This window comes from Salmo trutta, chromosome 27 (genome assembly GCF_901001165.1).
Source record: "Salmo trutta chromosome 27, fSalTru1.1, whole genome shotgun sequence".
NCBI lineage: Eukaryota > Metazoa > Chordata > Actinopteri > Salmoniformes > Salmonidae > Salmo > Salmo trutta.
The window spans coordinates 6,655,728-6,798,901 of NC_042983.1; the positions used below are offsets into that span (position 1 = coordinate 6,655,728).

The 143,174-nt window shown below is 42.6% G+C and overlaps 9 protein-coding genes and 1 pseudogene across 21 annotated transcripts in view; 2 read left to right on the forward strand and 8 right to left on the reverse strand.

Annotated features, from left to right (window-relative positions):
- The window catches only part of fbxl17 (F-box and leucine-rich repeat protein 17), a 336,364-nt gene extending 331,780 nt beyond the window's left edge, over positions 1-4,584 (reverse strand). Inside the window, exon 1 of one of the 2 annotated variants that reach the window (XM_029716432.1) lies at positions 4,273-4,584. The gene's annotated coding sequence lies outside the window, so the exon portion shown is untranslated. Of the gene's footprint in view, positions 1-593; positions 959-4,272 lie in introns of those variants that run through there. The other variant, XM_029716433.1, reaches the window with a different exon arrangement.
- Positions 4,585-10,273: 5,689 nt separating this feature from the next.
- On the forward strand, positions 10,274-34,322 carry LOC115164192 (dual specificity protein phosphatase CDC14C). Of its 9 annotated transcripts, XM_029716436.1 has the most exons (17): positions 10,453-10,558; positions 12,894-12,984; positions 23,272-23,347; positions 25,387-25,479; positions 25,645-25,721; positions 25,952-26,018; positions 26,150-26,212; positions 26,299-26,386; positions 26,712-26,942; positions 27,050-27,188; positions 27,448-27,610; positions 27,761-27,858; positions 31,326-31,370; positions 31,653-31,775; positions 32,109-32,256; positions 32,661-32,726; positions 33,015-34,322. In XM_029716436.1, the coding sequence occupies exons 1-17, from the start codon at positions 10,453-10,455 to the stop codon at positions 33,033-33,035; spliced, it is 1,695 nt and encodes a 564-aa protein (XP_029572296.1). In that variant the 3' UTR covers positions 33,036-34,322. The 9 variants fall into 9 exon arrangements, 7 of the variants coding, with proteins under 7 accessions (XP_029572294.1, XP_029572295.1, XP_029572298.1 ...); XM_029716434.1 differs by lacking the exon at positions 33,015-34,322 and having other exon boundaries at positions 10,274-10,558; positions 32,661-33,008; XM_029716435.1 differs by lacking the exon at positions 33,015-34,322 and having other exon boundaries at positions 10,274-10,558; positions 32,127-32,256; positions 32,661-33,008.
- Positions 34,323-37,778: 3,456 nt separating this feature from the next.
- LOC115164195 (zinc finger protein 367) lies at positions 37,779-44,754 on the forward strand. Of its 2 annotated transcripts, none has more exons than XM_029716446.1 (5): positions 37,779-38,518; positions 39,382-39,532; positions 41,564-41,683; positions 41,820-41,909; positions 42,094-44,754. In XM_029716446.1, exons 1-5 carry the CDS (start codon positions 38,240-38,242, stop codon positions 42,369-42,371), a joined length of 918 nt encoding a protein of 305 aa, XP_029572306.1. In that variant the 5' UTR covers positions 37,779-38,239; the 3' UTR covers positions 42,372-44,754. The 2 variants fall into 2 exon arrangements, with proteins under 2 accessions (XP_029572306.1, XP_029572305.1); XM_029716445.1 differs by having other exon boundaries at positions 37,784-38,518; positions 41,820-41,958.
- On the reverse strand, positions 44,226-50,933 carry slc35d2 (solute carrier family 35 member D2). 3 transcript variants are annotated; one of them, XM_029716444.1, is made up of 12 exons: positions 50,703-50,933; positions 50,483-50,516; positions 50,180-50,266; positions 49,943-50,010; positions 49,673-49,744; positions 49,461-49,529; positions 49,172-49,274; positions 48,402-48,494; positions 48,213-48,280; positions 46,528-46,606; positions 46,218-46,300; positions 44,226-46,120 (listed from the first exon to the last, which is right to left on the reverse strand). In XM_029716444.1, exons 1-12 carry the CDS (start codon positions 50,837-50,839, stop codon positions 46,072-46,074), a joined length of 942 nt encoding a protein of 313 aa, XP_029572304.1. In that variant the 5' UTR covers positions 50,840-50,933; the 3' UTR covers positions 44,226-46,071. The 3 variants fall into 3 exon arrangements, with proteins under 3 accessions (XP_029572304.1, XP_029572303.1, XP_029572301.1); XM_029716443.1 differs by having other exon boundaries at positions 44,434-46,095; XM_029716441.1 differs by having other exon boundaries at positions 44,434-46,103; positions 50,703-50,932.
- Positions 50,934-54,659: 3,726 nt separating this feature from the next.
- On the reverse strand, positions 54,660-58,015 carry LOC115164197 (C-C motif chemokine 28). The gene is made up of 3 exons (XM_029716448.1): positions 57,891-58,015; positions 55,987-56,104; positions 54,660-55,139 (listed from the first exon to the last, which is right to left on the reverse strand). The coding sequence occupies exons 1-3, from the start codon at positions 57,952-57,954 to the stop codon at positions 55,040-55,042; spliced, it is 282 nt and encodes a 93-aa protein (XP_029572308.1). The 5' UTR covers positions 57,955-58,015; the 3' UTR covers positions 54,660-55,039.
- Positions 58,016-59,426: 1,411 nt separating this feature from the next.
- LOC115164196 (vasotocin-neurophysin VT 2) lies at positions 59,427-61,490 on the reverse strand. The gene is made up of 3 exons (XM_029716447.1): positions 61,163-61,490; positions 60,450-60,654; positions 59,427-60,248 (listed from the first exon to the last, which is right to left on the reverse strand). The coding sequence occupies exons 1-3, from the start codon at positions 61,280-61,282 to the stop codon at positions 60,106-60,108; spliced, it is 468 nt and encodes a 155-aa protein (XP_029572307.1). The 5' UTR covers positions 61,283-61,490; the 3' UTR covers positions 59,427-60,105.
- A 13,527-nt stretch (positions 61,491-75,017) lies between these two features.
- On the reverse strand, positions 75,018-80,540 carry LOC115164198 (RING finger protein 37). The gene is made up of 7 exons (XM_029716449.1): positions 80,412-80,540; positions 79,308-79,374; positions 78,310-78,411; positions 77,449-78,182; positions 76,532-77,304; positions 76,181-76,372; positions 75,018-75,554 (listed from the first exon to the last, which is right to left on the reverse strand). Exons 2-7 carry the CDS (start codon positions 79,359-79,361, stop codon positions 75,283-75,285), a joined length of 2,127 nt encoding a protein of 708 aa, XP_029572309.1. The 5' UTR covers positions 79,362-79,374; positions 80,412-80,540; the 3' UTR covers positions 75,018-75,282.
- Positions 80,541-90,892: 10,352 nt separating this feature from the next.
- On the reverse strand, positions 90,893-102,461 carry LOC115164199 (leucine zipper putative tumor suppressor 3). The gene is made up of 7 exons (XM_029716451.1): positions 102,221-102,461; positions 99,169-99,606; positions 98,792-98,959; positions 98,526-98,654; positions 98,259-98,450; positions 97,805-98,035; positions 90,893-93,687 (listed from the first exon to the last, which is right to left on the reverse strand). The coding sequence occupies exons 1-7, from the start codon at positions 102,329-102,331 to the stop codon at positions 92,806-92,808; spliced, it is 2,151 nt and encodes a 716-aa protein (XP_029572311.1). The 5' UTR covers positions 102,332-102,461; the 3' UTR covers positions 90,893-92,805.
- A 21,113-nt stretch (positions 102,462-123,574) lies between these two features.
- LOC115164201 (fatty acid-binding protein, liver-type-like) lies at positions 123,575-125,477 on the reverse strand (annotated as a pseudogene).
- A 7,960-nt stretch (positions 125,478-133,437) lies between these two features.
- On the reverse strand, positions 133,438-136,011 carry LOC115164200 (fatty acid binding protein 1-B.1). Its single transcript, XM_029716452.1, has 4 exons — positions 135,905-136,011; positions 134,720-134,892; positions 134,242-134,334; positions 133,438-133,529 (listed from the first exon to the last, which is right to left on the reverse strand). The coding sequence occupies exons 1-4, from the start codon at positions 135,969-135,971 to the stop codon at positions 133,479-133,481; spliced, it is 384 nt and encodes a 127-aa protein (XP_029572312.1). The 5' UTR covers positions 135,972-136,011; the 3' UTR covers positions 133,438-133,478.
- Positions 136,012-143,174: the final 7,163 nt, after the last annotated feature.

Here is a 143,174-nt window from a genome sequence, read left to right on the forward strand (position 1 = left end):
GTCTGTTTGAGAAATTAAGGCATATAGACATTTTTCAAACATTTTCCATCCAAGAAATTAGGAATAAGCAAAGACCTTGATTTCTTGTCAAACAGATGGAAAGCAGATCTTAAAAAACATCTACCAGAAAAAGTCTTTAAAAGGTATTAGAAATACATCAAAACACAATAATGTTGAAGTAAAGACCCCTGCCAGCTAATAATATAATATATATTTACTTTAGATTTTTTTTCTTTCTTCTGTAAGTTTAAGAAACATTGCCTTATGTCTTGAAATTCCGTAACTAAAAACCCACTTATCTAAGATATTTTTACATTTCTCTCCCTCATCAGGAGTGAGGATAATGAAAGTGCACAGAAGTAACAAGTATTGGTAGATCTATCAATTAGTTATGTTTTTTACTGATATTAATTTAGTTTATGAAATATTAAGTGATTCAAACTTGAAATTCTGTTACCAAATCAGTGACGGAATTTCTGCAATTGAATTGGCTACAATGGGAATTCATAGTAGTCACAAACCAGTTAGGTCACCTGCTTCTGTCCTCCCTTCCACTGGCATACTGTTATGTTCAGTTCATAACTTTTCTTTACCTTTTTGTCGTCTGGTGGTCAAAGCAAGAACGTGAAAAGTCTGGACAACCCGTCCCCCTCTCTCTCGCTCGCTCTCTCTCTCTTCAATTAACGTCTCCTCTCCCAGCTCATATTGACACCTTCCCATGAGCCCCGTCTTTCCATTTACTGTAACCGGCATCCTCACCCGCCGAGCACCGACCGACACCGGACGTCCATGGACGTTGAAAAGTAGTTGAAATTTGGTCAGTCCGCCCTTGTCTTGATTTCAACGTGCAGAGATATCTGGACCGGCCTTCATTTGGCCCAAACATCTAGACGTCCATGATTGGTTTAGATTTGGTCTGGTCGGGTCTAGGTTTCACAACTTTGGACAACAAAGTACAGTACAGTTAAGAAAAGTACATTATAATTCAGTACAGTCCTGTACTGTACAGTAATATAGAGTAGAGTAGAGTCAAGTACAGTACACAGTAGAGCTTGAGCACACTACAATGTACTGTACTGAACTATACTGAGCTCTAGTGCACTGTACTTTGATATCAAAACTTGTAAAACATAGATGTCTATGATTGGTTCAGATTTAGTCCGGTCCAACCACATTTGTTCTTGTTTGGTGGCGGAGTCCATTAAAATAATAGCAAGTGTGTAGACTAATACCTAAATATGCAAAGGATATTGCATATATCTACCTTTGTGTACCTATTCAGGATACATCACCATGAAGAGAATGATATTCATATCCATAATTATGCATTTCTGTGTAGTACAGATCAGGGACCCATGATGAAATTCTGTTACCGGGTGTAAATCCACTTCAAAATATAAATATATATTTTTCTAACTCAAGGTGTCATGTCCTAGCTGACACCCCATTCTTTCTGCAGACATCTTTGAATCTTAATTCGTAACAGATATTTAACTGCCTTTTTGGAAAACGTGGTCCCAAACTGAGGCAGATTTTACTGATTCATTTTACCAAACCTTGCATCTGCACAGTTCTTCCAGTAAATGTGTTTTTATCAAATTGTCAGTTTGTTTTTTTAAGTACTCATTGTGCATAAAGCTGTATGGTTTGTTAATCTATGAAATCAATGGTTTTTGTTTGCATAGATTTTAATTAGAAAATCTGAGTCTCAGCGCCATTACCATGGAATTGCCCATGACAGTTAAAATGCCAGACATGTCTTGCATTGATTAAGAGCTAAAAAACTAAATAACGCAGAAAACAACACATAATGACTTCAGAAAGTACTCCTACCCCTTGACTTATTCCATATTTTGTTGTGTTACAGCCTGAATTCAAAATGGATTAAAGAGATTGTTTTTCCTCACCCATCTACAGACAATACCCCATAATGACAAAGCGAAAACATGTTTTTAGACGTTTTAGCAAATGTACTGAAAATGAAATACAGATATGTCTCATTTACATAAGTATTCACACTCATGAGTTAATACTTTGTAAAAGCACCTTTGGCAGAGATTAGTGGTGAGTCTTTCTGGGTAAGTCTAAGAGCTTTGTACACCTGGATTGTGCTATATCTGCCCATTCTTCTTTTCAAAATTATTCAAGCTGTCAAATTAGTTGTTTATCATTGCTAGAGAACCATTTTCAGGTCTTTCCATATATTTTCAAGTAGACTTAAGTCAAAACTAACTCGGCTACTCAGGAACAGTCACTTTCTTCTTGGTAAGCAACTCCAGTGTAGATTTGGTCTGGAGTTTTAGGTTAGTGTCCTGCTGAAAGGTGAACTCATCTCCCGGTGTCTGGTGGAACGCAGACTGAACCAGGTTTTCCTCTAGGATTTTGCATGTGCTTAGCACCATTCTCTTTCTTTTTTATCCTGAAAAACACCCCAGTCCTTAATGATTACAAGAATACCCATAACATGATGCAGCCACCACTATGCTTGAAAATATGGAGAGTGGTACTCAGTAATGTGTTGTATTTGCCCCAAACATAACTTTTTATTCAGGACAAAAAGTTAAATTGCTTTGCCACATTTTGTAGTATTACTTTAGTGCCTTATTGCAAACAGCATGCATGTTTTTGAATATTTTTATTCTGTACAGGCTTCCTTCTTTTCACACTAGGTTAGTATTGTGGAGTAACGACAATGTTGTTGATTCATCCTCAGTTTTCTCCTATCACAGCCGTTAAGCTCTATAACTGTTTTAAAATCACCATTGACCCCTTCTTTGCGAGGCATTGTAAAATCTCCCTTGTCTTTGTGGTTGAATTGGTTTGAAATTCACTGCTCAACTGAGGGACCTTACAGATAATTGTATGTGTGGGGTACAGAGATGAGGTAGTCATTGAAAAATCATGTTAAACACTTATTGGACACAAAGTGAGTCCATTAGCTTAATCAAAATGCAAAAAGTACTAGCCTATGTAACAACATATTACTACAAATGTTGTTACTAGTGTAGGCTAATTAGGGTACAGTGCCACATAGGTATAAAAGCTGTACAATGCTACATAGGTGTAAAAGCTGTTATGAAAGTGTTACCAAAGGTCTTGCGAAGGCTGCTGAACCAAAATGTTTGCCTTTCAAATGAAATAAAGCAATCAACAGCCTTAAGGCACTAGACAAGACCGAGCTGCCACTATGATCACAGCAAGTCAAGTTCCAAAACATTCCACTGTTCCACTGACCTGCATTACATCTCATTCACGCCAACACTGTAACATAACATCTGCACTATTTCACCATAATAGGAAAATATGCCATTACATGAATTTCAAGTACTTCAAAAGTGACAGTCACACAATCTTTCCCCCCTGCTATTCTATATGTGTGTGGTCTTTCATCACAAGTCATGGTCAAACACAACTATGACAGTATCTGTGCCTAAATATAATGGAACAGCTGGTGGTCAGTTCCTCTAAATAGAACGCTACTGTAAGGTCCATCTCGACTCACAACAGTGTTTCCTGTATATGCATTTAGCAGCTGCTATTATTGGTCAAGCACAGACAGTGACAATAGTGGGCAGTGTAGGTCTCTAGAATATCGCTGTTTGTGTATTAAGGCAAGCAGCTAGTTAATGTTTCCTACAATGCATTTGATTATTCTTAAGGTAGTTAGCTAGTGTTTGTACATTGATGATACTGCCCAATAAACAGTGAGTGAGTAATTTGATTTCTGCAACTATTGGTTTCACTAGCTAGGAGGCTACATTGTAAATGTCAACTTTTGCGAGAGCAGAGATTAAATTGTAATGTAGCACGCAAGATTTGTAAACGAATTAATCAGAATAAACTTTACCTTCCCTCAGCCTTACATCATTGGTATATATTGCGATATACCTTACTCAATTATATCCATTGTGAGTTTATTTGCATTATCATTGACATGGCGAAAGCAGGTTTTGGACTCGTATGCTTTTTTGCAACAATGTGTATCATTAGACAGTGCCTGCCTTTACTTCTGACTTGTCATGTAAAACACTTAGCCTGGGTTTTAAAATGGAAGAATAGCAAGCGAGCTATTACTATTACTTTATCGAAAATGAAAAGAACTTGTTAAATAACACGTATCCAGCAACGGGCTACATGGTAAGACTACAGGATAGTAGCTAGTAGTAAAACAGTGGCTAGATCAGCTGTGTTTTAGATAGCTAGCTAGTTAGCAACATGGATACTAGCTGAGGATGCATAGCTAGCTTCTAGCTACATTGTATTGCTGCTCACCAGTTCACGCTGTGCTCCCCCCTCCGAATGGTGCTCTCATAATCCGCGCGTGCAACACACGGACGAGTATAGCGTTAAAATTTCAGGACACAATAATGTGAAATTGGCAACAATTCAGGTAAAATATTCTTTATGATGTTTTGGTCTCCAAAGAAAACACTTCCGGACTAAATGAATGCAGGGAGAGGAAGACGACAAGCGCGATTTACAATCTGTTATTGGTGGAGCCAAATGTCAGTCTTTGCCCAGTGTGACCAATCCGGGATGTGGTCAACGTTGGACTCTAATGGGTAGAAAAGGGGGTAGCTAATGACAATTGGAAATTAAATCGTCATGTAGTGGAAAGTAGTTGCAATCGGTGCTTAACTTGAGCCGGATCCGCACCTCTCAGTTTTGGATTGTTTTGTTCCGGAACCCATTTGCCAGGATTCGATACCTATCTTGGCATGAAAAATAATTGTCACCATTTGTAATGTAAAAATGTGAATAAAAACAAGTTGCCTCCTCTGTAATTCTCCTGACACCTAAAAAAAAGTCATGTGAAAACTTGCCTGATATTCTATGAATTGATTCGAGTAACGCCTCGATTACACAGACAGGATTATTGCGTTTTGGTACACCAGAAATGCATTCATTTCCAATGGAACTCTGCGTTTGCCTTACAGCATTGCGTTGCAGAGGCAGTTGCAGTGCATTTTGTGTTGTGCATACTTTGGATTTATCGAACAAATGCATCAAACTGTATGCGCAAACTGCTTGACATAAATGGTAGCAGAAGGTGAATGTTTTACTTTTGTTGCACACATATCCAGATTATGCTGAGTAATATTTTGTGCATAGAGGCGTTAGGCCTGTCTAGTTTATGGTTTGCGCAACATTGTAGCCTATAGACCAATGCATGGCCATTGCTGTGGTGAGAGAGAGAATCACGCCTGTATCTCTCACATAAGGAGAATGACATTCACTATTCACTTTCTATGATCTCTGCTCTGATAGATGAGCCAACTCTCATCTCTCCAGCGTTGCACTTATAGAAGGGCTCCCGAGTGGCGCAGCTGTCTAAGGTACTAGAGGCATCACCACAGACCCTGGTTTGATCCCGGGCTATATCACAACTGGCTGTGATCAGGAGTCCCATAGGGCGGGGCACAATTGGCCCAGCGTTGTCCATGTTTGGCCTGGGTAGGCTGTCTTTGTAAATAAGAATTTGTTCTTAACTGACTTGCCTAGTTAAATAAAGGTTACATTTAAAAAATCATAGATGCGGGGAAGGTGCTAGAGATGCCGCAGCACCCCTGATAAATTGAAATACATTTGCCAAACTTATAGAAGTACTGCTGTCTGTTCAGAAAGAAATGAAATAATTCAGAAGACTAAACCAGGAGTAGGCCTATAATTTAGCCACAGCGGATCAATAGCTTCTTTTTTTTTTAATAGTCTAGCTGTGGATTGGTTGGGAACACACTGCAAATCTGTCATTCTTCTTCTTCTGTCGGTTTTATGCCGGACTACAACCCAAAAAGGTGTATTGCCACCCCCAACTGGATGGGTTGAAACCAAAACAAGGTAAAAAGAAAATCCATACGCGATAGGGAAACTTAATTTAATCCACCCAAATAAAAATAGTACATTGACAAAACAAAACTCCCACTTCCTTCTTTCAACTCTCTATAGCTCCCTTCTCAGGCTCTAGGGCCTGAGATGGTTGTACAGCTTGTGACAATATTCCATGTAACTCCTTCACCGAGAAATCTTTCAGCCCCAGGAACTGCTCCGCCGCTTCCACAATGATTTCTATCTTCCTGGACCTTCTTTCCACCTTGGCAGAGCTATTTATCACCATAGCCATAAAGGCCACAAAGTACACCTTCTTCACCTTTACAATCTCAGGATCCTGCTGGTGAAAGGCAACCCCTGCAGCCTGCAGTGAAGGCCTATCCACCACCAAACCCTCAACCCTTTTAACAGCTGCTGCATATGATATGCTCTGGATAGCCCTGACTTTGGCCACCTCATTGTCTTTAACAGTTGTGGGGCATTCGAAAGACGTGTCTGTCACATTTTCATCACTTTTATAACACATGCTATTATCTTTTCCACAACTTGGACATCTGAGCTTCTCGCTTCTGCAAACACTTAAAACATGACCAAAAGCTTTGCAATGATCACTGTATTGGTCTTGGGATAAAAGCTCTGACTCTGTAGTTACTATACCCTAACTGCACTTGAGAATTGAGAGACTCCATATCAAAAAACAAAAGAACAAATAGACTTCACTTTTTCTTCATTCACCACACAATTGCGGGAAAGCAAATGGCTCCTGCTGAAAAGAGAATACTAATCTGCTTGTTGGCTACCAAATATGTTATCAACTTCCAAATAGGCCTATTAAGCGAACAGCCTTGTTTTACAAAGTAAACAAGCAAGAGGCTTTTGACACAATGGCATCAGTCATCTCCAGTGGGTGAGTGGTGAATCAGTGAAACTGGAAAGCTTTTTTAGGACTATAATTTCCTCCTCGTATTGTACAATATGTGTGTCTCCACCTTCAGCCCCATCGGAGATATTAGTTAAAGGAAGACATAGGAATCCAATTGGGATATGAACGGAGGAACAAAACAGGAAGAGGCCCAACTCGGATGAAAATCTGTTTCCCTCCAGCAGGTGGCGTTTTTTGTTGTTTCGCCCACCGATCAAGGAGTTTTGTATGGAGGTCAAAGAAAATGTCGAATTTGGTAAAAGAAAAAATGGCTAATGGTCGTCTTGCACCGAACTGTGGGTGTGCAGGTCAAATCAAAGGCACTCCTTCGATAATAAGTTGTTTTTTGACAAAAATGAAAAGTTTCAGTTTGTCACTTTTATGAGGTTGGAGCAGTGGTCGAAAAAGGTCCGAGTTGTCATACTTGAGTAAAAGTAAAGATACCTTTATTGAAAATAACTCAAGTAAACGTCACCCAAAATACTGATTTAGTAAAGTCTAAACGTGTTTGGGTTTAAATATACTTAGCCTAATAAGTACTTTTGGGTGTCAGGGAGAATGTATGGAGTAAAAAGTAGATTATTTTCTTTATGAATGTAGTGGAGTGAAAGTAAAAGTTGTCAAGCATATTACTAGTAAAGTACAGATACCCCAAAAAACTACTTAAGTAGTACTTTAAAGTATTTTTACTTAAGTACTTTACATCACTAGGTTGGAGTAATAACATGTTCGACTACTTAAGACATTGGCTCGAATCAAGGTTGTGCCTTTAGATTTGAAAAAATTAAAAACCAAGGAAGAATTTTCACTTCCCTCATTGACTTGACCCTGGCCTGGTCTGTTTGATCTATTTCGCAAGCATTCCAAGAAGTTTCTCGATGTTGGACTCCCGAGGGGCGCAACGGTCTAAGGCACTGTATCTCTCAGTGCAAGAGACGTCAGTCCCTGGTTCGAATCCAGGCTGTATCACATCTGGCTGTGATTGCGAGTTCCATATGGTGGAGCACAATTGGACTGGGTTTGGCGATATTTGTAAGAATCTGTGTTTAGACGTGTAGTGTTTGTAACACAAGATGGAGGAGAGCCTGTCTCTATTCAGAGATTGCATATTGTAATGAAACATCCCACTTCTGACACCAATGTAATGAAACAGCAGGGAGCAGGTTTCGAACCCTCGACCTTCAAAAGCCCGAAGTCCGGCGCGCTATCGACTGTGCCGCAAAAGCATGCTCGAGCGGCAGAGTCGATTTCCGCGCTTATAAACCCAGGGTCGTTACACTATATTTTGAGAGATTGCAAAATATGACCTTTTCATTCAAGACAGGATAAATATATTGTTCCAGGTGATAATAAAAACTGTTTTGTTGAGTGACTTTTTCCTCAACTTTTTTCTCTAACTTTATAGCAAGTCAAGCTAGCTTGCACTGCAGAGCAGCTATCTAGCTAAAAGCTAGGCTAGGTTGAAGATACCGTTGTAACTAGCGACCTCCACCTAATAATTATCATCAAATACCATGGGGTGACCTGAGGCGCTCTGAGGTACCCGAACGCATGAAAAAAAAATTGCGTTATAATAAAGCATTGCATTATTTGTTCGACTGCAACTTCTGGGGTAGCTAGCTTTAGCTTGGTACCTAGCTAGCACCAATACAACCAGCCTGAAAACAATGTCAAGTAGAAACTGCAGTCATTTTCATGATTCTTAGCAATGATTTAGGAATCATTGTGAGTAAGTATTAGCTAGGTAGCCACTTGTTGTTCGCCTATTGAAAACTGAACTTCAGTTCATGAAAATAAATAACTAGCCAGCTACTTAACCCTGTTGCCCAAAGCTAACGTTATAAGCAGCCAGCTAGCTTTACCAGGCTAGTGAGGCTCGACCGGACCGGGTTATGTGTTGTGAAGCTAGCCACAATAAGGATTAGGCACAATAGTGGAATTTGCTGTTTGCCTTCAAAATAAAAGTACCTCTTTGAAAGTTATGCAGAGGTTACAATTGGTGGAATCATTACATATTTAGACTAGATAATGTTAAACAAGGTTGTGACATTTGAAATACGAGTGTTAGTGTAATCAATGTGTAATAACTACATAAAAAATGTATGAACGCGTTAAATTGTTATGTGACGTGCAGTCATATTCAGGTCCTGATTGGTCAACAAGCTAATTTGACACGTCAAATAGTGTTCTTTGACACGTCAAATTGTGTTATTTGACATGTATCTTTTTTGACACGCAAAAACACAAATGGTGTTCCATAATTGCATGCATTGTTATCTTTTGCACACTGGCATAGAGCTGTAGAGCAGAGGTGCTTGCAGAAGTTGCACACATGGGGGAAAAGTTTGTAGCCTAGGGTCCAGGAAATTGTGTCCTTTTATAAACTGTAGCCCTGGCTATGGAAACACAATTATCCTAATATATCATACGGGTGTATACACTAGTCTAGTATAACACTGGTGTTACAGTATTATATCACATTAAGCATCTCCAATCCAAAATGAAATCTAGAATCGGCTTCCTATTTCGCAACAAAGCATCCTTCACTCATGCTGCAAAACATACCCTCGTAAAACTGATTATCCTACCGTTCCTTGACTTCGGCGATGTCATTTACAAAATAGCCTCCAACACTCTACTCAGCAAATTGGATGCAGTCTATCACAGTGCCATCCGTTTTGTCACCAAAGCCCCATCTACTACCCACCACTGCGACCTGTATGCTCTCGTTGGCTGGCCCTCACTTCATATTCATCGCCAAACCCACTGGCTCCAGGTCATCTATAAGTCTTTGCTAGGTAAAGCCCCGCCTTATCGCAGCTCACTGGTCACCATAGCAGCAACCACCCGTAGCACGCCCTCCAGCAGGTATATCTCACTGGTCACCCCCAAAGCAAATTCCTCCTTTGGTCGCTTTTCCTTCCAGTTCTCTGCTGTCAATGACTGGAACGAATTGCAAAAATCTCTGAAGCTGGAGACTCATATCTCCCTCACTAACACTAAGCACCAGTTGTCAGAGCAGCTCACAGATCACTGCACATGTACATAGCCCATCCAACTACCTCATCCCCATACTGTTATATATTTTTTTCTCCTTTGCACCCCAATATCTCTACTTGCACATTCATCTTCTGCACATCTATCACTCCAGTCTCTATCACTCCAGTGTTTAATTGCTAAATTGTATTTATTTCACCACTATGGCCTATTAATTGCCTTACCTCCTTATCTTACCTCATTTGCACACACTGCATATATACTTTTTTTCTATTGTGTTATTGAATGTATGTTTTGTTTATTCCATGTGTAACTCTGTGTTGTTATTTGTCGCACTGCTTTGCTTTATCTTGGCCAGGTCGCAGTTGTAAATGAGAACTTGTTCTCAACTAGCCTACCTGGTTAAATAAAGGGGAAATAAATAAAATAAAATAAACAGTCGAAAAGCAACATAATAATAATAACAGTAACTACAGAGGGGCAGGCAACGTCTTACGTCACAGAAAGGGATTCAGAAACTTGCTCCGTTCACAGACGTCACCAAAGGAAAAACTGAGCAAGAGCGAACAACTGCGCTTCGGATGACACACTAGCTGGAGAGCAAGGATCAACATAATAAAGCACCGAAAACTAAAACAACCGCAGGGCAGACAGATCTCACTGTGCCATTTGGAGATGCTCGCAGTGCATGCATAAAAGCAAGAATGAAGCGCAAAAGCGAAAAGAGGCGACCTGAGTCGATGAAAAAGCGCCGTGCAGCTCAGAGAGAGGAGGCGGAGCTAAAGTCAGATATTCACATTAGTGTATCAGGTAAGAAACTGCGGATGAACCCTTCGTAGCTTGCATTGAGCGAGTTTGGAGCATAGACCGTTGCTTACGCTGGCCTTGCAGTGTCTGAATGCAGATTTTATGATTTTGCTGACTATTAGACTTCCCTGCAGCTTTTTATCTAAAATGGCGACACCATCGGTTCCTAATCATAAGCTACAGTATTGACTATGCTACATGTTATGCGTTGTCAGCTACCCCAATTTATGCATTTTCATACTAGGGCGGCACACGTCAGTTATGAACAATTTCTTATTTACAATAACGGCCAAACCCGGAGGACGCTGGGCCAATTGTGCGCCGCCCTATGGGACAATCACGGCCGGTTGTGATACTGCCTGGATTCGAACCAGGTTGTCTGTAGTGACACCTTTAAAACTGAAATGCAGTGCCTTAGACCGCTGTGCCACTCGGGAGCCACGGTGTATTTATATCATGACCATGTGCATCAGAGGATGCAGAATTCCTGTTTATCCCAAAAATGAGGATAGGCTACAATACATGCATTTTGCCTGATTCAAAAGGCTGATAATGTGGCTGTTTTTATAAGCCAACCCGCACAAAAGGAAATTGTCTCACTTGTTATTTTTCATTGAGAATGGGCGAGCTTTTTGCACACAAACAATGGGCCTACTGTAGGCTATTTGTCAGGCTACCTCATAATGCATATTAGGCCTGCATGATAGGCTAGCCTACAGCCTTGTATAACCAACCAAACATTGTCGTTTTGTAATAACTTGGTAAGAAAATGTTTGCAATCAATTCAAACCGTATCGCTTATTCTAACTATCTCTCACTTGAGGACTACAGTGGAAGTGTTCTGTCAAAGTAGAAGATGCATTTCTATTGGCCACGCGAATCTATTCTCCTAGCAACGGCTTGGGCATCGTTCCAATTAGAATCTCGAATGTCTTCCCAGGCAGAACTTTTAAAAAATGAGGGAATTCGATTAATATAGCCCGGGCACCTGATACGCGTGTTTTTAACAGGGTGAAAGTTGAATGCGTTCGTTTTGGAACGGGGCAACCACCCGGGCGTGAACCAGGTGCCCCGTTCAAAGTCCACGGCGAAGTCAGCTCAAATAAAAAGGGACGTAATTATGCACGATAAGTAATGAGTAAGATTCTGTGTTTTGACATGCAAAAGTGATTGCTTTTGATAAAAACGTATGATCTGCATTAGTTCTAGTTCGACAATTCAAAGATATAAGCTATTTGATGGACGGTTCACCATGTTGCATTGTTGACAACATGACCGAGTGGCTCAGATTACTGTTAGACTTGAGAAGGGCGCTCCCGCCTCACCGCATTTGCCGTTTACGTCACGGGCCATGGTATGGTGCCCCGTGGTTCAACATAATAGAATCCGCCCAGTCCTGCGTTCATATAAGTAGAATGATTGGCATGCCAACCCTGCAACAGTGTCGCGTTCACCGTTTCCTTGAACCAATAACGTTGCGCGAGAGCAATACATTGTTGCAGTGGGTGGTGCTTATGATTTTATTTCAAAACTATTTTTGAGCAGAGTACGTAGCCTGTCTATGCGGCCTGTTATTTTTCGTCACTAAGCAAGTTGAGGCTTTATTTGTCATATCAGTATATTTTTTTCAACGGAGACAGACACATTTATAGACCTTGCCCAGCAAAGCATTATGCTACTTTAGAAAAATATTTGCTGCACTTTCTATTGGCTTTTGAGTGGTAGAAAATACCATATTTTGCTGTTCGATTCTGTGGGGCGTTTTAGTTTAATGGGATAAAGAAAATAGATTTTCTTTAATGCGTGTGTAGGCCATTGTGCTGGACTGTTTTTCAGACGTTTACGTTATTATTTAGGCGCGTTTATAGTAAGACTGCAGAGAAAACAAGCCGTTCAACTTGACTTGTAACTAATTCAATTTGACTTGTAACTAATTGTTGGCTAAAGTCGCTATCAGAATGACCGAGGACAATGTCACGAAAAGTATTGAAATCATTAAAGGTAAGTGCTGTTCTGGAAGCAAACCATACCTTTCATACTGTAAATTGTTGCACTATTGATATCCGTCGGTCGAAACATTTCCGGGGGAAAGGAAATTCAAATTCAAACTGGCATGTGCCATTTGTTTTGCCCGCAAAGTGTGGCACAATTAACAAGCATTAATTTGTAGACAACGGTGCTTTGTATGTTTGTTTGACTGTCCATAATCAAATCAAATCCATGATGAAACTCAAACAGAATATAATGCAAAATAGTTATTTAGATCACTGCACGCCCCCTCCCCAAGACCACGACTGTGTGCCAAAAAAAGCTTTTAAAACCCCCTTCTATTTTTCAGATCAATTGTATTTCGCAGTACTGCAGCAGAAGATAAAAAGCACAGCTGACAGACATTGCTTCTGCATAGATGATGAGCTGTCATATGAAAAGTAAGTGCTATGTATTACAGGACGTTCATAGGCCATATGAGTGATTCCTCACGAAACCAGGTGTGTAGTCATTTCTCTAATCTGTTTTGCAACAAAAACTAGCGTTTCTATTGGAAAGGTTCAGCAAACAGGCCGGACCTACCCAAATCTGTCTAATAGAAACAATAGTTTTGGTTGCAGAACTGAACGTTTTGCAACTGTTTGGAGTAATGATTATACCCCAGGACAAAAAAAAGCAGGCTGAGTTCCAAAAAGATTCGTAGCACTTAGGATCATCTTGCGTCCATTTAGTTTCAATGGAATGAAGATGATCTACGATGCTTTTGGGAAACCCAACCCTGGTTGTATTTGAGATTACTCATGTATTGGAGCCCTGCAAAGTGGTCACCGTAGCTGGCACGGCCACAAAGTCATGAAATCAGGTTTTAAGTCTTAACCACACTGCTAAGCCTAATCTTAAATTAAGACCAAAAAGCATATTTGTGGTTTCATGAATTTTTACAATATAGACAATTTTGACTTTGCAGCTTAACATATATTTACCATTTGTATGTAAAAGCATAATTGAGAAATAATAAATAAATGTTGGTATATTTGACATTTTGGCCTTACCCAAGCCTCCTGTGTATGACTCCCATAATGTTTCATTTGTAGGCGCTACAAAGCAAAAATATGTAATATGAAGCTTTACCGCTTGCTCTTTAATATGAGTCATATTCATTAAAAAACTTTTTTTTTTAACATTCGTTTATGAATATTGAAACATACGTGTGTGTGTGTGTGTGTGTGTGTGTGTGTGTGTGTGTGTGTGTGTGTGCACACTACCGGTCAAAATAAACACCACCTGTGTGTCGAGAGAGAGAAGAGCTGAGGATATGTTTATCGTGGAGGTGTGTGTGCGAGCGTATATGACTGTTCCTGTCTTAAACCATACAAATGATATACTTTTACATTTGAGAAAATAAATGTTTACATGCAGTATATGCCAAGACTACAGAATGAAATGTGAAAGTGGATGGCATTTAATCTAATGTGCTATCTGATATACAGTACCAGTCAAGTTTGGACACACCTACTCATTCAAAGGTTTTTCTTTATTTTTACTATTTTCTAAATTGTAGAATAATAGTGAAGACATCAAAACTATGAAATAACACATGGAATCATGTAGTAACCAAAAAAGTGTTAAATCAAAATACATTTTATTCTTCAAAGTAACCACCCTTTGCCTTGATGACAGCTTTGCACACTCTGCATCTTCATCAATTTAAGAATGATGGAGGCCACTATGTTCTTGGTGACCTTTTAATACTGCAGAATTGTTTTGGTACCCTTCCCCAGATCTGTGCCTCGACACAATCCTGTCTCGGAGCTTTGACCTCATGGCTTGGTTTTTGCTCTGATATGCACTTGTGAACTGTGGGACCTTATACAGTGAGGGGGAAAAAGTATTTGATCCCCTGCTGATTTTGTACGTTTGCCCACTGACAAAGAAATGATTAGTCTATAATTTTAATGGTAGGTTTATTTGAACAGTGAGAGACAGAATAACAACAAAAAAATCAGAAAACCATGTCAAAAATGTTATAAATTGATTTGCATTTTAATGAGGGAAGTAAGTATTTGACCCCTCTGCAAAACATGACTTAGTACTTGGTGGCAAAACCCTTGTTGGCAACCACAGAGGTCAGACGTTTCTTGTAGTTGGCCACCAGGTTTGCACACATCTCAGGAGGGATTCTTTCCCACTCCTCTTTGCAGATCTTCTCCAAGTCATTAAGGTTTCAAGGCTGACGTTTGGCAACTCGAACCTTCAGCTCCCTCCACAGATTTTCTATGGGATTAAGGTCTGGAGACTGGCTAGGCCACTCCAGGACCTTAATGTGATTCTTCTTCAGCCACTCCTTTGTTGCTTTGGCCGTGTGTTTTGGGTCATTGTCATGCAGGAATACCCAACCACGACCCATTTCCAATGCCCTGGCTGAGGGAAGGAGGTTCTCACCCAGGATTTGACGGTACATGGCCCCGTCCATTGTCCCTTTGATGCGGTGAAGTTGTCCTGTTCCCTTAGCAGAAAAACACCCCCAAAGCATAATGTTTCCACCTCCATGTTTGACAGTGGGGTTGGTGTTCTTGGGGTCATAGGCAGCGTTCCTTCTCCTCCAAACACGGCGAGTTGAGTTGATGCCGAAGAGCTCCATTTTGGTCTCGTCTGACCACAACACTTTCTCCCAGTTGACCTCTGAATCATTCAGATGTTGATTGGCAAACTTCAGACGGGCATGTATATGTGCTTTCTTGAGCAGGGGGACCTTGCGGGCGCTGCAGGATTTCAGTCCTTCACGGCGTAGTGTGTTACCAATTGTTTTCTTGGTGACTATGGTCCCAGCTGCCTTGAGATCATTGACAAGATCCTCCCGTGTAGTTCTTGGCTGATTCCTCACCGTTCTCATGATCATTGCAACTCCACGAGGTGAGATCTTGCATGGAGCCCCAGGCCGAGGGAGATTTTGTGTTTCTTCCATTTGCGAATAATCACACCAACTGTTGTCACCTTCTCACCAAGCTACTTGACGATGGTCTTGTAGCCCATTCCAGCCTTGTGTAGGTCTACAATCTTGTCCCTGACATCCTTGGAGAGCTCTTTGGTCTTGGCCATGGTGGAGAGTTTGGAATCTGATTGATTGATTGCTTCTGTGGACAGGTGTCTTTTATACAGGAAACAAACTGAGATTAGGAGCACTCCCTTTAAGAGTGTGCTCCAAATCTCGGCTCGTTACCTGTATAAAAGACACCTGGGAGCCAGAAATAGTTCTGATTGAGAGGGGGTCAAATATTTATTTCCCTCATTAAAATGCAAATCAATTTATAACAATTTGACATGCGTTTTTCTGGATTTGTTTGTTGTTATTCTGTCTCTCACTGTTCAAATAAACCTACCATTAAAATTATAGACCGATCATTTCTTTGTCAGTGGGCAAACGTGCAAAATCAGCAGGGGATCAAGTACTTTTTTCCCTCACTGTATAGTGTGGCAGACCAGTGGGTTGGGTCAAAACGTTTAGACAGATCAGACACGGACAGAGTAGGATTAGCTCAGTTTCAAAAGGTGTTTATTAAAATAAGTTCAAAAGAAAATAATAGGTCTTCCCAAGAGACCCTCTCCAGGATACTGTCTTCTGTGCTCCGGGTCTTGCTGTATCCTGTGGAGATAAAAAACTGAACTCCCTCCTGTTACCTCTGGTACCGTCCCCAACTATACAGGAGTCCCCAGTCTCTCCTCTGTGTGCTGCCCTTCTGGCAGCTTTATGGGACTTGTACAGCTGGTGAGCAATCAGCCCTTGATTACTCACAAATCCCCAATCAGCCCTGTCCGGAGAGACCTGGCACGTCCAGCAGATGTAGCCATCGCCTCGTGATGTATACTCCGTCTGTCACCAGGCCTCGACGAGTCTCCCCCTGGTGTCTGACCTGCTGTACGCCCCCCCTTAGCTCTGGTCGGGGAGGGGACTGTCATCAGTGCGACATATGTCTCCCTTCTCGATAGGGCATCCGTGTTTCCATGTTTCGCCCCTGACCTGTGCACAACAGAAAAAGAGAAGCATTGAAGGGACAAGAACCACCTGGTGACCCGATCGTTTGTGTCCATTCCCCTGGCCATCCAGACCAGGGGAGCATGGCCCGTGACCAGGGTGAAGTGGGTACCTAACAGGAAAAAACTTGAGTGTCTAGCGCCCACTTCACCGCTAGACACTCTTTCTCAACAATAGAGTATTTTTTTTTTTCTCTCTAGGTATCAGCTTTCGGCTGATGTACATGGGGTGCTCCTCCCCATCGTGTATCTGGGACAGAACGGCCCCTAGTCCCCTATTAGTCCCCTCTTCCCAACCTTGGCTGTGGATGAGGATATCATCCAAATAGACTGCTGCGTACTGCTGGTGGGGTCGAAGTACTTTGTTCATCAGTTGCTGGAATCTTGGCGGGGCTCTGTGGAGACCGAACGGGAGCACCCAGTACTGACACAATCGGTCTGGTGTCGAATGCCGTCTTCTCCCAGGAGGAGGCTGCCAACGGTACCTGCCGATATCCTTTGGTCAGGTCAAAGGTGCTGATGTACCGGGCCTTTCCCAATCGGTCGACGAGCTCATCCACTCTCGGCATGAGGTAGGCATTGAACAAGCTTATGTCGTTCACACCCCGGAAATCATTACAGACGTGCAGGCTACCGTCGGGTTTGGGCACAAACATGATGGGGCTGCACCATGCACTGTGAGACTCTTCAACTACCCCCCCATCGTCAGCATAGTCTCCACTTAATGTTTCACGGCCTTCCTTCGGGCCTCCGGAATCCGATATGGCCTCTTTCGTACCGTTTCCCCGGGTACGGATGTGGTGTTCAATGAGGGTCATGCGGCCCGGCTTCTCGGAGAACACCGCCATGTTCCGATCGACGAGCTCCTTGAGCTCTTGCTTCTGGGCTGGGTCAAGGTCCTCATTGCTCGGGACCACCACTGGTACCGTTGGCGTCCTGGGTCCCGACCATAACACGGCCAAGGCTGTCCTCTCGTGTCACTTCTTCAACAGGTTCACGTGGTAAATCTGTTGGGGTTTTCGTCTCCCCCGGCTGCCGTAAGCGGTAATTGACAGGTCCCAGCTTCTCGATCACCTCGTATGGCCCGTGCCATGTTGCCAGGAACTTACTTTCGGCCATGGGGATTAAGACCAACACCCACCTGGAATTCTCGGGGCTGGGCTCCCCGATTGTAGACCTGGGCTTGGGCGCGTTGGGCCTTCTCCATATGTTCCCTCACGACTGGCCATATGGCTGTCATCCGCTCCCTCATCTCCACGTGCTCTACCACGCTGCGTATTGGGGTTGGTTGGGCTTCCCACACCTCCTTGGCGAGGTCCAGTAGGCTTCGTGGCCTCCTCCCTTATAGGAGTTTGAAAGGGGAAAACCCAGTGGAGGACTGGGGTACTTCTCGGATTGAGAACATTAGGTGGGGTAGTAGCTGGTCCCAGTTCTTCCTGTCCTGCTCGATGACCTTCCACAGCATTTGTTTGAGCATTTTTATTGAACCACTCGACGAGCCCATCCGTCTGCTGGGTGGGAGATGGAGGTCCGGATCTGCAGGAGAGCACACAAATCTTTCATTAGATGGGACATAAACTCAGTACCTTGGTCTGTCAGGATCTCATTCGGGATGCCCACCCGGCTAAAGAGGTGGAACAGCTTACGGGTGATTCCCTTGGATACCGCCGCCCGTAGGGGAATGGCCTCGGGATACCAGGTGGCATAGTCCACTATTACCAGGATGTACCGGTGTCCTTGAGCTGTTTTTACCAGGGGTCCCACTATGTCCATGGCGAAGCGTTCAAAGGGCACCCCGATGATCGGTAGGGGACCAGTGGGTTTCGGAAGTGTGCCTTTGGGGCAGTCATTTGACACTCCGGGCAGCTGTGACAGTAATCTTCCACGGCCCTCCTCATCCCGGGCCAGTGGAACCGGGCGGCGATCCGTTCCCGGGTCTTCTCCATTCCCAGGTGCGCCCCCAACAGGTGGGTGGGGGCCAGCTGAAGAACGGTTCCCACGTACCGTCGGGGCAGCATCAATACCTCTTGAAGTTCCCCCTGTTGGCGCGATACCTGATACAAAAGGTTATTCTTGATTTGGAAATGGGGGTATCGCCAGTCACTCACCCCCGGAAGTAGCTGTCCATCCACCGCTATCACTTGGGCTGCAGCGGCTTTCAAGTTAGGATCCTCCCACTGGGCCGTCCCGAATTGTCCCCTCAGTTGGCCCCCAGGGGGTGTCTCGACTGGCCCCTCGAAATTGAGGAGGGGGAGGCTGGGCTCTTCCTCCTGTGGTTCCCCAAGGGGGTCGGGTTCCGGCACCGACTCCGGACCCGTAGATACAGATTAATCAACCGTTTGTTTCCGGGCCGCATAGGCGATGGGTCGTCCTCGCTCTTGTCTTCGGCCGACTCGTACCTTCTTCCTCAGCTCGTGCCCCCACAGGGCCGCAAACAGCTAGGAGAGGTACAAAACCACTAGGAGAGGTACCGGCAACTCGGGTACTGCACCCACCATCATCTGGCAGTTCCCTTGTTTGCTTCACGATGTTGGCCCATACTGTTGGATACCGCTTTGTCCATTTCCTGTGTTCACGGGGACACATCTACCTACCACGTTAGGTATCCTGGTTCAGCATGCTCGTGGTTACGAGGGTAACCATACTTCCGGAGTCTAATAGAGCTTCCGTGTCGTGTCCGTCAACCTTCACTGGGACCATGGGTGCAGTTGATTCGTGGTGTACCCAACAGGAGGTGAAGTAGTTCACTGCGTGACCCACCTCGCCTCCGGGGCTTGCTGATGGCATCGACTCCTCTCGAGCCGGGCAATTCCAGGCAATGTGCCCCCGGGCACCACACTCAAAACATCTCCTTTGGTTTCCATCTACCTTTGGTCGTCGGTGGCGGGTCGGCCCTACCCCAGCCGTCTCTCCACAGGTGTGCGGTCCTTCGGCCCTGCCGACTGTCGGTTCGGGGTACTCCGCAGTGGGGCTGTCCTTCCGACTCCTCGAACGAGCCGCCGACTCGGCCCGGCTCCCACTCAGCAGGGCCTGAGTGTTCTGATGCGTCTCCACTGCTTCCAGGAGGCCCTCCGAGGTCTGGGGCGCGCGTAGACTCGCTGCCCTCTTCATGTCGTGGGGTAGTGCCCGTAGGAAGCGATCCAGGACCACTTTGTCTAGGATAGAGAGGGTGGATACGTCGGTTAGGAGCCACCCCCTGGTGACGCGCAGTAGGTCGCTCATCTGGGCTCGGGAGGATGCGTCGGCTACGAACCTCCAGTCGTGGAATAGTTGACCCCGATGGGCCAGGCTGTACCCTTAGCTGCTGAGTATCTCCCGTTTTGAGTCCGTCGTAGTTAGCTGCCTGTTCATTGTTCAGGTCCCAATACGCCTTTTGGGTATTCCCAGAGAGGAACGGGGTCAGCAGACTGGCCCACTTCTGCCTTGGCCATCCTTCCCGTAGTGCTGCCCGTTCAAACGTACAGAGGTAGGTTTCGATGTCGTCATCTTCTGTTAGCTTGATTTAAAAACTTATTTGGATGTGATTCAGTAGACGCTCCTCCTTGTAGCTTCTTGATTTCCTCAATGAGGCGGACGTTTTGTAGCCTGTTATGAGAATTTTGTTCTCAATGTTCATAAACTAAACTTCAATTAAAATACTTAGTCTACAACCCTGAATTTGTAAGATTCTGGTTGAATAACACAGACAGGGTCCCAGTTTACAATAGTCAAAAATGTTTATTCACGAGGGCGCTCTGAAGTCCATTGTACAGAGACACCATTATATACCAGGCTCCGTATTTACGCAAACACATACACACAAACATTAAGGCCCCAGATCTCTTAACACTGTAGATCATTACCCAGCCAACAGTTTCATTCCTCTGAGATTAGGGAAACCTTGAGGGGACTCCCTCTCATATCTTAAACCCTCAGAGTTCAAGCTAGGGCAGGTCAACCACAGTTTAACAGTTCTTGGCGTTTACTTAAACACACACACACATGCTTCTCTTATCCTAGTCCAACCTCGTTAGACTTATGCTTAACCCTTTAGTTACTCATTCTACATGCTATATAGACCATATCCCTAATAGTTAAGTCTCAGGGTAGAATTATTTAATCATTACATTCAAACATATAAATCCCTTAACATAGCCGCTGTTCCTCCAGCGTTCGTTCCTGAACCGCTTGTTGGGCCCGGATGAACTGAGCTGTCAACTCGTCCATGCTCATGCTGCGTAAACGTCAACCCTGATCTGACCACGTTATCAGAATGCCTGCATTCTCCACCACTTGTGGCAGACCAGGGGATTGGGTCAAAATGTTTACACAGATCAGACACAGACAGAGTAGGATTAGCTCAGTTTCAAAAGTGTTTTTTAAAATAATAGTCCAAAAGAAGGTATACTGTCTTCTGGGTCTTGCTGTATCCTGCGGGGATCAAAAATTGAACTCCCTCCTGTTACCTCTGGTACCATCCCTAACTATACAGGAGTCCTCTCCTCTGTGTGCTGCCCTTCTGGCAGCTTTATGGGACTTGTACAGCTGGTGAGCATTCAGCCCTTGATTACTCACAAATCCACAATCAGCTCAATTAATCCTTGCCGGAGAGCCCATCAAGACCTGGTACGTCCAGCAGATGGAGCCATCGCCTCGTGATGTATACTCCGTCTGTCACCAGGCCTCGACGAGTCTCCCCCTGGTGGCTGACCTGCTGTGCGCCACAATAGATAGGTGTGTGCTGTCGTGTCTTTGCTATGCCGGATTAAGTGATATGACATGCTATTCTATAAAATCATTTCTCTGTAATTAATATTACCTGATTAGTTCAATCATGTAAATGTAAATAACTAGAAAGTCGGGGGACCACAAAATAATGTTTATAGAGCTGTTATCTTCTGAATAAACTCTTAAAGACCTGGTAATCTTTTACATCAATAGCGGTCAATTCTTAATCGTCACCTTATTCAGTCTCATCTGAAGTCGTAGAATTCTTGGTTATCTTCACGAACCCTGGCTAACAAGCTGAATCAGCAATACAAAATTTGGTTTAATTATTAATTTACTAAATACCTAAATAATCACACAGAATTACACATACACAGGATGGGTCATACATTGATTACTAATTATGTCATAAAAGAAAACGTCCCTAGCGGATGGAACAGATATGACGGCTGGTTACACATAGAAAGGGGGTTGGGTTTTGAATGAAAGCACGGGAAGACAGGGGAACAAAGGAATTTGGTCTCTGATCGGACCTTGTAAAGCTATGCTATTGTAAATACAGAGTCTTATGCATTCTAAATATAACCGCCCATTTGGAAAAGGAAAATGCAAGGAATATTTACTCTGAGCTGTGCTTCAATAGGTTGGTCGTAGATGGAAGGGATCTTCCTGTCCTCTGAAGAATGTATGGTAGAACGGATGCGTTGTAGTAACGTCTTGTGTTTGGTAGAAGAGATACTTTGTCCGTCCCTTCCTAGCCCACGTTTACAGCTGCTGCTGCTCACTCAACGGCTAGGAGGTATCACTTCTTTAGTGAATAAGAGTTCAAAGTTCATACCAAGTTGCCATACTTTAAGCTCACGCTGAAGTTGGTTTAGTTCTGTAGATTAGCCCTTTTAACGTATGGACCCTCGTCCTCGGGAACACAAATGTTACATTTTCTTAAAGGGCTTATATAGTGGTGGAGAGAAGGGCGTGTTTCATAGTTTACAACCAATGTCTTCACATGGGCGGGGCCACTGAGTTGAGTCTAGTTCACTTATGAAAACCAATTCTCTCATTTAGAAGCTAAAATTACATTTAATCTTTTCACAAATAGTTTCATATTTAAACATTTAAATTGCACAACAATTCCATGTGAATCTGATAACTTGAATGTGTAGACTTTCCAAGATACAGTTTATGTCATCCTATCATCGGTAATAATGTCTCAGATGACAACTGATCTGATATCATATTCTTTAAGTACCAACGCATATTTTCAACTGGTTGGATTACCGAAATATGGTTCTGGTCCCCACCCTTTTGATGTTTTCATACTCTCTATGTTAACAAACGGCTTTCCAAGAGTAACTCTGTAGAGGGGGTCATAAACCTGACCAACAGGCCAACTTCATGACAGTGCCCTTCCAAATCATGTCCAATCAATTGAATTTACCACAGGTGGACTCAAATTAAGTTGTAGAAACATCTCAAGGATGATCAATGGAAACAGGATGCACCAGAGCTCAATTTCGAGTCTCTTAGCAAAAGGTCTGAATACTTATGTAAATAAGGTATTTCTGTTTTTATTTCTAATAAATGTGCAAACATTTCTAAAAACCTGTTCACTTTGTCATTATGGGGTATTGTGTGTAGATTGAGGGACAAAAAAATATTTTGACATTTTAGAATAAGGCTGTAACGTAACAAAATGCGGAAAACGTCAAGGTGTCTGAATAGTTTCTGAATGCACTGTAAGTGTTGAACATTAATGAATAGCAGATGTGGATGTCCAAGTATGAATGTTCATCAGCAAAGAGGATAGTTCACACACATTGTAACATATATCACAATATTCATATTTCCGAGCCTGTCTCCACCCATTAGGTCTTCATCAGAGACTTAGGCCTATTTAGGAGAGCTGATTTATTGATTGTTCAGAACATTGCAGGTCACTCTAAAGAAACTTTGCTTTAACAGTCAACCTTGTGTTCTCTCTTCTCCAGCTTCTATGCAGACTTTGGCCCGCTCAACCTGGCCATGTTTTATCGCTTCTGTTGCAAGCTCACTAAAAAGCTCAAGGTAAAGGAACTCTGTAACCTTACACACACACACTGACAGAGGACTTGGTCAATTGATAGTCAACTGTTTTCTCAGCCTAACCAAACAGAAGTTATGTCACACTAGTCAGAAATGGGTAATGTTTGTAGATTATTGAAGAGAATGTTGGCAGGGTTTTAGAACTAATGATTTGTAGAGCATTGTAGTCTGGTAAACCCAGATTCTTTCGGCAACTTTGATAAAGGGGAAAAATATATATTTTCGGGGTGGGTCCTCTTAAGACAGACAACTCTCCCAACAAATCTCGAGGCAGACATGCCAGAACGTCGGGATTTGAAACCAAAGTTTGCAGGCAAAACCTTTTGCAGTGGATTTAGTGAAGGTAGTTGATTCAAACTAGCCACTTGCGAAATGCACTCATTTAAAAATAACCTCTGTGATCTCCGTCTTGCTAGCTACTATTTAGTATTTTATTCAAGCGAATAAGGTAGTGACGCAGTTCCTCTATGCCAAACTGAAGTTCTATTGTTAAACTGGAATATTATAACATTTTGGGAGGAACTCGGGATGTCTAGAGAAACTAAGAGCATTGAGTTCAGAGATCTCCTAATCCAGTCCTGGACACTCAATGACAGTCTGACTTATAGCAGGCCTAGGCCTATTGGTGTAAGACAAGCTCATATGGATAAAGTTGTGACAAAATGTAAAAAAAATCAATTTATTACCGTAAATTCCAGACTATAAGCCACAACCTTTTTCCCAGCTTTGAACCTCGCAGCTTAAACAATGACGCGGCTAATATATGGATTTTTCCCGCTTTCAATTTTTTTTTTCTCAAAAAAACACATTCTGTGACGTGCTCAGTTTTTTTGGCGGCATGAAGCTTTCATTAGACCAATGAAATTGCCGAACGGGTTAAGGTCAAACAACTTTTTTGTTTACTGTTTAGATTAAATCGAGCGCTCTCAAACTTCCCATCATTCGGATTACGGTAGTCATTTTGTCACCCTCATCATGGCAAAGACACGGAGAAATGCGTATGATGCAGCTTTCAAGTTGAAGGCGATTGATCTGGCTGTTGGAAAAGGAAATAGAGCTGCTGCACGGGAGCTTGGTCTTAATGAGTCGATAAGACGTTGGAAACAGCAGCGTGAGGAATTGACTCAGTGCAAAAAGACAACTAAAGCTTACTGCTAATTTTTTATTTTTGTTACAAGCCGTGTTTCGTTAAAGCCTATTTATTTTTGTTACAAGCCGTGTTTCGTTAAAGCCTGTGTAAAGTTAATTTGTTTCAATGTACCGGTAGGCACCTGCGGCTTATAGACATGTGCGGCTTATTTATGTTCAAAATAAAAACACTTTTTTTAATTCAGTGGGTGCGGCTTATATTCAGGTGCGCTTAATAGTCCGGAAATTACGGTACTCTTCTGTATGTTGTCAACTCTACTTGCTATGTTGTTAGTCTGTCGTAGTCAGGGATCAGGATTGTTTTGTGTAGTGATGTGCAGCAGCGTCATGCAGCCTAGTAGTTAAAAGCGTTGGGCCAGTAACCGAAAGGTTGCTGGTTCAAATCCTCGAGCTGAAGAGGTGAAAAGTCTCTGTGCCCTTGAGCAAGGCACTTAAAGATGCACTATGCAGAAATCACTCCGCCATTTCCTGGTCACTAAAATTCTAATAGTTCGCCTCATTTCAGTTTGTGACAAAACAAGCAAGTATAGTGTAGAGAATCATTGTACAGTCTAAACCGCTGTGAAATATATTTTCCATAGCGAAAAATATTATACTTCCAGCTGTTTGAAGCTGGTGTACAAAACCGAAAGTAAAAGACGCAAAAAAGAAACGTAAGAACGGAAAACATAAAATAGCGCACATACAGATCTACCGCTTCGTAGACTTGTTTTCAATGAGAATGACAGATCTATAACACACATTTCTATGTGAATTTGGTCGGGTCGCCCAAAAAGTTACATATTGCAACTGTAAGTCACTCTAGATCAGAGCGTCTGCAAAATGACTTAAATGTAATTGGCTAATTGTTATTTTGTTGTCATCTGGAGCAGTCATGCACTCTAGCGAAGAAGAAGATAGTCTTCTACACCTGTGGAGATCAAAAGAAACAAGCCAACGCTGCTTATCTTATTGGTTCATATGCAGTAAGTATTTCTCACTCAGCAGAGAAGTCCTACTGATTGATAGCCCTGAACCAATGATTGATTGTATGTTACCGGGTAATAAAGTGCTTGTGAATCTTCATTTTAATGTTGCTGCTGTTCTCCGTTAGTAGGTCCTCCGTAATACTGGCCTGTGTTTGTTTGAAGGTGATGCATCTTCAGAAGACGCCAGAGGAAGCCTACAGTCTACTGGTGTCCAGGAACTCTACCTACTTACCGTTCAGGTAAACACACACACAAATGCATGCATACATATACAAACACAGAACTTCTAGAGAGAGAAACTCCTAAAGAGCACACATTAGAAAGTAGTGCCAATCACAATTGATCAATGACGTATTGTTAAGCTTTTATGACCCTGTATTTATGTAGTCCTTTTAAATGTGGTATGAATGCTTTATGCAGGTGGATTTGAATTGTTTCTAAATGTAATTGTTTTGTCTGTTTTTAACAGAGATGCCTCTTTTGGAACCTGCATGTACAATTTGAACATTCTAGACTGCTTGTGCGCCATATACAAGGTACCACGCTTCAGTCAGTCCGATGTTAGTCTAACAAGTTCATTTGCAGTTGCACATTTTATGAAATGTAAAACATTTTGCATAGCGTTCCATGCTCTAATTGAAATGTACTCCATAAAATGTATCTCCAGGCTCTGCAGTTTGGCTGGCTTGATTTCTCCCAGTTTGATGTGGAGGAATACGAACATTACGAGGTAAGTTTATCGCTATCGTACTTCAGAATGCAACTTGGGTAAACACAAAGGATTCGTAATTGTCTGTCTGTGTCTCTTTGTTGCAGAGAGCAGAAAATGGAGATTTCAACTGGATAATTCCTGGAAAATTCCTAGCGTTCAGCGGTCCTCATCCAAAAAGCAAAATGGAGAACGGTAGGTTGAAACCCTCCAGATTAGCTTTCTTCAATCTGAGCTGTAAGGACATGTTTGCATTTTTTATGTTTTAATACCAATGTGGAACACGCTGCCACATTGATCTTTTCCCTGCTAAGAATGACTGGCAAATGAACTCCCTTACACTGTGTAGCCTATACTTGCAAAGTGGACATCGAAAACATGACGCATTTCAGTCACAGAACTTTATAAAATTATCATTTTACAAGCGTACACTTCCCCCCTACATGCCGTGTACAAATATATGTGACTTCAAGTGTGCAGAAGTAAAACAATTTCTACAAAAACATTTTGTTCTCTCCAGGTTACCCTCTTCATGCCCCCGAGGCCTACTTTCCTTACTTCAGGAAACACAATATCACAACCATCGTCCGTCTCAACAAGAAGATGTATGACGCAAAGCGTTTCACCGACATGGGCTTCGAGCACCACGACCTCTTCTTCGTGGACGGGAGCACGCCAAACGACTCCATCGTCAGGAAGTTCCTCAACATCTGTGAGAACTCAAACGGAGCTATCGCTGTTCACTGCAAAGGTACTTTACTTCATTACATTCACGCCTCAGTCCCAAATGAATGGGAAAGATTGGCAGCGTAACTCTGCTCAAACACTACATATCCCACTGATCCTAATGTTTTTCAGCTGGTCTGGGTCGAACAGGCACCCTGATAGGCTGCTACATGATGAAGCACTACCGCCTGACTGCGGCTGAGGCCATCGCCTGGATGCGTATCTGCCGGCCCGGATCAGTCATCGGACCACAACAGAACTTTGTAGAAGAGTATGTGTCTTTATGTGTGATTTACCTCTAGATTCAATCCATTGTTGTGAAGGTTTTTGCTGTATAGATCAGTGGTCACCAGCTCTAGTCCTGGAGAGCTACAGGCAGACTAGCTCCAACCCAGCACTAACGCACCCAATTCAACTCAGGTTTTTCAGGGACATCTTGGATTGAGTTGAGTATCAATTGTTGAATCAGTATCAAAGATGTTTTGTAGGGAGTCGTACAACTTCAATGCTGTTATTCCGTTATGCTGCAGTAAGCAGAGCAGTCTGTGGTCCGAGGGCGACGTGTTCCGGGAGAAAATGAACGAGCAGGAAAACGGCAAGCTGGCTGTCACCAGGATCCTGTCGGGGGTTGATGACATCACCATCAACGGCAGCAACAAGAACAAGATGTCCAAGAAAGAAGAGGCGGAACTGGTAAGAGTTTTGGAAATCTTGTCTGGTTACTTTGATGTCAAGAAATTGAATAAACCTTAATGTCAAGAAAGGAAGGAGGGAACAGTGAGTTAATGGATCCCTCTGTCTGTGTACCTCGTTTTCTTACCATTTGTCATTCATCTCCCTCAGTATAATGACGATGAGGAGATGAATGGCATCACGCAGGGTGATAAACTGCGAGCCCTGAAAAGCAAGAGACAGGCCAGAGCATCCACAGGCTCCCTATCGTAAGTATCCCATCTACCTTCAACTCCCATCATGCATCACACTGACTTGTTTCAGGATACTGAAATAAGTGAACCCCCCCCATTCCCTGCATTTGGTTGAGTTATCAAATTGATTAAATGGGTTTATTTTGTCCTTAAAGTTCATAGAATTGTAATTAGGGGAGTGGAGTAGGAACAGGCTTTGCAGTCATGTTATCCAAGTCATCCATTGTATTGATGTTCAGAGAAAGTTGAGGTTTCATTAGGATTCTAACTTGAGATCATTTGGTATTGTAGTTTCCTTTTTGGATGTCATTTCATGCTCCCCCATTCATTCTTGGGTGGCAAGGATTTGATTTTAGCCTAATGATAGTTGGCCCATTATAGGTATATGTACTATGAGTTGTAATACAGGTTTTGGGTTGATATAACAGTCCACTTGTTGTTCTGTTGTTGCCATGCATTTGGTCTTGTAGTCATCATGGTTTATTTTTCATTGTCTGCCTCAAAACCATATAGTAGCTGCAACTCATGATTCTAACACTGATAGACAATTTTCTCATCATCAACAATAGTCAATGTAGAATGACTGAAAGTAGTGTCTTTACAAGCCCATATGGGCTGGGCACACTGTGCTATTTTAATGAGCGCCAGATTTACTATTTTAATGGCCGCCATGTTCCACTGAGAACCAAATGCGAATGTTATGGTTGTGGAACATTTGGTGCCAACATGGAGGACAGTTTGTAGACCTCTGTGAACACCTATGGCTGTGGGTTTTGTTATCCCGTGGCAGGCAGGCGGTAGTATACTGCTGGAGCCTCTTAGGCACCGTGTGGCCAGAATGCTGTCTGGATTGTCTGCCTTTCAAAATGTAGCAGAGAGAGCAAGACAGAGAGGGAAAAAAACTGAGAGAGGAAGTGAGGTTTTGTATCATGGAGGTAAGTGCATGTCACTTCTTGTCTGACTAGCTTCCTCTTCCTGTATAAATTGTCGCCATGCCAATGGATGTATGGCTTTTGGGTGACTGCGGTACGATAAGGTATCCTGTGGGTGGATAATGTGATGAATGATTTTGGTCACCTGCTCGGGCACGTGCTGCTTTTATATGCACAGGCTAGCAAGGGTGAGAACTGGGAATCTCCAGTAGACAGGGATTCCAAGGACTACTCATAGTATTGATTGAGACAGCTGCTCAACAGAATGTGGTTTCTCCATCGTCATGGATACAGCGATATGCTCTGAGATTGGCTGTTCATGGAAGCCCAAACCTTGCCCTCCTATTATTTAACTCCAGCATAGTCTAGCTACCATTTAGTTTTTCTCTGTGAAAGGGACTGAAATGGATAATGCAACATTGACTGTGGGCACGTGTGATCTATTTTTACCTCCTATGCATAACAAAAAAAAAAGCATGATTTAATCTTTTGAACATGCATGGCCTCTGTATTGTACCTAATATGTTGTAAGTGTTGGACCAGGTTGAATGTAAAATGGCTGTTCTTTTTCCATTGTGTTAGTGACTGGGTCAGTGCCTGCCCACTGTCCGTGCCTTGCTTCTTCCTGCCTAAAAATCTTCTTCTCTACTGAACCAAACCCACATTTATCTTGCAAGAATCCCTCGTTGACTCTTGTCGTAGTAAGGGTCCAATCACCATAGGCCACTTTCATCAGCCTATTGTATTCATGTCTTGAGAATTATGTTGCTAATTATTTTCATGAAAGTCTCAGTTTCTTTCCGCCAGTATCTCCCACGGGCACAGTTAGACTCAGATTATGTTCTAGATTAAGTGTATCCTGCACATGATTGTCAAATGCCCTTGGTGTTCACTGTGAGAACACTCCTCGAGACGACATTTGGGCCTCTGGACTAAGAGGTGTATAAGCCCAGTTATTTTTAGGTGATGTATTTACAAACACACATTGTGTGAAGCTTTTCTTCAGTTGTCTAGGCCTGTGGAGGTGCCTTTGTTCTTGCACCGTGTCCTTGATTGCCTTCTCCATTGAAGTCAGTCTTTCAGAGTAAACTGGAAGCAAGCTTTGGTGTTTCCTTACTGATTCTCAATGTTGAACCATACTTAGGCCTATAACTGCGCAAACACCGGAGATGGTAGACTCTGAAATGCGCCACTAGACCACCATTTGGGAAACAGTTTTAGCATGCTGTGGAAAACAAGTTGTGTAAAATCAATGCAAGAATTTGGGAGGTGGTGAGACTTGAATTGGTGGACTTAGCAGGTACCTTTTCTGCTATGGTGAAAAGACTTTACTTTACTTTTTGTTTTATTTTGTAGCCTGGGTGCCTAACTGTTTCAGCATTTAATAATGCCACTTTGCTGCCTTGTCAATCAAGATAACAACCAGTTGGCTGAAGTGGAAAGGGTCTGGCGCCCAGGCTACAGGCTAGTGGATATGTACAGTAGGACTCAGGACGGGGCGTTGCTGTTGGCTAAGCCTGACCCAGTTCCAGTGGAAAAGAGGACGAGTGAGATTCTCTCCTCTGGTTGTCTCTCTGTCTATCCTTCTTTTTGTCATGTTTTTGTTTCTGTTCTGTTTGGATGTTTTCCCCCTCCTTTAGATGGTTGGTAGCCATGCTGCTCTCGTCCCTGTGTAGCCTTGCCCTGTGGTGGATTGTGTATGGCTTCCCTTCTTCCATCCTGCATTTCTGTATAGACGGGTTAGGATTTCACTGAGCTCTCCTGTCCGCCCGTCCCCCAAACTCTTCCCCCTTCCGGAGTCTAACTGAGAATGCTGTAAGTGTGCCCCCTCACATTAATAACCCCCTCAAGAGTTTATGTGCCGGGGCCCCCCCTCCCGTCCCCCATCCTCACCTTTCTTTACACTTTTAAATGTCCTTCAGAGTTCTGGTATAAGTTTTGTCACACCCTGGCTGCAACTGACTTTTTTTTGCAAACGAGGTGAGTAGGGATCACGTTTCTGTGATGTGTCACTTAGCCTTTTGTCAGTCTTGGAGAGTTTTGGAAATGCCTTTTTTTGCTTTTTAACTTCAAGCACTGCCAGTAATAACCGCTTCCTGCTTATATATTTCACTCCTTGAATCTCTGTTTTGGAATAATTTTACCAGTAGCTGCAAATCAGCAAAGCCAATGCAAATCACTCCCACCCCAACTGAATAGTGCGCTTAAAGCAGTCGGTGAAAGCAGATATTGATCCAATTCCTAATTCAAGTGCTACAACCAGCTTATATTTGACCTCTGGCAAGCCTCCAGCACCTGAATAACCAACAAAGTGCTTCTATTGCCTCACATTCAACTTTGCATCAAACTCTGAGCCAAAGTTCCTCTGAGCCATGAGTAAATGAATGCTCAACATCTTAAATGTTCTGGATTATTCTGCGGCTGCTGCCTGTTTGCTCTCTCTCTCTGTCTCTGCATCTCCAAGCTGTGTGGTCTCAATCTCCTCCTGTCTGTCTTTCTCCCTCCCTTGCTGTTGATGTTGAAATATGGTGTGTGTTTGTGTGTTTACAGACAAGAAGAAAAAAACATCCACAGCAGGTCATCGCAGTCTTTAAGGTACTTAAACGCTTCCTGATTGAGAACTCAACTAGACCGATTGTCCGGCTGCACAGTATGGGGCCGTTTGTTCACTTGCTGTCGAGGTGGTGTGTTAATTAAAGGGACACCCCGCCATTGGCAACTGAAGGCCATCATGTTCGCCCGTTTCTACGTGTAGCATCGGTTTGCAAATTACGGCCGGCACTCTGTTCAGAGGGGCTAAGAACTCTCGGCCGGCAGGCGCTTGACAATCCTACCAGTCTGTCCGTTCTCTAAGTATTTGGTCTCTCTCTGCTCCAGGATTCTCCTTCAGTCCAGTGGGCAGAGCTGTAAAGCTGTGGTGAACCCCTCCCATCTCCCTGATGCCTCCGAGAAAAGGAAAAGAACCAGAACCTCACTGCCTGCCAATAGTTTGGGGGGCAGGTTAGTGTCAAGGTCTCCAATAAGCCGTGCTATTGAATTCCAACTAGAACTTTCATCGACAGCAGTGCAATATTAATGTGAAAGTCTGTATAAGGTGTGGGTAACTCAAGTTAGGATTTGTCAGAGGTAATGCTGATCTAGTTTGCTCTATTTCTCGTATTTGTTAGCTGAATATTCTGTGAAATGTTTGAAGGAGATATATATATATATATATATATACACTCAGTCATACAGAAAAGAGTTGACACAAGTGTGTGAAGTAAACTGGACAGAATGAGCCATAGCCATACATGGTTTATGATAGCTCGATTAACCCCTTCCCTCCTCTGCCAGCTCCCTGTGCCACTCCAGACTAGCCAGGTCTCTAGACAGCATGCATGTAGTGGCCAGTGACAGAGAGCCAGTGTGCCGTGAGCCCAGTGGCTGCCGTAGAGACACAGTCAACCTGCCCAACCTAAACATGCTGCAGGTCCCTCGGAAGGCAAGCCCCCCTCAACCCTTTCTCTGGGCTCAACCTCACTCTCTCCTACTCTGCGGGTCCCCCACACACCGAGGGTCTGCTTAACTTTACATTTCATAAGAGCAAACGCCTTCTATATCTGTTTGTACTCTAGGCTTCCGACACTCCGGCTCAAACAATTGAACGGTCTCTCCAGCTCTTTACACTCCCTACGGCTTTTTGCATGTCCTACTGGAATGGATGATTCAGGAGTATGACTGGCTATCGCTTCTCTGGACTTTTACTGCTCACACTGTGTCTCCTTGCTTTCAGATCCCGACAACCTTTTGTTGGTGATTCTGCTGAGAAGTCATTGGGGAATCAATCATATAACCCTTTCATTTTTCTTTCACCCTTTTTAACTTTTTAATTTTCACTCCGAACAGACGCACTGTGTCCAGAAGACGGAGAACTCGATGCTCTTTACAATCGATGCGCTTAACGAGACTATGGTATCCGTTTCCCTTTTCTATCCCTTTTGTATGGCTCATTGCTCTGCTATGCTGTTGTGTCTCTAGACAACTTGCACTCTTAATTACCCACATCTCTAAGTCCTTTATAAGATTAGAATAGACACACTGCATGCATAGTAAAGTCTTGCATATTGTGTTTTTGTAACCCCTCTTTAGGGTCTTTAATGAATAGAATACATTGTAGTATCGTTGAGAATTTGTGGTGTATTATCTGCATGTCCCATTTCTCTCTGCCTGGGTGTAATTGTGTGCTTTTTGTCCCTTCAGTCACTCCATACCAACAGCTAGAGCTCCTGTACTGCGCTGAGCCTGGGGTCCCGGAATTCTAAAAGAATTCTACAGGAGTCCAGTCTACTCTACAGCTCTTGAAAATTTCGATTTTGTTTTCATTTCTTAAAAGAGACTGGGTTAATTTTTCTTGAACCAGTCCAGTCGATTTTTGATATAGAGATGATGTTCGATGAGGAAATGATGCATCTGATTGTGAATGGGAAGAACGAGTTATCAGATATGATTAAGATGTAAACCATGTTTGGTTGGTTTGGAATTAATTTGCCAACTTCTCTTTGTCAAAAGGCACTTCTTTTATTATATATTTCACTGTTTATCATGGAACAAAATTTAAAAAAGGTTGTGTGCTTCTTAAAATGAAACCCTATTCTCTATACACTAGTCCTGGCCATAAGTAGTGGGAATAGTGTGCCATTTCAGACATTTGTTGCCTGCTTGTTTACATACTAGTAGAAGGTTGCCATAGCAATCCAGACTGATCCTGAAACATCAGACTGTCAATCTGCTTGTTGGTGAAGGTCCTCCAGAGGTAGGCACCGTCCACTTTTCTTAACCTTTTGTATGATCTAGATCAGGTCATGTCCAGCTGTTTGGAAGTTGAGGTGTTTTGTAGATGAAATCGTTTGTGAAAAGCTCATGTCGGCCCTCTTGAACATGCACCATGTCTACTTTAGAGGGTATGCTCTTTGAGGAGCATCTTTCAGAATGTTATAGACAGAAATGTCATGCACAGAAGTAATACAATGCCACCCTCTTTTCAATAATCAATGGTTTGTCAAAGTTGTAAATCCTCATTTCGCTTGTTGTATTTCACTTGGCTCTATTCAATCCGTATCGCGGAAGTTCAACGTTTCCGCTTGATTGAAATTGAATGGCAATGTTCCCGCGTTAGCGGAGACTGCATTCACGGTAAACTCTGCATATGTCCGTTCAATCAGAAATGATCTTTACATTTCTAGCGCTTCAGCGACGCAGACTGAATAACACCCTTAATATGCTCCAGCTTTCTTTCATTCTCCAGTGAAGCTTCCAGTCGGTTGTCTTTTTTTGTTGAGCTGCTGTACTTAAACTGTAAATAAGTCAACATTTTGATATACTGAAAAATGTATTTGTACTTTGTAAATATTTTTGTACTTGTTATGATTAACCATGCTATCAATTGTAATCAGTCTTACATACAAAATGGTCCTAAAGGGGCCTCATCTCATTCATGCATTATATATCTGCTCGGAGCACATGGAATATACCAGCTTTCTAAAATAAAATACCACCAATTATACTGACCATTGTCTTTGGTCATTTTTGGTGACATCCTGCTCATGTGCTACCACAGCAACCAAATTCATTTACAGTTCATGGACACCCCTCCCAAGCACCATTCACTTCTCACCATTTTCAAGCTTTGTACTTTTAATCTTGTATACTTTGTGCTACATTAGAGCCACTGAGAACAGGAGCGTGATGGTGATTGATGACCACAGGATAGTAAATTATTCATGTTCATGGTGTGCTGTGGTGAATTATCTGAATGTACAGTCTGCAGCTGTGTATCTACGAACTCACCACTGGGGGACATATAATGTAGAAAACCGCTAACGAACTGGTTAGACTAAGTGTGTAAAGGACAAGAGACCAACACCGACATCAGTGGTGTGCAGTAGATCACCTGCTGGGTGTCGTCGAACGGTGCCGATTTAACATGTAGAATCCGAAAATGACTGCCAATATTCTGAGGATGCGCATCCACTGTGCAAGGCCTGTGTTAGTCTGTTGTGTCCTTCAGAGTAACAAAGTAAGACAAGACAAGCCATCTGCAACAGTACATCTATTGTCAAAGGGCTTATTGAACATTGCCTTCAGTGCTTCCATAGGAACACAAGGCAGGAGGAGAAATAACACCCAAATGTGTTAGAATAGATGTTTTTTTTTTATGTAAGTGCAACCCATTTCACCAGGAGCCAAATGCAAACAAAAGGAATTCCTTTGTAGTCTTGGTAAAATAATGAATCTCCCCACAGCTAAGGCAGGGAAGTCCTCAGGGTGATCTGGGTTTGGGGCTAGGACATAAGCCTGGTGTTAGGGGATAGGATTATGATACATATACAGTACTTTACATGCTCCTAGAAAGAAGTTTCTTCACCTCACAAAATGGTCCTCACAAAATTTGTTATGGTTGTCTAAAAATATATATATTTTTTTACCAAGACATTTTCAAAAACCCTTGACTTCGGTGTTCACTTAATAGAACTGCTCTGCTCTGTATAAAACTGATATAAAAAGCCTCTGCCCTTATGTAGTTGGTTTCCAGCGTATTTTCTAAAGGATAGGATACCTACCCTCTGAGTCTTCTCTGCTCTCTCAGGGTGACTAGTCGTCCTCCCTTTCTCCCCCTTCAACTGGGGCGCTGCAGGCTGCCAAAGTTGAACAACCAGACAGGAAGTGATTTCACTCGCAGACCTGCGCAGACTGGAGAAGTGGCTGTCCTCTTCCTCAACAGACTCCGCCTTTGTGTTCTAGTGGAAGAAATGCCAAATATGAGCAAGAATAGAAACACATTAACTTAAACCCAAATAAATGCCTCATTTTTTTATCCATTTATGGTCCTGCCAAAGGTCGATCTCTGCAGCACTAATCTGAATCACTCACCTCAATGCGTTTGGACTTGTTTATGCCTTGGAGGGCACCTTGCTGTCCAGTTTACGGAGGTTAAACTCCGCCTTGGGGCGACTCAGCTCCTGCAGGGTGTGTGTGTGTGTGTTGGTTATCCTATCCTCGTGGGGACCTAAAATCCCCAATTGTCCCCACAAGGATAGTCAAACAAGGAAAACTCTCCCTCATGGGGACATTTCAAATACTATTTTAAGCTTAGGGGTTAGGTTTAGGGTTAGTGTTACAATTGGGGTTCGAATTAGGGTAAGGATAAGGGGTTAGTGTTTTAGGGTTACGGGTTAAGGTAAGTTTTAGGGTTAGGGAAAATAGGATTTTAAATATAAATTAATTTTAGTTCCCCATGAGGATACAAGAACATTGTGTGTGTGTGTGTATGGTTTGGTTTGGTTTTGCTATACCTGTGGGGACCAAAAGCCCTCACAAGGATGGTAAAACAAGGACATTTTGAAAAAGTGGAGACATTTTGCCAGTCCCCACAAGGAAAATGTCTATATAAGGCTTATGGGTTTGGTTTAGGGTTAGGCTTATAATTAGGGCTAGGGTTACAATTAAGGTTAGGAGTTAGATTTAGGGTTAGGAGTAAGGGTTAAATTTAGTTTTAGGGTTTGGGGTTAAGATTAGGTTTAGGGATAATAGGATTTTGAATGGGATGAAATGTTTTGGTACCCACAAGGATAGTGAAAGAAATGTGTGTGTGTGTGTTTGTGGTGTGTGGTGACTCTGCCCTCAGGTGGGATTCCTCCTGCATCAGGAGTCACGTCCATCCCTACATCACTACAGAGGAGACAGTAACCATGCTAAATCATCCATCACCAATTTTAAAATTGCACTTTGTGCATTCTACTATTACAACTTTCAATAGTAAGTTGAAAGTTGGACTGAGTTCAAAATGTATTATTATTATTATTTATTTATTTATTTATTTATTTGGATGGGGGGCATAGTATGCTTAGCCTAGCCTACATAGGCTATATGGAGGCCACACTTGCACTGCAGAAGAACTATTGTAGTGTCATATTCAAGAGGAAATTAGAACAGCACATGGAACAGATGTTATATTTACATAGAGGAACTATTGGTGCAGTGGTCTACTTTTGTGGAGAAAAAAAACCATTTTGGGCTGCTGCAGCAAACTTCCTTTAAAACTGCAATGTGTTCTCTATGCTGAAAATGTACTTTAGAACTTACATTTTTCTCTCAGCTGTCAAAGGGGTGCCACTAAAAAAATGTGACCACGTGGTGGGGGGCTCCCACCAAGCGGGTGAAAAACCCTGACAGAATCTCACCTGTTTAGAAAGCCCTGACACAATCTCACCTGTTTCAGAAAGAGTTGCTATTAAAATATTTGCCATACAACCTCCGTTCACAATTTATGCTTACATTTTGCTTATATTTCATCACAAAAAACGTATTATGCATGGAATCCGATGTGAGGAGGCACACCAACCAGAAGGGGGAAAAGGAGGCAACACACACTGTCTGTTGAACTTTATTTGCTTTACACATGTAGGCCTACATGTCCGCAAATATACCATAAGAGCCATGTGCACATGCACCCAGAGTAAAGTAATGAAACAACAGGTTCATTTAATTGAATAGGCCTAATGTAATAATATAGTAATACTTGTATAGTGTAGGACTATTCTACTAGGCATATGTTAAATGACTGACTGCAACCTTTTTTCAGTTTAATTTCCTCTCTGGTGGCTAGATTAGGCCTACTTCCGTAACTTTGACGTCTTTGACTCACCAGTTCCCTTTAAATCGTTCCAAAAATGTAATAATATAAACATAGTCTCCTTTATGCGTGGGAGAGGCTTCTGATCCGCAGCGGTCCAATCCCAGTCCACTGAAAAATTAACCGCCCTTCATTGCTATTGGTTTAAGCGTCTCAGTGTTTGGAGCGGTTTTATGCGTTATGCACATTGGTTCAATCTGCTGTCAATCTGTAAAGGCGCGCTCTAGAACGTTTAAAACGTTCACGGCTGAAAAAGTAGCAACCAATGAGCGTACTTTGAAAGTTCTGATGATGACCATTGGTTACTGTGTTGCTCTCGTTCGGATTTACCTCATGCTTTGACCCTTGTAATAGGTTATTTCCCATACATGTGGTAGGAGGATTTAATTTACCTTCAACTGATTTGTCAAATGAACCGCCCAGGCGCGATTTGCAACGCGGGAAAGACTTCCAGAAGTAGCAGCTGGATCCACATTGACCTTGTGAACATCGGACTTTCTATTTTTGTAAATTAATATTTGTGAAATTTTTAATAAGGAATTGTGGCGCGGTTTTCTACGTCGCTGGAAATGAAGAATATTTTCACTCCTGATTGAGTAGCTGAATTTGGTGGGACACTTTCAGTCGTATAGCTGCCTAACACAAATTCTGTTAGAAGGCTATTTTGCTAACGTTAAGCTACTTGATAAAAACGCGTTCGGCCTATGGTTAGATGACAAAGTGATTCCTGAACACCATTGTGATACAATTTGAGATTTTATCAGTTTTGAACAAATCGGTCTTCATCTCAACGATGGCCGAGAACAAGCACCCTCAAGTAATTTTTTGCAACGACTCCCCAAAGAGGGTCCTGGTGTCTGTGATCAAGACTACCCCGATCAAGCCCAGAAAGAGCGCGTCTCTGATGCCGACCAGCCCTGGATTCAGCGACTTTATGGTGTACCCGTGGAGGTGGGGGGAGAACGCCCATAATGTGAGCCTGAGCCCTGGCTCGGTGAACGGGGCAGCCTCACCTACCGGGACCAACACCGCCAGCGAGGCGGACCTGGCTGCCTCCTCCGACCAGATTAAGGTAGGATAAGTTGGAGGTTGTTGTTCATGTTGTTTACCTTAATAACATTGTGTTGTGTTGAAGTTAAAATCATATCTAGTAGGCTAGGATAGTTTTACTGCCTAGAAAGTAGCCTATACATATAGCCTACTTAGACTTTGCATTAATTGTGTGTCTGTTCGCACACCGTAATACATGCATGAGCACTTGCATGTAACTTTCAGTTGCTTGTTGTATTTAATCTTTCTGCAATGAATGATAGGTTACATTGTTTCAACTTTACAATATAGATGATCATGTTACATTCCTCGGAAAGGCCAGATACAAATGAACTTTAGGCTACACTGAATCATTGAATGATGCGAAAAAAGAAACGTAATCTAAATAATTGTCGTTTTTTTTTTTTACATGAAACGGCAACTAGGAAAAGTGTGTTTTTAAAAAACACAGTCACTTCCCACAGTAACATCTGTCATGTGATATCGCCTCGCGCGGCAAATTTTTTTTACCGGATGTGCATGGATGAACGAATACATGCACCTTGCAACAATGTTTAACTGCTTGTGGGCCTGGCACCATTCATTTGTACCAAACAAACATCCCTATTTGACAATGATCATCAAGTTGATTTATATAATGTGTAGCAGTAATGATTTGAAGTTGGAATTAGATATTGAGGGAACTTTTGCTTTAAATGAAACCGTTCATAAAGCATCATATAAGATGACATAACAACTAGTTACTGTTTTAGTAAAACAAACATTGTTACTGGAATAATGCTGCATTCCAAACTGGAAGTATGATGTTGTAAGCCTACATTAAGTATTCAGAAAGTAAAGGAAGATGCATTTATTCATTTAAACTGTAGTTAACTTTGTTTCCAGGACGGTATTCGGCGTGGCCGCCCGCGTGCTGACACTGTCCGTGAGTTGATCAACGAGGGGGAGAGCTCCTCCAGTCGCATCCGCTGCAACATCTGCAATCGTGTGTTCCCCAGAGAGAAGTCCCTACAGGCCCATAAGAGAACACACACAGGTGAGAGCAGAGCACAGATGGCCCTGACACACGGACACCCAGCCTACCAGGACACTATGCTGTTCCCTGTGTTGCAACCTGCATTTGGGGCAACACCAAGACTCCAGCCACCCAAGTCATCGACTGTTCCTTTGGGTACTACTATTACTATTGTAAAGTGGTTGTTCCACTGGATATCATAAGGTGATTGCACCAATTTGTAAGTCGCTCTGGATAAGAGCGTCGGCTAAATGACGTAAATGTAAATGGGTCCCACACGGCAAGCGGTACCGATGCACCAAGTCTGGAACAAACAGGATCCTGAACAGCTTCTACCACCAAGCCATAAGACTGCTAAATAGTTAGTTAACCTCTCTGGGCCAGTGGGACGTTTGCGTCCCACCCTAGTCAACAGCCAGTGGAATCCCGTGGCGCGAAATACAAATACCTAAAAAATGCTACAACTTCAATTTCTCAAACATATGACTATTTTACACCATTTTAAAGACAAGACTCTCGTTAATCTAACCACATTGTCCGATTTCAAAAAGGCTTTACAGCGAAAGCAAAACATTACATTATGTCAGGAGAGTACCCAGCCAAAAATAATCACACAGCCATTTTCAAAGCAAGCATATATGTCACAAAAACCCAAACCACAGCTAAATGCAGCACTAACCTTTGATGATCTTCATCAGATGACACTCCTAGGACATTATGTTATACAATACATGCATGTTTTGTTCAATGAAGTTCATATTTATATCAAAAACCAGCTTTTTACATTAGCATGTGATGTTCAGAACTAGCATACCCACCGAAAACTTCCGGTGAATTTACTAAATTACTCATGATAAACGTTGACAAAATACATAACAATTATTTTAAGAATTATAGATACAGAACTCCTTTATGCAAACGCTATGTCATATTTTAAAATAGCTTTTTGGCGAAAGCACATTTTGCAATATTCAGAGTACATAGCTCGGCCATCACAGGCTAGCTAATTTGACACCCACCAAGTTTGGGGCTCACTAAACTCAGAATTACTATTAGAAAAATTTGATTACCTTTGCTGTTCTTCGTCAGAATACACTCCCAGGACTTCTACTTCAACAACAAATGTTGTTTTGGTTCCAAATAATCCATAGTTATATCCAAATACCTCCGTTTTGTTCGTGCGTTCAGGTCACTATCCGAAGGGTAACGCGTGAGCGCATTTCGTGACAAAATAATTCAAAATATTCCATTACCGTACTTAGAAGCATGTCAAACGCTGTTTTAAAATCAATTTTTATGCAATTTTTCTTGTAAAATAGCGATAATATTCCAACCGGGCGACGTTGTATTAATTCAAAGACTGAAAGAAAAAAATTTGAGATGTCTCGTGAATGCGCATGTCAGTCTCACTGTCCCCAGGCTGACCACTTACAAACTCTGCTGCTGTACTTTGCCCAGAGACAGCAGACACACCATTCTACTTTCTGGCGGCTTTAGAGAGCCAATGGAAGCCTTAGAAAGTGTCACGTTACAGCACAGATGCTGTATTTTCGATAGAGATGCAACAGAAGGACAACAAATTGTCAGACAGGGCACTTCCTGTATGGAATCTTCTCACGTTTTGGCCTGCCATATGAGTTCTGTTATACTCAGACACCATTCAAACAGTTTTAGAAACTTTGGGGTGTTTTCTATCCAAATCTAGTAATTATATGCATATTCTCGTTTCTGGGCAAGAGTAGTAACCAGTTTAAATCGGGTATGTTTTTTATCCGGCTGTGAAAATACTGCCCCCTAGCCCAGGACTATCTGCATTGATCCTGCACATCGACTCGGTACTGGTACCCCGTGTATATAGCCAAGTTACCGTTACCCATTGTGGATTTATTCTTCGTGTTAATATTTTTCTATTATTTCTAAACGTTTCTCTCTGCATTGTAGGGAAGGGCCTGTAAGTAAGCATTTCACTGTTAGTCTACACCTGTTGTTTACAAAGCATGTGACAAATACCATGTGGTTTTAGTTCAACTCCCCCTCTGTGTTCTCTCTCAGGGGAGAGGCCATACCCGTGTGACTACCCGGACTGTGGCAAGGCTTTTGTCCAGAGTGGCCAGCTAAAGACCCATCAGCGCCTGCACACTGGAGAGAAGCCCTTTGTCTGCTCTGTGAAAGGTGAGCACACAACTAGATTGTCACTGTTGCCCCTTTACATAGGTGGTACCTTGAGACCTTTTGTATAGATGGGGTGCAGCATCTACCAAATGGAAAAGCTTTGACACTAACTCGGATGTTACTGTTATCTCCCCAGCCTGTGGCAGTCGCTTTACCCACGCTAACCGGCACTGCCGAAAGCACCCGTATGCCCGTTTGAAGAGAGAGGACCCCAAAGAGGGACCAGGCAAGGCCCAGTCTGTGGACAATAAGGCTGTGGCAGAGTGGCTGGCAAAGTGGGTGGCTCTGGAGGGAGGGAGGACAGGCAGATCAGACAGATAGTAAAAACTAGTAAACCAATCAAGCGATCTCACCCTATTCTGCACACCCCATTACTCACCATATCCCCCCTCGTCTCTGTGTTGTGGCAGGTACTGGCAGACCCGTGAGCAGCGTGCCCCTGCGCCCACCAAGGGGAAAACCCAGGGCAAGGGTGGGGTGGAGGACCAGGAGCAGCAGGACCCCCGGGAGTTTCTCCAATCAGACGAGGAAGACGAGGAGGATCCAATGGAGGAAGAGAAGGTCAACGGGGGCGGGGCTGCCAGACGGCGTCTCCAAGAGCAACGGGAGCGTCTTCATGGCGCCCTGGCGCTCATTGAGCTGGCTAATAACCTGTCTGCCTAAATCCCCGCCCACATCCCAGTCCTGAAACCTTCCCTAGTCAATCCCCTTCTGCCTCCCTACGCAGTATGCTTGGGATAGAAGTTTGCCTGTAGGGAAAAACATCTAGGATAAGCTTACCCTCCCCAAATACTTAACCATTAATGGGGAGGGGGGGGGGCGCTAAGCTGACCTTAGATTAGTATGTGGAGGGAACTCCTCCACCCGCAGTGGGAGGCAGGCACAAGCTTAAAGCACCTTATCCAGCTTCCAATGTTACCTTATTGGGCTGCTATGATTGTAGATGTCCATTATTTGATGAATGTTTTACTCTCCTCTGCCTTCTAAAGAAAGGAGGAGAGGAACTTTGAATGTTTTTTGTTGTTGTTTTGTTTGCACTTTGGTGGTAACGAGTTATTTGCTGTCTTTTACTTTGGAACTTAAGCATATCGTGTGCTTGTGATTGTGTGAAGCATATTGTGTGATTGTGTGTGTATTCATATAACGGATGTATATGTGGATTTAGCTCAGATGGAAGGAGTGGTACAGGGTGCGTTCAGACGTAGGATAACTTAGGTGTATCTAAGTACTCTGATCTGGACTGTGACAGGATACAGTAGGTGACAAAGCAAGGCGGTGGAAGCCTATCAGGGGATTTTGCTTCTACCTGTCTAGTTCTTTCAGATCAGTGCAGATCAAGGAAGGGGAGGAAGTCACTGTCGAGACTATTGAGATGCAACCCACTGTTAGAAGAAGAGGTGGTCATTGCAAGTCTAATCTAGAGTAGTAGCTAGGCACAAGCTTTCACAAGAATCCAAGCTCTGACACCTTCACCTATCAAACGAATCCCACCCAGACCTGTAGCTCTAACCCAGGGGAGGGACAACTCGGGTCCTGGAGAGCCGCAGAGTGACCTGACTTAGCTCCATCTCAGCTCTTAATAAATCTGATCCAAATGGTCATCTTATCATGACCACTTAGACCACAATCAGTCGCCCCGGGTGTGTTAGAGCCATGCTGTGCAGGCGTTGACCGTCCCCGCTCTAACCAAATCACATCGCCGGACAGAAGGAAGAGGAAAACATGCAGAGCCAGGATATGTAAAGTCAGAAGTGCTGCCATCTTTTATATTAAAAGATGCTAGCTGATTGGAGATACGGACGTGGTAGCGCCATTGGTGGCGTACGTAAAAAAGTCTTCTCTGCAATCAACGCTTCATAGGTATTTATTTCGTCATGTTTATTTGACCTTATTGGTTAACAGCGATTTGCTATCACAAGCTTTCTCCGAGTACGGACATACTGAGTAATTCTACTGAAGAGTTTATCGATCATGTCCTTCCTCAGCGATTTAGTATCTATCCATGTCAACTAATACCAATTAGAATGTCACTCCCCTTTGCAGCAGAACTTGTATCTATATCTGCTATTAAGTTTTGCCTTTTATGGATTAAGTTTGCAATGTAACGTTTCCACTTATCAGACCGGTCTAGAGAAATGTCTAGAGGATGTAATGATCGCTTGGCGTTGGCGATGCTTTATTATTTGTTAGCAACACTACATCTTTTAACTTTGTGTAAAGGTTTTATGATAAATGGTCAATTGTTTTTAAATATATGTTTTGGTTGTTTTGATTAGGTTTGTGCTCCTCGCAAACACCCAGATCCTTTATTGGCCACTTGATTAAATATGTTGTATCCCACTGGGACACAAACTGGTTGAATCAATGTTGTTTCCACAGCATTTCAACCCCCCCAAAAATGCTATGTTATGACGTTAAATCAATTTGGAAAACTGATTGGATTTACAAAAAGTCATCATCATTTAAGGAATTTTGGTTTGTATTTTTTTTCACCCAACTTTTAACCAATGACATGGTAAAAAAGAAGAAAAAAAAGATTTCACATTGAATTCACTTTACTTTACAATTCAAACAAATGTAAATAAAACTAAACGTTGAATGGACCACTCTGTCCAGAGAGATAACACGTCCTATAAATCTTTTGATAGAGTCCAGGTTAAACTGGACGACAGTTATTATTTAATAGTCAAAGCACCAAATGATGTATTGTTATACCCAAGTATAATGTATATATCTTGTTTTTCTAACTCTTTGTTAATTATTTGGTTTCGTCAGTTAATATATTCCCTAACTTGTTTGTTAGAAAAAGAGAAGGGTGGAAAAAAATGACTGCACACAATCTACAGTACAAGAGCTTGAAGTTCATGTGTAGGTGATTGTGAAATTCACGTTCTCTCCCACCGTGTTAAACAGACCATGGTCAGAATTGGTGTGTTTTAGGCCTTGATAGGAAATGTTCTGACTTGCTCTGTGGAGATGACATTGTTGGTGTTTTAAAGCAGAGATTCTCTTTATAGGCAGTCCACTGTTGGTACTCGTTGGTCTTCAATAAACACCATCGTTGATCATGATCTAGGAGCTAGTTTCATTTCTTCACGTTTATAGTTAGGTTCATTGATTGGTAAGAGCTGCATCACTAAACTGTAGATTATGTTCTCATTGAACATACAGCTCTATACACTACACTACAGTACGTCTTTCAGTCACACACATTGGTTTCAAGAGGTGGTTAGTAACTACTAGTGGCCATTGCTATTTACATGTGTAATAATACATATAGTATTGCTATTTACCAGTGTAATAATACATATAGTATTGCTATTTACCAGTGTAATAATACATACAGTATTGCTATTTACATGTGTAATAATACATATAGTATTGCTATTTGCATGTGTAATAATACATATAGTATTGCTATTTACATGTGTAATAATACATATAGTATTGCTATTTACCACTGTAATAATACATATAGTATTGCTATTTACCAGTGTAATAATACATACAGTATTGCTATTTACATGTGTAATAATACATATAGTATTGCTATTTGCATGTGTAATAATACATATAGTATTGCTATTTACATGTGTAATAATACATACAGTATTGCTATTTGCATGTGTAATAATACATATAGTATTGCTATTTACATGTGTAATAATACATATAGTATTGCTATTTACCAGTGTAATAATACATATAGTATTGCTATTTACCAGTGTAATAATACATACAGTATTGCTATTTACATGTGTAATAATACATATAGTATTGCTATTTGCATGTGTAATAATACATATAGTATTGCTATTTACATGTGTAATAATACATACAGTATTGCTATTTGCATGTGTAATAATACATATAGTATTGCTATTTGCATGTCTAATAATACATATAGTATTGCTATTTACATGTGTAATAATACATATAGTATTGCTATTTACATGTGTAATAATACATTTAGTATTGCTATTTACATGTGTAATAATACATATAGTATTGCTATTTACGTGTGTAATAACACATATAGTATAGCTAAACCCTTGACAAGACAACTGAATTGCAGGTTTCAACTTGCAACACAAAATAATGAACACTGGTCAAAAATATGATTATAATTTAACATAATGATCATTTAAGTCTACAAAATGTTCTAACTTTTGCTCCACTAAGGAGCAGATACCAAAGGCAGTGTTTACTGCTGACAGTACAGAAAAAGACTACAGCATCATGTCTCACCTGGTTCATCACAGGTTTATTCACTTATTTCACAGGGAGTCTGTCTATGGAATCTTCCATCATGGGAATGATCAGCTGATCCTGGTTTCCCTGTATTCCGCTTTCATCGCTTTGGGATGGTTTGCTGCTGCTGTGGAACGTCAGGTAGGAATACACAAGTCCCCCTGATATACTGACGAGAAGAGAGAACTGTAGAGTAGGACATTGGCAATAACTTAAACAGAATGGCATACCAACAGCGTTCTTGAGCTAATGTGTCACGACTTGGAAACTCATCCGCTCTTACCAAATATTTAACCCCAGGAAGTTTGTCCATGAAAACAGGTAGTCTCCACCTAAAAACATGCCGATGTAGGCCACAGCAACGTTCTGCGGAAAACAATTGATCTTGATACACTAGTTGCGTTGGCATAATATTCATGGATATGTGGACTCGTGAGAAGGACATGATCAGAAGAGGATTGTGCATTTGAAAACATTTTTTTCTCCCCATTTTGCGCTCACTGAACCTGACCCAGCTGTGTCAACACAGCCCCAAAATGTTAGGAACAAACATATTGACCCACATGTTACTGGTCCACATGTGTTCTTCTTACCTTAATTGCTCCCACCACCGTGGTGGTCAGTGCAGAGTTGTAGTGGCTACACAGCACTATGGAATACATCAGCACAAACCTTAAACAGAGGCACAATATTTTTATCATGGTATACTTACATTTCATATGATTTTTATGATTATTATTTATTATTATTAATAAGACCACCACCCCCTAGTTAAGGGCCTTTTGTTTTTTTAACATAGATTTATTTTTCAAGTTCAAATATACATTATAGAACGCCATGTGAACGATCATAGTTTTTGGAAGAAAATGGAAAGAGACATAGAAATAAACAAAATAAAGAAGAATAGAAATTCAAAAAATGACATCCGTAAAAGGACCAAAATAAGTAAGAATACTAATAATTACAGGAGTTTATTTTAGTGTCGTTAAACAAAGGGAATTATTCCACAAACATATGTCCCTCTTTTTGTCTATACAGTTATTGGGCAAGGTACAATCTGATGGGAGTCCATTTCCACAGAAAAGTATCCATCTTTAGTTGCAACCTGGCTGTCATATTTTCCATAATTGTCCATTTATTCCCGTTGATTTACAGTTGGCGGCTGTGGTTTAAGCCAACTGAACATAATAATTTTCTGTGCAATCACTAACAGTGCCCTTAATATGTACATTTGTTTTTTTTATCTTCCAGGTTACAAGGTATTATACCCCTAATAAAATGAACATTGGTACCAGCGGTAACTCAATGTCCAGGATTGTCTTCACTGCTTTCTTTTTTTGATGCTCTTCCAGAACCCTTGTAACTTTGGACAGTACCAGATGTGTGTGTGGTCTCATATTTTTCAACACAGCGACTCTCAACAGTGCTGAAGCTTTTTGACCACATTTTCGATATCAACAAAGGTGTTTTAAAGTATCTCATCTTCACTTATCAGTCAAAATCCCTCCACGCTGGGCTACTATTGCATTTGTGACTACTTTCACAAATTCTCTCCCATGATTCATCTTCCACCAGCACATTCATTTCTAGTTCACGTTTTCCTTTAACATCCCACGTGTGGTCAGAAGTGGTCATTTGAAACCTTTTATGTAACTGGGACACCTCTTTTTTGGCTGCTATTTGCCCTTCTAATATGTTTATGAAATATTGCTCTACAATGAATGGTAGTAGGGGCCTTTTGTATTACTTTTTTTAATATGTTCTAAGATTTGTTAGGGGAAGTTGTGTTGGTGTAACAGTGTAGGTTCCGTCCCTCTCTTCGCCCCAACCTGGGCTCGAACCAGGGACCCTTGCACACATCAACAACTGACACCCCACGAAGCATCGTCACCCATCGCGCCACAAAAGCCGCGGCCATTGCAACGCAAGGGGAAACCCTACTTCAAGTCTCAGAGCGAGTGACGTCACTGATTGAAACGCTATTAGCACGCACCACCGCTAACTAACTAGCCATTTCACATCGGTTACACTGGCAACGATTGAGGCCAATGGGACAACATCATGGCTAAGGTGGGACGTGTCTCAGTGTTCTGCTCCGCCTCCGGTTGATGAGGAAGGATATCCTCATGGAGACTACACTTCCTTCAGACACATCTTGCTCTCACAATGTTGAACCACAACAGATCAAATTACATAAGTGGAATAATCCCCCTTTAACAGCCATATAAAAAGGGATACGCTGCCAGTTTCTTTTTGAGTCATTTGTACACTGACTTACCCCATGAGGCAGGAAATAAGGAAGCAGGAAACAAAGGGGGCATTCAACCAGTGTTCAAATGTGATGGCCTGTCAACGGATAACAAACACACAGACAGCGGGTCAGACAGGCAGACAGACGGGAATTAACTGGTCCTAGATCTGTGGCTAAAAGCGATGCTTATCCTGAGAAAACAAGAAATCCATTTACCTTGTGTAAATCCCCAGTGAATGCACTTGCCAGAAGAGCTGGGATGACGATGATGAATGCATTGTAAAATAAGATCCCATATTTTCCAAGACCCTTTAAAGAAATAGAAACCTTTATTTCATGTGAATCCGAATTACGCAAAACACTTCGCTATTCAACTCCTCAAATGTTCAACCATAAGAGGAGAGTGTTGCTGGAGCTTAAAGATCCAGTGATCCACTGTAGAGGCAGGTTACGCATTTTGCAGTGTTTACTTTAAGGGTGGGCATCCAAACAAATGAATCAACGTCACGTAGCCTGGCGACGTTTAGGTGAGTCATTATCCTGCGAACTCAGACCCTATACATTGTAAGCAATAGAACACAGGTGACTCTTTCAGGAACACCTCACTTCACCTTTCCTCACTTGGCTGGAATGTAAACATGCAGGATGTAAACGTACAACAGAAATTGTTATCGATTGTTGCAAAACTAAGGACTAAATTCATTCAACCTGCCGTATAAATATGTTTGCATTCTCCTGTGCCTGTTTAAGAATCTCTTAATCTGAAAACTGGAAGTATCTATCTGTAAGGAGAATGTTGTCTAGGTGTTTGGTATTATCACAGTACCCAGAACCATTCTGGGAGTTTTTCATTTGACGACGGGTAAAAAAAAAAAGGTATGTTTACGTGCTTAAATCAATTCTTTATCCATTCTTAATTGCCCTGGTCTACATGTTAATAGGGAAAACAGATGGTGGACATATAGTGTGGCTACAATGAGTCCTACCTCAGTTCCCAGCTTCTTCTTGGTGTACACACCACTGGCAGCAGTGAAGACATCATTAAGCAGAATGAATGTGTAGCCCTCTGCATCAAAGGCCAAGTCAGAGCTATTGGAGAAAATAAGTGGTACATTTTATCCATAATGGTAATGAAGAAAATCAGTGATTCCTTTGAAGTACTATAGACGTTTTCAGAGGTAATATCTGAAGGAGGGTAGCTCACCGGACAGGAATATGTTAACAGTGTGAAAGTTTATTAGCAGCATATCAGGGTTGGCAATCTATTGGACTTACCTGGCAGCCACCAAAGCTCCAAAAACTATGGCCAGAACACTGTAGATAAGATGATTGGGGAATGTTTTCCTGGAGAGGAAATGTAAATTCACATGTTAATACTTTAAGGCTGAACTGTAAACTTTAAGGCTAAACTGTAAACTTTAAGGCCGAACTGTAAAAGATGAGCAGTTATTACTGTGAAGTAGACATGTGGAAAAATGGCCACAAACCTCAATAGCCTTGCTTCCATGATCATTGTCATCAATATGGTGAACTTCCTTAACACTGTGAACATGGGTAAGCTGTAAAAGGATCAATGGATCAATCAATCATTAATAATTGATCTGCTTTTTTATAAATGCATTCGTCACAAAGTGCTTGGCGCCCAGGCCTAAGTCCCTATGAGTAGGGAGTGTTGTTTATATTGTACAGACTGTAATTGAGATGATATCTGAAACGAATGCATTAAATATCACTCATGCATTTAGACTCCATTGTACCTTAACTTCTTTGTACTAGCCAATCCTGTTATGTGGTTTCCAACATACAGCAAAGGTAGGGGGAAGATCTGTATGTCCAGAATGTATTAAATTAATTAAATCAAGATTATTATATTGACATGGCAAAAATATATATATATTTTTTTACATTGGCTCCTTTTGTGGCTCATTGTGGTTCACCTTTTGTTGTACGCATCTGTGACAGACAGAATATTAACATAAGGGGAAATCGCTTACTTTGACGAGAATGCTTCTGTCAAAGTCTTGGAAGTGAACTGTTTGGTTCATTTTAGCAAAATAGAGAATGAGGATTGTAGTAGTCATCTGTAAAAAATAAAAAATAATTTAAAAAAAAGGGTCGATCAATATTTATGAATAGATGGCAATTCCACACTCAATGATGTTAATGCTACTGATAATGGTCAGTTCTTATTTCATCAACAGTTTGGTTTGGTTATGATACGGGAAGGTAACCTGATCCTAGACCTGTGGTGCAACTTCTACCTCAAGAATCCTGAATTGAGACACATTATAGCCTACCTGGCCAATTCCTAGAAACATGTAGGAGGGAAATCTAAAAGCAAGGAAAGAAATGTTATTGGATATTCAAGATGTCAAGAGGTAGCCTATAAACAATACAATACGGAAGGTAAACCCATGATAACTGGCTGCCTGTTTGAGCCTCAATTTGTCATGTTAATTTAGCATGTTATTTGTTGAACCTCTGTACACAATAATTGCAGTGACCAAACAACCTTACCTGTAGTTTGTGAGAATCGTTTTGTTCACAACAATGATCAAAAAAGAACTGACAGCGTAGAACGCAGCAGATAAAAACTTGAACAGTCCGGAATGTTCGGGTTCTGGTAAATTAGCTGAGGTAGACATGGCAGACATTAGTTCAAGAATAGTTGTTATCGCAAAAAAGATATAACGATCTCGGTTGCTTTCACTTAGGCTTTGTCGCGATCATTTGATAAAAGGGGAGGACGTTAATTAGAGTGGGCTGGGACCGTTCAAACAGGCTGAAATTTGCGAAGGGAATTACATAATTCTGGAAGATTATAAACAATATCTTGTGGAAGATTATAAACAACTATACGTATAGTGCCAAATATAGACTTTATGCCATTTTGCTGAATCATACGCTTGATTATTCACAATTCATTTCCATGGATGGTCAAAATTGTCAATTTCTTACGCTATAATATAGGCCTAATCTTTTGTAAGTAAAATTACATGGAATTTCAATGACTGCCTGAAGTACGACTAAGCATAACACACACAAAGTCACACAGATAAGGATGATGTAAATATAATAAATCAAGGGGAAGGGAAAGGGGATGATCTGGATAGGGGTCGCTATGATTATTTTATTGCACCATAACACAGTAGTTCATGATTTATTACCTATTCCAGCTGTAAAATTCTCACTTCAAAAGGAAGGCAAGTGGTTGTTAATTCCTTTAGGGGACGCCATTGTGTCATTTTGTTTTATATTGCTACTCTTGCAGCCAGTAACTTTGCACCTCTCTTTTTGTAGCCTGGGACCAGATATCTGGTCTGGTCTGGTCCCAAATGGGATATCTGATCTGGTCCCAGGTTAGATCAACCTGTAGGCTGCAGGCTGGCAGAGATCTTGAGAGTCAAAAGTGTTTGTCCCCTCTCTAATATATCTCTTTCTATCTGTCTCTGAGTCCACGCTTGTATTTTCTCTTGAAAATCTAGAATGAGATAAAGAAGGATTGGACTGTGCTGCAATGAATCTCATTATTCACCCTGAAGTGAAATGGAAATTCAGTAAATAGAACTGAATAATACGATCATAGCATTTCCCATAATCTTAGCATACATGTTTTTCTGAGTCCATTTGATCTGCACAGGTTTGTAGGCAGGTGATAGATAAGTGAGCTGAGCTTTTATGCCAAGAGGCTCTGTATTCCTCTGCTCAGTGTCTCTCCCAGGGCCGACTCCAGGGATAAGCGACATAAACTTTTTACATTTTATTTAAAAAATTGGAACTCATTCGGTGTCTCAACTTACTGTTGAGAGTTAGAATAGTGTTAGAATAGTAGAATACGTCAGGTGTAAGTTTGAAATTTGGTTGTGCATCAGCCAGGGGGACCCGCATTGATTTTGCTAGTCGCGCTCACTCAGATATCATTAATATGCCATAAGTCATGGCAAAATGTGTAGAATTGCAGGACATTCGCTTTAAAATGGCAACATTTTCTCTATGCCCCATGACAAAATGTGAAGAAATGCAGAAAATTAACTTGGCCACCCAACCAAATCTCTTAGGGCCTCCAAAAGGCTAGAGCCAGCCATGGTTTCTCCTCTCTTTCTCTCTGCTTCCTGCTTCTCCAGCCTCACAGACTTAAGCACAGCCTCCACATCTCTCTCCCTGGAAGAAAGGATGGAATACCAAGCAAGGTGGGTCTCAATAGTGGCTTCCTCTCCTCTCCTTCTAGATTGATGTGAAAGACATGGACACCTGGGTATTCATCTACCGTATTGCTTTCACATGTTTTATGATCATTGCAGATGAAGGAGAGGAGGCATTTTTTTGTCATTTAATATATTGTTTTGTTGCTCATACACTGTTAAACTTTTGTCATTTTGGTCCTGGAGGTAAAGTATCTTCCTAATTAGTAGACCTTTGTTCTCCTCCTTCACATGTGTAGAGTAATCCCACTGAAGCAGAGGTAACTTCTCTCGTTTATCCGGTCTTTCTCCTCCACCCCTAGGAAGAGATCTATGTGCTTTGGCAAAGTTGTGAATGAGTTCTGTTCAGTAAGGGAAGTCATTTTACTCACAAGCAGCTGGCTTTGCTATGAAGGTCACCTTCTTCCTGGACCTCCTCAGCATTTTCACAGGTCATAGTTACCCACAGAAACACACCACAACCAAACATCACTCCTCTGAGTGCTCCAGATACACACGTCAGTTGTGTTTATTCATATGTGTGGTCATTGATGTTTTCTCTGTATATATGGCTCTACTGGTCTCTGTACGTGCCTCTGTTGTACACCAGAGCTGGTGTGTTAGCAGAAGGATTGTGTGTGGTCTTGGTTTGATTGCTGTTGCTAGGTTGTAAAGCAGAGGTCACCAGCCCAGGTCCTGGAGAGAGAGATTGTTGGGTGTTTGTCTCAGCCCAGCACTAACACATCAGCTACTCAACAAATGATCAAAAACCTAAATGAGTTGAATCAGGTGGGTTAGTGCAGGGCTGTAGCAAAAGCCTGCACACCTCTTCAGAATGAGCGTGACTGACAGTGATCGCAACGCAACCCTTACGGAAAGACTGCATGATTTCACATGTGAAAAATCACAGGTTTTGCCCATGTACAATTTTATTTCAGATGTGAAATTTCAGATGTGAAATCATGTGAAAACATGTGGTTTTGGAACACTTTATATGTGATGATATTTCACATGAAGTTTCACATGTGGATTTTCACGTGATCACACAACATTTCACATGTGAAATCATGTGAAACCATGTGGTTTTGGAACACTTTAAATGTGATGATATTTCACATAACCTTTCACATGTGGATCACATTTTCACATGATGCCCTGCAAACAAAAATGAGTTGTTAGGATGTCTCCGGAACATACCAATATAACCCCAGTGTTTTCTATCTACATATTTGACATGTTTATACATGAATTATTATTCAAGGTGTCCTCACCTGGGATTTGAACTCACAACCTCCTGGTTCACAACATTCCAATATTTCTGCTATGCCACCATGTCTGTGTCAATCACTGATTTCATCTGTATTCCTACACTTTGGCCTTCAAAGTAAATCTCAGCTTTGTATAACACCCTCAAGATAAACTATTATAATTATGATAGTGATTCAGGAGTAGCATTAAAACAGAATAATATGCTCCACCAACATTAGACAACTATACAGAAAACCCTCAAACTGATGGCACTCTTTTGCTAAGTGCAGAGATGTATTATAGGTAATGAACGTGTAGGGGACATCTGAGAACGCCTCAAACTTAGTGGTACAACAGAAAGATCAACGTATCCCAAATAGTGAGTTCAAATCCCAGGTAGGGTCATATTGAACAATCAGTACTAAGTGATCATGTCAAGTGTAATCATAACTGTCATTGATTAAAGATTTTACTTGAACAGCGTACCACTTACTTTGAAGCCCCCCGTACCATTTAATTACTTCCTCTACAAAAAACCCATGTGAAATTTGCAGTTTCACATGTGAAATCGCATTTTCAGAAGTGAAATAACTGTTTTCACATGTTGAGCTAAAATGTTCACATGTGAAACAAAAGAGACACATGTGAGGTCAGTTGTTCACATGTGAAACCATATGTATTCAATATAGAGTTCACATGTTAACAGCACTTTTTCACATGTAAGGAGAATAACATGTTCTCACCTTTCACTTGTGAAATTGCATGTGAAATAAAATGTGCATTTTCACATATGAACATTTTCTCTGAGAATGTAACTCTCAGATGTGAAAATCGAATCGTTCAAATGTTGTCACGTGTAGTTTCATGGTATCACATGTTTAAATGTTGCATCCCAAATGCTTTCACATGTGTAGTTTCATGTTATCAAATGTTGCTTTTACATGTTGTCAGATGTTATGTAAAACACTAGATGACGTGAAATTCATGTAGTTTTTCTATAAGGGAATATATTGCAGCTCATACAAAAATCAACAACACAAGAATGTTTTGGGATAAGTATTGATTTTATTTCAGATATCACAGCCCTTGATTATTTATACAAAGTATAAGTAGAAAACAGTTTTTCGAATGCTATAGATTAGTTGGTGGATTACATGTAGACATGTATTCGATTTTTATTACACACACCACAAGTTTCTGCCTCACACACATAGTAATGCATTTACAAAACTCCTCCAAAACACATAATGATAACCATGGAAAATGTCTAAAAAGACATGAAAGAAAAGTCAAGCTGCTGCACATTAATCTCAGTTAACCTAGAAGTAAAATGTTGCATCATTTGGTCAGGTGCCAGTTATGTTTACGTGGTCTGTCCACAAGGGATTAGCCACACATTAAAAAGTTCCCTCACTCCACAGAGAACTAATTCCTTTTCGGTTTTCCGTCCTTTTTTCTCTGCATCCTCTTCAGCTTTCTCTTTACCTTTGGGTGGGCGCAGAGCTTCTTCCCTTTCACGTGCAGTCTATGGAAATGGGAGGATAAGACAGTCATTGTCTCAGGTCACCATCTGACATAGAGGGTCTTTCATGGTCCTGAACAGTCATTCTGAAAAATACATTGTCTCTCATGGCTAACTACCAGGAAGTTTGAAAAGACAAGCTGAGTGAGCAGGGACCTTAAATTCATGAGCTCTCCTTTACTGACAGCTCTTTGAAACGCCTATGTCAAGTAACTTGGATGCAGTGAATAGCGTTGCAGTAAAATGATCCCCAGCAAATTTGTTGATACACAAAGCAACTCAAATAACATTGAAAATGCATCAAATGATATAAACAAATGTAATACACATCTCCTGTCATTTGTCATGTCATTTGTGATGCGATTCACAGCAGCACTGACGGGTGTGTTGACTTGACAACTGCGTCAGTTTTGAACAACCCCCCCCCCTTTTTTGTTCCATGCTGGCTGAAGACCTAGCTAGCCAGAAGATAGCTAACACCAGACACAGATGAAAGGGGAAACAATGCGGTAAGAGATACGAGAATATCATGTTACCATTGGTGTATTCAAATGAGAATTAAGGTGATGTCACCTTGTCCCCTTAATGATGAAGCTAAGTGTTTGACATGGGAGAGGGGACCAGTAACTTTATGATAAAATGTTATCAATGTAGAAGTAACAGTCATCATACCTTCAAATATCATCCAATTTCAAGAAAAACATGATTTTGACTGTTCTGACCTTTAACATAATTTATATCAGACAGTGGAATACTAACACTAGTATGTCATGACAGTTTTCAATGATAGTAAATGTGTAATTGGGATACTACAATTAGTCTACTCTAGTCAGTAATGTGATGAACTCACACAAGTGCGTTGATGTCACAGACACCATTGCTTCTCTGCATCTCTGCTCTCTCCACCTTCTTCAGCACATTGGTGGGAATGTTCATAGATGTCGTCACACAGCATTTAGGAATGCCACCTGCAATGTTTACCATCAATTGTAAGAGTTGCAGTAATAGTGGCCTAAGTGATGGTACTGTAATTGCAGCAGCAGTAGTGGAAGTTGTAGTGGTGTACAGATGTAGGATCTTAATATGATCACTATTTTGTTGCTGAGAATTTTCCCGCACAGCAGGAAATGCAAACCTGTAGTACATTCAAGGTTTAAAAAGGCGTCAATAGTTGGTAATTTTAGTAATGTATCAACCCCCCTACAAAAAATGTCCATTAATTACTGTATAATCCACATAATAATTAACATTACCTGTTGCTCTAGGATTATTTTCCTGCTGTAGCAAACTGGCTCAAATCAAGATCATACATCTGTAGTAGTGGCTTCAGTAGACATGGTAATAAAATAATAGCAACAGTAGTAGTAATAATAGTAGTAATAGTTGTAGTAGTACAGGTAGTAGAGTGTTTTTTCAAAGAACAAGGGGTTGGAGAGGTAGCTGAAGTAGTAGTTTAGGTTGCTCCAAGAATCACAGACTAGTAAATTCTCCTTGAACTCAAGTGACCTGTGTTGTTTTAAACTGTGACTGTAGAACGACAGTAGAATGACAACCTAGTGGTTGATGAGTATCAACTGAAAGTAAACGAGTCACAACAGATAAAACCCACAAATTATAACCCTGCCTGTGCCACCAAATAAAAAAATGTGGGCAATACCATTCAGCGAACATAACTGCCATATGATAGTAACTGCCAATCTCTCTCTCTCTCTCTCTCTCTCTCTCTCTTTCTCTTTCTCTTTCTCTTAATCCCATGTGCATATACACACAGGCGCGCACGCGCACACACACACACACACACACACACACACACACACACACACACACAACACAAGCTTCAGCGTGAGCAATGCTTAGCATTTCCACTGAGATCTTGTGTCTCTACTCTCACACAGCCCCAAAAAAGGAACATTCAAGGCAGCTAGCTACTCATTGAGTCCTATGCAAAGGAGTGATGGTTTGATGACCGACCAATAGGTAAAAGTCATTGTTTACTAGGCCACTGCTGTTCTGATTTGTCAAATATCAATATTTGTTTTTCTAGCAAGAACTACTGCAAAATGTTCTGATGATAGAAATTAGAGTGGCAGGGGGCCAGATCCTGAACATTTATTAATTTATACTGGTCCCTTTGATCAATTCTATACATTAATAAAATATCTGCATATGAATTTGGCTCTAGCATTTGTTTGGTTTAAGCTACAAATGATTATGACCGCATTCCTGAAAGCTACGACTCTAAGGAACACCTACGTGCCTTCTGTTTCCATCTCTGATATTCACAAGGACTCTGTTAGAAGGGAGTGTGACAAAAAAACGAATCTAATGAGGGAAATTAATTCAAAGCTTACTGTGCTTCCTTCAGACTGGAATTTGGCATTACCTGATTTGTGTTATTTATTGAGATTCTTAGTTTTCAGATTATTTTAAAATTACCTCATTACTTTTAAGAGGCTTTTGAACAAAATAATGGTGAGCAAGCTTTGCACCTTTTCTTTTTCAATTTTCCTTTTCAAATTATTTGGTTGCACCTCGTTGGTTGAGCGCCCCCCACTTCTTTCCTAATTCGTTTTAGCAACATTTAAATTGAAGAAAAGTGCCTTATTGGTAGTTGCGTTGCTTTCTTATACAGTTCTTCCAAAGAATAATCGCATGTGGAAAATGTCCGGCCCCCCTACAATTTACCTTTTGTACATCTGCCCCCCCCCCCTAAGAATATAGTTGAATAGACCTGTATTACAGTGTCTTCCTTACCTTCAGTAGTTGAGATGGCCAGAGCACACAGAAAGAGCAGCATCACCATCACTCTAAGATCCATGGTGACAGCGGGAGTGAGAGATCAAGTGAAACTCATCAGAATATATACCGAATTCCTCCCCCCTCCTATCGCTGTGGGTTGTTGGTTTTGGTCTGGCAGGTTTTAACAGGTTCGATTACTACTACATTTAACTTAATGAAAGACTACAACAACCTCACGATGCTTTGTGAGAGACATCATGTAGAATGGATAATAGAATATAGGTCGCAAACCAATAACAGAGATCTAGGTGGAGCAGCCTGGTAAAAGCCAGGGTAAAAGTGGGGGCAGTGCATACCAAACCAACACAGTAAACAAAGGGGGCTATACTGTCAATATAGCGCAAATAATGCAATTTAAGGTTGAGCTGTGTTGTCAACAGGCGTTGATAGAACTCATATCTTTTTCAGTATGTATTTTGTTGTTCCATCAAAAAAAGTATGAAAATACCCACCAGTGAAATCGCTAATAAATCTATTTGCTGATAAATTGAAGAGTTCTACACTCCAACTCTTAACTATTTCCAGAAATCTTCACATGGTAGAATTCCCCCTGGGGAATTTTATGGTGTGAATCAGTAAGTAGTTGATTGGTTTGTCCAGGAAAACATGCTCAATAAGAGCAGAGCTATCAAAGCATTGATGAAGAGTGTTTGTTTAGCACTATGACAGACCTACTAAATCATCTCAACACTTGTTTGACAGTAGTAAACTGCTAATGACTTGCATATGTTCCACCCCCTCTCTCTCACTCTCACTCACCACCAGGCAATTTGCAATTGCTTTATTGCAAAATCACATATGTGACGACCCTCCCACTCTGTCTGCCGAATTCTTTCTCTTTGCTATTGTTTTCCTTAATAAGATGGGTAGTCAGTGAAATGGGACACACCTGGGCTCGGGTGTGTCCCAGGGGTAAATACACCTTTTCCCCCATTCATTAGAGAGACTCTCTCCATGCAGACACACTGTATTTTTGGTTGTGGCATTTTGTGGCTTGTTTATTTTGGCACCGCTCAACACCCCACATTATCACTACCTTGGCACGCAACCACTCACTTACGCTACTGATTACTGCCTACAAACACACACCATTGTTAATTGTATATAGTTGACTTTATTTAATAAATATATTTTTGTTATTCCGTTATCTCTGCGTTGTCTCCCTCTTTGTGACAGGCTACGAGCTGGTTCGTGACACATAGGTGTCTTCTCAAACCTCCTCAGATCAGCTGTTATTTAACCATCAGTGAACTTTATAATTAAATATCCAGGTATTGGCTGCACGTACCATCCTAGAAAACCCCCCCACACACACACGCATGCACGCACACGCACGCACGCACGCACACACACACACACACACACTGCAGAACCAGTCAAGACGCATCCGTTTCTTTCAGCAAATCAAAACTATGAGACAGGTATAATTACTCTTTAGAAGTACAAAAACCTGGCTTGGAACTGGGTACAAAAGACAACCGACAAGTTTGGTTAGTAGTGACTTCTTGTTATCTTTAATTCAATTATACAACAGCAGTGATTTTCAGTAAATGGTGATTCATAATAGTAATATCTGTAATGCACTGCATTCATGTAGTGATCTACAAGCACTTCACATACTAACAACAATGATTGTTGAACATTAATCTGATCATTCTACAACACTGCAAGAAAACTATTTATTTCCTACATATTTAAATGTCTGTATTTCTGTGGTGTATACATGACCTATTTATATTGAGGCATTAGGAAAAACATGTCTTGTAGAACTTAAAACTTATATATGTAATGTGTGTATGTGTATATACGTTCTTAGGTGGAGAAAACACTCTTTCTTTGACAGTTCATAACTCTATCCATTTTATCCTGTTATTCATGTCAGTTTAACCATTTTGCCTGATTCCAAATCGACCGCCATCCGCTAGCCTAGGTACTGTATAGATGTAAAAGGTTTTGATAGTAGTGGTCAACAATATGGCGAAATCTCCATCACTAGGCAAGGTGGAACAATTACTATATTGCTAAAACCTATCCAATTACTTGAAGTTCCTTCTGAAAAAATAAAGTAATTCATTTCAATCTTTTCCGATCTACGAGAAGTGTCAAAGGCTAGTAAGGGTTGATTTGGAGTTAGGCAACGTGTAAGCGAATCTCTGGAGTGAGATTGTTACTATTCACTCTGCCCCCTGGTGGCAAAGTGTAGCTGGCGCAGCAGCAGTTCCTCCGGTGAGCCACTTCTGGCTCCAGCGCTGTGATCGGCAGGAGAGTGGTACCGACTCTCCCCCAAACAGTCTGGATCTAGAACACAGCTCTCTGTCGACATACATACAATAATGAGGGTTAGAAAGCGATATAAACATAGCATTTATTGTGCAAGTATACACGGTTATGCACAGACAGACACAGACAGACATACAGAGGCAGATGACAGACAGACAGACAAACGGGTAAGCGCAAAACCACACACACAGACGAAACACAATAGACAGCAATTAACAACGACAGCTACTGTACCTGAGTCACAGCAAACTCCTGTTGCAGCGCAGTGTCCTGCATCAGATCCACAAGGTCTCCCTCCTGTCTGGCAGGGGGTGGGCAGGTAATTCTCCTCAAAGCAGCGTGCTGTCTCTGAGGAGCCCATCCAGCAGCCCAGCCCCTCCCCACAGCAGATACTGGGGCCAAAGCAGCGGCCCTGGTCCCCTGGTCCACATGTCATGCACTTCAGGGGGAGAGACCAGTTAGCTGGCTTTCTATTGTTTTTATGCTAGTGGAACCTCAATGTGTCATTTGTTTATGATTTAATTATTGATAATAATTGGTATTGGAAATACAATTATCCATTAAAAAAAATGCAAATGTTTTCATTGTTGTAGGCCTATGTGTGTTTTAAGGAGCACTGGAAGCATAGATTAACTCCAAGAAAAAAAAGAAAAGCCTACAATTATGTAGGTTCAATATAAATTCCATTCCTCATAACCGTGTAAATACCGAATAGCATTAAAAAATAGGCTCTATATTCACCCGGTAATTTTCAAATGGTCACTTTCCAAACCTTTAGGCCTATGGATTATAATACAGTTGTTAGGTGCGTAATGGAAAGATGGTAGCCTAGTCTATCTACTCTGGGGGGAAAAACAGCGCAAAGTAATTACCTTTCAAGCATAGTGTAGCCTATATAGCCTAAAAAGAGGACACGGAAAATAGAACAGTCTGTAACGTAGGCCTACCTGTCTGCTGCCGGTGTCCGGTAACGCGCGTTTCCCGCCTCTGGGACAGTTCTGGATGTAGCACGCAGAGGAGAACGCTAGGAGTCCGATGACGCACAGTAGAAGCGTGGAATGTGGCATTGCAATTGTGCAGAAAAAGCGCACCTATATTCCTCTTGCTGCTTCACGGATGACTGACAGATATTCGATGCTATCCGTTACTTTTATGGGATGGTTTGTTATTCAAAGTTGTTTGACGTCAGAGTTTTTTCATACATTTGCCTCTAGTGATGGAGTTAGGGTAGTAGGGGGTAACAAGCCCCCGGGGTAACTGCCACCCCCCCTGTAATTCACATTAAGACCACAAGATGTCACCAAATTATTTTCCCAACACTTTCTCTGGCTGCCACTGCTCTTGCTCAACAAAACATGTCCTCTGTGTCATCACAACTTTTGGAGATATTTCAACAAAATGATTTTGTGGTAAGTTGATCAAAAATTGTTTTAATTTGAAAAACAAAGCTATATTCCAATGAAGTTAGATTTATATATATATATATATATATATATATATATATATATATATATATATATATATATATATATTTAGAAATATACAAGTAGGAAAGCCTTAACATTAATAATCCATTTGTTTAGAGAGGAAAATGTAGATAATTATTTTGTAAAGCAGGATGTTGGATGAGTATGTTGGGGGCAACTCGCCTACTTTATGCTAACTTTCTAGCTAGCAACTTCACTAGCAGTAAATGCTAGCCAGCTAGCTTGTTAGCATAAGCTGCTAGGAGTGCTAGCTAGCAACATTACTACCAGATTGTCTGAGGTAAAATACATTAAAAAAAGATAAAGTAACTTAATTGCAATTGTAAATGTTTCCACTAATGACTGACAGTTTTACACTAAATGCTACTTTATAGCCTTTTAGCTATTTTACACAACTTTTTATGTCATATAGCTAGATAGCTAGCTACGTTTTTGAGTTTCTTGTTTATTTTTATTAATCAACGTTTCAGTAACAGTGCCGGTTTTAGCCAGTCGGCTAATTTTCGACTGAAGTCCCTGGGAAAGTTTCCAGAGAGAGCTTTTCAATTGGTATCTCTCCTCCTGTTTTCAGTAACAGGTGGGGACTGAATTAGGTGTGAACAGTGAAGGAGGTGGGCTCATGAGTTGTGCTCCATTTTTACTGGGGATAGCTTTATTTGTGACCTATTTACAAATTAGAATCGTACAATAGCAGAGAACAACAGTTTCCACAATGTTACATTTAATGAATGAGTTCAGTTATGAGTTATTGTTATTAAATTATATTATAAATGATATATTATATATATATATTATATATATAATTATATATAAGTTAAATTATAAATTATATATTCCAATATTATATAATGTTATTAGTTACAGTGGCTTTGGAAAGTATCCAAACCACTTGAGACCTTTTCCACATTTTGTTAGCATGGTGGTGGCAGCATTATGCTGTGGGGATGTTTTTCAGCGGCATGGACTGGGAGACTAGTCAGGAATGAGGGAAAGATGAGTGGCCCAGCCAGAATGGCCCAGCCAGAATGGCCCAGCCAGCCAGAGCTCGGTCTTGAACCCGATCAAACATCTCTGGAGAGACCTGAAAATAGCTGTGCAGCAACGCTCCCCATCCAACTTGACAGAGCTTGAGAGGATCTGTATAGAAGAATGGGAAAACTCCCCAAATATACAGTTGAAGTCGGAGGTTTACATACACTTATGTTGGAGTCACTAAAACTCATTTTTCAACCACTCCACAAATTTCTTGTTAACAAACTATAGTTTTGGCAAGTCGGTTAGGACATCTACTTTGTGCATGACACAAGTCATTTTTCCAACAATTGTTTACAGACAGATTATTTCACTTATAATTCACTGTATCTCATTTCCAGTGGGTCAGAAGTTTACATACACTAAGTTGACTGTGCCTTTAAACAGCTTGGAAAATTCCAGAAAATGATGTCATGGCTTTAGAAGCTTCTGATAGGCTAATTGACATAATTTGTGTCAATTGGAGGTGTACCTGTGGATGTATTTCAAGGCCTACCTTCAAACTCAGTGCCTCTTTGCTTGACATCATGGGAAAATCATGATGTCAGAAAATAATTGTAGACCACAAGTCTGGTTCATCCTTGGGAGCAATTTCCAAATGCCTGAAGGTACCACGTTCATCTGTACAAACAATAATATGCAAGTATAAACACCATGAGACCACGCAGACGTCATACCGCTCAGGAAGGAGACGAGTTCTGTCTCCTAGAGATGAACGTACTTTGGTGCGAAAAGTGCAAATCAATCCCAGAACAACAGCAAAGGACCTTGTGAAGATGCTGGAGGAAACAGGTACAAAAGTATCTATATCCACAGTAAAACGAGTCCTATATCGACATAACCTGAAAGGCCGCTCAGCAAGGAAGAAGCCACTGCTCCAAAACCGCCATAAAAAAGCCAGACTACGGTTTGCAACTGTACATGGGGACCAAGAGCGTACATTTTGGAGAAATGTCCTCTGGTCTGATGAAACAAAAATAGAACTGTTTGGCCATAATGACCATCGTTATGTTTGGAGGAAAAAGGGGGAGGCTTGCAAGCTGAAGAACACCATCCCAACCGTGAAGCACGGGGGTGGCAGCATCATGTTGTGGGGGGGTTTTGCTGCAGGAGGGAAATGGTTCTTCCAAATGGACAATGACCCCAAGCATACTCCCAAAGTTATGGAAAAATGGCTTAAGGACTACAAAGTCAAGGTATTGTAGAGGCCATTACAAAGCCCTGACCTCAATCCTATAGAACATTTGTGGGCAGAACTGAAAAAGCGTGTGCGAGCAAGGAGGCCTATAAACCTGACTCAGTTACACCAGCTCTGTCAGGAGGAATGGGCCAAAATTCACCCAACTTATTGTAGAAAGCTTGTGGAAGGCTACCCGAAATGTTTGACCCAAGTTAAACAATTTAAAGGCAATGCTACCAAATACTAATTGAGTGTATGCAAACTTCTGACACACTGGGAATGTGATGAAAGAAGTAAAAGCTGAAATAAATCTGTCACGATTATCTTCGTCTTCTGACGATAATGCGAAATCGTCGTCTGAAAAGGTAGACCAAAACGCAGCAGGTACGTGTAGGCTCATCTTGACGTTTATTTACTTTCAAAAATGAACATACAAAATAACAAAACACGAACGATCAAAAAAACAGTCTGGTAAGGCACAAGGCTAAACACAGAACAATCACCCACCAATAACAAACACAAACACACCCTAATATATGGGACTCTCAATCAAAGGCAGATAGACAACACCTGCCTTCAACTGAGAGTCCCAACCCCAATTAACCAAACATAGAAACAGACATACTAGACTAAACATAGAATACCTGAAAACCAAACAGTGCCCCAAAACCCCGGAATACTTAAACCAAATGCCCCTTCAACAAAACACACCACCCCGAAACACATAAAACGAATACCCTCTGCCACGTCCTGACCAAACTACAATACTAATTAACCCTTATACTGGCCAGGACGTGACAAAATCATTCTCTCTACTATTATTCTAACATGTCACATTCTTAAAATAAAATGGTCATCCTAACTGACCTAAAACAGGGAATTTTTACTAGGATTAAATGTCAGGAATTGTGAAAAACTGAGTTTAAATGTATTTGGCTAAGGTGTATGTAAACTTCCGACTTCAACTGTAGGTGTGCCAAGCTTGTAGCAACATACTCAAGACTGTAATCGCTTCCAAAGGTGCTTCAACAAAGTACTGAGTAAAGGGTGTGAATACTTATGTAAATTATGATATTTCAGATTACATTCTTTTATAAATTGGCAAAAATGTAAAAAATTCTGGTTTTACTTTGTCATAATGGGATATTGTGTGCAGATTGATTAGGTGGAAAAAACTATTTAATACATTTTAGAATAAGGCTGTAACGTAAAAGTCAAGGGGTCTGAATACTTTCTGAAGGAACTGTATATTCCATTCCAATATTCCAATGAATCTTTTTTACATTAATTAAAAACAACTATTGAAAACCTTTTGCTCCTGAATGTCATTTTAAAGACTGCTGGGATTTAAAATCTTGCATTATTCAAATAATATTTAGTGCAATTGTACATAATGGACTGTATGGAAAAGGACCAACGGAGAAAGAACAAATAAAATAAATGCGCAGGTGAGTTAAAAAGAGGAACTCTCCTTATACTGCGGATGTTAACGGTGACATGTGCAACACCATTTCCCCCCCATATTTTATAAAAATAATTCAAATAAGACAACTAGACTTAGCTTTTAATTATTACATACTAAACAATTTAAACCCGACCCATGAAATGGATTTTAACACACTTGTGTGAAACCCTATGCCATAATCTTCTACAGGGGTTACTGGCAACCCGGTACTGGCTAAGTTGCCCCCGGTACTTTTAAAAAACACCCCTTTTCTAAAAACAACATTTCATGAAATACCTTTAAAAAGTGTAAACTGTAGCCATTTATTTCCCTTTATTGTTTATTTGCTTAAGCATAACTTTCATCCACATACCATTTTTTCCCCCAAGTGTTACTGTTTTGTGTTAACAATTAGACATCGATCTTGGGGGAGCTAGTTACCCCCTAGTACCCTACTAATTAACAATTCCCATTATCCTAAGCCATACCATATTCTATTTTGCTTCTCAATTCAGTTAGACTTTTTGTCCTTCCCATGTGGCATAACCTATGCCACCATGATGTCCTTTCAATTGAGAGTTTTTCCTATTCCTTTTCTGTTTTGCCTCAGATTTTAGGATGGTGCTGTTGCATGTTTTTTGAGAGTTGTAGGTTGCCCACATTTAATAGGAAGGAGAAAGGTAAGATTAGGTAGGATTAGATCCACCCGTTGTATAAAACAGAAATAAACAATTTGTTCAATAATGTTAGGTAGACAGTGCCCTGCTTGGAAACAACACGTATCCCTGGAACTTCATGTAGGCAATAGGCCACCTGTAGCTCCACATTGCTGTAATAATTGTTAGGTAAGATACAGTAAAGTTACACTAGCTAAATCATTTTTGCGGTTAACATAGAATTGTCTGGTGATGTCATTGAGATCAATAGATAAAATGAAATTGGCCTCGATTTTCAGATGAGTTTCAAAGTTCATGCATTTTGGTGTAGAATGTCCCACCACAAGTGACCTTCTCACAGTCATTAACCCAAAAAATTCCCCGCTACCTCTGCCGCTGCTGCTGAAGAATATCCTAGGGGAAACACTGTACCTATCCAATCCTTTTTAGATCGGCATAAGTTAGAGCCATGCACAAGGGCCTGGGGGTTAGGGGCTAGAGGTTGTTTCAATGTTTTTGGACAGAGCCAAAGATAACCAGTTCTGATAGCTAGATAGCAGAACACTCAGTGCAGGGGTGGGATGTATAGACACTGCCTGGCCAAGGTAGTTTATACAACTGGCACATAATGGCCTTGACTGTATGACCCTGCGAATAGAGGGATGGAGGCGGTCACTTGTTTTCAGGACACCACAGAGCAGGGAGAGGGTTGAAGTTAATAGAAAGAGAGAACAAGGGAATAAGAGGGAAAGGGAGAGGGAAGAGAAAGAGACGTCACACAGTGTCAGTCTCCGCATCCAAAATTCTAAATTATCTGAGCAACAAAAGAGAGCTTTGAACCTGGCAGAAGAAAACATCTAGTCTGTATTCAAAACTGCATGTACACTCATTTGGTTTAATTTTTATGAATTATTTATGTACAAGCAACTGCCAAAATAATGGAAACACTTGAGTAACTGAGGGATAAAGTTGCCTATATTGAAAGAAGGTGCTTCCACACAGGTGTGGTTCCTGAGTTAATTAAGCAATTAACATCCCATCATGCTTAGGGTCATGTATTAAAAGGCTGGGCAGGCCACTATTTTGGCATCCCCATAGGATGACAATGCTCCCATCCACAGGGCATGAGTGGTCATTGAATGGTTTGATGAGCATGAAAACGATGTTAACCATATGACATGGCAGTTTCAGTCACCAGATCTCAACCCAATTGAACACTTCTGGAGCGGCGCCTGAGACAGTGTTTTCCACCACCATCAACAAAACACAAAATTATGGAATTTCTTGTGGAAGAATGGTGTCGCCAGGGGAGAACGACTGCTCCCTCTCATTGAAGGCATGGAAGTTCAAGGCCAACAGCTGTACTGCAGGCATTATTAGCAGAAAACAGGATCCCCACTATAGTGAATATAACATTTTAATCTTCGTGGTCAATCTTAGTGAAAATAAAAAATTGTTTTTGAAGACAACCATGGTACCAATAATTGCTTCTAATACACCAGATGTAGAATCAGAATCACATTTATTGTCCTACAAGAGGAAACTCTTGGCACAGCTCACACATTAATTGATAAAACAAATATGAAACACAGAAGAAACAGACAAAAGGCATAAATGGGAAAAATTACATGGAATTTTTCACTATGGTGATACTCCCCAGGATGAAACTCCTCTCGAAACGCGCAATGATGCCACTCTGACATTGCTCATCCTAATACTTATATATTCCTTAATTCCATTATTTTACTGTAACAGATATCAATTATGCTCTGGTACAGTAGCAGAAGGAGTTTGGATTTGACGGACAGGTTGTGCATATGTCTGATGACAGACAGATGTGCTGGGATTTCTTAGTTATTTTAGTGGTATGTTGTTCGAAGGTGAGCTTGTGGTTTATTGTTATTCCGAGATATTTGAATGAAGGAACCATTTTGACGGCCTCTGATGAGAATAGTGGAAGTCGATGGTTAAGATCCAGGTGATTATTGCGCCACCATTTACTGAATAGGGTAACGGATGATTGATATTGCTGGAAGGAGGGGGGTTGTTCAGGAGGGACAGGATGGCTGTGTCATCAGAGTACTTGAAAAGGAGTGTATTCTGGTCCATTCTTTGGCAGTCCTTGGCATACAGGGTGTAGAGGAATGGACTAAGAACGCAACCCTGTGGCACGCCCGTGTTGGTGATGTGCACAGAGGACAGGGTTTTATTTGTCCTCATGGCGTGGGGTCTGCCACTTAAAAAGTTGTGGATCCAGCAGATGATGGTGGGAGATACGTCCAGGTTATTGAGCTTTTGAATCATAGTGTGCCATAAGATGGTGTTGAAGGCACATTTAAAATCCACGAACAGGATGCATGTGTAATTCCCCATTCCCTCCAGGAGTTACAGGAGCCTGTGCAGCATGCAGACCACCTTCTCATCCGTTTCTCTCCCAGCTTTGTAAACAAACTAGTAGGGATCAAGGGGGAGTTAACAGTGGCCAGTAGGATGTTAAGAACCAGTCTTTCCAAGCATTTCATGATCAGTGATGTGAGAGGAACAGGTCGGTAATGGTTGAACTCAGTCGGGGGAAACTTTTGGGGAATGGGGACGATGGTAGATGCCTTCCATAGCGTGGGGATTGTGTATGTTATTGAACCGATTATTTTACAATCGCACACAGAAGAACTTATAAGGATAGGCCTAATTTAGTTGCTAATGGCAGCCTGCAGTACCCTGGGCAGCCTTCAACTTGAGTAAAGCCATGCAACTCCCCTCGGGAGAGGCGAAGTTCGAGAGCCATGCTTCCTCCGAATCACGACCCTGCCAAGCCGCACTGCTTCTTGACACACTGCTCGCTAACCCGGAAGCCAGCTGCACCATTGTGTCGGAGAAAACACCGTCCAGCTGGCGACCGGAGCCAGCTTGCAGGTGCCCGACCCGTCACAAGGAGTCGCTAGAGTGCTATAGGACAAGGCATTCCAAAACCCAAACCCTCCCCTAACCTGATGACGCTGGGCCAATTGTGTGCTGCCTCATGGGTCTCCCGGTCATGGCTGGCTGTGACACAGCCTGGGGTCGAACACGGGTCTGTAGTGACGCCTCAAGCACTGCTTTAGACCGTTGTGCCACTCGTGAGGCCCCTTAAGTGTTCTTACACTATGATTTTGAACATGCAAAGCAACTGGGAAACATCTATGGCAGGCATTGTCACCTTAGCTTGCTACATAACTTCTGAGTGATGGGAAGCACGAGCACCTGCCAATCAGCGTAAACTACTGCACACACACCTGTCGTTACAATGACAATTAGCGTAGTCATGTCAGCAAATGACTGCTGTCTGAACACAGCCACGTGTAACTTGCTGTTTGGACAGTCAGTATTCCAAAACGGATTTGAAAAACAAAACTGATTGGAGCATTAAGGCCTGCAGTGTGAACAAGGCTTAACAATGGGAATACCTGTCCTCACAAATGGAAGGTAAGCGGGACTAGGCGAGATCAGGTGGGATCATTCTAGCCCAGGGGTTCTTAAACTTTTTCAGCATGGGACCCAAATGAGAAATTCTGTGTTTTCCTGGACCCAAGCTTTTCTGGCAATTGTGCCAGATGTTAAGACAGCAAACCGTTATTAATGGCCTATTTGCGAGATTGACTTATTTCAATAGGCATAGGCTAGGCATACTGACTAACATCTGGGTTTAAAATTGTAATTCAACTTTGCCATGGTTTGCTGAGCTAGATGCAGGTAGCCTAAAGCCCCTGAAAAGGCCAACATGTTATTTCAGAGCGAATTTATCTAAAGAGCTCTTGTGCGCCAAAAGTCATTTTCCAATGATTTGTCGCCGTTATCGGTTCTAGCGTGTTAATTTTATACGGAAAAAGTGTGTCTCCATAATAACACATCTAAATAGCCTAGCTACAAATGGTAAAACGTTGTCACGATGTGCTGCAACTACTCCTTGACACAGTTACCTCTGCTGCAGCACTCTCTCAACGCACACACACTCCTCTGGCCCTCCCCACCCTTCATTCATTCACTCACTCACTCAGTAACAACCTGCTCACTGCCTGATACTCAACAGCAGCAGGTTATAGTTAATATATATATACTGCTCAAAAAATAAAGGGAACACTTGAACAACACATCCTAGATCTGAATGAAATAAATAATCTTATTAAATACTTTGTTCTTTACATAGTTGAATGTGCTGACAACAAAATCACACAAAAATAATCAATGGAAATCCAATTTATCAACCCATGGAGGTCTGGATTTGGAGTCACACTCAAAATGAAAGTGGAAAACCACACTACAGGCTGATCCAACTTTGATGTAATGTCCTTAAAACAAGTCAAATTTGAGGCTCAGTAGTGTGTGTGGCCTCCACGTGCCTGTATGACCTCCCTACAACGCCTGGGCATGCTCCTGATGAGGTGGCGGATGGTCTCCTGAGGGATCTCCTGGACAGTCTGTGGTGCAACGTGGCGTTGGTGGATGGAGCGAGACATGATGTCCCAGATGTGCTCAATTGGATTCAGGTCTGGGGAACGGGCGGGCCAGTCCATAGCATCAATGCCTTCCTCTTGCAGGAACTGCTGACACTCCAGCCACATGAGGTCTAGCATTGTCTTGCATTAGGAGGAACCCAGGGCCAACCGCACCAGCATATGGTCTCACAAGGGGTCTGAGGATCTCATCTCGGTACCTAATGGCAGTCAGGCTACCTCTGGCGAGCACATGGAGGGCTGTGCGGCCCCCCAAAGAAATGCCACCCCACACCATGACTGACCCACCGCCAAACCGGTCATGCTGGAGGATGTTGCAGGCAGCAGAACGTTCTCCACGGCGTCTCCAGACTCTGTCACGTCTGTCACGTGCTCAGTGTGAACCTGCTTTCATCTGTGAAGAGCACAGGGCGCCAGTGGCGAATTTGCCAATCTTGGTGTTCTCTGGCAAATGCCAAACGTCCTGCACGGTGTTGGGCTGTAAGCACAACCCCCACCTGTGGACGTCGGACCCTCATACCACCCTCATGGAGTCTGTTTCTGACCCTTTGAGCAGACACATGCACATTTGTGGCCTGCTGGAGGTCATTTTGCAGGGCTCTGGCAGTGCTCCTCCTGCTCCTCCTTGCACAAAGGCGGAGGTAGCGGTCCTGCTGCTGGGTTGTTGCCCTCCTACGACCTCCTCCACGTCTCCTGATGTACTGGCCTGTCTCCTGGTAGCGCCTCCATGCTCTGGACACTACGCTGACAGACACAGCAAACCTTCTTGCCACAGCTCGCATTGATGTGCCATCCTGGATGAGCTGCACTACCTGAGCCACTTGTGTGGGTTGTAGACTCCGTCTCATGCTACCACTAGAGTGAAAGCACCACCAGCATTCAAAAGTGACCAAAACATCAGCCAGGAAGCATAGGAACTGAGAAGTGGTCTGTGGTCCCCACCTGCAGAACCAGTCCTTTATTGGGGGGGTCTTGCTAATTGCCTATAATTTCCACCTGTTGTCTATTCCATTTGCACAACAGCATGTGAAATTTATTGTCAATCAGTGTTGCTTCCTAAGTGGACAGTTTGATTTCACAGAAGTGTGATTGACTTGGAGTTACATTGTGTTGTTTTTGTGTTCCCTTTATTTCTTTGAGCAGTGTATATATATATATATATATATAGGCTATCTCCATTTTAAAGTAGTCAATTTTCTTCTTCATTCCTGCCCAGTTGACTACTTTAAAATGGTGCAATCCCTCAATGGCAATGTCCATGCTAAAGTCCAGTTTTATCAACACCCTAACCATTACGAAATAACCCCCACGTAGCAAATTAGTAAGTATATTTTTCATTGACCAAATTTGACACTCTCATTGGCCTCCATACAAAACTTCCTCACTTCGAGGGCTTATTTTTGTGGACAGAATTTAGCCTGCGTACAACCTCTCGCTTCGCTTCTTCCTCTCTTGCGCTATTGAGTCTTCACATATGAACGGAAAAACGTCATCGATGGCTTTGGCCATTCATTGAGTGTCACATCTAGTTACCACAGCCACACAGTCAAAATGGGCTATTGTAAAAGTTCATGAAAACAAACATTGGCTTTTTGGTCTTAATTTAAGGTTAGGCATAAGGTTAGCAGTGTGATTAAGTTTAGGTTTAAAATCACATTTTAAGAAAATCTATTGTAGAAATAGGCAGGTTTATGACTTTGTGGCTGTGGTAACTAGTGACAACCCTCCAATAGAGTTCTAGACACTTGTAGAATCTATGCCAAGGTGCATTGAAGCTGTTCTGGCTCATGGTGGGCCAACGCCATATTAAGACACTTGATGTTGAGGTTTCCTTTATGATGGCAGTTACCTGTATGTGGTAGCTAGCTAGGTGGCATGAAAGCAACCCACTGGGCATACACTGGTTGAATCAACGTTGTTTCCTCGTCATTTGAACCAATGTGGATTAGACGTTGAATTAACGTCTGTGCCCAGTGGGGGGGAAAGTATGGTTTTATTTCGACAAAATATCATTGCATAATCATTGTTTAGGTATTTATATGGCATATTTCTAAAGTTTCCTTAATACACTACTTTACATGATGTGGAAAGAAAAGCCCAAGAGGTAAAACAGACTTAAACATGACATCACAGCGACCGTGTTCCATGGACAATGTGACAAATAAGTCTCCCTTCGAGATGTGTTTCTATTTATTAATGACTGAAGAAGCAAAACATGTCTGCCAATATAAATTTGCATCTCAAACTGACTTTTAAATGATCAGATGAATTATTGTATTATAGATGAGTGTCTTGATGCATGCTTAGGTTTGTGTTCTCCTTATAAACTGTCATTATGTTGCTGATTAACTTGTAAATAGCAAATGAAATTAAGCAGGCAGATTGTTCAGAAATACAAAAGGGCAAAAGATGCTTAGTAGGAGGGTAACTGTGTTCTTGTTATCTTCCTGAGAGTGATAGGGAGTTGAGGCTGGTCCTCTGATAAGTAGAAAGTCATTTCAAGAAACATTCGTAAAACCAGGTCTATACATTACAAGTACAGTACCTCATTCTGCTATACTTTCAAGAGTATGTGGTTCAAAGGAATGTTTACATGTGAGAGCATGTTTAAAATATATATATATATATGTATATATATATATTGTAGCCTCATAACAGCAGTACACATCATTTGTGTACTGTTGAAGATTAGTTTGACTGGTGTCTGTCTGCATAGACCTTATGATCTCAATGTTTAGTAAAAAAAACAATCTCCAATACTGCCCATATAACCCCAAAATGAGTGTCAGTGAGAGAGAGAGAGAAAGAACACCAGCGTTGCTGTCTGCCAAGCCACTCATTACAGAGAACCAGGGACAAGACACTTCTCCAGCTTTACGTTGCCCTTGCAACCTCAACTTCCTAACTCCTATACTTTGTCAGGATTGCGGTGTGTGGGGATCACAAAATGGTCTCATCGTAAACTTTGATCTGAAGCCATTCTTGTGATTATTGTGATTTTGCTATTGTAAATGTTTGTCGGCTTATGTAGCCAAATTGTATCTATGATCGTACGCTATCCATTTATGTTTTTGTATGCTATTTTAATATATGAGAATTAACTAATGATATCAGGCCACAACTTGTCATGAATACAGACACCTGTGTGTGTCTTTTGACACTATATAAATTAGTCATCTCGCAGTGTTTGTCATTATACCCTGATGAAGACAGCTCGTCTTTCGAAACTTTGGACATAGTTTTGCATCTGAGCTCCTAGAGTGTGCGGCTCTCCTTTAGATTGAATAAACAGGTGTAGAGAAGTTCCACCTTGTACTGGCCTCCTTCTGTCAGTTGAGATGGTAGAAAGGAGGAGAGGGAGCAGAGGGATGTTGATCTAGTACAGGCCTCCAGTGGTCAGTTCAGCACATGGTTCTGCTTTGTTTCCTCCCAATGATACGCCAGCCTTGGGAACACTTCACTGTCACTCTTTCTCTACCTCTCACTCTTCATCGATTGCCTAGAGGTTTGAGGTGTTTTGGCCTTCAGCAAACAACTCAAGGGTCCTCACAATGAGACGGATGAGAGGAATAGAGAAGGCAAGGGCCTTTTCCTCAACTGGATTAGCTGAATTCATGAGCCCTCTGCTCCGTCCTCTCTCACCTCCTTTTGAAAAAGGTAAATCGAGAGAAAGTGGACGAAAATATGAAATGAGACTCTCTTCCACTCGTGCGTCATCAAGCAAATTACTTTTACAGGGTGGATCCCAAAATAAATGTGTAAAATTATAAAAACAAAGTTAATTGCGCAATACATTTTCTAGATAAAACAACATGCTACTTATCATTTTTAACATGTACATGTCCTTCTCTTACAAAACAATAGCTGATTCAAACGGGATGTGGCAGATTTCAAAACTCTTCTACGAAGGACTCGGGTAGGATACACGACTATCCTCGATGAAAGGTGGCTATCAAGGAGGGGAAGACACTCGTGTTCACCTACTATCGTATTGACACGCTCGACCACTTTTCGGTTTCCGGGTCACGGAGGAGAGAGGACGGACTTTTGCCCAAATGTGAAAAGGCAGAAGAGAATGAGAGGGAGAATAGTATAGATAAATGTATTCACCTTTGAAGTTGCTTTAAATGACCTATGTATGAAGTCCCTGTCAATTAACATTTTTGTCTTTATGTTTGAGACTATTGTGGCAAAATATACTTTGAATCTTGAAAACGGGGGGGGGGGGGGGTATCAGCAAAGAGGTATTGCTGTACTGGCCACTCAGATACAGCAACCTTGAACCACTCTGTTCTCCATCTCCCCCAACCTTTCTTTGTGACTGAACACACCTTTCTATTCCTCTCATATCAATCTATACATTGGCAGCTGACAAAAGGCTGTGATGCGACACTATTGCCTCGTTTAGCAAGACAAGTTAGATAAAGCAGAAACACACTCTCCTTAAGTTATGACACTTGGGTGCAAGTACGACCCACATCACCACAATTAATAAACCAAACTAAAACATACATTTAAGAAGTTTAGTCTGTAAACGTTTTAATGACTTCTGTTGGGGAGTGGGGTAGAGGGGCAGCACAAGACAGGTGGATTTGTTTATCAAGGCCCAAGGGATAATAAAGAGTCCCATTGTAATCTGTTTCCTCCAATGTCCACCCCTCACATTTGCAGAGAAGAGCACAGGCATGTACAGTGAGTGGGAGTCCGGTGGTGGTTAACAACACACATGTTTTCAGTGAGTAGAGTTGTTCAGTGGTTAATGCCACAAATATTTTCATTCAGTGATGCACGCGTGTGATGTTACTGGAAGAGGCAGGGATATTGCAGGTGGGACATAGGATGTGATTGGGCATTGCTGTGGTGACAAGTGGGCGGGACTTCCTGTGTAGGCAGGGGCGGCACAGGAAGTGACCACAGGGCAGGCGGTATGCTGACGGAGAGGTCGAGTAGACGGACAGAGAGCAGGAACACGAACCACACCTGTTCTCACCTGGGAGAGAGAGAAAGGGAAGGGGAGAGAGAAGGGGGGGAAGGAGAGAAATAGGAAAAGCTATAGAGGGTGAAGGAGAGAAAGAGAACACGTATTGAGCAGTACATATAACCTTGAATGAGTATCTGTTCAGTTTTTATTTTCTCTCTCACAGACCACTGTATTCCCTCTCCAACAACTGAAACATTATTGAAAAAAGGCTATCAACAAACTACAGGAATTACAGCAATGGAAATAACGCTTTTATGGCAAGTTGCAGAGGATCCAGTATAAAGAAAGACCCATCTTGACCCATCTCTACACATACTGTAGGTGAAAATAACAAACTGAAAGACCTTGGTACAGTGCAGTAGGCCTGAAAAGCCTGCCGTTGGACTGCCTCTCTGTTTTAAGTGTCTTTCTCCCTGGTAACTAGGCAACATCCCACTACTTAACCATCTAACTTGTTCAACTAATGAATAGTCAGCTCAAAACCTTTCCCCGTCATTCATTCGTACTCTCAACCCTGAAGTTGATGGAAAACCTTATAAAAGCATTACAGCCTTTCTATTTTAATTGAAGTAATCACTTTTCTGAAAGGGATTGGAGAAGAGAAAAACCAGGATTCTTGTCAGATGAGTGATTACTCAGAGGAAAAGATACACATCTTAGCCATATTCATACCAGCAACTAGCCGCTGCTCCTACCTGTTGGGGTGTCAGCGGGTGTGTCTGTGTGTTTGTGTTGGACCTGGGGGGTTTGGGAGGTGTAGGAGGTAAAGGAGGGTCGACCCTGCAGGGCTGAGAGAAGGGCCTGGTCTAGACTGGCAGACAAACGCTGCTCATGGTCTAGACTGGCAGACGAACAATGCTCATGGGAGCTACCGCTGGGAACGGTGGCTGGAACAAAAGGAATAACACAGCAACACTCATGAGTGACATGTTCAAATATTTGATAGATCCAACCTTCAATAAAGGCCATTGAACTAGCAAGAGAATGAATGCCTTGATGTTTTGCTCTCAAGCTTTTTGAATTGCCTACACCAGTTTACCACTTACCTGTGCAGATAGTGGAGTTTGTCTCGGTTCTTAGTCTTTTCGAGTCGGGAAGTAGCTCCTTTGCGTGACCAGCACTAGCAGAGGCTGCTTTGGCCACGGTGGGCTCACCCTTTCCCTTAGAGCGAATCAGAGTGGCCCAAACCTCCAGCTCTCTCTTCCTCCTACTACCCAAATCTGGCCCTCCATCCTGGGGACTCACTCTATCCACTACCCCTTCTTTACGACCAACTTTAACAGCACACCGGTCCTTCCCATTCTTCACCCTGTTGTTAAAAGCTCCGGTTCCCCTGTGCTGTGTAGAGTGGCTCCTCGCAGTATTAACACTTTCTACACGTTTTTGGGTAGTCTGTGTGAGAGTCCCACTGTTTCTGCTAAGTGCACCCTGGTGGTTGGCTGACTCTATAGCAGCAGCAGCAGTAGTGACAGCAGGGTCCCCACTGTCCCCAGTCCTCTGTGGGGGTATGAGCCTGGAGGTGTGCGGACTCTCCCCCTGGACCTGCCTCCCCACCATCCCCTCCCTGACCTCTAACCCTGTTTGAAGCAGGAAGCGGTCAATGCGGCTCTTCAGGTGGGGGTTGGGGAGGGCCTGTGCCTCAGGGATGAAGGGGACACCGGTGAAGGGGTCGTTGGGGACACGACCCCAGGTAGCCTCCCTCCTCTGGTACTCCTCCAGAGTGGAGCTGTCCACAGACACTCCGCTGGGCAGCAGCATAGGGAGCAGCATTACTTCCTGGGTCAGGGGGTCCAGGAAATCCTCAGGGACCTGCAGGAGGCTGGGGGGGAGGAATTGGACAGAGAAAAATACAGAACATTATTATCGTCCCAGAGATCTTGCCTTTGGCTTGTGGAACAGAATTACAATTCACCTTGCATCATATATTGTGTTGAAAACAGTCAGAATTTAAAACACACTTTACCTAGTTGCTGTTGTCGTCTGTGACAGTGGCTGTGGTTGAATGACAGGTGAAGGCTGCGCTGATGCCAAGTGGCTAAGCTGTGGCGCTGGTCTCAGGCTAGCATTCTCATGTGCTATTCTCACCCTCTCCGCCTCCTCTGGAGGGCAGCAGCGAGAAGGCAGCCCCCACACTGCCAGTGCCTTGAGCCCCATCGCGGAGGCACCCGCACCGTACGGCACTGACACACGGAGTTGCTTCACAGAGCCTAGTGAGAGCGGCCCCCTACTCCACAGCTCCTCTTGTCTACACCCCTCTCGGGGGGGCGGTGGCAGGGAGGGGAAGGGAGGGCGCGGGCGGAAACACGGATGGGAGAAACTGACATGGGTCTCTTCTCTTAGTTCACAGCGTCCCACTAGGCGGAAATCCCCCTGGCTGGTGTCTGTGTGACTCTGAGTTTGGCCACGTTGGGCCCATTGCTGGCTCTTCTCCTGGCCTTGTAGGCTCCATTGTTGGGCCTGGAGGCTCCATTGGTGGCCTTTGAATTGGGCCTTGGCTTGGTCCCATTGCTGGCCCTTCTCTTGGCCTTGTTGGACCTGACTTTGGCCCTGCTCTAGGCTGTGACTGTGAGGGAGTGGGGGATCAGAGCTGGTGCTGATCTCCAGCCTCTTGCAGGCTTGTCCACGGTCCATCCCCCAGGGCCACAGCTCCACATCCACCCGACACACTTCCACCTGGAAACCAAACTGCAGTGTCACCTAGGGTCAGATAAAGGGAAGATTAGACAGACACACGCCCAAAATGACGACTTCTCTAGAAAGAGATGAAGAAAAGAAGAGTGATGTCATAAGATTAATCTCTAAATATTCTAGAGCGTCAGCTCACCTGAACGGGTGGCCGAAGGAAGTACTCCAGCTTAAAACCCCGCCTCCGGACTGCTGGGTCGGCCGATAGGAGGTTGGTGACGTCATACCCATCTGCACACAGCTAGATGAGGAAGAGCGGGAAAAGTAGAGAGGAGAGAGAGAGGGGTGAAGAGTGAGGAAGGGGAGAGGGATGGAAAGGAGGAGGAGAGAGAGAGGTAGGGTTGAAGAGAGAAGTTATGAGGGGTAAAGTGAGGTAAGGGAAAGAGGAGACAGGAAGGGCAAAAAGGAGAGGTGGAGAATGAAAGGAGAGAGGGAGAAGTATAAGAGGAGAGTGAAAAGGATGAAGATTCACCCCCAGAACAATAATAAGGACTAGCCAAGAGAGTATCATACAGCCTATAATACAAAGCGAGGAACATAGTAAGGTCAGCTGTGATTCAACCTCCCACATTTGCTCCTCTCCTTTCAACCTCTTCCTCTCATTCTAGCGCACATCTCTCACCCTAGCTCTTTTTCCTCCTCCTCTCCATAAAACCCAGAAGACAGAACATGACCACAGATGTATTAAAGAAGGACAAGAGGGTGAGACGAGACAAAAAGGAAAAGTGGCTTTGTCAGCTGGATGCCAGGTTCGCACTCAGGAGGAGGAAAGCGAGTATCTGAACTTTTCCAATAAGAATGCTCATTTTAGATGTTTTACTTAGAAGCACCCCCCCCCCCCCCATTTGCTTTGACTGACTGAGCATACCCATAGCATAACCATAGGGCGGTGCACAATTGGCCCAGCATCGTTAGGGTTTGGCCGGGGTAGGCCGTCATTGTAAATAAGAATTTGTTCTTACCTGACTTGCCTAGTTAAAGGTGAAATGATATTTAGATTTTTTTTTAATAAAGCATACAACCTTTGTTCAGATTGTTAGCCGACACATTGAACCAACGCTAGAAAACAACCCATGAAGGGGGGATGTCGTCAGCTCCGGTCCATACAATCCTAAAGCAATGTAAAATGTTTTGTACCTTGTCACACTGGATGGTGGTCTTGAAATGTGGCAGGCAGAGATTCACCACCATGGTCTCACACTTGCTGAAAGAAAAAAACTAAAATCAATGTTAACTTCTACACTAGACATTACTCTCCTCATTAGGGTTACCAGCTTACTCGGTGGAATTATGAAAATCCTTCAGACAACAGTCTAAACCAGGCGTAGCAAAACAAGTGTCAAACCTACTGATCACATAGGGCAGCACATGTGTGGATGTATGACAGAGATGATGAATAATTCCATTCAATTGCCTAGATCTTTATTGTCCCTAAAGGTAAATTCTTGTTCAGTGTAAAAAAGACATACATCTCTACACAGCAAATATTTCTTACAGTGACAAGGGGAAGAATAAGGCCAGTGTGTTGTGAATCATAAACACACAATGAAGTTCTATACAGGCAGTAATAGCTACAGACTGAACGAAATTGTTTCTCTTCAGAATTGCAATAACCCTTGACCTCTCAGTCAGATGACCTTGTCCTAGAAAGGGGCACTTTTATTTAGTTTCAAATTAATTTACAACGATTGCCTACTTGATTCAAGGAAACAATCTCTTGGGAAACAATAACTCATAGCACTACATCCAATAAATCGTAGGGAGGATGACACACTACATTCTAATTGAACACAAAGAAAAAGGACATGGCAGTAAAGAAAAAAGACATGATTATGCCATTCAGTAGCCTATCTGGAGTTATACAGTCATGTTCAGTTAGCCTAGCTATTCCTCCACGACACAACATAGACAAGTTAGCTAGCTAGATAACGCTACAGAGGCATATATGCTAGCTACATAATGGCATTTGAACACATTACAGCCTATTCCACACACAAACGGTCGACTAATGACAGTATTCTGTCATTTATGTTGGCCCTTTCATCTCTAAAGATAACCAACTAGTTAGGTAGTACTTCATTAGTTGTTTCCGAGCCAGAGACCCGACGATGGGGTCTCTCTGGCTAACGTTAGTTGCTTAATTGCTAGCGAACGTTCGCTAGCTAGCTAGGTTTTGTTTACAGAAACCGGTCTAACGTTAACTTCTTGCAGAAAGTTGGCTATCAAGCTATCTGAGTTTACCGTGCTTCCTGCTAATGTTCTTGTAGAAGAGCTCACACGAACTGTCTGAAATATATGAAGATACAATCACTTGAGCTTTTCTCTGGAGGGACCACTTTTGCATGCATTTAACCAAAACACTGACTACTAGCTAGCTAGCTAATGTAAGGAAAGAGAAGAGGGACACATTTCACGGCGTCAACTGTTTTCACGATTGCTACTACCTTGTGACAGTTCTAATGAATTGGCTCTGAGTATGGCACTATGATGCCAAAAGCAGATAGGCCCACAATGTTAAAGCTGTTCTTACAGCTTCTCTGCTAGTCTTTTTCTTAATTCGAAATGGTTAATTGTTTCGATGAGGCAAGAGAGGTTTACATCAGAATAGCAGCAGTACCTTGACAGATTTATTAGATAATGGCACCTAGGGGAGAGTGGGGTAATTTGAGCCACCATTGTTTCTAGGAAATCAAACACAAAATTAATCATTTTAACAAATATTTAGGAAAAGGTAATCATTTCATGGAGTCTGTGAAGTAAGAAACCACATGGAAAAAGTGGTAAGCAAATTAGGTACAAAAAAACAGATTTTCACCAAGTCAAATTAATTACAACTGGGGAACAGGGGCTGGCCTATGTTAAGTGTTTCCAAAAAAGTTCAAAGGGTTTGTTATTTGTTAAGCCTGTGTTAAAAGTTGCTTAAAAGTATTAAAGGCAAAAAAGCATTGTGATTGCGATTAATTGTGTTTGGGAAATGGTTTTAAAAAGGTAATGGTAATATTTCATTAAGTAAAAACATGTGTAGGCATGTGTAATTTACTCTGTCCCATGGCTCAACTTAACCCATATCCGGGGTGAGTTATGCTAAGAGACCACTTTTTTTTGGACAAGCTATGTTTTCAAAACTTTAATGTTTACATGAATTCTGATTATTTCCAGGGATACACAACATCCTTAAATATATGTTGATATCTTTGTTAGAAAGAATACTATATTTCCCTTGACCAGTGGTGTCTATTCAAAAAATTGACCAAGAAAAAAAGCTAAAATTATTTATTTTGTCTCTCTGGGTTTCAGAATTTTCTTCACTTCTCAAGAAGTTGAATGTATCTCACTGGAGAAGGCATCCGAGCGAGCCAAACAGCGCCCCTCTGTTTCTGTATGTGTAGCCCATCTATCTAATGCTGTATGGTCAAAAAGGGTATGACATTGTTGCCGCCGTAGCATTGAACACAAGGGAATCCAGAGAGCATTTGGCCTCCCTTGATAAAAAAACTGTATAAAATAATAGCCAATCAGCATTGAGCTAAACTGAGTGAGCTCAACTGGGAAGCCAGTTTGGATTTGGCTTCACACCAATCACATCAAAAGCAAAACGACATTGACAAAAAAAACTTGAATTGTTGCATCTCGTTGTGTCGTTGTCCTCTGGTTGTTAGCTATGGATGGAGATAGGGATTTGGACTAGATGAAGTAGGCTAATGTTAACCAGCTGGCTCATCATCGCCCATGAAAGGAAGTTAGGCTAGTGAGCAAGCATTTTAACCAGGAAGCCTAGGACAACAAAAACTAAAAGCATGCACTATATGACAGTCATAGACAGTTTCGTCAACATGAAAGAGTGGAGGATGGCATTGGCGTTTCTCTACAAGTAGGGTGAGTCCCAAAAAAATTTGACTTACACACACACACACACACACACACACACACACACACACACACACACACACACACACACACACACACACACACACACACACACACACACACACATACACACAGAGAGAGAGAAATCAGAACCATGGACAGCTTTGGTTGATTGGACCAAATAGTTTTTGGTATCTTTTAGTTGTCACTGTATTAGACTAAGCAAAGGGGATTGGATGATGTTGAAATGGTGCTGGAATAGTGGAGGCAGCTCCTGTTTTCTTTGCGACTTGCGGTAACTCTCCGTGGTTCTAAATCAATAGTTGTTTAGTACTCCGAAAATGTCAGAAACATTCATTTTCTTTCTTCATTTTGTAGGTCATGTACCTGTTTGGTCTGTGCAATATGGTTTGTGGACTTCACCGAACAGATGTTGCTTTCAAGTTTTGTGATGAAAATGAAACAAAGGTGTGGTTGAATTTATTCTGCCACTGTGTCTTATTGTCTCGGCCTTAGGCCTATATATCATGGTGGCAAGGCATATGAATTAACAGGTATAGAGCAAACAAGTCAATTATCACACCACATAGGTTGTAATATGGCTTTTTCGGGGGGGGGGGGCTTGGCTTCCCCAGTAATTTTACCCACGCACAGCTACTGCCCTTGAGCTACTGCCCTCTTTCTTTCTTTCTTTCTTTCTTTCTTTCTTTCTTTCTTTCTTTCTTTCTTTCTTTCTCTCTCTCTCGGAGAACCTGAGTCCTAGGATCATGCCTCAGGACTACCTGGCCTGATGACTCCAGTCCACCTGGTTGTGCTGCTGCTCCAGTTTCAACTGTTCTGCCTGCGGCTATGGTACCCTGACATGTTCACCGGTACCCTGACCTGTTCTACCTGTCCCAGACCTGCTGTTTTCAACTCTCTAGAGACAGCAGGAGCGGTAGAGATACTCTGAATGATCGGCTATGAAAAGCCAACTGACATTTACTCCTGAGGTGCTGACCTGTTGCACCCTCGACAACCACTGTGATTATTATTATTTGACTCTGCTGGTCATCTATGAACATTTGAACATCTTGGCCATGTTCTGTTATAATCTCAACCCGGCACAGCCAGAAGAGGACTGGCCGCCCCTCATAGCCTGGTTCCTCTTTAGGTTTCTTCCTAGGTTCTGACCTTTCTAGGGAGTTTTTCCTAGCCACCGTGCTTCTACACCTGCATTGCTTGCCGTTTGGGGTTTTAGGCTGGGTTTCTGTACAGCACTTTGTGACATCAGCTGATGTAAGAAGGGCTTTATAAATACATTTGATTGATTGACTGACTGAGTTATGCTGAATGTAAAAAATGGCTCAATTTACCTGTCTGGTGTGAACCGCTCTCTTGAGGTCAAGCTACAGTATCTCATTCGGGTTGAGGTCAGGACTGACTGGACCACCCCAGAAGGCGTATTTTCTTCTGTTCAAGCCATTCTGTTATTGATTTACTTCTGTCTTTGGGTCGTTGTCCTGTTGATTCACCTAACTTCTGTTGAGCTTCAATTGGCAGACAGATAGCCTTACATTCTCCTGAAAAATGTCTTGATAAAATTGGGAATTCATTTTTCCGTCAATGATAGCAAGCTGTCCAGGCCCTGAGGCAGCAAAGCAGCCCCAAACCATGATGCTCCATCCACCATAGTTTACAGTTTGGAAAAGGTTTTGATGTTGGTGTGCTGTGCCTTTTTTTCTCCACACATAGTGTTGTGTGTTCCTTACAAACAACTCAACTTTAGTTTCATCTGTCCACAGAATATTTTGACAGTAGCGCTGTGGAACATCCAGGTGCTCTTTTGCATACTTCAGACGTGCAGAAATTTTTTTTTTTTGGACAGCAGTGGCTTCTTCCATGGTGTCCTCCCAAGAACACCATTATTGATGAGTGTTTTACGTATTGTAGACTCGTCAACAGAGATGCTAGCATCTTCCAGAGATTTCTGTAAGTCTTTAGCTGACACTCTAGGAATCTTCTTAACCTCAATGAGCATTCTGCGCTGTGCTCTTGCAGTCATCTTTGCAGGACGGCTCCTAGGGAGAGTAGCAACAGTGCTGAAATTTCTCCATTTATAGACAATTTGTCTTACCTTGGACTGACTTTTAGAGATACTTTTGTAACCCTTTCCAGCTTCATGCAAGGCAACGATTCTTAATCGTAGGTCTTCTGAGATCTCTTTTGTTCGAGGCATGGTTAACGTCAGGCAACGCTTCTTGTGAATAGTAAACAAACATTTTGTGAGTTTTTCATGGGGCAGGGCAGCTCTAAAAAATTTTTTGAATCTAGTCTCATTGATTCGACTCCAGGTTAGTTGACTCCTGACTCCTATTAGCTTTTGCAGAAGTCATTTGCCTAGGGGTTCACATACTTTTCCCAACCTACACTGTGAATGTTTAAATTATGTATTTAAAATAGACAAGAAAAATACAATGATTTGTGTGTTATTAGTTTAAGCACATTGTTTGTCAATTGTTGTGACTTAGATGAAGATCAAATTTTAGGTCAAAATTATGCAGAAATCCAGGTAATTACAAGGGTTCACATACTTTTTCTTGCCACTGTATGTATGTATGTATGTATGTACTGTATGTATGTATCAGTGGAGGCTGGTGGGAGGAGCTATAGGAGGACAGTCTTATTGTAATGGCTGGACTGGAATAAATGGAACGAAGTCAAATGTGGTTTCTTTATGTTTGATACCGTTCCAATTATTCCATTCCAGCCATTACAATGAGCCCGTCCTCCAATAGCTCCCACCACCAGCCTCCATTGGTTTGCATGTACAGTTGAAGTCGGAAGTTTACATACACCTTAGCCAAATAGATTTAAACTCAGTTTTTCACAATTCCTGACATTTAATCCTAGTAAAAAATCCCTGTTTTATGTCAGTTAGGCTCAGCACTATATTTTAAGAATGTGAAATGTCAGAATAATAGTAGAGAGAATTCTTTATTTCAGCTTTTATTTCTTCCATCAGATTCCCAGTGGGTCAGAAGTGTACATACACTCAATTAGTATTTGGTAGCATTGCCTTTAAATTGTTTAACTTTGGTCAAATGCTACGGGTAGCCTTCCACAAGCTTCCCACAATAAGTTGGGTGAATTTTGGCCCATTCCTCCTGACAGAGCTGGTGTAACTGAGTCAGGTTTATAGGCCTCCTTGGTCGCACACACTTTTTCAGTTCTGCCCACAAATGTTCTATAGGATTGAGGTCAGGGCTTTGTGATGGCCACTCCAATACCTTGACTTTGTTGTCCTTAAGCCATTTTGCCACAACTTTGGAAGTATGCTTGGGGTCATTGTCCATTTGGAAGACCCATTTGCGACCAAGCTTTAACTTCCTGACTGATGTCTTGAGATGTTGCTTCAATATATCCACATAATTTTCCTCTTGCCTCATGATGCCATCTATTTTATGAAGTGCCCGCAAGGTCCCCCTGCTCAAGAAAGCACAAATACATGCCCGTCTGAAGTTTGCCAATGAACATCTGAATGATTCAGAGGACAACTGGGTGAAAGTGTTGTGGTCAGATGAGACCAAAATGGAGCTCTTTGTCATCAATTCAACTCGCCGTGTTTGGAGGAGGAGGAATGCTGTCTATGACCCCAAGAACACCATCCCCACCTTTAAACATGGAGGTGGAAACATTATGCTTTGGGGGTGTTTTTCTGCTAAGGGGACAGGACAACTTCATCGCATCAAAGGGATGATGGACGGGGCCATGTACCGTCAAATCTTGGGTGAGAACCTCCTTCCCTCAGCTAGGGCATTGAAAATGGGTTGTGGATGGGTATTCCAGCATGACAATGACCCAAAACACACGGCCAAGGCAACAAAGGAGTGGCTCAAGAAGAAGTACATTAAGGTCCTGGAGTGGCCTAGCCAGTCTCCAGACCTTAATCCCATAGAAAATCTGTGGAGGGAGCTGAAGGTTCGAGTTGCCAAACATCAGCCTCGAAACCTTAATGACTTGGAGAAGATCTGCAAAGAGGAGTGGGACAAAATCCCTCCTGAGATGTGTGCAAACCTGGTGGCCAACTACAAGAAACGTCTGACCTCTGATTGCCAACAAGGGTTTTGCCACCAAGTACTAAGTCATGTTTTGCAAAGGGGTCAAATACTTATTTCCCTCATTAAAATGCAAATCAATTTATAACATTTTTGACATGTGTTTTTCTGGATTTTTTGTTGTTGTTATTCTGTCTCTCACTGTTCAAATAAACCTTCCATTAAAATTATAGTCTGATCATTTCTTTGTCAGTGGGCAAACGTACAAAATCAGCAGGGGATCAAATACTTTTTTTCCCTCACTGTATAACTCTGACTGGTGTGTGAAGTTTGTTTCTCCTCATTTGGTAATACAGAAATTAACCACCACATAATGGCTGGAGCGGAATAGATGGAATGGTATCAAATACATCAAGCACATGGTTTTATTATGAGTCGTCCTCCCCTCAGCAGCCTCCACTGGTATGTATATATATTGTTTTTAAAGCATTGGATTGGTGTAAACATTTATTTTAAATCCAAGTCACATTGAGATTGACTTTATAATTTAAACCTAACCTAAAGTAACCTATGACCTGACCCCCCCACCTGTCCCCCGGCCCCAGTGGCAAGAAGTGACATCCCAAAAATCACACATAACTACAGTATATAACACAAATGGCCCCTCCTATGCTCCCACACACGCTTTCTGTTCCTAACACTAAAACCGAAAATAATATAACAACTAAATATATATTTATATAGAACTAAAACTAAATAAAAACCAGCAAATCAGGTCTAAAAACTGAAACTAAACTGAATTTAAAATAAAAAACAAATAGAAATAATAACAAATAGAAAACCACAAAACTACACTGAGTATACAAAACACTAGGAACATTTGCTATTTCCATGACAGACTGACCAGGGGAATCCAGGTGAAAGCTATGATCCCTTATTGATGTCACTTGTTAAATTCGCTTCAGTCAGTGTAGATGAAGGGGAGGACACAGGTTAGAGAAGGATTGTTAAGCCATGAGACAATTGAGACATGGATTGTGTATGTGTGCCATTCAGAGGGTGAATGGGTAAGACACAAGATTTATGTGCTTTTGAACGTGGTATGGTAGTATTTATTTAACCTTTATTTAACTAGAACAAATTCGTATTTACAATGACGGCCTACCAAAAGGCAAAAGGCCTCCTGCGGGGACGGGGGCCTGGGATTAAAATAAATAAATAAATAAATAAATACAATGTAAATATAGGACAAAACACACATCACAACATTAGAGACAACACAACACTACATAAAGAGAGACATAAGACAACAACATAGCAAGGCAGCAACACATGACAACAGCATGGTAGCAACACAACATGACAACAACATGGTAGCAACACAACATGGTAGCAGCACAAATCATGGTACAAACATTATTGGGCACAGTCAACAGCACAACCGTCAAGAAGTTAGAGACAACAATATGTCACACAAAGCAGCCACAACTGTCAGTAAGAGTGTCCATGATTGAGTCTTTGAATGAAGAGATTGAAATAAAACTGTCCACTTTGAGACTTTGTTTCAGCTCGTTCCAGTCGCTAGCTGCGGCGAACTGAAAAGAGGAGTGACCCAGGGATATGTGTGCTTTGGGGACCTTTAACATAATGTGTCTGGCAGAACAGGTGTTGTATGTGGAGGATGTGGGCTGCAGTAGATATCTCAGATAGGAGGGAGTGAGGCCGAAGAGGGTTTTATAAATAAGCATCAACCAGTGGGTCTTGCGAAGGGTATGCAGAGATGACCAGTTTACAGAGGAGTATAGAGTGCAGTGATGTGTCCTATAAGGAGCATTGCTGGCAAATCTGATGGCCGAATGGTAAAGAACATTAGCCGATCGAGAGCACCCTTACCAGCCGATCTATAAATTATGTCTCCGTAATCTAGCATGGGTAGGATGGTCATCTGAATCAGGGTTAGTTTGGCAGCTGGGGTGAAAGAGGAGCGATTACAATAGAGGAAACCAAGTCTTGATTTAACTTTAGCCTGCATCTTTGATATGTGCTGAGAGAAGGACAGTGCACCATCTAGCCATACTCCCAAGTACTTGTATGAGGTGACTACCTCAAGCTCTAAACCAACAGAGGTAGTAAAAACACCTGTGGGAAGAGGGGCATTCTTCTTACCAAACCACATGACCTTTGTTTTGGAGGTGTTCAGAACAAGGTTAAGGGTAGAGATAGCTTGTTGGACACTAAGAAAGCTTTGTTGAAGAGCATTTAACACAAAATCCAGGGAGGGGCCAGCTGAGTATAAGACTGTATCATCTGCATATAAATGGATGAGAGAACTTCCTGCCTGAGCTATGATGTTGATGTAAATTGGAAAGAGCGTGGGGCCTAGGATTGAGCCTTGGGGTACTCCCTTGGTGACAGGCAGTGGCTGAGGCAGCAGATTTTCTGACGTTATACACTGCACTCTTTGAGAGAGGTAGTTAGCAAAACAAGAATAGAATGGTCTACCGTATCAAAAGCTTTGGCCAAGTCAATAAAAATAGCAGCACAATATTGCTTAGAATCAAGGGCACTGGTGACATCATTCAGGACCTTTAAGGTTGCAGTGACACATCCATTACCTGAGCGGAAACCAGATTGCATAACCGAGAGAATACTATAGACATCAAGAAAGCCAGTCAGTTGATTATTGACTGTTTTTCCAACACTTTTGATAAACAGGGCAACATAGAAATAGGCCTATAATAGTTAGGATCAGCTTGATCTCCCACTTTAAATAAAGAATGACCTGTGGCTTCCTTCCAAGCAATGGGAACCTCCCCAGAAAGGAGAGACAGGTTAAAAAGGTTGGAGATAGGCTTGGCGATGATAGGGGCAGCAACCTTAAAGAAGAAAGGGTCTAAACCATCTGACCCAGATGTTTTTTGGGGGTCAAGTTTAAGGAGCTCCTTTAGCACATCGGACTCAGTGACTGCAGGGAGAAACCTTGTTGTGGGGCAGGGGAAAATGATGGAATATCATCGGGATAGTCGCATTAGAAGGGGTGGGAGATGAGGAAATGTTGGACGGGCAAGTAGGAACGGCTGAGTCAAATGGGAATCCTGACTTAATGAAATGGTGATTAAAGAGCTCAGCCATGTTCTTCTTGTCAGTAATAACCACATCATCAACATTAAGGGACATGGACAGCTGTGAGGAGGAGGGTTTATTCTCCAGGTCTTTAACCGTTTTCCAGAACTTCTTGGGGTTAGACCCACAGAGAGAGAACTGCTCCTTAAAGTAACTAACGTTGGCCTTCCAGATAGCCTGAGTGCACTTATTTCTCATTTTCCTGAACGATAGCAAGTCAGCTTGAGTATGCGTGTGCCGAGCCTTTCGCCAAATGCAATTCTTGAGGTGGAGTAACTCTGCAAGATCACGGTCGAACCAGGGGTTGAACCTGCTTTTAATTCTCATTTTCTTTATGGGGGCGTGTTTGTTAACAATACCACTGAAAATATAAAAAAAGAAGGTCCAAGTGTCTTCAACAGAGGGGATCAAGCTGATTCTATACCATTTTACAGAGGCCAGTTCATGAAGGAAGGCTTGATCATTAAAGTTTTTTAGCAAGCGTTTATGACAAATCAGGACAGGTCGTTTCACTGAGCAGCCATTACAAACACAGACTGTAAAACAGTGATCACTAAGGTCATTACAGAAAACACAAGACTGATACCTATCAGGATTATTTGTGATGATAACATCGAGGAGAATAGCCTTTTCTGGGTGTTTGGAGTCATACCTTGTGGAATTGGTGATAATCTGAGAAAGATTTAGGGAGTCTCATTGCTTTAGGACTCAGGTGGTTTAAGCATGTCCCAGTTTAGGTCACCTAGCAGGACAAATTCAGACTTAGTTTAAGGGGCCAGGAGAGAGCTTAGGGCAGGTAGGGTACAAGCCGGTGCTGATGGAGGACGATAGCACCCAGCAACAGTCAACAAAGAGCTATTTGAAAGTTTAATGCTTAAAACCAGCAAATCAAATTGTTTGGGGACAGACTTGGTGGAGACAACCGAGCACTGAAGGTGATCCTTGGTAAAGATTGCCACTCCCCCACCTTTGGAAGATCTGTCTTGCCGAGAAAGGTTACAACCAGAAAGGTTAACATCAGTATTCAAAACACTCTTTCTTAACCACGTCTCAGTAATGACCAACACATCTGGATAGGAGCTGTGAACCCACACTTTCAATTGATCCATTTTAGGTAATAAGCTTCTAGTGTTAATGTGCAGAAAACCCAGGCTTTTATGAGAGCAGAAATCAGTGAAGCAGATATCAGAGCATAAGTCAGAATTGGGGCTAGCAACAGTAGATTGGCCAGAGTGTACATGCACATTTCCAGATATCATCAACGGTAATACAATCAAGGCACGGCATAGTACAGGGAGAGCTCTGCAGTGCTGATTTATGACCTCTGAATGTGCATCAGATGGCAACAAGATCATATTGTTGTAGGTGCCAGGTGCACCGGTTTGAACGTGTCAAGAACTGCAACGCTGCTGGGTTTTTCACACTCCCTTGTGTATCAAGAATGGTCCACCATCCAGCCAACTTGACACAACTGTTGGTCCACCACTCAAAGGACATCCAGCCAACTTGACACAACTGTTGGAAGCATTGGAGTCAACAAGGCCAGCATCCCTGTGGAACGCTTTCGACACCTTGTAGAGTCCATGCCCCGATGAATTTAGGCTGTTCTGAGGGCAAAGAGGGTGTAACTTAATATTAGGAAGGTGTTCCTAATGTTTTGTACACTGTGTATAATAACCTTATTGGAAATTAAGTAATGTTTATTTACTTGCATCTTTATTGATTCAGTTTGATTTTACCCAGGAGTAATCTTCATCAAGCCATTACAGTAACATAAATACAAACCATTAAAATAAGTACAAAAACATTGGTGGCAATTTCCTCACTAAAACAATACAGCAATTACATTGACATCACCAACAACAAAAAAAGAAACTAACAATGGCTTTGGATATAGTTGATATTGTTAGTAGTTGATGTTCGACATATTCTTACAATATGGTTGAACCATGTAGTAGATCTAAACTAGCATTCATACAGTTAAGAAACATTAAAGAAAAGCTTATAATACTTGTCCGATTCACAAGAACAATAATAACAATTGTAATAGTAATAATTGTATTTCTTTAAATATTCACACGCAGTATCTTGGTATGCTGGAATAAACATGAACACATAAAAGCCATACTATTCACATCTAATCGAGTCTACTTTCGGTCTGATCTCAATAGGACATAGTGCAGTAAGTCTGAACCCTACCTAGGGAAGGCAATGTCTTCCTTTGTCTGGCTCTCTAACTCTTCGGGATGCATCCCATTTTGAAAACTTGCACCCTTGCTGATTTGAAAGGGCTGGGTGGGTGAAAGTTAATTCAGCCTTTCTCTGGACCAAGCCTCTCATTCTTTCACTACTGTACTCTCACTTGCCTCCTATTTTTACATATGAAGGCAGTTTCAGCTCTGTCCTCACTTTTTTCACCTCATTCTTTCTGCTCACTCTTGTCCTCTCCTCTCCTCCCACTCTTGGTCATAAAAGCATGATCTGAAAGTAGAAATAATGACAATATCCGAGTAAAGCCAGTGTGTTTCCGTGTCTCTTTCGCAGACCCCGGAATAAACAGTCATTTTCAAGTAATTTTCTCTGCTGGTGGGGAGCTCTGACACAGCTCAATGCTGACCCCTTGTGTTCATCTTTAGTCACCGCGGACAGTTTGTAGTGCCAGAGAGCCAGCCCACTGGGCACATACTGGTTTAATCAATGTCGTTTCCACGTCATGTCAATGAAATGACGAAGAACCAATGTCGAAGAGACGTTGAAATGACATCTGTGCCTAGTGGGAGGTTCTCCAATATCCCTGAATCTACACTAAGAATCATTCAGAGTTCGACTAAATTTAATCTCAAGCCACTTCAGGAAATGAGCTGAAATGGAACCAACCAAACAACTACCAATCAACTATACTACTATTCTCCTAATTTCCTCCTATTAAAAAACACTTTTGATTTTTCATCCCCAATTTTCCGACACATCCACTTTCTCATCACAGTCCTCTCACACACCTTCTGAGAGAAACATCGCCCCAGAAATGGAAAAGACAAGCACATTCTGCAAAACATCGCCCCTGATTTTCCTCTAAAATATGATTCTGGTTTCCCCGACTTCATGTCCCATTATCATAGACATGCAGTTTGGCAAACTAGCCTCCAGGTTGGTACCAAGCCTTCCAGAACAATAACATGATTATTTGCATTCAAACTAGAATGTTATCATCTTGGAACTTTTGGTGCCAATCTTGCTTCCATTCGAGTGTCACTGCTTCCCACCAAGACTGCCTGGTAAGCAATGGATACTTTATCATTGACAGGATTGAGTAGTTTACTTTTAATATTCAGATATAGTGTACTTTGCTTGTAATGTAGTTTATATTGCATTCTATAATGTAGCAGATCATTTTTTTTCTGTTGTTTTCTTTAATACTGTATTGTATTCAATTATAGTTTGTGTTCATAGTCTAAACTCTATTGTATTGTTCTCTGCTGTTCAGTTTGCATTGATTGTTTTAACTGTACAATATTCAATGGTACAGTTTGCGTTGCAGTTCTGTGTTGTAGTTTAATATGTCTTTTATCGTTTGTAATCAAGTTGATATTCATTGGAATGGAGCCTCTCTAAATCTCAGTGGACTCTATCCTCTCCAGGCGTGAGGGCCCTGCCCAGGGTGGGGGCAGCTGGAGGAGGGAATGGGGGCCTTTCTGGTCCTCACAGTGCGGGGGTGAGAGGGTGAGTGCAATGGGGGCAGGGAGAGGGACTGAGGGCAGGGGAGGGAGGGTTGACAAGGCTGGTGGTGGGGGAGGGGAGCTGGAGGATGAGGGGGAGGGGGTAAGTTTGGTCCCCAGCTGTCCCACCTGTTGCTCTAGAGCCTGGTTTTTCTGTAGAGTCTCCACATAGCTGACCTGAAGCTGCGCCTGGTATTTCAGCACACGCTCCTTCTCGTCAATCCATGTGTGTCGCTCCTGGTCAAAACTGTGGGCCTGGAGCTCTCTCTGCTGACGTTCTAGACGTAAGGCCCCCTGGAGCTGTTCCAGCTGCTCACGCAGGTTCCCTGATTCCTCCCGCTGGGCCTCCTGGCGCTGCTGCTGGGCCTCCTGACGCAAGTAGGCTTCCTGACGAAGTTGAGCTTCCTTACGCAGTTGGGATTCCTGGTGGAGATGAGCCTCCTGACGGAGATGGGCCTCCTGGCGTGGCTGCATGTCACACCACTGGGCCTCTTCACGCTGCTGCCTCTCCTGTCTCTGTGTCTCTTGCCTCTGGGCTTTTGCCTCATCACTCTGAAAGCTGAGCAGGGCATCTGAGGTGTGGGTAAGGGGGGTGGATGAGGGCTCAGTGGGTGAGCGGAGGCAGTAGAGAGCCCCCCAGGGGGGGAGTAGCCCTCCTGCTGCTAGGGTTTGGGTTATGGCAGGATCAAGCGCTCCGCCCAGCTCCCCCAGAGTTCGTTTAAGACCCAGAACCTCAGCCTCAAACACACCCAGCTTCTCCCTCAGGATAGACACCTGACAAAGAGAAGGAGGTTTTAGTGTGCGTTAGTGCTGTCTCTGAGCTTTTTGAGGTTGGTTCACTGTTTTCAATTTTGATTATTTGGCTTGAATGCTGTAACAACACACAATAAAACAATTCGTAAAAGTCCCATGATGGTAGTGACTGCCCATTACTGCATATCACTTATTAACCATCATTTATTCATAGTACTTTAAAAAAAAATCAGTTGTTATTACATTTGTTTTATTTGATTACTTTTTACTTGAGTCCAAGTCATGATTTCATCTCTATAGAGTAGTGCTGAGAGATTCGTGCTTTTTGAGGTTGGTTCGGTTTAATAAAAAAAAAAATTAATACAAAAATAATCCCGGTTTTCAATTTTGGTTAAATTATTTGGTTTGAATACAGTAACAACACAGAATAAAACAATTAATACAAGTCCAATGATGGTAGTGACTGGGTTTCACAGGGTCGGAAACTTTCTGATAAATTAGCCTGAATTTTTCCGGAAATGTTCCATGGGAAGTTAACCCGGGCAATTCTAGGTCTTGTGGCATATTTTGGTTAAACTATCCCCAATTCAATCGAATTGCCGCCCTCTGCATGCACAGTGCATTCTTCCATCACATGTGCAGTGCACTCTTCCATCGCATGTACAGCTGATTCTCAAGATCTTGCACACTAATGAGATGCTATTGAGCCCACACTACTACACTGTCTGAGTCAAGGACTACATGCTTTCTGATATTTTGTTTTAAACATTTTACGTCATTTAGCATGATACATTTTGATTGCAATACTGGGTGGGGTGAATATATTTTATATGACATACATGATTATTTATTAACTAGTAAATAGTAGAATACAGAAAAGTGTGTTTAAATCATTTCTAACTTGTTAACAATTTCTGCTAGTTAGTTTTTGCTACCATGTGGGTTTTAGCTTGCTTGAGCCTGCTAACTGAGGAGTGTTAATTCACCTGTTTCCATACATGTTTCATTTTAAAACATTTATCTTACAAAGGAGTTGTTTAATCTAACTGCTTAACTATTTATCTGTACATGGAATTGTATTTGTTTTTTATTACCATTTTTTTTTCTTTACAGGAAAATGCAACGGGCACTATCTGATGTGTGGAGACATTTCACTACAGCTAATGTAGAAGGAAATGCTGTGTACATTTGCAAATACAGTGCCAAATCATACGTGAAGAATGCAACAAAGATGCAGACTCATCTGGCCAAGTGCATAGTTCCCTCAGCGCTCACAACAAGCAACCTCTGACAAAAGTCCATCTACTTCTATTTGAGGTGAAAATGATAAATCAGACACCTTATCGATAGCAATAGCTCATGGTCCTCCTGGAATTAGAAGTCTTTTTGACTCAATGGAGGAACGTAGTCAGAGAAATGCTGATGAATGTCTTGCTCGAGCTGTGTATGCAACTGGTTCACCTCTGATGCTCACAGGCAATGTGTATTGGAAGAGATTTCTGAATGTTCTTCGCCCAGCATACACCCCTCCAACCAGACATGCTTTATCTACTCATTTGCTGGGTGCAGAGTTCAACAGAGTTCAAGTGAAGGTCAAGCAAATCATAGAGAAAGCAGACTGTATTGCAATCATCTCTGATGGGCGGTCGATTGTTCGTTGGCAAGGAATAATTAACTACATCATCTCCACCACTCAACCAGTATTCTACAAGAGCACAAACACAAGGGACAACAGACACACCAGTCTCTACATTGCAGATGAGCTGAAGGCAGTCATCAATGACCTTGGACCACAGAAGATATTTGCACTGGTGACAGACAATGCTACAAACATGAAGGCTGCTTGGTCTAAAGTGGAGGAGTCCTACCCTCACATCACACCCATTGGCTGTGCTGCTCATGCATTGAATCTGCTCCTCAAGGACATCATGGCATTGAAAACAATGGATACACTCTACAAGAGTGCCAAGGAAATAGTTAGGTATGTGAATGGTCATCAAGTTATAGCAGCAATCTACCTCACCAAGCAAAGTGAGAAGAATAAGAGAACCACATTGAAGCTGCCCAGCAACACCTGTTGGGGTGGTGTTGTCATCATGTTTGACAGTCTCCTGGAGGGGAAGGAGTCTCTCCAAGAAATGGCCATATCACAGTCTGCCAATATGGACAGCCCCATCAAGAGGATCCTCCTGGATGATATATTTTGGAAGAGAGTGGTAAGCAGCCTGAAACTCCTGAAACCTATAGCAGTAGCCATTGCACGGCTTGAGGGAGACAATGCCATCCTGTCTGATGTTCAGACTCTGCTTGCAGATGTAAGAGAAGAAATCCATACTGCTCTGCCCACTTCACTGTTGCTCTAAGCAGAGGAAACTGCAGTTCTGAAAAACATAAAAAAGCGTGAAGACTTATGCCTGAAGCCCATACACGCCGCAGTGTACATGTTGGACCCCAAGTATGCTGGCAAGAGCATCCTGTCTGGTGCAGAGATCAACAAGGCCTATGGTGTCATCACTACCGTGTCTCGCCTCCTTGGCCTGGATGAGGGCAAGGTTCTTGGCAGTCTGGCGAAGTACACTTCCAAGCAAGGGCTTTTGGGATGGAGATGCAATTTGGCAGTCGTGCCAACATATCTTATCAGCCACCTGGTGGAAGGGACTTTGTGGATCTGAGGCTCTTTCTCCTGTTGCCTCCATCATCCTCCAAATCCCACCAACATCAGCTGCCTCCGAGCGCAACAGGTCCTTGTTTGGGAACACACACACCAAAGCACGCAACAGGCCGACCAATACAAGGGTTGAAAAATTGGTGGCCAACTGGGAAAATGTGAGGCTTTTTGAGCCTGACAACGAGCCATCCTCAACAATGTTGGAAAGTGACAGTGAAGATGAGGCTTCAGAGTCTGATGTTCAAGAGGTGGACATTGAGGAGGTCCAGGGAGAAGACATGGAAGCCTGAGAGGAAGACAACCAAAGCTTTAGTTTCTAGACTATCATTTTACAGATGTATGTTGAAAACGTTTTTGGGAGATGCGATGGATCATTGGGGATCATTCAATATTCCCTTTCTTCTGTTGTTCAGTGAAATCATTCCATGTGAAGAGTCAACTCATTTAATTAAAGTTCAATTCGTAACTAAATATTTTTTTTAATTTATATCGGAAGGATTTAATCATTTGCAATTATGTCTACTTATGATAAGGTAAAAGGTTTATGTTTCTGTCTCCATATGATATGGTAAATATATCCAATGCAAAAAAAATCTATATTTAAATGGTATTAATATTAATTTGCATATATTTCCATTAATTCCCATATATTCCCGTTAATTCCCATGGAAAGTTTCCACCTCTGAATATTCCCCAAAATGTGCAACCCTAGTAGTGACTGCCCATTACTGGTTACTACCATCATTTATTCACTTTACTTTAATAAAATTGTTGTGTATAGTACATTTGTTTTATTCGCTGACTTTATTATTTCATTCCAATTCATCATCTCATCTCTATAGAGCTGCTGCCTATTCTGTCTGACAAAATCACTGTTTTGTAGTTCTTCAAAGTAAATAAGGCATACTTTTAAGACTGCTGAATAACAACTATCAATCACTTAGAGCATGTATTTTCAGGTAGAGACACTTCACGAAGCAACAGCTGCTCTATATATCACCTTACGATCACACATTCTTCTGTCCCTCTCCGTGTCTGCACCACACTAACCTAACTTAGCAGGCGTAAATGAAACGCAGACCGGACAAGTAGACGCGCAATGGATTATGGTTATTGTAGTTAATTACCACGCTTTCTGCACTAAACTATGTAGAATATTGTCCTGTTGGAAACAACAACTCCCTACTACATCGCACTGTTAAGTTTGGATCTCATTTGTCACTAAAGGAACTGTGCAATGTGCACATTGAGCTCACAGAAAAATAAATAAATAAATGTCATTCAAATAATTGAACCAACGTCGATCAATTAGTTGTTTAATCGCTCAGCACTAGTGTGCATATACTGTATGTGTGTGTATGGTCCGGTTTCATTTTGATCCCTAACTATAAAACAACAGGATATCTCATCTAGTGTCACGTATTTGTGTCATCAGAAATGTGACTTACAGGTTTGTATGTGTATAGCTACCTCAGTCAGCGTCCTCCTCAGCTCTCCCTGGCAGCGCTCCAGCTCCAGGCTCTTGGTGGTGTAGGAGTCCTTGAGGCCCAGCATGACCTCCTCCCGGTCTCTCAGCTGGGCGTTGGCCTCTTTCAGCTGACCCCTGAGGGCCACCATCTCTCCCGCCCGCTGGGTCACCTCCACCTGGCTCTCCCTCAGCTGCTGCTTCAGCAGGGAGATCTCCCCCGCTTTCTGACATACCTGGACCACACAGCAGGGAAAGCATATAGTATAGTAAGGTAGAGCTGCAGTGTTACGGGGCTGTTCACACCAACGCACCATGCACAAACACACACACACACACACACACACACACACACACACACACACACACACACACACACACACACACACACACACACACACACACAAACACACACACACACACACACACACACACACACACACACACACACACACACACCTCCCACTTGGTCTCCTCCAGGCGTGGCAGTATGTCGGCCTGTTCCTTCCTGAAGTCCAGACACTTCCTCTCCAGCTCTTCTCTCTGGGCCAGTAAGGCAGGCATCTCCTCCTGCAGGCGCCGCTTGTCCTGCGACAGGCGGGTGATCTGGGCCTGCAGGGCATTCTGGGAGCGCTGGGCGCGGCGCGTCACCTATACACAGAGGAAGAGATTAACAACATTTGGTGGATTCTTATTGATTAATGCCGCAGTGGAATGTGTGGTCACCTGCTGCAGGCGGGAGGCATAGTTCTGTCGCAGCTCTTCCATCTGTCTCTCCCACACACGCTGCTTCTCCTCAAAAACCTGGACGATGGCTGCCTCGCTCTGGTCCAAGTTACGATGCATGTGCTGCACCTGGGAGAGGAGAGAGAGAGAGCTCAGGAGAGGAGGGAAGGATTGTTGGGACTGACCGAAGCGATGATAATTGCTACATCCATGAAATCTACTAAAATAAATCACCCTTGACCACTAAATGACCTTTCACCTCTCACCTCTTGCTCCTTCTCCCAGAGCCGGTCCTCCAGGTCTTGGATGACATCATCAGAGGAAGGCGAGGGGCGAAGGGGTGCTGGGGTGTCCCCCAGGTGGCTCAGCCTCTGATAGGATGAGGAGCTCTTTCCTGAAGAGGAGTGACCACTGTCCGAGGCACTCAGCCCATTCTGGAATAGTCTCACATAGATTCATATACAGTCCACACTGGACTGGTACCAAACTGGATAGGTGCAGATACCCAGAGCAAGTAAAACAATGTATATGAATTGCTGCTGGTAAACTGTACTACGCTAAAAGTATGTTAACGCTTATCAAATGTGAACTCATTTGGAGTCGACTGCAGTGTCTGTAATTATGTTCAAAAGACCCTACCCACCTGGTAGCCTGGTTTCTCCAGCTTGTCCTGAGCCGCTGCAGCTCCAGCTGTGGTCCCCAGTCTGTTGATATGGCTGGTAGAAGCACTGAGAGTACCCAGGGCCGCTGGGGGCACATAGCCCGTCCCAGAGCCTGCGTAGGTGGGCAGGCTGGTCAAGGAGTTTCTCCCCGAATCTGACATCCCCCCCTGGACCCCTCCTTTACCCTCACCCCCTCCTGCTCCCTCTGCCCGGCAGCTGCCTCTTCCTGGGCTGTCCTGGTCTAGAAGGAGGGCCTCTGGAACCGCCCCTGGTTCTCCTCCCCCTGCTCCTCCTTCTCTACGCCCCCCCGCAACCCTACACTCACCACCACTGGTTTGGCCTACGAGGTTTTGCATGGAGTGAAAGCTTTTGGGAACCACTGGTTTGAAGGCAGAAGGACGAACCAGCCCGGAGTTGTTCTAGAGAGTTGAAGGGAAAGGGGGAGGAAGGAGAGAGAGAGAGAGATTTGGGTAAAGAGCGATACGGGTAGAGATGGTTATAAAGAAACAGGAGAGGAAACTGTTAGCAAAACAACACATTAAAGGGGAATAACAGCAAATTTCGGGGGAAAAAAATGTGCGAACCTCTCTCACTCAGAGAGAGCGAGGTAGAGACAGAGCAATGTCACAGGGTTATACAGCCCTCACTCACTGCAGCGCTAGAGAAAACTTTGTGGAATAACGCAAATCTACGAAAAATATTAACCTTTCATCACAGCAAAAATACTACATTTGGGAAGTCCAATCGATTGTGAGATATGCCATATATGTTTTATGTGATACATTTGGGTCTCTGGTTCACAATTTAACCTTCTGAGATCTCTGCCAAGCAAAGAGGAAAGGAGTCGACCTAATCCCCCCTCACACTTTAAGCTTGCAACCCCATTGGACATAATTTCACAAGCCTGTCAACTTTGGCCATCTTCCCTCTCTGACTGAAGGCTACATCCCTCATTTGCATGGTGTGATCAAATCATTACGGCAAAATATATCTACTAAAATGAGAGGGAAAGACTACTGAGTGTGCAACATAACGTCTACTTCATAGCATGACACATGGGCTAAAAAGGCTAAGTTTGCAACAAATGTTTCATTACATTGTAACTTGGTTGTAATGTGGTCCTGTGTGGCTCAGTTGGTAGAGCATGGTGTTTGCAATGCCAGGGTTGTGGGTTCGATTCCCACGGGGGACCAGTACGGGGAAAAAATGTATGAAATGTCGCTCTGGATAAGAGCGTCTGCTAAATGACTAAAATGTAAATTATGCAGGGGATTCCGTTTGCAAGCAGGGACAAATTGCCTTCCTTGAGCGAGCGTGAAAATGTAGGCTAATTTTATAAAATGAAAAAGTATTCTTACAGCCTATATTTGAATCAAATACCCTACTCCTTCAAAGTCGTATATTGATTATATATAGCATATGTGATGAATAATGATCACTGCAATCAACAGCTACAGTGTTGCTCATTGGATTACCCCATATCATGGAATAGGCTATGTACAAGTTTATAAAGACAAAAGGCAGACACATGGAATTATTTGATTTGGATGGATAGTTGACATGACAGAAAGCTAGGTGGATATTTTCTTATCTAAAATGTTGGTGAAACGCCTCCCGAGTGGCACAGCGGTCTAAGGCACTGCATTGCAGTGTTGCGCCGTCACTACAGCCTGGAGTTTGATCCCAGACTGTGTCACAACCGGCCGGGATCGGGAGTCCCATAGGGCGGCGCACAATTGGTCCAGCGTCATCCGGGTTAGCGGAGGGTTTGGCCGGGGGGGCATTACTTGGCTCATTGCGCTCTAGCGACACCTTTTGGCGGGCCGGGCGCCTGCAGGCTGACTTCAGTCATCAGTTGAACTGTGTTTTCTCCGACACATTGGTGCGGCTGACTTCCGGGTTAAGCGAGCGGGTGTTAAGAAGCACGGTTTGGCGGGTCATGTTCGGCAGGACGCATGACTTGACCTTCGCCTCTCCCGAGCCCATTGGGGAGTTGCAGTGATGAAACAAGATCGTAATGTCGGGAAATTGGGGAGAAAAAAAGGAGGTAAAATTACAAAAAATATATTAAAACAATAATTACAAATTTGGGTGAAACTTTGCTTCGGCTGTGTTGTTTCGCTTACGGGACTTGAGCCTGGATAGACTCGGAACTGGTAAAAACCTTATATATTCCAAAATTCTAACAAAATACACCAGCGACATAATTGAGGAGATAAAGGTTGTGATCAGTGTTTCTGATGAGATCGACAATTATCTTCTATTGTATTTGTGTGGCTACAATACCATCTTTAGTGCACAGCATTTTCTGATTGGTTTCCAGAGCATTGAAAAAGACAAATTAAATAGGCTACTACTGAGGGGTGTTGTGTTGGATCAGGTGATGTGCTAAAGTCTGATTTAGGCTATTTTGAAAACTGCCGGTGTTGTGTTTATGAGGAGCGCCCTCGTGCGTGTGTTATTGCATGAGTTAGCTGCTGTTACCTCCTTACTTGGCAGAGATCTCAGAAAAGGTAAAATAGTGAATCAGCGACCCAAATTTATGACATAAAATGTATATGCCATATCTCACAATCGACTGGACTTGCCGAATGGAGTATTTTCCCTGTGACAGAACTAAGTTCTATCTAGAACTGAAGTGAGCGTTTTCTCCGAGTGACCGAGGTGTGCACTTTGATTTTCGAAATGTGCCGTTATTCTCCTTTAAAGCCTTTACGTCAATGTCTTAAATCAGTAAACACTAGAAATCATTATGAAATAGTATGGCAATATTTATTTGTAAGACCTTTTCACCATGTCAAGTTCTATTTCATCAGCTGTTATAAGATAGTCAAGTAATTATATAACAGTGTAATTATAAAGTCTTTATGTAACTGCAATGATATAAGGATAGAGCAGAGTATGTGTGTCCCATGCAGGAATCAAACCCACACAACCCTGATTTTGCTGTGATCTAATTGTGAACTAACTCACTATGCCAAAAGCCACATGATTCCTAGCTACAAACATACTTGTTTGAGAAAAGGAACATACCTGCTCTAGTTTGCCAGAGACAGGCAGGATTTTGGGTGGGTTGTGGTTTGGAGGGTTGTTGTGATTGTCTGTTTTGGTCCCTCCAGTGTCTCTTTGTTGGTGGGGGGTCATCCCAGTACCAATGTCATTCCCCCCCAGTCCCACCAAGTTACTGCATACATCCAGACTCACAACCCCTCCTCGTGGCTCTCTTTCCCTCGCTCTCTCAACCCTCTCTCTCGTCCTCTCTACCCTCTCCCGATCCCGCTCTCTCTCCCGCTCTCTATCCCTCTCCCTCTCTACCCTGTCTCTATCCCTCTCTGCCCTCTCCTTTTCTCTTTCCCTCTCCCACTCCCTTTCTCTCTCCCTCTCTGCCCTCTCCCTTGTCCTCTCTTTCTCCCACTCTCTACTCTCCCTATCCTTCTCTCTACTCTCCCTTTCCCTCCCTCCACTCTCCCTCTCTCCACTCTCCTGCTCCCTCCTTCCTGCTCCGTTTCCATATCCCACCCCTGTATCCCCCCGGACACAGTTGGATGCAGTTGTAGCGGTACGGTCTGTGTCAGAGTCCGGGGGCCGGTCTTTCCCAGTTGCGGTCCCAATACTAATACTTCCTCGTTCTTCACTAGACGCGGTTCCCTCAGAGGCTGTCGCTGGGGGTGGGGGGAGTCGTTCGGTGCTGCAGCTACGGTCGGCGGGGCAACGGCGAGACAGGGGCGGAGCACGAGGCAGGGTGGTCCTAGTGCCCACGGACTTCATGGCAAACTCCTGCTCCCCTGCCACTCCACTACCCACACTGCCCATGATGAGGGGTCAGGGGTGAGGGGTTAGAAGGGGACAGAGAGTCACTCAGCGTCACACACTGGGAAGCAGTGTGGGTCTTCAAGGGCTAAAGGAGGTACTGGAGGCGCACACACTGAGGAGGAGGATGAAGAGAGAGAGAGAGAGAGAGATAATAATGTGCTCTTCATTAGTACCCTCATGCAAATAGACTGTTCATCCAGATGGTAGCAGAAGGCAGAGGCAGTAATATTTACACTGACGTCTGTGAATGAGGTTGGATCATCTGTCTAAACAATTATACTTCACAGTGAAATACAATGTGTAAAAATATAACAGTTCCGGTCAAATGGTGTTGTAGTACAGTGGTTCGTCCTTTAAAAGTTTCAGCCTACTGCAGCGTAGCTTGCGTGGTGCCGCAGAATTCTATGGCAGGTTATTTAAGTGCCAACCACTGGTACCATTAATGCTAGTTAGTGCTAGTTTGACCACCAGAGGGCATCTTTGAGAAGCATTTGATAGCCTTCAATAGTGGCTGTACTAGAGAATTTAAAACCTTTTTTTGTAAGAACATAGTATATGGGACTGATTTTAAGAAATGTTGCTTAATTAATTTGATTAATATTATGGTGTTTCTATTCCAAGAAAAATGAAAAACCCTCTGGGTTTCCATTAGGATGGAAGGGAAAATATGGCGCTGTACAATGTGACGGTCGGGAGTAGGCTACAGTACTTGGCTATTTAGCTAAAGAATCCCTGTGTTGTGCGGGCACGTGGGAGACTGGGGATCAATTCCCCGACAGGGAGGAAGGAGTAGGCTGTCCTTGTAAATAAGAATTTGTTCTTAACTGACTTGCCTAGTTAAATAAAGGTTACACTAAGAGCATAACATTTCTACACCCTACTTTTATAATTCTAGTCTAACCAATACCCAAACGGAGATTCAGTGAAAACAAAAATCTCATTGATTTATCAAGACCAGTCCCCATGCTTGTCTCAGAGCAGCGCGAAACGGTGCTAAAATAGTTGTAGGATATTGCTTCAAATCCTATTGCTTCTAACTTCAATATGCTCTAAATAAATAAGACCTACACCACTTTTAACAGCACATTACTCAACACTAGTGAGACTCATGTCGGCCTACAGTATATCGAAAAATATGACGTGACTCTCTGCCAATAATTACATATAGAGGATTGGAGGATTCTAAATTAAAACCAAAAGCTGCTTCATGGGTCTCCCGGTGGCGGCCGGCACGGGTATCTGTAGCAACGCATTTTGCATTGCGATGCGGTGACTTAGCTGTGCCACTGGGGAGGCCCCATCCACAAAGTATCAAAATACAGAGAGGTGTTGGTCATGGTATATTGTCATGCTAATAGCCCAAAATGGGTTATTATAATACTGTACATGGTGTCCAGGTCAGGATAACCAAAACATTTATTTGTTAAAGACTATCAGAAAGAATGTTGGTACTTATTTATTTTGATCCAAAACCATGAATGAGCGAGTCACTCAGCTTTATGTAGGTGCCGCTATATGTAGGTGCCGCCAAGTTAATAAACAGATCACTGACCATTTCGAATCCCACCGTACCTTCTCCGCTGTGCAATCCGGTTTCCGAGCTGGTCACGGGTGCACCTCAGCCACGCTCAAGGTACTAAACAATATCATAACCGCCATCGATAAAACACAGTACTGTGCAGCCGTCTTCATCAACCTGGCCAAGGCTTTCGACTCTGTCAATCACTGTATTCTTACCGGCAGACTCAACAGCCTTGGTTTCTCTAATGACTGCCTCGCCTGGTTCACCAACTACTTCTCAGATAGAGTTCAGTGTATCAAATCGGAGGGCCTGTTGTCCGGACCTTTGGCAGCCTCTATGGGGGTACCACAGGGTTCAATTCTCGGGCCGACTCTTTTCTCTGTATATATCAATGATGTCGCTCTTGCTGCGAGTGATTCCCTGATCCACCTCTACGCAGACGACACCATTCTGTATACATCTGGCCCTTCTTTGGACACTGTGTTAACTAACCTCCAAACAAGCTTCAATGCCATACAACACTCCTTCCGTGGCCTCCAACTGCTCTTAAACGCTAGTAAAACTAAATGCATGCTTTTCAACTGATCGCTGCCCGCACCCGCACGCCCGACTAGTATCATTACTCTGGACGGTTCTGACTTAGAATATGTGGACAACTACAAATACGTAGGTGTCTGGCTAGACTGTAAACTCTCCTTCCAGACTCATATTAAACATCTCCAATCCAAAATTAAATCTAGAATCGTCTTCCTATTTCGCAACAAAGCCTCCTTCACTCACGCCGCCAAACATACCCTCGTAAAACTGACTATCTGGATGCAGTCTATCACATTGCCATCCGTTTTGTCACCAAAGCCCCATATACCACCCACCATTGCGACCTGTATGCTCTCGTCGGCTGGCCCTCGCTACATATTCGTCCCCAGACCCACTGGCTCCAGGTCATCTATAAGTCTTTGCTAGGTAAAGCTCTGCCTTATCTCAACTCACTGGTCACGATAACAACACTCACCCGTAGCACGCGCTCCAGCAGGTATTTCTCACTGGTCATCCCCAAAGCTAACACCTCCTTTGGCAGCCTTTCCTTCCATTTCTCTGCTGCCAATGACTGGAACGAATTGCAAAAATCGCTGAAGTTGGAGACTTATATCTCCCTCACTAACTTTAAACATCAGCTATCTGAGCAGCTAACCGATCGCTGCAGCTGTACACAGCCCATCTGTAAATAGCCCATCCAATCTACCTACCTCATCCCTATATTGTTTATATTTACTTTTTTGCTCTTTTGCACAGTATTCTACTTGCACATCATCATCTACACATCTATCACTCCAGTGTTAATTTGCTAAATTGTAAATACTTCGCTACTATGGCCTATTTATTGCCTTACCTCCTCACGCCATTTGCACACACTGTATATAGACTTTTTTTTATATTGTGTTATTAACTGTACGTTTGTTTATTCCATGTGTAACTCTGTGTTGTTGTTTGTGTCGCACTGCTTTGCTTTATCTTGGCCAGGTCGCGCTTGTAAATGAGAACTTGTTCTCAACTGGCCTACCTGGTTAAATAAAGGTGAAATATATATATATACATATATTTTTAAATGACTGTGCCATCAACTTGATAATATATAACATTATTTTGGAGGTTATTTTCTTTTCAAAAAAACAAAAGTGAGCGATTGTCATGGTTGTCGTCGGTGAAAGAGGACCAAAATGCAGCAGGTACGTGTATGCTCATTTTGACTTTTATTTAACTATCAAAAGAACACTCCAAAACAACAAAACACGAAAACGAACGAACAACAAACAGTCTGGCAAAGCCTAGGGCTGAACACAGAACAATCACCCACAAATAACAACAACAAACACACCCTAATATATGGGACTCTCAATCAAAGGCAGATAGACAACACCTGCCTTCAACTGAGAGTCCCAACCCCAATCAACACAGAAACACACTCACCAGACTAGACATAGAAATACATAAACATAGACTATAAACCAAAACCCCGGAAATACTAAATCAAACACCCTTTAACCAAACACACCACCCTGAACCACATAAAACAAATACCCTCTGTCACGTCCTGACCAAACTACAATACTAATTAACCCTTATACTGGCCAGGACGTGACAGCGATTGTAATCTGAATAATGGCCAAAATAATATTTGTAAAGGCAAAAACATTTATTTCTGTTTTCAGAGGGAGAGAAACGCTGGGCCAATTGTGCGCTGCCCTATGGGACTCCCAATCACGGTTGGATGTGATACATAATAATAATACATTTTGTTGTATTATTTGTTTAGTCTTTTCTGGTGGATTAAACTGAAATTGCAACCAATCACGGCCGGTTGTGATACAGCCAACCTAACTAAGAAATACATTTGACGATAGAATTCTCCCCCTACCCTCCTAGGCAAGTCTATTGTCCAGCTACCTGCTAATAGCCATAACGGCACTGTACAACGTGACCGTGTGTGTTTGAAAAAGTATTTTCCAGTAATCAACCATTTGTTTACCTTCATTAGACAACTTTGTTCCAATATTTCTGTAATTCAGTGATATTTATTCCCATAGTAATTCATTATGGATCCATAACTAAATAAACATCGGCTTCTGAAAGAGTATTTTTTATCATTATTTAATTAACGAAAGCATAAAGATGACATTATTAGTTATATTGTTTTAGTTTGACTTAGTGAAGACTGGCTCTAAGAACAGTGGCTCTTCTTTGGACACTGTGTTAACAAACCTCCAAACAAGCTTCAATGCCATACAACACTCCTTCCGTGGCCTCCAACTGCTCTTAAACGCTAGTAAAACTAAATGCATGCTTTTCAACCGATCACTGCCCGCACCTGCCTGCCCGACTAGTATCATTACTCTGGACGGTTCTGACTTAGAATATGTGGACAACTACAAATACAGTGAGGGGGAAAAGTATTTGATCCCCTGCTGATTTTGTAAGTTTGCCCACTGACAAAGAAATGGTCGGTCTATAATTTTAATGGTAGGTTTATTTGAACAGTGAGAGACAGAATAACAACAAACAAATCCAGAAAAAAACATGAGCCACCCCCCCCCCCCCCCCCCACGGGCTAGGTCCATCTTCTGTGCGCGGCACTGCGGCCCGTCCCATGCCCCCTGCCCTCGTGCCTTGAACCTTGCGTGCTTTCAGTGGATACAGCTGGAGAAATGCAAGGCAATCCCATTGTGCGCCACTCGGGAGCCATGACCAATGTGACCAATATATATTGTCCTGCTAATAACAGGATTAATAATATATCTGTAAGAATATCCAAGGGGCTTTTATATAATTCAAAATGAATAAAAATCGCTTTATTTAAAAAATAGAAATATTTTGGAGATTATTTCATATAACGTAAAATGAGTGAGAAAAAGGCCTTTCTTGAACATCGGGTGACATTGTTACTAATTTGTAAATAAAGCCAGTTTGCTATTTAGAATTATTTATTTATATCAAGTTTCAGGTAAGACCCAGATGCAGACAATGTCGAATTAACAACAGTTTATTAATCCAACAGGGGCAGGCAAAAGACAGGCAAAGGCAGGCAGGGGTGCAGTAATCCAGATAGGTGTGGCAAAGGTACAGGACGGCAGGCAGGCTCAGGGTCTGGGCAGGCAGAAAACTAGAAAAACGGAACAATCGAGAGACAGGAACAGAGGGAAAAACGCTGGTAGGCTTGACGAAACAAAACGAACTGGCAACAGACAAACAGAGAACACAGGTATAAATACACAGGGGATAATGGGGAAGATGGGCAACACCTGGAGGGGGGTGGAGACAATCCCAAAAAGGCGAAACAGATCAAAAACCTACAGTCGTCTCATAGTCAAGGCCGGCACGGGTATTGAACCAGCATCAACACAGCTTGCACTGCTATGCAGTGTCTTGGACCGTTGCACCACTCAGGTGCTGTACAACGTGACTGGTCGGGAGTGGACTACACTACTACAGTAAGAGCAAAATAATTATAATAAAATAAAATAATAAAAACCTTAGTGTAACTACAGTTTTAGTAAATAATACTGAAGTCGTGCGCAATTATCAGTTTCTATTTAGGTTTATGTCACCCATTCATTGTCAGTTAAAGAGACAGTAGGCCCCAAAAGCATAATCAGTGCTCTAACTCCCCCTTGTGCTGGTCTGGAGCAATGAAGTGGTGACGCAGGGTACCGTACTAAACCATAAATTACCTCTAAGTACCGCAGTATAATCGCAAATCTTTTAGTGGAGCAACCACTGTATGCAACGTCCAATGTTTATATTTATTTTGCCTTTATTTAACCAGGTAAGACATTGAGAACACATTCTCTTTTACAATAACGACCTGACCAAGATTGAGCAATAAACTGTGCAGAAAAGCAAACATTCAGTTACTATTCAGGTTGCTTCTGAACGTATAAATGATTTATGTGTGCAACACGTGTGTGTATGTGAATGGGTGTGTGTGTGTGTGCGCGTATCTTTGTGCAGCTTGAGTGGGCGATTAGGTCCTGCCTACAAGGCAGTGAGTGAGAGGGCGGCAAAGAGGCACGTGTAGTGTGGTTGTGTGTGTGTAGGTGCACAATTGTTGACAGCTACACCAGGTTACATCTGGCTACTCTTGCACCTTTCAATCTGCAATGACATTTAGATGGAGCGATTGCTGCAAAACGGTGTAGGAGTATAGGCCTATAGAGACTTTTCTTCTCACTAACTCTACCCTGCCGTCAAGACATTACAGACAGTAACGTGTGACGGTATACAACAGTACCGTCAATGCATTGACATGAGAGAGGAAGAGAAGAACATGAGAGAGGAAGAGAAGAAGATGAGAGAGAGAGAGAGAGAGAGAGAGACAGAATGAGTCGCTCCTGCCAGATAGGCTATAACCCCCACTCCATGTCCTTCTACACTATTTAATTCCACTCGGGTAAGCTATAGTAGCAGCCTAACTAACACACTGTCTCTCTACTGATATGGTCTCCTCTACGCTCACCCATGATTCTATCCACATCTCTCATCCCTCCCACCTTCTCTCTCCATCCCAACGTGACTATATCAGGACTCGAATCGCACGACTGCGTTTCCTGAAACATGAACAGCTATTACTAGATTGAAATGATTATAGTTGAAGTCAAATAACACGTATTTGTCATTGTCTGAGCCGCTTTGATGTAGCCTGGGATACCGTATCGAACCATTACATCCGTATGCCCTGTCTATAACATAGCCTACTCACTGTTTTCAGCACCACCGTTGGTTTCGAGACACGACGATCGTAACAGTCGTTTGTTCGTTAAAAATACCCTTGGCCCCGTTCCAAGCGGTTCTGAAGGATAATGAAATGTTGTCAGTTGATGTTTTTTCCCCCGATAATAGTCGCAGTCGGTGTCGTATTGATGATGGAGGCAGCGGAAGACACGACTATCAGCTGTAACCAAACAACCCAGACACGCCCCTTCTTCTGCACGACAGAAACGCCCCTTTTTGCACCACTCAACCATACAGGAGCAAAGGCTATAGGCTACTGTCATCATCTATCAATCAAAAGTATTGGAATAGCTGTAATCATATGTTCGACCACCTATAGTTCTATATATACAATTTGTCTGGGATGGCGCAATTAAAGGACATTGGGAATATATTCCTACCAGTATTATTGACTCTAGGTGCATAAACACATTTTTGGTGGAACAGTATGTTGAAGAAAGAAAGTCAAGAGAGAAACTCAAGTCAACACTCAGAGACTGAGACATGGACAGTGTTCATCAAGATGTCATGGCTGTTAAGTGGCTGTCCATACTGCTACACGGTTGACAGGTTTATTGCTGTGTTCATAACACCTCGTATATGTACAAATACCAGCATACCACTGGGAATAATCCACTTGAAGGCCCCTCCAACTAGAAAGTAATGGGAAATTTGTGCCATCGCTGAGCCCCACCCATAGAGAATGATAGAGGCCTCTAGTGGCAAAAATGCTATTTTAGCATGGGCAATGCCATTGAGGGCTTCCACCATGCCTCTGACATTTTAATTAGTCAAAGTAGTGAACTGGGTAGGGATTCCTATGAGTTGTAGCCTCCATGCGCTGCCCATGCAGTCACAGATGATATAATGCACACAACTTGCCCAAGCCTCCCCATTTCTCCTTCACCCAAATCCAGATAGCTGATGTTCTGAAAGAGCTGCAAAATGTGGACCCCTACAAATCAGCTGGGCTAGACAATCTAGACCCTCTCTTTCTAAAATGATCCACCGCAATTGTTGCAACCCTTATTACTAGCCTGTTCAACCTCTCTTTCGTATCGTCTGAGATTACCAAAGATCGGAAAGCTGCCGAGGTCATCCCCTCTTCAAAGGGGGAGACACTCTAGACCCAAACTGTTACAGACCTATATCTATCCTTTTCTCTGTATACATCAATGATGTCGTTCTTGCTGCTGGTGATTCTCTGATCCACCTCTACTCAGACAACACCATTCTGTATACTTCTGGCCCTTCTTTGGACACTGTTAACTAACCTAACTAACCTCCATACAACTCTCCTTCCGTGGCCTCCAACTGCTCTTAAATGCAAGTAAAACTAAATGCATGCTCTTCAACTGATCGCTGCCCGCACCTGCCCGCCCATCTAGCATCACTACTTTGGACAACTACAAATACCTAGGTGTCTGGTTAGACTGTACACTCTCCTTCCAGATTCACATTAAGCATCTCCAATCCAAAATGAAATCTAGAATCGGCTTCCTATTCCACAACAAAGCATCCTTCACTCATGCTGCCAAACATACCCTCGTAAAACTGACTATCCTACCGATCCTTGACTTCGGCAATGTAATTTACAAAATAGCCTCCAACACCCTACTCAGCAAATTGGATGCAGTCTATCACAGTGCCATCTGTTTTGTTACCAAAGCCCCATCTACTACCCACCACTGCAACCTGTATGCTCTCGTTTGCTGGCCCTCACTTCATATTTGTCACCAAACCCACTACTGGCTCCAGGTCATCTATAAGTATTTTCTAGGTAAAGCCCCGCCTTATCTCAGCTCATTGGTCACCATAGCAGCACCCACCCGTAGCACGCGCTCCAGCAGGTATATTTCACTGGTAACCCCCAAAGCCAATTCCTCCTTTGGCCGCCTTTCCTTCCAGTTCTCTGCTTCCAATGACTGGATCGAATTGCAAAAATCACTGAAGCTGGAGACTCATATCTCCCCCACTAACTTTAAGCATCAGCTGTCAGAGCAGCTTACAGATCATTGCACCTGTACATAGCCCACCTGTACATAGCCCAGCTGTACAGATCATTGCACCCGTACATAGCCCACCTGTAGCCCACCATTGCACCTGTAATCTTACCTCATTTGCACACACTGTATATAGACTTTTCTATTGTGTTATTGACTGTACGTTTGTTCATTCCATGTGTAACTCTGTGTTGTTGTTTGTGTCGAACTGCTTTGCTTTATCTTGGCCATGTCGCAGTTGCAAATGAGAACTTGTTCTCAACTGGCCTACCTGGTTAAATAAAGGTGGAATAAAAAAATACTAAAATAAAAATAAAGAGTCCTCTATATATCTCTATGGCTCCGACTCCCACATGCTGAACTCAGATATCACATACTAAGGGAATGACCTCGATAACGTAATTTTCGGCAGTTATATGCAACAAGAAAACATTTCTAAAAAACAATATTAATATGTTTTTTGAACACTATCATTTGTTTGTGAGCATGATAGCTATTGCCATTAGCCAAAATCCGTTCTCAACGGGTTCAAAGCACATGAACGCACACAACTCGTTACTCGTTGCCAGTTTACAGTCATATTTTCTGAGTTTCCAACTTATGAACGCAGCATATGGATGGCTAACCAGAAGCTGAGAGTGTGAGGCACAGTTTTGCCACAGATAGAACAATGAGACAGATATTTCACTGGATGTATAAATGTGAAGCATCCGGTTGGCGTTTCCACTCACTACCAAATATGGTGGTGAGAAGAAGCCCAGTGGACGGCAGTGGTAGAAGATGGAGTGAGATGGATTTTAGCCGTCATTCTGCAAATTTTCTCATCAGTGAATACAGTTTTTCAATACAGTTTTCTGTTTCCAGGCCGTCATTGTAAATAAAATTTGTTCTTAACTGACTTGCCTAGTTAAATTAAGGTTAAATACAAAATAAAAAATTCCAAAACTAGAATATGTTACAGAGTGGACAAAGGTTTGTAGACCTTAACCTTTGCCAAATTCTGTAAATATTTCGTTGTTTAGGAGTGCAAGGGTAAATGTAGTTATTAAAGGACATCATGCTAATTAGAAGCATGCTGGAAACCTTGTGGATGTAGCCTAATGTAGCAGAACATTCTGATAACTCTACAGAGCCCTAATTGCTCTTGGACAGATTCTGCGTGTAAAACAGGCCGTGAAAAACTTTCTGGAGAATTGTACTTCAGGGTAACAGAGATTAATGGAGCCCCAAAGATGACAATCTCTCTCTCAAGTGATACCAACATGTTGGAGTTGCCATGGAAACATGCTTCATCTGCTCTGTGATCATGTCAAGCAGATGGGGAAGGGGTTGCAATGCAGCAAGGAAGAGGAGAGGGAAGAGAGTGTGTATGTGAAGGAGAAGAGGAACGTATTGCCCAGTTTTATCTCCATCCCTAAAGACCTGGATATTCTTTATGTCATCAGAAATGAAGGTGGCACTGAAATGTGACATAACAGGTGTCATAAGTTGACAGGAAACAGAGAGATCAGTGATAACCTGAAACCCAGAAATAATGCATTGTCTGACTGCACCATGTGTGGAGGCTGCAATCTGCATGGTGACTAAGGCAGATTGGAGATGCATCCTAGGATGTGGTTATGGATAAGAACATAGAAAGGAGATAGCCAAGTTAATGTTCGGCTATAAAAAAGATATTGTGAGGTCAACATTGTTATATACGTAGCCTACAGTAAACACAGGCTGTTAAGTGAAAAAGTGAAATCACATAATTAACTTAATTTGTTTACTAGCATGCTACAGTCTAACTATATATGTTAATTTTTGGAAGTTTGAAGTTGATGTGCCTCATGGTTTGCACTGGTCGTGTCAGTGTCCTCTATAGCTGGCAGCTCTGTTGTTAGTGTACATGAAGCAAGGGTATGGGACAAGAGGAAAGTGTGGAGATGGCACGTGAAAGTAAAAAAACAAGTCTCAGCATGCCCGTTACTGTGGAATTGCCCATATCTCATATAGGTCATACAGTATGTTAATGATACCTTTAAATATGTCATATACTGTACATTTCCTTCAAGTCTGAGTCCTTTTAACACATTATTCACAAAATGAAAATGATTGTTTGTCAATTTGTCATGGATGAAAATAATCATAATGTTTTCCCATTCCATGACCATGACACTTAACATATTCTGTGACACAATATTAACTGGCCAGCTATCAACATCTAATCTATATCTCAGGATATATCTTAAGACATTTAGTCATGCAAAATATAGCATCCACATGAGATAGCGTTAGTTCTGCCCGAGTGTAATGCCCATTCCATCATAAAAGACACTCATCTCTCATTGGCAAAACCCACAATCCCTCTCATTGCATATTCTCCTCTCCTCCACTCATCAGCGCTAATCTCTCTTTCTCTTTGTTCCTTTCTAGTCCGAGGATGCAGGCTGATCTGATGTCCATGTCCAACCTCCTCTGACTCCAGGAGAAGGGGCTTTGGCCGCATAATGGCCATGCAGGGGAGTTCTTTCTTTGTTTGTCTGTCCGTCAATCCATCTGTGGAGAAACCAGACCATTGTCAGAAATGTACAGTAACTATAAATACTCCCCAACGTATTTGATCTACCAGGTGGTGTGCGAGGCTCCAGCCTGGCTCGGTCTTTCTCCTGGTGGCTCGGTCTGGGGACCAGCTAAGGATGCTGAGGGAGGATCTGGAGGATTCTGTGGTGGTTCAGGGGGGCTGGTGGTCCGCTGTGTTCCTGCAGACCTGAGCAGGAGAGAGGGGGTGGAGGAGATTGGGTTGTCCGGGAAGAGGTCACTCTCGATATCGATCATGTGCCGCTCATCAACAACACTGGTGAGATGCCTTCTTGCTCTCTTCCTGTTTCTACTCTCTGCTGCTGATTGCTGGTGAGAGAGTGGTTATAATCAATTAGTGTTGAACACGAACTATAGAAATTCACATGCAACTTGAACTATCACACAAATCATGCACAGGAGATTTGCATGGATATTGGGGTAAGTCATCTCTGTTCTCCGTGCAGGCCCGCCTCCATTGGTGTTGTACTGTACAGGGAAGGCTGCCTGAGAGATGATGTTCAGAGACTTGGCTGAGGAGGAACGAGGTCTCAGGGTGCTCAACTATGCTCCAGGTGATATCACAGGGACACAACTATAGACTTAAAAGTTAGTGGAATAGACATTACAAAGCAACAGACATTACAAAGCCCTGTAGCTCAGTTGGTAGAGCATGTTGTTTGCAACGCCAGGGTTGTGGGTTCGATTCCCACAGGGAGCCAGCACAGAAGAAAAAAAAAATGTATGAAATGAAATGTATGCATTCACTACTGTAAATTGCTCTGGATAAGAGTGTCTGCTAAATGACTAAAATGTAAAAAAATGACTGGCAGCCAATGTTGGGTGTTAATAATAATAATCTGTCAGAATTGGCTGCAATTCTAATTATTGATTCTAGAGATATCTGATTCCATTTGGCCCTACCCAAATACCTCTGCTACTGTGTGTTCCTGCAGGTCCTCTGGACATGCAGGCGGAAGCATGGTGGGGCTCAGGGGATGTGCATCTGTCCTGGACCTCCATGAACAGCTGCTGACCTGGCCTTATGCTATCCTACTTGACACCCGAGAGAGAAAGTGCCAGAACATGGTGGAGGAAAGGAGATATGGTAATGGGTTAAAGTTAAGGACAAACTATTGTAATAATACAAATTGTTTGTTCACCGTATTGGTTGATTAGTTACAGTATCTGCAACTACTGTACTATGGTTGTATTTACTGCAAAATATACAGTGCATTCGGAAAGTATTCACCATCAATCTACACACAATACCCCATAATGACAAAGGAAAAACACGTATTTAGAAATGTATTTAAAAAAACAAACTGAAATATCACATGTTGAAGCACCTTTGGCAGCGATTACAGCCCTTAGTCAATCAATCAATCACATTTATTTATAAGCCCTTCTTACATCAGCTGATGTCACAAAATGCTGTACAGAAACCCAGCCTAAAACCCCAAACAGCAAGCAATGCAGGTGTAGAAGCACGGTGGCCATGAAAAACTCCCTAGAAAGGCCCGAACCTAGGAAGAAACCTAGTGAAGAACCAGGCTATGGGGGGTGGCCAGTCCTCTTCTGGCTCTTCTGGAGATTATAACAGAACATGGTCAAGATGTTCAAATGTTAATAGATGACCAGCAGGTTCAAATAATAATCACAGTGGTTGTAGAGGGTGCAACTGGTCAGCACCTCAGGAGTAAATATCAGTTGGCTTTTCATAGCCAATCATTCAGAGTATCTCTACTGCTCCCGCTGTCTCTAGAGAGTTATAAACAGCAGGTCTGGGACAAGGTAGCACGTCCGGTGAACAGGTCAGGGTTCCATAGCCACAGGCAGAACAGTTGAAACTGGAGCAGCAGCACGACCATGTGGACTGGGGACAGCAAGGAGTCATCAGGCCAGGTAGTCCTGAGGCATGGTCCTAGGGATCAGGTACTCCGAGAGAAAGATAGAGAATTAGAGAGAGCATACTTAAATTCACACAGGACCCCAGATAAGACATGAGAAATACTCCAGATATAACAGACTGACCCTAGCCCCCCGACACAAACTATTGCAGCATAAATACTTGAGGCTGAGACAGGAGGGGTCGGGAGACACTGTGGTCCCGTCCGACGATACCCCCGGACAGGGCCAAACAGGCAGGATATAACCCCACCCACTTTGCCAAAGCACAGCTCCTACACCACTAGAGGGATATCTTCAACAACCAATGTACTATCCTGAGACAAGGCCGAGTATAGCCCACAAAGATCTCCCCAACGGCACGAACCCAAGGGGGGGGGGCGCCAACCCGGACAGGAAGATCACGTCAGTGACTCAACCATCAAAGAGCACTAGTAAGCCAGGGTAACCGGCCAGGCAGAGACAGCAAGGGTGGTTCTTTGCTCCAGTTCCTTTCCATTCACCTTCACACTCCTAGGCCAGACTACGCTCAATCATAGGACCTACGAAAGAGATTAGTCTTCAATAAAGACTTAAAGGTTGAGAGCGAGTCTGCGTCTCTCATATGGATAGGCAGAACATTCCATAAAAATGGAGCTCTGTAGAAGAAAGCCATGCCTCCAGCTGTTTGCTTAGAAATTCTAGGGACAGTAAGGAGGCCTGCGTCTTGTGACCGTAGCATACGTGTTAGTATGTACGGCAGGACCAAACCGGAAATATGGGTAGGAGCAAGCCCATGTAATGCTTTGTAGGTTAGCAATAAAACCTTGAAAATCAACCCTAGCCTTAACAGAAAGCCATTGTAGAGAGGCAGTAATACGATTTTTTGGGGGGTTCTAGTCAAGATTCTAGCAGCCGTGTTTAGCACTAACTGAAGTTTATTTAGTGCTTTATCCAGGTTGCCAGTAAAGTAGAGCATTACAGTAGTCTAACCTACAAGTGAAAAAAGCATGCATACATGTTTCTGCATCATTTTTGGACAGAAAGTTTGATTTTTGCAATGTTACAAAGATGGAAAAAGATCTGTCCTTGAAACAGTCTTGATATGTTCGTCAAAAGAGAGATCCGATTCCAGAGTAACGCCGAGGTCCTACTCAGTTTTATTTGAGACAACTGTACAACCATCAAGATTAATTGTCAGATCCAACAGAAGATCTCTTTGTTTCTTGGGACCTAGAACTAGCATCTCTGTTTTGTCCGAGTTTAAAGTAAAACATTTGCCGCCATCCACTTCCTTATGTCTGAAACACAGGCTTCCAGGTGAGGGCAATTTTGGGGCTTCACCATGGTTCATTGAAATGTACAGCTGTGTCATCTGCATAGCAGTGAAAGAGGTAGAATATATAGTGAAAACAATAGTGGTCCGAAAACGGAGCCTTGAGGAAAACCGAAATTTACAGTTGATTTGTCAGACGACAAACCATCTACAGAGACAAACTGATATCTTTACATCAGATAAGATCTAAACCAGGCCAGAACTTGTCCGTGTAAACCAATTTGGGTTTCCAATCTCTCCAAAGGAATGTGGTGATTGATGGTATCAAAAGCAGCACTAAGATCTAGGAGCACGAGGACAGATGCAGAGCCTCGGTCTGACGCCATTAAAAGGTAATTTACCACCTTCACAAGTGCAGTCTCAGTGCTTTGATGGGGTCTAAAGCCAGACTGAAGCGTTTTGTATACATTGTTTGTCTTCAGGAAGGCAGTGATTGCTGCGCAACAGCTTTTTAAAATATTTTTGAGAGGAATGGGAGATTCAATATAGACCGATAGTTTATATTTTCTGGGTCAAGGTTTGACTTTTTCAAGAGAGTCTGCCACTTTTAATGAGTTTGGTAAACATCCGGTGGATAGAGAGCCGTTTATTATGTTCAACATAGGAGGGCCAAGCACAGGAAGCAGCTCTTTCAGTAGTTTAATTGGAATAGGGTCCAGTATGCAGCTTGAAGATTTAGAGGCAGAGATTATTTTCATCAATGTGTCAAGAGATATAGTATTAAAACACTTGAGTGTCTCCCTTGATCCTAGGTCCTGACAGTGTTGTGCAGACTCAGGACAACTGAGCTTTGGAGGAATACACAGATTTAAAGACGAGTCCATAATATGCTTTCTAATGATCATGATCTTTTCATCAAAGAAGTTCAGGAATTTATCACTGCTGAAGTGAAAGCCATCTTGTCTTGGGAATGCTGCTTTTTAGTTTTGCAACAATATCGAATAAAATTTTGGGTTGTTTTTATTTCCCTCAATTAAGTTGGAAAAAAAAAAATAGGATGATCGAGCAGCAGTGAGGGCTCTTCGATAATGCATGGTACTGTCTTTCCAAGCTAGTTGGAAGACTTCCAGTTTGGTGTAGTGCCATTTCCGTTCCAATTGTCTGGAAGCTTGCTTCAGGGCTCGGGAATGTTCTGTATACCAGGGAGCTAGTTTCTTATGACAAAAGTTTTTGTTTTTAGGGGTGCGACTGCATCTAGTGTATTACACAAGGTTAAATTGAGTTCCTCAGTTAGGTGGTTAACTGATTTTTGTACTCTGGCATCCTTGGGTAGGTGGAGGAAGTCTGGAAGGGCATCTAGGAATCTTTGGGTTGTCTGAGAATTTACTGCACGGCTTTTGATGATCTTTTGTTGGGGTCTGAGCAGATTATTTGTTGCAATTGCAAATGTAATAAAATGGTGGTCCGATAGTCCAGGATTATGAGGAAAAACATTAAGATCCACAACATTTATTCCACGGGACAAAACTAGGTCCAGAGTATGACTGTGGCAGTGAGTAGGTTCGGACACATGTTAGACAAAACCCATGATGGCTCCGAAAGCCTTTTGGAGTGGGTCAGTGGACTTTTCCATGTGAATATTAAAGTCACAAAAAATGTGAATATTATCTGCCATCACTACAAGGTCCGATAGGAATTCAGGGAACTCAGTGAGGAACGCTGTATATGACCCAGGATGCCTGTAAACAGTACCTATAAAACGTGATTGAGTAGGCTGCATAGATTTCATGACTAGAAGCTCAAAAGACGAGAATGCAGACGTTACATTTTTTTTTTTTTATTGAAATTTGCTATCGTAAATGTTAGCAATATTGTCGCCAGGAGGTGAGGCCTCATTTAACATAGTAAATTCAGACTTAAGCCATGTTTCAGTCAGGCCAATCACATCAACATTATGATCAGTGTTTAGTTCATTGACTATGACTGCCTTGCAAGTGAGGGATCTGACAATAAGTAGCCCTATTTTGAGATGTGAAATATCACAATCTCTTTCAATAATGACAAGAATGGAGGAGGTCTTTATTCGAGTGAGATTACTAAGGCGAACACTGCCATGTTTAGTTTTGCCCAACCTAGATCGAGGCACAGACACAATCTCAATGGGGATAGCTGAGCTGACTACACTGACAGTGCTAGTGGAAGACTCCACAAAGCTGGCCTGGCCTGCTGCCTGGCCTGCCTGCTGCCTGGCCTGCACGCACCCACTCATCCTGGCCTGCACGCACGCACACACCCTGGCCCGCCTGCACGCACGCTGGCCCGCCTGCACGCACGCACGCACGCACGCACCCTGGCCCGCCTGCACGCACGCCGCACGCACCCTGGCCCGCCTGCACGCACGCACCCTGGCCCGCCTGCCTGCCTGCACGCACTCACCCTGGCCCGCACCCGGCCCTCCCTGGCCCGCACCCACCCAATCTCGTTGTGGAGCTAGGGGAGTTAGAGCCCTGTCTATGTTTGTAGATAAGATGATAGCACCCCTCCAGCTAGGATGGAGTCCATCACTCCTCAGCAGGCCAGGCTTGGTCCTGTTTGTGGGTGAGTCCCAGAAAGAGGGCCAATTATCCTCAAATTATATATTTTAGGAGCGTCAGAAAACCAGTTTTCAACCAGCGATTGAGTTGTGAGACTGTTGTAGAGCTCATCACTCCCCCTAACTGGGAGGGGGCCAGAGACAATTACTCGATGCCAACATCTTTCTAGCTGATTTACACGCTGAAGCTATGTGCGCTTGGTGATTTCTGATTGTTTCATCCTAATATCATTGGTTCCGACATGGATAACAATATCTCTATACACTCACCAGTTTCAACCTCAGCCATTACCATCTTCAGATCAGCCTTAACGTCGGTAGCCCTGCCCCCTGGTAAACAGTGTATGATCGCTGGATGATTCGTTTTAAGTCTAATACTTTGGGTAATGGAGTCGCCAATGACTAGGGTTTTCAATTTGTCAGAGCTAAATGGTGGGAGGCGTCGGCATTTCAGACCCCGCAACAGGAGAGACCAGAGAAAGCTCGGCCTCTGACTACGACCCGTTGCTTAACCGGTTGAGCTTTCCTACAGCATTTCCTTCCAGAAGACATGAGAAAAATTGTCCAGCTGCAGGGACTGTGCAAGGGGATTTATACTACTATATGTACTTACTGGTGGCACAGACGCGGTTTCATCCTTTCCTACACTTAAATTACCCTTGTGTCTGAAGCTGGGGTTGCAGCACAGCTATCCTCGCCCTAAGACGATTGTTGTCCTGTATTTTATGAGTACAGCGACTGCAATTAGAGGGCATAATGTTAATGTTACTACTAAGCTTAGGCTGGTGGAGGTCCTGACGAACCACGTCCAGATAAAGCGTCCGGGATGAAAAAGTTGAATAAAAAAAAAAGTTGAGCGAGGGAAAAAATAAAAAAGGTAATTAAAAAGTAAAAACCGTAAAGTTGGCAGGTAGCAAAGTAAGGGTAGCAACAAACCGCACAGCAGCATGATAACAAGTCTACAAGTTGTGACCGGAATTGGCGCCAAACAAGCACGTGAGGAAGAGTTCTGACAGCAGGCCGATGTGAAGTGAGGAAGAGTTCTTCTTGGGTATGACGCTACAAGCTTGGCACATCTGTATTTGGGGAGTTCTCTGCAGATCCTCTCAAGCTCTGTCAGTTTGGATGGGGAGCGTCGCTACACAGCTATTTTCAGGTCTCTCCAGAGATGTTAGATCGGGTTCAAGTCCAGGCTCTGGCTGGGCCACTCAAGGCCATTCAGACTCCCGAAGCCACTCCTGCGTTGTCTTGGCTGTGTGCTTAGGGCTGTTTCCAGTTGGAAGGTGAACCTTCGCCCGAGTCTGAGGTCCTGAGTGCTCTGGAACAGGTTTTTCATCAAGGATCTCTATACATTGCTCCCAGATTTGTGCCTCAACACAATCCAGTCTCAGAGCTCTACGGACATTCCTTCGACCTCATATAGATAGGTGTGTGTGCCTTTCCAAATCATGTCCAATCAATTGAAGTTACCGTAGGTGGACTCCAATCAAGTTGTAGAAACAGCAAGGATAAATCAATGGAAACAGGATGAACCTGAGCTCAATTTTGAGTCACATAGCAAAGGGTCTGAATACTCATTTACATAAGGAAGCAGTTTATTTTTAAATGTGCAAACATTTCTAAAACCTGTTTTTGCTTTGTCATTATGGGGCATTGTGTGTAGATTGATGAGGAAAGCAATAATTTAAATCAATTTCAGAAAACCAGTCAGTATCTTGTGTGACCACTATTTAAGTCACGCAGCATCGCCTTCGCATAGAGTTGATCATGCTGTTCATCGGTGCCTGTGGAATGTTGTCATCTTAAACATGCTCAAATGGGTGACATGTCAGGTGAGTATGCAGGACATGGAAGAACTGGGACATTTTCAGCTTCCAGGAATTGTGTACAGATCCTTGCAACAATTATCATGCTGAAACATGAGGTGATGGCGGCGGATCAAATGAACGACAGCCTCCGGGTCATGGTATTTCTGCACACTCAAATTGCCATAGATAAAAGGCAATTGTGTTCATTGTCCGTAGCTTTCGCCCACCCATACCCTAAACCCACCGCCAACATGGGGCACTGTTCACATCAGCAAATCGCTGATAAACCCGTAAAGAGCACACTTCTCCAGCGTGCCAGTGAAATTGAGCATTTGCCCACTGAAGTCTGCGACGACACCGAACTGCAGTTTGGTCAAGACCCTGGTCACGACAACGAGCAAGCAGATGAGCTTCCGCAAGACGATTTCAGACAGTTTGTGCAGAAATGCATCAGCTGTCCGGGTGGCAGTTCTCAGATGATCCCGTAGGTAAAGCCAGATGCGAGGGCTGGCGTGGGTACATGGTCTGCGGTGGTGAGACCGGTTCGACATACTGCCAAGTTCTTTAAAATGGTAGAGAAATTAACATTCAATTCTGTCAACTGCTCTGGTGGACATTCCTGCAGTCAGCATACCAAGTGCACGCTCCCTTAACTTGAGACATCCTTGGCGCTGTGACCAAACTGCACATTTTGAGAGTGGCCTTTTCTCCCCAGTGCAAGGTGGACCTGTGTAATGATCATGCCTCTAAATCAGTATCTTGCTATGCCAAACCCATCAGGTGGCTGGATTATCTTCGCAAAAGGATTAATGCTCACTAACAGGGATGTAAAGAAGTAAATGCACAATCAGGAATGATCAGTACATCAAACATGGAACTAACACTTCACATGTTGCATTTCTATTTTTGCGCAGTACAAAAGGGATCACTATTACTTAGTAAACTATAACATTGAACAATTCTGCCCTTGGGATGGCAACCGGGGGGGGGGGGGGGGGGGTTGACCTACTGGCATGCAGGGATGACGGGCATTACCGATTATGGAGTGTGACATGCCAACCTGCAGAGAACCCAAACATCCCATCACCAAAGATCTGGAGGTAAGACATGAAACAGAAAGGACGACCTGCAATAGTGAAACTCATCTTTTTGACATGGTCCCGCCCTGCTTTGCAGACCGAGATGGGTTAAGGAGAAAACACATGCAGGAGTCCTTGAAGAACTAGCGAATGAGCAGGAACAAACCAATTGAAGTAGGTGTCAAGAAACTAACCGCCAGCAGAAGTACTGACTTACCAATAGTATATACCTGGAGATGAGTTCACAGATACCGTCAGAGGAATCAACCCATACATTCATTACTCCTCACCCACCATACCTACCGTAACTGGGAAATCAGTCACCCTGACCTTCAGCCCCTTGTCAGCTACACTGGTGAGAAACTAGTGAAAGCAAAGCCTTAATTTCTACACTGCTGGGCTTAAATTTAATTTTAAGTAGTCACGTTAATTGTTTAGAAATATGTTGGGCAGCATATACTGTTTAAAGGAACTTTGCTATTGTAGTAAATTCCACTGATCTATAGTCACATTCTTCCAACTCAAATGGAAACTGTCTCATTATTGCAGAACCTCAAATTGCCCTGAAGTACTCCCCATGTATATAATATTTTTATACCAGAACATTGGATTAATAAAATGTGAAAGCAAACAGTGCAGTAGATCTTCACATTCGTTCGCTGATCCTCTTGTAAGCAATGCCTGCTACAGTCATGGTCTGAAAAGAGAAACAGCATGTACTAGACCCATTTAATCATTACTCAGTAATTCTACCCCAGTACAGCAGGCTTCAGCTGTAATTAGAACATAGGTGGCAGCAAAGACTACCCATTTTTTAACGGTATAAATGAACCCTGGAAGTGTCCTTTAGTGACCCCCCCCCCAATCCATATGCCCCGGACTCACGTTGACAAGGGTGTTTGCGTCTGCCAGTTCTGTGACCGATTCGATCCCCTTCAGGGAGACCTTCAGCTTGTTACTTTCCCTCATCACCAGAGACTGGAAAACAGTAGAGAGCAGTTTAATGTTAAATCTGATAAGCGTGTTCACGGTCAACTAATGGCAATTTATCGGGCCTAATATGGATGGCCATATATGGAGAAAACATTTGGCCGTGTGCAACAGGTTTGAGTTGGTTTTGACATGTAAACTGCTGAGAAGTTAGAACTGAGCCCAGTTATTGTGGAGAGCAGATTCTCTGCCAAAGAACATCAGTCAGCCCACATACAAGTGGGGGGGGGGGGGGACGGGACTTGACTACTGTTGTATTTGGATATAATGTAACTACTAACCCAACATAACTGGGACATGAACTAACCATAGTGACCCCACATCAGCTGAACTTATAGTTTAGTTAGATACTGGCTGTATATGTAGGGAGATGGATAAATCCAGGTTATATGTATGAAACGCATGGTTGGATTGTGACATGCGCCACCCACATTGACCCTCTCCCCGGTCGGCGCCTCAAGCTCCGTCTCCTGGCCAATGGTGAAGGAGTTGGTGAAGATCTTTGTCCCTGTGGTGACAGTCACCTTGAAGTGGTCTCCAGTCTCCTCAATCTCATAGATGCTCTGATGTCTTTGCCCTCCTGGATAAGCTCATCAGGGACACCTACATGCATGAGAGAGAGTCATGAGTTGTGCTTTATATACACCAACACATTGGCAAAATCAGACATGAACACAGAATTACTACTGAAGCAAAACTAAATTAAAAATATTGCAACAAAATTAAATGCATCATCAGCTAGCACTTAACATTCTGAGAGCCATAGGTTTCTTAGAGCTATTTTGCATACAACATTCTGGTAATGTGCAGGAGAATTGCTTAGGAACATTCAGCACATTTAAAAAAAAAAAGACATTACATGCCAAATACATTCTGGTGGCAGAGTGGAGTAATTCTATGGATAAAGGAAAAGAACATAAGTTTGAGTTGCACTGACACCGTGCCACAATAGATTAATATCCATGGGTCCCATCTGTGCTTGAAGTTAGTTAACCCAAACTAAGCTAGCGGTGTAATTAAATTCTTAATGAATTTCAGCTAGTTTCTCAGAAACCTCCAAATGACCTAGAATTTGTTCTCAGAAGGTTAATAAACCCCCCAAGGAAAACTCTGGGAACCATGGTAAGTCTTAATTATCACTTCTGTTCAGTGTCCAAGGAATCTAATGTGCTAGCTTTGTTTGCTACTTGAGTAACCGCTGTATCAGCAATCACCATTGAACATTATTACTGAAAGGACTACAACATCTGAAATTAACACCCCAAGTCTAATCACATCACACATGTACAAACAGCAAGACTTACCAACAGCCTCCATGAAAGACTCAAAGTTCTCATGTGTCTCCATCTGGTATTTCCCTGAGAAAGACATGGTGACTATAAGACAGTGACCGTAGAGACAGCCACAGCTCCCTGCTTGTCTTTATACCCTCATCTATCCAGCCCTGCAATCATTAACTAACTAAAGGTGTCTATAATTGAGAACCCCTCCCCCTCATATCTTCCCTCCTACTTACCTGTAGGCACAGATCTAGGATCAGCTTCCCAGCCAAGGGCAACTAATCTACATAGCAATGGTCAACTTTATTGTACTCCCATTCTCATCCTATCTTCTTCTACTTTGGCGGTGTGAGTGATCATTGATCTGTTTTGATAAACAAGCCTCCTCGACTCCTTAGAAAAATGATAAGCAGTCTCATCATTGTAATACAAGTGTATGGATCAATCAACACATTTCAAATTCAACTTGACTTTATCTCCCTAACCACCTGTGTTGAAGTTGAACTAGGCTACACCTGCGCTTTTTGAGTTGACTGAGTTGAGATGTGTATTTGACTCCCTGCACTGTAATTTTTTTTTATCAATGTACAATTGTAAGGCAACCAGCTGCAATAGGGTTGTGAGTTTGCTCCACATCTGGGAATATAGCTGAACCAACATACAGTGTTGCCTTCCAAAGACAAACATGAAATTGTAATTAGACTCAACAAGTTTTTATACATTCAGCCCACTGTGAGCAAAGTTTGTTGAGTGAACAAACATTCACCCATTAGCTCAATGTCTCGTCCTTCTCAAGTCCACCCAACTCACAGAACAATGCTGATTAAGCAATTGGTTAAGTTGGCTTTTTTACAGTGTGCACCATTTGTATTGTCCTTGCTTATATCTGTTTGTATGTCAGTGTGTACATCATATACTATCTTTGAAATATGGTGCATACAGTAGATGTCTCTGTGTGTTCTCTGATCTATCTCATCTTGATCTGTGTGCTGAGACTGAACCAATAAGAGCTCCTGTAGTCCTGAGAACATGGACACTGCCTCTCTATGTTAAAGACTTGCTTAACATAGAAATACACAAAGCAGAATGGACATGGTTGAACCTTGTGGAGGTTATTCAGAGACTTGACTAATGCATGGTATAATTGACATTAAGACATATGAGTAGACAGAAGATATTAATTCTGAATTTAGTTCTATAGGTCTATTAATTATATTTCTATGATTCTGACCAGATTATATAAATATTATAAAGCTACACCAATGTAGTAATGATAAAAGGTTTTATCAAGGTTTTTATCTAAAACCCAAGGTCACTATCCCAGGGCCAGGCTTACTGCTACTGCATGGTAGACAGTGAGAGATCCAGCTGGTGGGTCAGACTTAAGGACACTTTACACCAGTTGCAGGATGTAAAAAAACTCAAATAAACAAATAATATTAAAAGCTGATGCACAAAACATTAAAGCATATCAGTATATCATTGCATCTAAATTATGCTCCTTTTTTTCTCCTTTTTAGTGGAACATTTGAATATATTCCCTGATTAGATGTTAAACTCTATACCTCACTATATAATTACATAATTACTAATTATGTAATATGATGTCTATGGTTACTATGCAACATGATGTCTATGGTTACTATGCAACATGATGTCTATGGTAACTATGTAGCATGATATCTATGGTTACTATGTAACATGATGTCTATGGTTACTATGTAGCATGATGTCTATGGTAACTATGTAAACACGATGTCTATGGCTACTATGTAACATGATGTCTATGGTAACTATGTAACATGATGTCTATGGTTACTATGTAACATGATGTCTATGGTTACTATGTAGCATGATGTCTATGGTAACTATGTAACATGATGTCTATGGTTACTATGTTGCATGATGGGTGCATTCGGAAATTCTCTCTGGCTATCTACTCCAATTTCAGAGCACTCTCGTCTGACTGAGCGCAGAATGAATTTACGAATGCTCAACACCCGCTGAATCAAATCAAATCAAATCGTTTTTATCACATGCGCCGAATACAACGGGTGTAGACCTTACAGTGAAATGCTTACTTACATACGTAACCAACAATGCAGTTAAGAAAAATACAAAAAAATATATAAAAGTAACAAATAATTAAAGAGCTGAAGTAAAATAACAATAGCGAGGCTATATACAGGGGGTACCGGTACAGAGTCAATGTGCATGGGGCACCGGTTAGCCGAGGTAATTGAGGTAATATGCACATGTAGGTAGAGTTATTAAAGTGACATGTGATATGTGATATGCATAGATAATAACAGAGAGTAGCAGCAGCATAAAGGAGTCTGGGTAGCCATTTGATTAGATGTTCAGGAGTCTTATGGCTTGGGGGTAGAAGCCTCTTGGACCTAGACTTGGCGCTCTGGTACCGCTTGCAGTGTGTTAGCAGAGAGAACAGTCTATGACTAGCGTGACTGAAGTCTTTGACAACTTTTAGGGCCTTCCTGGTATAGAGGTCCTGGATGGCAGGAAGCTTGTCCCCAGTGATGTACTGGGCCGTACGCACTACCCTCTGTAGTTCCTTGCGGTTGGAGGCCAATCAGTTGCCATACCAGGCAGTGATGCAACCCGTCAGGATGCTCTCGATGTTGCAGCTGTAGAACCTTTTGAGGATCTGAGGACCCATGCCAAATCTTTTCAGTCTCCTGAGGGGGAATAGGTTTTGTCGTGCCATCTTTACGACTGTCTTGGTGTGCTTGGACCATGTTTGTTTGTTGGTGATGTGGATGCCAAGGAACTTAAAGCTCTCAACCTGCCCCACTACAGCACGGTTGATGAGAATGGGGGCATGCTCGGTCCTCCTTTTCCTGTAATACCAGGTGGTAGGCGTTCCGTAGGTCTAGCTTGGAGAACACGTGGCCCCCTCGAGCGGCTCAAAGGCAGAGGAGATGAGAGGTAGCGGGTAGCGGTTCTTCACCGTGATGTCGTTGAGACCTCGGTAGTCGATGCATGGGTGCAGGGTTTTGTCCTTCTTTTCCACAAAGAAGAACCCTGCACCGGCGGGGGAGATAGAAGGACTGATGAACCCAGCAGATAGGGAGTCCTCAATGTAGGTTTCCATAACCTTGGTCTCCGGACCAGACAGAGAGTACAGTCGTCCCCGGGGTGGAGTGGTGCCTGGGAGAAGATAAATCCCGCAGTCATATGGTCAGTGTGGCGGCAGCGAAGTGGCCTGGGCCTTACTGAACACCTCCCGGAGGTCCTGGTACACCGCGGGAATGACAGAGAGGTACGAGGCAACTTCCCGAGGCCCCAGGAAGACGTCCCAGGACAGGATGCGCTGACTTCAGTTAATGGGTGTGGCAGAACGGTCTCCAGCCCACGACGGCACCAGCAGACCAGTCAATGTGGGGATTGTGTTGCTTGAGCCAGGAGAATCCCAATACCACGGGAACCTGAGAAAACTTAATGAGCGGGAGCTGGATCGTCTCGCTGTAGTTCCCTGCACACATAGGTTGATTGGGCTGGTATTGTGGGTGACCCGGCCTATAGAGTGCCTGTCCAGTGCTCTAACATCCATGGGAATGGAGAGGGGCTGAGTGGGGATATCCAGCTCGGAAGCCAGGGCAGCATCCATAAAGCTCTCAGCGTCGATGAGGACCCAGAGAGATTTCGACTGGTTCCCCCACAGCAACATGGCATGAAAAGGGATGCGAGTAAGGGGAGAGGAAAAGTTCTCCGTATGGCCCACCAGAATACTCGCTCCTACCGGTGAGCCTGTTTTTTTAGTGGACAGGTGGAGATGAAATAACCAGTAGTCTCGCAATACAGACAGCTCTTAGTGTGAAGCTTGTAAAGCCGTTCAGCTGGAGGCAGCCTAGCTCTGCCTAGTTGCATGGGCTCGGGAATAGGTGAATCGGCAGCCTTCGGAGACTCTTGGGGAAACTCAGGTAGCCTCGGGTTCTCTCGGAAACGGAGCCGTCGGGGACTTACGGGATACCTCGGAGGCGAGGTGGAATCCTTGGACGGGCATTCCCATTGTCACCCATTGATCCAAATGTTTGATGGTTCGTCGAAGGGCATAGCGGGATTTCTTATAAGCTTCCGGGTTAGAGTCCCGCTCCTTGAAAGCGGCAGCTCTACCCTTTAGCTCAGTGCGGATGTTGCCTGCAATCCACGGCTTCTGGTTGGGGTATGTACGTACAGTCACTGTGGGAACGACGTCATCGATGCACTTATTGATGAAGCCAGTGACTGATGTGGTGTACTCCTCAATGCCATCGGAAGAATCCCGGAACATATTCCAGTCTGTGCTAGCAAAATAGTCCTGTAGCTTAGCATCTGCTTCATCTGACCACTTTTTTATTGACCGAGTCACTGGTGCTTCCCGCTTTAATTTTTACTTGTATGCATGACTGATATCAGTAAACGTTGGCAAAAAAACATAATTAAATTGTTTCCAGAAGCACATTTACATTTACTAACGCTCTGGTTAACATGAAAACAGCCTAATCAGCTCTGCTAGGTTGAGTAAAATGGTCAGAGTGAGGTGTTCTCTCATTTGTGTCTGGAAGTAGCTAGCAAGCTAGCCAACTTTAGCCAGTTAGCTTGGGTGCTTGACTGCTGTTGTGAGGTCAGAATGCTCTTATCAACCCTACTCTTCGGCCAGAGCGTCCACTGTGCACTCTAAACGCCCTCCCGAGAGCGATACGCTCTAAATTTACAAATGACACAGAGCGCACCCTGACACACTGGAGGCAATTTACGAACGCACCAGATGCCTATAGATACAATCTATTTGGTTATTATATCACAATCAGCATTTACATTTTATGTTTTTGGTTGGTTCATCATTGGACATTAAAAACTCTAAATGACCTATTGGAGATCCGCTCAGAGGTTTGTATGATAAGAGACCATAATAATGACAGCCAGTGAAGGAGAGTAAAGTCCACTGAATTAGTAGTAGAACAGACACACTGCTTTAAAAATTACATTTATCATGGTTCATTGTAGTGACTTACCAGCACTGAGCCGAATGTTACAGCACTGTAAATATGATAACTATATGACACACAGCACTTAGCCATTCATTTCATGTTTCAGATGTGGATGTTGTTGTGCAATTAAATGTCAAACAGAGTTAAAATCTTAAGCTACGTCCAATCCAGTGAGGTTGCATATATATTGTACTAAAGAAGGTCAGTAAATGGGTGGGTTAAATAGGTGGGCTGTACAAGGAACTACAAATAGGTCACTTTGAAATGCAAATCCTATCAACCAAGTGACCCTCATGGAACCATGGAATCACTTGCAGCTCATTGGTGGACTCGATAAGGAAGGCTGTGGTCAGCCAAGTGCAGGAGTCTGAGGATGACGTTACCAGAGTGGCTGCCCTGTGAATGTCTGTTTTGACAACTCCCTCCCTGAATTGCACCTTCACTTTTCTAACCACCGAGTGCATGACACTCCACCACTCCCTTACATACCACGTTTGCATTCCCGAAGCCCCCCAGAATAAAACCTAAAAAGCCCTGATGTGGGGAGAGTCTACTCTATAGTCATTATAGCCAAGATAATTCATAGGAGTGGTCAATAGTGATAGAGGCCAGAAACTATACAGAACAAAAAAATAAATGTAATATGTAACAATTTCAGCAATGTAACTGAGTTACAGTTCATATAAGGAATTCAGTCAATTGAAATCAATTAATTAGGCCCTAATCTATGGATTTAACATGACTGGGCATGGGCACGGCCAAGGGTGGGCCTGGTAGGGCATAGGCCCACCCACTTGGGAGCCAGTCCTACCCACTCGGGAGCCAGGCCCAGCCAATCAGAATGAGTCATTCCCCACAAAGAGCTTTGTTACAGACATAAATACTCCTGTTTAATCAGATGTCCGGGTGGCGGGTCTCAGACGATCCTGCAGGTGAAGAAGCCGGATGTCGAGGTCCAAGGCTGGTGTGGTTACACGTGGTCTGCGGTTGAGGCCTGTTGGATGTACTGCCAAATTCTCTAAAATTACGTTGCAGTATGGTAGAGAATTGAGCATTTCGTTCTCTTGCAACAGCTCTGGTGGACAGTCCTGCAGTCAGCATGCCAATTGCACTCCCTCAACTTGAGATGTGGCATTGTGACAAAACAGCACATTTTAGTGGCATTTTGTCCTGATAAGCCACACCTGTCAGATGGATGGATTATCTTATTAAAATGATAAATGCTCACTAACAAGGATGTATACAAATTTGTGCACTGAGAACATTTCTGGGGTCTTTTATTTCAGCACATGAAAATACTTGACATAATACGTTTATATTTGTGCAGTATAAATGGCTCAATATTACTTTGACAGTAAACTATACCATCCTAACACCGCTCTGGGGATGGTAACAATAAAGGCAGGGGTGACCCACTGGCAGGCAGGGAAGATAGGTGGGACACTGCATGATGTGTAAGGCCTATGCCATCTTGCAGAGAACCCACACAAAGACCTTGAGGTAAGACATGAAACTCACAGGATGATCTACAAGATTAAAATGCATTTTTATGACATGATCCTGCAGAGGTGAAGACAGTTGGAGTAAAGGATGTTTAAGTAGAATGAGTATCATTTTCCCCACACACACACAGGAGGCCCTGAAGAACTAGCCAATAAGCATGAACGACACCTATGGCACCAGGTGTCAAGAAACTAACAGCCGACAGTAGTGACCTCACATTAGAGATATGTCAGACAAATCAACCCTTCAATTCTTAAATCCATGACACATCAAATCAAACTGTCACATGCGCCAAATACAAGTGTACACCCTACCGTGAAATGCTTACTTACAAGCCCTTACACAAAGCAGTTCAAGATAAAATATTTAGCAAATTTAAAAAAATTAAAGTAGCAATAACAAGGCTATTGGTACCTAGTCAATGTGCGGGGGTACAGGTTAGTTGAGGTAATTTGTACATGTGAAGTTACTGCATAGAAAAACAGCAAGTAGCAGCAGTGTACAACAGAGGGGGTGGGGGAAAAGGTGTTGCGCCCTCTTCACAACTGTATTGGTGTGTTAGGACCATGATAGTTCGTTGGTAATGTGGACACCAAGGAACTTGAAACTCGCGATCTGCGCCGTCAATGGGGGCTTGATTAGCTCGCCTTTTCCTGTAGTCTATGATCAGCTCCTTTGTCTTGCTCACATTGAAGGAGAGGTTGTCCTGGCAGTGTCTGACCTCTTCGTAGACGGTCTCATTGTCGGTGACCAGGCCTACCACTGGTGTTATAGTGCACCTCAAACTTGGTGTTTGAGTCATGGGTGAACAGGGAGTACAGGAGGGGACCAAGTACAGACCCCCGAGGGGCCCCAGTGTATCAGACCTGTTTGCCTACCCTTACTACCTGGGGGCGGCCCGTCAGGAAGTGCAGGATCCAGTTGCAGAGGGAGGTCTTTAGTCCCAGGGTCCTTAGCTTTTCCAACCAGCTGGGAAACAAGTCACCCTCAAATGGTGCTCTTTTAGCCCCTTGTCAGTGACACTGGGGTGGAACTAATGAAAGCAATGTCCAAAAAGCAGACGCAAGACTGCCTGAAACTTGATTTTCAAAATTACCTGGAATTTGAGGAATCTGCTTTTAAACTGATGCACCAATTGTGGTAGGATTCTGACAGACTAGATGGAACTACTGTCTAGTCCTGACACTAGTAAGATGTTATTTTCTATGGTAGAGTAGGTCAGGGCGTGACAGGGTGTTTTTCTATGTTCAAGTTTTGTTTGGGATGATCTCCAATTAGAGGCAGCTGGTCCTTGTTGTCTAATTGGAGATCATACTTAAGTAGGGTTTTTCCAGCTGGTGTGGTGGGATCTTGTTTTTGTATTGCTCTGTGAAGCCTGCAGAATGTGACGTTTAGGTTGTTTTGTATAGTGTTCTGAAGATAAATATTTATCTTGAGCCCTCAACACGCTACCAAAGCCTTACTTTCTACACTACTGGGTTCACATTTTAATGTGACTGATTTGCAGCAAATGTAGAAAACCCACTTTGGATATTGTGTACTGTTTACCGAACTAAGCTATTCTATTGAATCCCACTGAGGTCTTCACATTCAGCCAACTCAAACCTTGCCTCATTACAAACCTCAAGTTTCCCCTGAAGTTCTACCCATTGATAGGAAATGCTGAGACCAGACCATTCCATGCCTTTCACATTTTATTAATCCAAAGAGTGCAGTAGATCTTCACATTCGTTTGCTGGTCCTCTTGTATGAGATGCCAGGCAGAGTCATGGTCTGAAAAGAGAAAGCATCTGTAATCATTATTCAATAAATCCATGCCAGTACACTATGCTTACCAAACCGGACGCACTCGTTCGCACATTGATTTTGTTCACCCACACTAGAAGCGATCAGGACATGCAGGTTGAAGTATCAAAACTCAGAAACCTTTATATTAACTTGGGGCAAAAATAATTTAACATTATGGCAATTTAGCCAGCCAATTTGTCCTGTATATAAACATTGGGTTGTTATTTTACATGAAATGTAAAAGGTCTTCTACCCTGACAATTCACAGAAAACTGAGTTTGTTTCTCGTCATCTCACCTCCTTATATGGAGGTTGAACACCAAATTTACAAAAACTGACCAGAGTGTGCCCCTCAAAGTTCATCTTCCAATCACCCACATGGGTATATGCACCTAAGAACCAATGAGATGGGAGAGGCCAGACTTGCAGCATGTTGAGCATCTTACTTCCATTTTAGCACCTGGCCACGCAGACGCTTGCTGAGGCGCACGAGCAGTGTGGTTGCCATGATTGAATAAACAGTAGATTTATTTCGCGACACCAGCGGTGGGGTCAGCATGTAATTAGGACATTGGTGGCAGCAAACTGTTGAATTGCATTCACGGCACTGTCAAAGACTACCCATTTTGTTAATGGTATAAATTAATCCTGAAATAGTGTCGCTTCGTGAACCCCCAGCCATATGCCCCGGACTCACGTTGACGAGGGTGTTTGCGTCTGTAAGTTCTGTGACATATTCGATCCCATTCAAGAAGGCCGTCAGCTTGTTACCTTCCCTCGTCACCACAGACTGAAACAGGAGAGGTCAACGGTTAGATCTGAAAGCAGTGGTCACCAACTACAGTCAACTAGCACCAATTTAACAGGCCCAAGTTGGATGGCCATATATGAAGAAAAAAGTGAGACAGTGTGCATCAGGTGTGCGAGTTGCTTTTGAGACGTAAACTGCTATAATAGTGCAACTGTGAGCCCAGTGCCCGGAAAACAGAGGAGATTCTGCCAAACAAAGTCAGTCCTCCCACAACATCACTGGGACCTGAACTAACTAACCATAGTGACCCCACATCATCTGAACTTATAGTTTAGGTTAGATACTGGCTGTATATGTAGGGAGATGGATAAATCCAGGCTATATGTATGAAACTCATGGTTGGGTTGTGACATGCGCCACCCACATTGACCCTCTCCCCGGTCGGCGACTCGAGCTCCGTCTCCTGGCCAATGGTGAAGGAGTTGGTGAGGATCCTTGTTCCCGTGGTGACAGTCACCTTGAAGTGGTCTCCAGTCTCCTCAATCTCAGAGATGCTCTTGATGTCTTTGCCCTCCTGGATAAGCTCATCAGGTAGTCCTACATGTTAGCGGCAGCGAGAGAGTCATGTACTGTGCTTTTTAGTACTACAAAAAGTTTATGAAGTGGGACATGAACACTGAATTATTACTACTGAAGTAAAGCTCTGATGCACTATAATATGGCAACACAATGAACTGAATGCAAACATTAAATGCATTTCCAGCTAGCACATAATGTTCTTAGGACCATATGTTTTAGGTCTTGGTTATTTTGCATACCACATTCTGGCAACGGTGCAGGACTGTTGCTTGGCTTTGGACCATTCTCATTAAGGAATTTGACATGTTATTTTCTTGGCATTTCATTATTTGATCAGAATATTTCCTGAACGGTCAAAGTTTCAATTTAAGGTAAAGTTCAAGGAACATTAGTCATTAAAAATATTCTCCTGTGGGAATGTCAGTACTTCAGCATAATGTTCTGTAGGTTCACATAGTGTTTTGAGAACATGACTTTAACTGGAACTAAGAACTTGCCATACAAAAATAGCGAACATTAATCCCCAATTTTTTTTTTTAACTGAAAAGCACATTCCTTCTCAGCTTCAACAAACTCCATCGTCTCTTAAGTGTGTTGACAACAGTAGTTAGCCACACCTGATCTTAATGAGTGCTTGTTCCTGTTGAAATAGTGTCTGAAGACAGCACATTTATGTACACAAAACCAATGCATGACAACTTCATCCTGGTGGCACAGTGGATTAATTCCATGGATAGAGGACAGAAAAACATAGGTTTGAATCTCACTGACACAAATGATTAATGCCTAAGCAAATAATTTTCAAACAATCCCATCTGTGCGAGAAGTTCAAAAGCGGTGTTAAGTCTTTAATTAAACATTCACTTCCATTCTCAGAACAGCCAAGGAAACTAGTGTGCTACCTGGTTTTGCTACTCAGAAGTAACCATTGCATTTGCAATCACCATCGAACATCATTACTGAAAGGACTACGACTTCTGAAATTAACACCAAGTCTAATCAAATGTACCAACCCAACAGCAAGACTTACCAACAGCCTCCATGAAAGACTCAAAGTTGTCATGTGTCTCCATCTGGTATTTCCCTGAGAAAGACATGGTGACTATAAGACAGTGACCGTAGAGACAGCCACAGCTCCCTGCTTGTCTTTATACCCTCATCTATCCAGCCCTGCAATCATTAACTAACTAAAGGTGTCTATAATTGAGAACCCCTCCCCCTCATATCTTCCCTCCTACTTGCCTGTAGGCACAGATCTAGGATCAGCTTCCCAGCCAAGGGCAACTAATCTACATAGCAATGGTCAACTTTATTGTACTCCCCTCCTCATCCTCTCTTCTTCTACTTTGGCGGTGTGAGTGATCATTGATCTGTTTTGATAAACAAGGCCTCCTCGTCTCCTTAGAAAAATGATAACCACTTTTTTTATTGACCGAGTCACTGGTGCTTCCTGCTTTAGTTTTCACTTGTAAGCGGGATTCAGGAGGATAGAATTATGGTCAGATTTACCAAATGGAGGGCGAGGCAGAGCTTTGTACTTGTCTCTGTGTGTGTTAAGTAAAGGTGGTCTAGATTTTTCCCCCCCCTCTGGTTGCAGATTTAACATGCTTGTGGGATTAGGTAAAACAGACTTAAGTTTCCCTGCATTAAAGTTCCCGGCCACTAGGAGTGCCGCCTCTGGATGGGCGTTTTCCTGTTTGCTTATGGCCGTATATAGCTCATTGAGTGCGGTCTTAGTGCCAGCATTGGTTTGTGGTGGTAAATAGACAGCAATGAAGAATATAGATGAAAACTCTCTTGGTAAATAGTGTGGTCTACAGCTTACCATGAGATACTCTACCTCAGGCGAGCAAAACCTTGAGACTTCCTTAGATTTCATGCACCAACTGTTGTTTACAAACATACATAGACTGCCACCCCTTGTCTTACCAGAGGCGCCTGTTCTATCCTGCCGAAAAAGCGTAAAACCTGCCAGCTGTATGTTATTCATGTCGTCATTCAGCCACGACTCAGTGAAACATAAGATATTACTGTTTTTAATGTCCCAATGGTAGGATATACTGTACGTGCTCGTTGCTCATCTATTTTATTATCCAATGATTGTACTTTGGCTAATAGGACCGATGGTAAAGGCAGATTACCCACATTACTCACCTTACAAGGCACCCAGACCTACATCCCCGATATCTCCATCTCTTTCTCCTGCGAATGACTGGGGTGAGGGCCTTGTCGGGTGTCTGGAGTAAATCCTTTGCGTCCGACTCGTTAACCTCTACGGGCCACGGTGGCAGTATTGAGAATTTAGAAAAAAATACGTGCCCATTTTTAACTGCCTCCTACACCAACTCAGAAGCTAGGATATGCATATTATTAACACATTCGGATAGAAAACACTCTGAATTTTCTAAAACAGTTTGAATGGTGTCTGTAAGTATAACAAAACTCATATTGCAGGCAAAAACCTGAGAAAAATAGATTTAAAAAAAATGAGAATTTTGTGGCTGTACTATTTAGTGTCATTGTTTATTAGATACCATAGTGAGAAAGGATTCAGTTCGCAACTCCTACGGCTTCCACTAGATGTCAGCGATCTTTATAAAGTTGTTTGAAGCTTCCATGATTAACAGGGAGCAAATTAGAATGCATTGAAGTTGACGTCCGTGGGATGTGGTCACTTCCATTATGGCCTGCACCTGCGCAATCATGAGACACGAGACATTTTTAAAAAACGTTTTTCTAGACACAGGTGAAGTCGGGTTGAAACATTACTGATGTTTCACGTTAAAAATGGCTCTAAAGATTGATGCTAAACAACGTTTGACATGTTTGAACAAACATAAATAGATTATTTTTGTAACTTTTTTAACTTTTTGCCGTGACTTCACACACCCCCCCGCGCTACTTTTTAGTAGCCACCGAAGCGCTAACAACATGGAACAACTTGGAGTTATTTGGACATCAATTATGAACTTTGTCAAAAGAAACCACATTTGTTGTGGACCTGGAATTCCTGGAACTGCCAATGGATGAAGATAATCAAAGGTAATGGATTATTGACAATAGTATTATTGATATTACATGGTTACAAGATGATGCTAAGCTAATTAGGCTAGCTTATTGTTCTTAGCACAGCACCTGGTTTATTGCAACTTGTGATTTCCCAGTAAAGTTATTTTGAAATCTGGCAAGACAGTATCATTTACGAAATGTTAAACTATAATTATTTGAATGACAATATTATAATTTACCAATGTTTTCGAATAGTAATTTTGAAAATTGTAACGTTGTTCACCGGAAGCATTTCAGAGAAGAAAAAAATCAGAATTTCACCGCTACTGTAAAATGCAGTTTTTGGATATAAATATGAACTTGATGGAACAAAAAATGCATGTATAGTATAACATAATGTCCTAGGAGTGTCATCTGATGGAGATTGTCAAAGGTTGGTGCATAATTTTAGCTGGTTTCTGCTTTTGGTGACGCCTGACCTTGAATTGAAAATGGATGTTTGTACTTTTGTGGCTATGTACTGTCCTAACATAATCTAACTTTATGCTTTTGCCGTAAAGCCTCTTTGAAAATCGAACAATGTGGTTAGATTAAGGAGATGTTTATCTTTTAAATGGTGTAAAATAGTTGATTGTTTGAGAAATTGAAATTATTAGATTTTTGATGTTTTGAATTTCCAGCCTTGCTAGCAATCCCGTCTCAGGGTTCATTGCTAACCCGTGGCCTCAACAGGAAAATAATATCTTCTTCCAGTACGGGTGAGTAATCGCTGTCCTGATATCTAGAAGCTCTTTCTGGTCATAAGAGATGATGACAGAAACATTATGTACAATATGAATTTCAAATAAAGCGGATAAAACACACACAATAGCACAATTGGTTAGGGGATCGTAAAACGGCAGCCATCTCTTAGATAGATGGCTGGTTAAAAACTGTTTACTGCATCCCAAAATATATACTTTGTAGATAATTGTCCCTCTTTCTGGGACTCACCCACAAACAGGACCAAGCCTGGCCAGCTGAGGATTGATGGACTCCATCCTAGCTGGAGGAGTGCTCTCATCTTATCTATCACATAGATAGGGCTCTAACTCCTCTAGCTCCACAATGAGATAGAGGGCAGGCCAGGCAGCAGGCTGTTAGCCAGCCTGCCAGCTTAGTGTAGTTTGCCACTAGCACTGTCAGTGTAGTCAGCTCAGCTATCCCCATTGACATCGTGTCTGTGCCTCGACCTAGGTTGGGCAAAACTAAACATGGCGGTGTTCGCCTTAGTAATCTCACTGGAGTAAAGACTTCCTCCGTTCTTGTCATTATTGAAAGAGATTGTGATATCTCACATCGCAAAATAGGGCTACTTAATGTTAGATCCCTCACTTGCAAGACAGTCATAGTCAATGAACTAAACACTGATCATAATGTTGATGTGATTGACCTGACTGAAACATGGTTCAAGCCTGATGGATTTACTGTGTTAAATGAGGCCTCTCCTCCTGGTTACACTAGTGACCATATCCCCCGCGTATCCCACATAGGCGGAGGTGTTTCTAATATTTACGACAGCAAACTTTTATTGACAACAAAAGAAGACTACATTTTTGTCTTTGAGCTTTTAGTCATGAAATCTATGCAGCCTACTCAATCACTTTTTAGTGGGTTTTGTCCAACATGTCTCCGGACCTACTCATTGCCACAGTCATACCCTGGATCTAGTTTTGTCCCGTGGAATAAATATTGTGGGTCTAAATGTTGTTCCTCATAATCCTGGACTATCGGACCACCATCTTATTACGTTTGCAATTGCAACAAATAATCTGCTCAGACCCAAACCAAAAATCCTCAAAAGCCATGCTGTAAATTCTCGGACAACCCAACAATTACTAGATGCCCTTCCAGACTTCCTCCACCTACCCAAGGACTTCGGAGTACAAAAATTGGTTAACCACCTAACTGAGGATCTATATTTAACCAAGCATAATACCCTAGATGCAGTCACACCCCAAAAAACAAAAGACATTTGTCACAAGAAATTAGCTCCCTGGTATACAGAAAATATCAGAGCCCTGAAGCAAGCTTCCAGAAAATTGGAACGGAATTGGCGCTCCACCAAACTGGAAGTCTTGGAAAAGACAGTACTGTGCAATATCGAAGAGCCCTCACTGCTGCTCGATCATCCTATTTTTCCAACCTAATTGAGGAGAATAAGAACAATCCTAAATGTATTTTTGATACTGTCGCAAAGCTAACTAAAAAGCAACATTCCCCAAGAGAGGATGTATTTCACTTCAGCAGTGATGAATTCCTGAACTTCTACGACGAAAAGATCATGATCATTAGGAAGCAAAATACGCACTCCTCTTTGAATCCAAAGCTCCAAAGCTCAGTTGTCCTGAGTCTGCACGGAACTGCCAGGACTTAGGATCAATGGAGACACTCAAGTTTTCTAATCCTGTATCTCTTGACACATGAAAATAGTCATGGCCTCTAAACTTTCAAGCTGCATACTGGCCCCTATTCCAACTCAGTAGTTTAAAGAGATACTTCCTGTGCTTGGCCCTCCTATGTTGAACATAATGGATGGCTCCCTATCCTCCGGATATGTACCAAACTCCCTAAAAGTGGCAGAAATAAAGCCTCTCTTGAAAAATCAAAACATTGACCCGGCCGATATCGAATATCCTATTCCTCTGAAAAAATAATAACAATAATATTGCCCAGCATCTCTCTGCCTTCCTGAAGACAAATAATGTATATGAAACGCTTCAGTCTGGTTTAAGACCCCATCATAGCACTGAGACTGCACTCATGATGGTGGTAAATTACATTTTAATGGCGTCAGACCAAGGCTCTGCATCTGTCCTCGTGCTCCCAGACCTTAGTGCTGACATTGACACTACCGATCACCACCATTTTTTTGGAGAGATAGGAAACCCTAATTGGTCTATACGGACAAGTTCTTGCCTGGTTTAGATCTTATCTGTCGGAAAGATATCAGTTCATCTCTGTGAAAGGTTTGTCCTCTGACATATCAATTGTAAGTTTTGGTGTGCCTCAAGGCTCCGTTTTAGGACCACTATTGTTTTCACTATATATTCTACCTCTTTCACTGCTATGCGGACAACACACAGTTGTACATTTCGATGAAACATGGTGAAGCCCCAAAATGTCCTACCCTGGAAGCCTGTGTTCCAGACATAAGGAAGTGGATGGTGGCAAATGTTTTACTTTTGAACTTGGACAAAACAGAGATGCTAGTTCTAGGTCCCAAGAAACAAAGAGATCTTCTGTTGGATCTGACAATTCATCTTGATGGTTGTACAGTCGTCTCAAATAAAACTGTGAAGGACCTCGGCATTACTCTTGACCCTGATCTCTCTTTTGACAAACATATCAAGAATATTTCAAGGACAGCTTTGTTCCATCTTTGTAACATTGCAAACATCAGTAACCTTTTGTCCAAAAATGATGTAGAAAAGCTAATCGGAACTTTTGTTAGATTAGACTACTGCAATGCCCTACTCTCCAGCTACCTGGATAAAGCACTAATTAAACTTCAGTTAGTGCTAAACACGACTGCTAGAATCTTGACTAGAACCCCAAAATTGTATCAAATTACTCCAGTGCTAGCCTCTCTATACTGGCTTCCTGTTAAGGCTAGGGCTGATATCAAGGTTTTACTGCTAACCTACAAAGCATTACATAGGCTTGCTCCTACCTATCTCTCCGATTTGGTCCTGCCATACACACCTACATGTATGCTACGGTCACAAGACCCAGGTCTCCTTATTGTCCCTAGAATTTCTAAGCAAACAGCTGGAGGCAGGGCGTTCTCCAATACAGCTCCATTTTTTATGGAATGGTCTGCCTATCGATGTGAGAGACGCAGACTCGGCCTCGACCTTTAAGTCTTTACTTTAGACTCATCTCTTCAGTAAGTCCTATGATTGAGTGTAGCCTGGACCAGGGGTGCGAAGGTGAACGGCAAGGCACTGGTGCGTCAAACCGCCCTTGCTCTCTCTGCCTGGCCGGCTCCCCTCTCTCCACTGGGATTCTCTGCTTCTGACCCTATTACGGGGGCTGAGTCACTGGCTTACTTGTGCTCTTCATGCCTTTCCTAGGAGGGGTGCGTCACTTGAGTGGGTTGAGTCACTAACATGATCTTCCTGTTCGGTTTTGCGCCCCTTCTGGCTCGTGCAGTTGTAGGAGATCTTTGTGGGCTATACTCAGCCTTGGTGCCCCCCCCCCCCTACACCACTAGGGTCAGTTTGTTATATCTGGTGTAATTCTCCTGTCTTATCTGGTGTCCTGTGTGGATTTAAGTATGCTCCCTCTAATACTCTTTCCCTCCCCTCCCGGAGGACCTGAACCCTAGGACCATGTCTCAGGACTACCTGGCCAGATGACTCCTGACTGTCCCCAGTCCACCTGGTCATACTGCTGCTCCAGTTTCAACTGTTCTGCCTGCGGCTATGGAACCCTGACCTGTTCACCGGACATGCCACCTTGTCCCGGACCTGCTGTTTTCGATACTCTCATTTTATTTGATTTGAGTGCTCAGGGTCCCATCTAGCTAAGAATTTAACTCCAATATTTGACATACATGAAATGTCAAAGAGTGAAATTCTGAGCTAGTTCCCTTCCAGTGATGTTGCCTATATACTGAAGAAGGAGGTCAGTAAATGGGTGGGTGAAATAGGTGGGCTGTACAAGGAACTACAAATAGGTCACTTTGAACTACAAGTCCTATCAACCAATCTCTCAAGTGACCCCCATGGAACCCTAGAATCACTTGCAGCTCATTGGTGGACTCGATAAGGAAGGCTGTGGTCAGCTAAGAGCCAGGCCCAGCCAATCAGAATGAGTCATTCCCCACAAAGAGCTTTGTTACAGACATAAACACTCCTGTTTAATCAGCTGTCCAGGTGGCTGGTCTCAGACCATCCTTCAGGTGAAGAAGCCAGATGTCGAGTTCCTAGGCTGGTGTGGTTACACGTGGTCTGCGGTTGTGAGGCCTGTTGGACGTACTGCCAAATTCTCTAAAATGACATTGGAGGGGGCTTATGGTAGAGAAATGAGCATTTCAAACTCTGGCAACAGCTCTGGTGGACAGTCCTGCAGTCAGCATGCCAATTGCACTCCCTCAACTTGAGATGTGGCATTGTGACAAAACTGCACATTTTTGTGGCCTTTTGTCGTGATATGCCACACCTGTCAGGTGGATGGATTAGATTATTTAAATTAGAAGTGCTCACGAACAAGGGTGTATACAAATTTGTGCACTTTGAGAACATTTC

Bases quoted from the DNA above. Each gene is read 5' to 3' on its own strand.
- LOC115164197 (XM_029716448.1), bottom strand. From the start codon at position 57,954: ATGGATCTTAGAGTGATGGTGATGCTGCTCTTTCTGTGTGCTCTGGCC. The intron at 56,105-57,890 runs GTAAGGAAGACA...TAAACATTGCAG, and splicing joins GGCCATCTCAACTACTGAAG to GTGGCATTCCTAAATGCTGT. The intron at 55,140-55,986 runs GTGAGTTCATCA...CCATTTCCATAG, and splicing joins TGTGACATCAACGCACTTGT to ACTGCACGTGAAAGGGAAGA.
- LOC115164200 (XM_029716452.1), bottom strand. From the start codon at position 135,971: ATGTCTTTCTCAGGGAAATACCAGATGGAGACACATGACAACTTTGAG. The intron at 134,893-135,904 runs GTAAGTCTTGCT...GCTAACATGTAG, and splicing joins GTCTTTCATGGAGGCTGTTG to GACTACCTGATGAGCTTATC. The intron at 133,530-134,241 runs GTGAGTCCGGGG...TTCTCTTTTCAG, and splicing joins ACGCAAACACCCTCGTCAAC to ACCATGACTCTGCCTGGCAT.
- slc35d2 (XM_029716441.1), bottom strand. From the start codon at position 50,839: ATGTCTGCCATGTCTACCTCAGCTAATTTACCAGAACCCGAACATTCC. The intron at 50,517-50,702 runs GTAAGGTTGTTT...CCTTGCTTTTAG, and splicing joins ACGATTCTCACAAACTACAG to ATTTCCCTCCTACATGTTTC. The intron at 49,745-49,942 runs GTACAATGGAGT...ATCCTTTTACAG, and splicing joins GCTAGTACAAAGAAGTTAAG to CTTACCCATGTTCACAGTGT.
- LOC115164198 (XM_029716449.1), bottom strand. From the start codon at position 79,361: ATGGTGGTGAATCTCTGCCTGCCACATTTCAAGACCACCATCCAGTGT. The intron at 78,412-79,307 runs GTACAAAACATT...TTCCTCATCTAG, and splicing joins CCACCATCCAGTGTGACAAG to CTGTGTGCAGATGGGTATGA. The intron at 78,183-78,309 runs GTGAGCTGACGC...ATCTGACCCTAG, and splicing joins TCCTTCGGCCACCCGTTCAG to GTGACACTGCAGTTTGGTTT.
- LOC115164192 (XM_029716434.1), top strand. From the start codon at position 10,453: ATGAAGCGCAAAAGCGAAAAGAGGCGACCTGAGTCGATGAAAAAGCGC. The intron at 10,559-12,893 runs GTAAGAAACTGC...TCTATTTTTCAG, and splicing joins TATTCACATTAGTGTATCAG to ATCAATTGTATTTCGCAGTA. The intron at 32,257-32,660 runs GCAAGCCCCCCT...CACTCCGAACAG, and splicing joins TGCTGCAGGTCCCTCGGAAG to ACGCACTGTGTCCAGAAGAC.
- LOC115164196 (XM_029716447.1), bottom strand. From the start codon at position 61,282: ATGCCACATTCCACGCTTCTACTGTGCGTCATCGGACTCCTAGCGTTC. The intron at 60,655-61,162 runs GTAGGCCTACGT...CTCCCCCTGAAG, and splicing joins CGGACACCGGCAGCAGACAG to TGCATGACATGTGGACCAGG. The intron at 60,249-60,449 runs GTACAGTAGCTG...GTATGTCGACAG, and splicing joins AGGAGTTTGCTGTGACTCAG to AGAGCTGTGTTCTAGATCCA.
- LOC115164199 (XM_029716451.1), bottom strand. From the start codon at position 102,331: ATGACCCCCCACCAACAAAGAGACACTGGAGGGACCAAAACAGACAAT. The intron at 98,451-98,525 runs GTGACCACACAT...CTCTGTGTATAG, and splicing joins ATGCCTCCCGCCTGCAGCAG to GTGACGCGCCGCGCCCAGCG. The intron at 93,688-97,804 runs GTAGCTATACAC...TCTCTTTGTCAG, and splicing joins TGAGGAGGACGCTGACTGAG to GTGTCTATCCTGAGGGAGAA.
- LOC115164195 (XM_029716445.1), top strand. From the start codon at position 38,240: ATGGCCGAGAACAAGCACCCTCAAGTAATTTTTTGCAACGACTCCCCA. The intron at 38,519-39,381 runs GTAGGATAAGTT...CTTTGTTTCCAG, and splicing joins CCTCCTCCGACCAGATTAAG to GACGGTATTCGGCGTGGCCG. The intron at 41,684-41,819 runs GTGAGCACACAA...TTATCTCCCCAG, and splicing joins CTTTGTCTGCTCTGTGAAAG to CCTGTGGCAGTCGCTTTACC.